The sequence below is a fragment of the Salvelinus namaycush genome, chromosome 8 (genome assembly GCF_016432855.1).
Source record: "Salvelinus namaycush isolate Seneca chromosome 8, SaNama_1.0, whole genome shotgun sequence".
Lineage (NCBI taxonomy): Eukaryota > Metazoa > Chordata > Actinopteri > Salmoniformes > Salmonidae > Salvelinus > Salvelinus namaycush.
In genome coordinates this window covers 2,919,632-3,056,712 of record NC_052314.1, presented here as the reverse complement: position 1 = coordinate 3,056,712, position 137,081 = coordinate 2,919,632, and the positions used below count along the sequence as shown (strand labels likewise).

General features: G+C 43.9%; 5 protein-coding genes across 8 annotated transcripts; 2 read left to right on the top strand and 3 right to left on the bottom strand.

Annotated features, from left to right (window-relative positions):
• Positions 1–67,509: 67,509 nt before the first annotated feature.
• On the bottom strand, positions 67,510–83,974 carry api5 (apoptosis inhibitor 5). Its single transcript, XM_038999136.1, has 14 exons — positions 83,674–83,974; positions 82,711–82,872; positions 82,431–82,524; positions 79,425–79,490; positions 78,135–78,286; positions 77,528–77,734; positions 75,843–75,947; positions 75,643–75,732; positions 74,462–74,646; positions 70,697–70,790; positions 70,481–70,537; positions 70,180–70,259; positions 69,529–69,674; positions 67,510–68,481 (listed from the first exon to the last, which is right to left on the bottom strand). Exons 1-14 carry the CDS (start codon positions 83,746–83,748, stop codon positions 68,402–68,404), a joined length of 1,593 nt encoding a protein of 530 aa, XP_038855064.1. The 5' UTR covers positions 83,749–83,974; the 3' UTR covers positions 67,510–68,401.
• An 809-nt stretch (positions 83,975–84,783) lies between these two features.
• On the bottom strand, positions 84,784–98,794 carry LOC120052303 (sorting and assembly machinery component 50 homolog A). Of its 2 annotated transcripts, none has more exons than XM_038999134.1 (15): positions 98,627–98,794; positions 97,037–97,147; positions 96,820–96,921; positions 95,588–95,675; positions 95,326–95,432; positions 94,721–94,851; positions 93,993–94,080; positions 93,675–93,803; positions 93,325–93,396; positions 93,108–93,194; positions 92,367–92,437; positions 90,082–90,149; positions 89,822–89,968; positions 89,319–89,460; positions 84,784–86,480 (listed from the first exon to the last, which is right to left on the bottom strand). In XM_038999134.1, exons 1-15 carry the CDS (start codon positions 98,645–98,647, stop codon positions 86,435–86,437), a joined length of 1,410 nt encoding a protein of 469 aa, XP_038855062.1. In that variant the 5' UTR covers positions 98,648–98,794; the 3' UTR covers positions 84,784–86,434. The 2 variants fall into 2 exon arrangements, with proteins under 2 accessions (XP_038855062.1, XP_038855063.1); XM_038999135.1 differs by lacking the exon at positions 98,627–98,794 and adding an exon at positions 98,078–98,222.
• A 4,182-nt stretch (positions 98,795–102,976) lies between these two features.
• Positions 102,977–104,071, bottom strand: LOC120051707 (protein brawnin-like). Its single transcript, XM_038998595.1, has 2 exons — positions 103,951–104,071; positions 102,977–103,753 (listed from the first exon to the last, which is right to left on the bottom strand). The coding sequence occupies exons 1-2, from the start codon at positions 104,056–104,058 to the stop codon at positions 103,664–103,666; spliced, it is 198 nt and encodes a 65-aa protein (XP_038854523.1). The 5' UTR covers positions 104,059–104,071; the 3' UTR covers positions 102,977–103,663.
• A 2,885-nt stretch (positions 104,072–106,956) lies between these two features.
• LOC120052302 (G/T mismatch-specific thymine DNA glycosylase-like) lies at positions 106,957–113,550 on the top strand. 2 transcript variants are annotated; one of them, XM_038999132.1, is made up of 11 exons: positions 106,975–107,074; positions 107,341–107,411; positions 108,162–108,379; positions 108,773–108,972; positions 109,770–109,839; positions 110,122–110,257; positions 110,439–110,521; positions 110,914–111,008; positions 112,048–112,222; positions 112,514–112,639; positions 113,059–113,550. In XM_038999132.1, the coding sequence occupies exons 2-11, from the start codon at positions 107,356–107,358 to the stop codon at positions 113,208–113,210; spliced, it is 1,311 nt and encodes a 436-aa protein (XP_038855060.1). In that variant the 5' UTR covers positions 106,975–107,074; positions 107,341–107,355; the 3' UTR covers positions 113,211–113,550. The 2 variants fall into 2 exon arrangements, with proteins under 2 accessions (XP_038855061.1, XP_038855060.1); XM_038999133.1 differs by lacking the exon at positions 107,341–107,411 and having other exon boundaries at positions 106,957–107,074.
• Positions 113,551–123,080: 9,530 nt separating this feature from the next.
• LOC120052301 (G/T mismatch-specific thymine DNA glycosylase-like) lies at positions 123,081–135,538 on the top strand. 2 transcript variants are annotated; one of them, XM_038999130.1, is made up of 11 exons: positions 123,081–123,189; positions 123,681–123,746; positions 124,469–124,647; positions 125,036–125,304; positions 125,696–125,765; positions 126,035–126,170; positions 126,337–126,419; positions 126,519–126,613; positions 128,211–128,382; positions 128,630–128,782; positions 133,561–135,538. In XM_038999130.1, the coding sequence occupies exons 2-11, from the start codon at positions 123,691–123,693 to the stop codon at positions 133,719–133,721; spliced, it is 1,374 nt and encodes a 457-aa protein (XP_038855058.1). In that variant the 5' UTR covers positions 123,081–123,189; positions 123,681–123,690; the 3' UTR covers positions 133,722–135,538. The 2 variants fall into 2 exon arrangements, with proteins under 2 accessions (XP_038855058.1, XP_038855059.1); XM_038999131.1 differs by lacking the exon at positions 123,681–123,746 and having other exon boundaries at positions 123,101–123,189.
• The last annotated feature ends 1,543 nt before the right edge of the window (positions 135,539–137,081 follow it).

Genomic DNA, 137,081 nt, shown 5'->3' with positions numbered 1-137,081 from the left:
ACCCTTTAGGAACTCACATGTGACACCCCCTCCTCTCACAACACATAAATGCATGAATGGGAATAGAATCTTCCGTGATGACATGTAAACATTCACCAAAGTGTGGCCGTTTCTATTGGTAGACAGCTGTTGTTAGCCAATTCACGAAGCTGGAGGTGGGTTTGCAGGCAGCGTAGAATTAGATAGCGGTGGTGGGTTCCGTGTGCTTAAATTCTGGGAGAAATTAGGACGGATGTGTTGGGGGAAGTTGTGGGAAGTGTGTCGGCTACAACCCCTTAATAAAATTGCCCCTGTTTTAAATCTGGATAGACGAGGGTTGGGGGGAGTCTGTGGGAGTGTCGACGCTACAAACAACCTTTTATAAAGTCGTGGAAATCTCACGGTTAGAGCACGTGGTCTGCCTTGAAATAAATTATGAGCAGAGTTCTCCTACGACAAGTCAAACTTAATAAAAGCCGCTGAGGCGTCTCCACACCGCATCGATCAGCACTACGAAAATTGAACCGGTGGACTGTCAGATGCAATTCGTTGCTCTCATTGTATGAAGGTCCGGAGACGACGCCATCACTTCATATGACGTAGAGGTCGAGCGCGCACACTCTCTACTCGGTGTGGGGTGGGGGCGGGGGCGGGGGGGGTCTGCAGCTGCGACATTCACATGGGGTTGACGGTCCACCTCACGCTCGAGTCTCTTCCATCCAAGGTGGGTGCTTCGGATTTGCGCAGCCGACTCCGTTCATATAGGGAGAAGGATGTGACAGCTCGGATTGTGGCTCCACTTGGGCGTACAGAAGAAATTGGCAATATGGGAGCAGATGCGTGAGCTCTCGAAAGGTGGGGGCAAGGATGGGTTGCAGAGCCGAATTCCTTACGGAAAGATAACGCAGCATATGTCACGAAGGGGTCACACGGATTCCTGAATCAATAAGACGAATAACACCCAAGTCACGAGAGCAAACTGCTGACGAATTATAATAAATGTCCAAATCTTGGAATCGTACAATTTTCGAAAAATGTGGCAGGACGAATAATAGCTTGTAGCTATAGTCATGTCGCCGGCAAAAAGGGTGTATTAACTTCTATCATTTTTGTACGCAATCAGCATATCATCCCTTTAGCAAAAAAGCTTGAGTTTCTTTCTGCCATCATTTGTGATTTGTGTAACAGGGTGTCTAGCTCGAGGGATACAACGCACTTATGACTAAAGTGAGGTGTGTGTTAATCCCAGATACCATATGATTAGGCTATGGACTAGAATCTTTTGTTCGTAGTGAGTGTGTGACGGCACTAACTGGTTAAAACAAGATCATATCTTGTATTGGCTTAAATCTTTTTTTTGTGTGTGTGTCTGTCAACCACCCGTTGCGTCGGTGCCGGCTACTCAGCACGGTTGCAACTGACACCCGCACTGTGAGCTTAGCACGTACAGAACCCTAAGACCCTGAGCTGTTTCCTTACGCGCAACTCCTTCTACCGAAAGCGAACCAAAGACGTCTTTCGGCCTCTCCTTAGTATAGATTAGATGAAACCACAAACAGCAATTTGCGCAGTTGTCAAACGCGGACTCATTCAGGATGCATCTTTTGAGTATAGATGAACCACAACCAATTTGCGCAGTGTTGTGATCTGCGGTTCATTTCAGTGATCTGTCAGTGAGTTGATCTGTTGTGTGTGATCTGGTGTGAGCATTCGATCCAGATTCTGTCACTGTGTTGTGGCCACACTGGGCAACGTAAATTGCCCATGCAGGACTCGAATTCTCCAGTGTCGGCACAGGAATAGAGGAAAAACCATAGCCCTTGCCAGAATTCTCCACTTGAAATAGTTAGAGATAGCACACAAATCGCTGCCCGAACAATTCCGTATAAATAGGGCATCGTATGTACTTAATTCAGAACGTTGACAGGTTTACGATTTGAGGTTATTGGTCAACATGAGAGATTTCAGGGATATATAGACCAGGTGCTTTTTTTTGTTGATGCGTGAAACTGTCGCAATGGTTACCAGTGTTTTTTTGTATCAAATGTATGGTACGCATTGATCTTGGTTGATTATACAAATTAGTTATTGGTTCGCTCTCTGGGCTTGTATTATGAGTTTGGTGCGCAACAATTCGCCTATCCAGACAGTTATCGCTTGGCTCGAAATTGTTTATTTGATTTGTGGTCCAATTCGTTTATCCAGAACAGTGGTTAGTTAATTCTCGTTTCTTTAAAAATTTTTTGTTTAAATATTTAAAGTGTATGGGGGCTTTCCTTGTGTCGTAACCGAATCTTATTAGGTGCACTTCTGTGTATCGCGAAGCTTTGTCTTCCCCGCTCGTGTTTTGGACATTGTAATGTAGAGTAGTTTAAGTGGTTTTATATCGGGAGTCGTGTCTTTGCAGGTTATATGGACATGTTTAGGAATCGTAGGGAGCTCTACTATCTATCGCATAATGTCGGATGATAGGCGTATCTCGTAGCCATCTTCGTACCCCTAAGCTGGAATGACCCTCAGCGTTATTCCAGGTCCCTCCTTCATGGCTGAGGTGAATAGCTACCCATGTCGTCTAATGCGACAGGTCTCATTTTTTTGTTTGAGAGAGCCGGAGAATACTGAGTTCCTCGTGCCTGTGCTGGAGGGAGACATGCGCTAGCATTGGTTTTCCGCTATCGCTCTGCTGCACTCCATAGCAATCCGCGAAAATTGGGCCCATCAGCGGGCATATTTAACTAATTAGGCTCATTAAGCCAGCGTTATTCTTCAGAGTATTTTGCAAAACTCTAGGACAGCAGTGCATCGTTTCTCTCATACTGCATCCAAGACTTACACGTTGGCCGGTACTCATCATATATCATACAATTGTCTATTTTCTGGGAGTTGACTCAGGCGATGTATGATGACTATATTTAATAAACTATGGTTTTTGTCTTACAAAGAGGGATCTTGGAATATAGCCATGATATTTTAATTGTTGGCGGTATCTATTTGAAATGAATGCCATGCGGTAACACGTCTGTTCCTACATTGAGGAAATCTATCGAACCAATGAGCTCGGTTCAGCTATTGATGATATAATACATCTCTGAGGTTTCCTATATGCCGCTCGTTGAGGTATTAGTCTCGGGTTTCTGTATTGTCCTGCGTCTGCGGGTCTCGCGTTTATGCGTCTTAGTGACTTGGCGGCATCTTATAAGCTCTTACCATGTCAGTGAGATTCGAGGTAAAAATTCTATTAGTCCATGTTGCCTGTCATAGATTCATGGACAGTTCAGATAATCATTGTCCATGTTGTCGTAACCTATGGAGTAAGCGTGACGGTATGTACAAGTCAATCCACATTAGTATATTAGTGTTATCACATTGTATTTGAGGTTGTTCTAATTGGGGGTGCGTGGGGCGCACATTGATGGCGGTGCTGACACGAATGGGTGAGGGATGTAGCGGCTCGGGGTTGGGCTAGGCGTGAGGGTGGAGGAGAGGGAGAGACAGGAGGGTTGGTTGGGGTGGTGGGGTGTGGAAGATGCGGGTGAGGAACGCGGGGGTTGTGGGGGGGTGGTGATGGTGCGGGAGTGAGGCGGGGGGTGGGGGGGGGAGGTGGGAGATGGAGAGGGAGATAATCCGGAGGGGGTTGGTTTAGGTATGGTGGGGGAGAGACGATCAGGAAGTGGGACGCCAGGTGTGGTGGGGGGCGTTGATGGTGGGGGGTGGGTGGAAGCGCAGGTGTGGGGAGGAGGGATTTAGATGGATAGCAGGTGCGGGGTGGGGATGACGGTGGGTGGCGCGGGGTTTAGAGTGAGATGCTGGAGTGGGGGGGTTGGTGGTGGAGACTGACGCAGAGTGCGGGGTGGGGTGCTGGTGGGTAGATGGTGGAGACGCTGTGGGGGGCGGGAGGGGCTGGGGCTGGAGACTGACGCAGTGGTGGTGTGAGTGAGGGGTATGTAGAGTGATGGTGGGGTGGGGGTGGTGGAGGCCAGCTGGATGGGGGTTCTTTCTCTCTTTCTCTTTTTTTTTTTTTCTCCTCTTTTTCTCTCTTTTTTTTTTTCTCCCTTTTTTTCTTTTTTTTTTTTCTGTTTTTTGTTTTTTTTTTTTTCTTTTTTTTTGACGCTGGTGGGAGGGCTGGAGACGCGGGTTAGAGTGATGGTGGGGGGGTGGAGACGCTGGGGGAGTGGAAGCTGGGTTAGAGTGGTGGGTGGGTGGAGACGCTGGTAGAGTGGTGGGTGGGTGGAGACGCTGGTAGAGTGGTGGGGGGTGAGTAGATGCGGGGGGAGTGGTGGGGGGGTGGAGACGCTGGTGGGTGGGGTGGAGACGCTGGTAGAGTGGTGGGGGGGTGGAGACGCGGGTAGAGTGGTGGGTGGGTGGAGACGCTGGTGGGTGGGTGGAGACGCGGGTAGAGTGGTGGGGGGGTGGAGACGCGGGTAGAGTGGTGGGTGGGTGAGACGCTGGTGGGTGGGTGGAGACGCGGGTAGAGTGGTGGGGGGGTGGGAGACGTGGGTAGAGTGGTGGGGGGGGGTGGAGACGCCGGGTTAGAGTGGTGGGGGGGTGGAGACGCTGGTGGGGGGGTGGAGACGCTGGTGGGGGGGTGGAGACGCTGGTAGAGTGGTGGGGGGGTGGAGACGCGGTAGGGGAGTGGAGACGCAGTAGAGTGGTGGGTGGAGACGCGAGTGGAGATGCGGGTGGGGGGGTGGAGACGCGGGTCGAGTGGTGGGGGAGTGGAGACGCGGGTAGAGATGGTGGGGGAGTGGAGACACAGGTAGAGTGGTGAGGGGAGTGGAGATGGGGTGGGGGGGTGGAGACGCGGGTGTTGAGTGGTTGGGGGAGTGGAGACGCGGGTCGAGTGGTTGGGGGAGTGGAGACGCGGGTAGAGTGGTGGGGGGGGGTGGAGACGCTGGTGGGTGGGTGGAGACGCGGGTGAGTGGTGGGGGGGTGGAGACGCGGTAGGGGAGTGGGAGACGCAGGTAGAGTGGTGGGGGGGTGGAGACGCTGGTGGGTGGGTGGAGACGTGGGGGAGTGGAGATGCGGGGTGGGGGGGTGGAGACGCGGGTCGAGTGGTTGGGGGAGTGGAGACACAGGTAGAGTGGTGAGGGGAGTGGAGACCGCGGTCAGAGTGGTGGGGGAGTGGAGACGCGGTCGAGTGGTGAGGGGAGTGGAGATGCGGGTGGGGGGGTGGAGACGCGGTCGAGTAGTTGGGGAGTGGAGGACGCGGGTCGAGTAGTGTGGGGAGGGAGACGCGGGGCGAGTGGTGGGGGAGTGGAGACGCGGGTCGGAGTGGTGGGGGAGTGGAGACGCGGGTAGAGTGGGTGAGGGGAGTGGAGATGCGGCTGGGGGGGTGGAGACGCGGGTCGAGTGGTTGGGGGAGTGGAGACGCGGGGTAGAGGGTGGGGGAGTGGAGACGCGGGGTAGAGTGGTGGGTGGGTGGAGACGCGGGTAGAGTGGTGGGTGGGTGGAGACGCGGGTGGAGTGGTGGGGAGTGGAGATCGGGGTGGGGGGGGGGGTGGAGACGCGGGTCAAGTGGTGGGGGAGTGGAGACGCGGGGTAGAGTGGTGGGGGAGTGGAGACGCGGGTAGAGTGGTGGGGGGAGTGGAGACGCGGGTAGAGTGGTGGGTGGGTGGAGACACGGGTGGAGTGGTGGGGGAGTGGAGATGCGGGTGGGGGGGTGGAGGACGCGGGTCAAGTGGTGGGGGAGTGGAGACGCGGTAGAGTGGTGGGGAGTGGAGCGCGGGTAGAGTGGTGGGGGAGTGGAGCACAGGTAGAGTGGTGAGGGGAGTGGAGATGCGGGTGGGGGGGTGGAGACGCGGGTCGACTGGTTGGGGGAGTGGAGATGCGGGTCGAGTGGTTGGGGGAGTGGAGACGGGGTCGAGTGGGTGGGGGAGTGGAGACGCGGGGTCGAGTGGTTGGGGGAGTGGAGACGCGGGTTAGAGTGGTGGGGGAGTGGAGACGCGGGGTAGAGTGGTGGGGGAGTGGAGACGCGGGTAGATGTGGTGGGGGAGTGGAGAGAGCTGGTGGGTGGGTGGAGACGCGGGTAGAGTGGTGGGGGGGGTGGAGACGCGGTAGGGGAGTGAGGAGTGAGCGCAGGTAGAGTGGTGGGGGGGGGGGAGACGCTGGTGGGTGGGTGGAGACGTGGGTAGAGTGGTGGGGGAGTGAGGGAGATGCGGTGGGGGGGTGGAGACGCGGGTAGAGTGGTTGGGGGAGTGGAGACACAGGTAGAGTGGTGAGGGGAGTGGAGATGCGGGTGGGGGGGTGGAGACGCGGGTCGAGTGGTTGGGGGAGTGGAGAGACGCGGGTAGAGTGGTGGGGGAGTGGAGATGCGGGTGGGGGGGGTGGAGACGCGGGTAGAGTGGTTGGGGGAGTGGAGACACAGGTGAGTGGTGAGGGGGAGTGAGATGCGGGTGGGGGGGTGGAGACGCGGGTCGAGTGGTTGGGGGAGTGGAGACCGGCGGGTAGAGTGGTGGGGGAGTGGAGATGCGGGTGGGGGGTGGAGACGCGGGTAGAGTGGTTGGGGGAGTGGAGACACAGGTAGAGTGGTGAGGGGGAGGGATGCGGGTGGGGGGGTGGAGACGCGGGTCGAGTGGTGGGGGAGTGGAGACGCGGGTCGAGTGGTTGGGGGGAGGGAGAGCCGGGTAGAGTGGTGGGGGAGTGGAGACGCGGGTAGAGTGGTGGGGGGGTGGAGACGCTGGTGGGTGGGTGGAGACGCGGGTAGAGTGGTGGGGGGGTGGAGACGCGGTAGGGGAGTGGAGACGCTGGTGGGTGGGTGGGAGACGTGGTAGAGTGGTGGGGGAGTGGAGATGCGGGTGGAGGGGGTGGAGACGCGGGTCGAGTGGTTGGGGGAGTGGAGACACAGGTAGAGTGGTGAGGGGAGTGGAGATGCGGGGGGGGGGTGGAGACGCGGGTCGAGTGGTGGGGGAGTGGAGACGCGGGTCGAGTGGTGGGGGGAGTGGAGACGCGGGTAGAGTGGTGAGGGGAGTGGAGATGCGGGTGGGGGGGGTGGAGACGCGGGTCGAGTGGTTGGGGGAGTGGAGACGCGGATCGAGTGGTTGGGGGAGTGGAGACGCGGGGTAGAGTGGTTGGGGGAGTGGAGACGCGGGTCGAGTGGTGGGGGAGTGGAGACGGGGTCGAGGTGGGGGAGTGGAGACGCGGGTAGAGTGGTGAGGGGAGTGGAGATGCGGCTGGGGGGAGTGGAGATGCGGTGTGGGGGGTGGAGACGCGGGTCGAGTGGTTGGGGGAGTGGAGACACAGGTAGAGTGGTGAGGGGAGTGGAGATGCGGGTGGGGGGTGGAGACGCGGGTCGAGTGGTGAGTGGTGGGGGAGTGGAGACGCGGGTCGAGTGGTGGGGGAGTGGAGACGCGGGTAGAGTGGTGAGGGGAGGTGAGATGCGGGTGGGGGGGTGGAGACGCGGGTCGAGTGGTTGGGGAGTGGAGACGCGGATCGAGTGGTTGGGGGAGTGGAGACGCGGGTCGAGTGGAGACGCGGGTCGAGTGGTGGGGGAGTGGAGACGCGGGTAGAGTGGTGAGGGGAGTGGAGATGCGGCTGGGGAGTGGAGACGCGGGTCGAGTGGTTGGGGAGTGAGACGCGGGTCGAGTGGTTGGGGGAGTGGAGACGCGGGTCGAGTGGTTGGGGAGTGGAGACGCGGGTAGTGAGTGGGTGGGGGTGTGGAGACGCGGGTAGAGTGGTGGGGTTTGGAGACGCGGGGGTAGAGTGGTGGGGGAGTGGAGTGCGGTGAGGAGTGGTGGGGGGAGGGAGATGCGGCTGGGGGGGTGGAGACACGGGTCGAGTGGTTGGGGGAGTGGAGACGCGGGTAGGTGGGGTGGGGGAGTGGAGACACGGGTAGAGTGGTGGGGGAGTGGGAGATGCGGCTGGGGGGGGTGGAGACGCGGGTCGAGTGGTTGGGGGAGTGGAGACGCGGGTCGAGTGGTTGGGGGAGTGGAGACGTGGGTCGAGTGGTTGGGGAGTGGAGATGCAGGTAGAGTGGTGGGGGAGTGGAGACGCAGGTGGGGGGGTGGAGACGCGGGTCGATGGTTGGGGAGTGGAGATGCGGGTGGGGGGGTGGAGACGCGGGTCGAGTGGTTGGGGAGTGGAGACGCGGGTCGAGTGGTTGGGGGATGGAGATGGGGTTCGAGTGGTGGGGGGGGTGATGGTGGGGGTGGAGACGCTGGTAGAATGGTGGGGGGGTGGAGACGCGGGTGGAGGGTGGGGGGGAGAGCAGCAGGTGGGGGGGTGATGGTGGGGGGGTGGGACGCAGGTGGGGGGTGGAGACGCTGGTGGGGGTGTGGAGACGCCGGAGGGGGGGTGGTGGGTGTGGAGGACGCCGGAGGGGGGGGTAGTGGTGGTGGGTGTGGAGCCGGTAGAGAGGTGGGGGGGTTAGAGCAGCGTTTCGTTCATTGTAAGGAACATGCACATATGTGAATGAAATGTATCGCCAGTGTGTCTGTTACTCAGGAATGGTCTGCAGCTCTCTATGCTTGTGAATGTGCTTCCCCCTAGTGGTTGAATGGTTGTGTGTTTGGGGGTTTTGAAAGAAAGAGTTGTACTAGAGAGAGAGCGGCGTTGCAGTTCATGTGACGAACATGCTCCGGGGCTGCTGGGTAAATAATGCTGCACCTCTTCATTTCAAGCCCCCCCACCAGCCCCCCTCTCCTCCACTCTTCTCCGTCTCCAGCCAGCAGCATCTCTCATCTCTCCATCCATCTCTTGATATTTTTCTTTTAATCATTCTCTCTTTCTTTCCTTTTCGTCTTTCTCTCTCTTCACCCCCCGTCACCTAGACTTTGTCACCACGATACAAAATATTCCCACAAGGTGCTGTTCCTGTCCACTTGTCCTGTTTAGTCTGAATGGTTTGAACCGAAACTATTTTTCGATTGTCTTTTTGTTAGGCGTTCCCACTGTAGCAGTGTAGCTGTCCTGTAATGGGGGTGAACTGAATACGATTCACTACAGAAGACTGCCCAATAAGTGTTGATTTAGTGGCCCGAAAAATGCACAGCACCGGTTCCTTATCTGTCAGTGTCAAGTGTGTACACAACACATGACGTAGTGCCCCATTTTGGAGTGATGTATTGCACCGTAAATACTTCAGTAATACTGATCTCTAAACCTGTCAATCAATAGCATGTTCTTTTCTGTCAGTTTGTCGAGAGTTCTGGGTATTGGAATCAGAATGGTTACCACCTCCTCCTTGGCAATAACTCTAAACCCACTCTCCTCTGGCCTTCTTTTCCGATGTATTGGTTGTCTCAGTATAGGTGACACATTCGAGACATACGTTGACATCGTGCAAGGCTCTACAGTTGAGTTTTGTGTATTGTTTACCTCCTTGGCAATATCTCTTGACTGTAGAGCATTGGGGCGCCTATGTCTCCGTATGGTCTCAACTTTAACACCTTTTTTAGTTATTTTAATGAGAAAAATATTATTTCACATTTTTATTTAACCAGGTAGGCCAGTTGAGAACAAGTTCTCATTTACAACTGCGACCTGGCCAAGATAAAGCAAAGCAGTGCGACAAAATCAAAGAGTTACACATAAACAAATAGAGTCAATAACACAATAGAAAAGTCTATATACAGTGTGTGCAAATGTAGTAAGATTAGGGAGGTAAGGCAATAAATAGGCCATAGAGGCAAAATAATTACAATTTAGCAATTAAACACTGGAGTGATAGATGTTGGTTGATTCATTGTTGCTGTGCCTTGGGCAGACATGGCACGCCAGTTTAAGTGTTGATGACAGAGTATCATAATACTATCCTGCTTGGTTTCAGAGGTGTCTGATCTCAAGTCTCTCTACAGCACCTTGGTACCCAGAGAAACCTGCTGAATCTAGACTGTTTTTTTAAGTTGTATTTTTGTCTTGCAGATAAGCCTATGTACCATTAATGCAGTGATCAATAATATTTTATATCTAATTCTCTAGACTGTCATATTTGATATTTAACACAAATCGAATGACCTTAAGTGGCTTTAATTTAAAATTGTGTTTTCAAGAATCTCCAGTTACACCATTCTTAAAGGAATGCCTGTTCTGGTCGTTTAGATACAGTGGGGCAAAAAACTATTTAGTCAGCCACCAATTATGCAAGTTCTCTCACTTAAAAAGATGAGAGGCCTGTAATTTTCATCATAGGTACACTTCAACTATGACAGACAAAATGAAAAAAAAAAAATCCATAAAATCACATTGTAGGATTTTTAATGAATTTATTTGCAAATTATGGTGGAAAATAAGTATTTGGTCAATAACAAAAGTTTATCTCAATACTTTGTTATAACCCTTTGTTGACAATGACAGAGGTCAAACGTTTTCTGTAAGTCTTCACAAGGTTTTCACACACTGTTGCTGGTATTTGGCCCATTCCTCCATGCAGATCTCCTCTAGAGCAGTGATGTTTTGGGGCTGTTGCTGGGCAACACGGACTTTCAACTTTCTCCAAAGATTTTATATGGGGTTAAGATCTGGAGACTGGCTAGGCCACTCCAGGACCTTGAAATGCTTCTACGAAGCACTCCTTCGTTGCCCGGGCGGTGTGTTGGGATCATTGTCATGCTGAAAGACCCAGCCACGTTTCATCTTCAATGCCCTTGCTGATGGAAGGAGGTTTTCACTCAAAATCTCACGATACATGGCCCCATTCATTCTTCCTTTACACGGATCAGTCGTCCTGGTCCCTTTGCAGAAAAACAGCCCCAAAGCATGATGTTTCCACCCCATGCTTCACAGTAGGTATGGTGTTCTTTGGATGCAACTCAGCATCTTTGTCCTTCAAACACGACGAGTTGAGTTTTTACCAAAAAGTTCTATTTTGGTTTCATCTGACCATATGACATTCTCCCAATCTTCTTCTGGATCATCCAAATGCTCTCTAGCAAACTTCAGACGGGCCTGGACATGTACTGGCTTAAGCAGGGGCACATGTCTGGCACTGAAGGATTTGAGTCCCTGGCGGCGTAGTGTGTTACTGATGGTATGCTTTGTTACTTTGGTCCCAGCTCTCTGCAGGTCATTCACTAGGTCCCGTGTGGTTCTGGGATTTTTGCTCACCGTTCTTGTGATCATTTTGACCCCATGGGGTGAGATCTTGCGTGGAGCCACAGATCGAGGGAGATTATCAGTGGTCTTGTATGTCTTCATTTCCTAATAATTGCTCCCACAGTTGATTTCTTCAAACCAAGTGCTTACCTATTGCAGATTCAGTCTTCCCAGCCTGGTGCAGGTCTACAATTTTGTTTCTGGTGTCCTTTGACAGCTCTTTGGTCTTGGCAACCAGGCTCATACACAGTGCGAGTACCAGCTCTAATAAGATAGAACACCAGGCTCATACACAGTGCAGTGACCAGCTCTAATAAGATAGAACACCAGGCTTATAACACAGTGCTGTGACCAGCTCTAATAAGATAGAACACCAGGCTCATAACACAGTGCTTTGACCAGCTCTAAAAGATAGAACACCAGCTCATAACACAGTGCTGTGACCAGCTCCAATAAGATAGAACACCAGGCTCATAACACAGTGCTGTGACCAGCTCTAATAAGATAGAACACCAGGCTCATAACACAGGTGCTGTGACCAGCTCTAATAAGATAGAACACCAGGCTCATAACACAGTGCTGTGACCAGCTCTAATAAGATAGAACACCAGGCTCATAACACAGTGCTGTGACCAGCTCTAATAAGATAGAAACACCAGGCTCATACACAGTGCTGTGACCAGCTCTAATAAGATAGAAACACCAGGCTCATAACACAGTGCTGTGACCAGCTCTAATAAGATAGAACACCAGGCTCATAACACAGTGCTGTGACAGCTCTAATAAGATAGAACACCAGGCTCATAACACAGTGCTGGTGACCAGCTCTAATAAGATAGAACACCAGGCTCATAACACAGTGCTGTGACCAGCTCTAATAAGATAGAACACCAGGCTCATAACACAGTGCTGTGACCAGCTCTAATAAGATAGAACACCAGGCTCGATAACACAGTGCTGTGACCAGCTCTAATAAGATAGAACACCAGGCTGATAACACAGGTGCTGTGACCAGCTCCTAATAAGATAGAACACCAGGCTCATAACACAGTGCTGTGACCAGCTCTAATAAGATAGAACACCAGGCTCATAACACAGTGCTGTGACCAGCTCTAATAAGATAGAACACCAGGCTCATAACACAGTGCTGTGACCAGCTCTAATAAGATAGAACACCAGGCTCTAACACAGTGCTGTGACCAGCTCTAATAAGATAGAACACCAGGCTCATAACACAGTGCTGTGACCAGCTCTAATAAGATAGAACACCAGGCTCGATAACACAGTGCTGTGACCAGCTCTAATAGAGATAGAACACCAGGCTCATAACACAGTGCTGTGACCAGCTCTAATAAGATAGAACACCAGGCTCATAACACAGTGCTGTGACCAGCTCTAATAAGATAGAACACCAGGCTCATAACACAGTGCTGTGACCAGCTCTAATAAGATAGAACACCAGGCTTATAACACAGTGCTGTGACCAGCTCCAATAAGATAGAACACCAGGCTCATAACACAGTGCTGTGACCAGCTCTAATAAGATAGAACACCAGGCTCATAACACAGTGCTGTGACCAGCTCTAATAAGATAGAACACCAGGCTCCATAACACAGTGCTGTGACCAGCTCTAATAAGATAGAACACCAGGCTCATAACACAGTGCTAGTGACCAGCTCTAATAAGATAGAACACCAGGCTTCACTAACACAGTGCTGTGACTCAGCTCTAATAAGATAGAACACCAGGCTCATAACACAGTGCTGTGACCAGCTCTAATAAGATAGAACACCAGGCTCATAACACAGTGCTGTGACCAGCTCTAATAAGATAGAACACCAGGCTGATAACACAGTGCTGTGACCAGCTCTAATAAGATAGAACACCAGGCTGCATAACACAGTGCTGTGACCAGCTCTAATAAGATAGAACACCAGGCTCGATAACACAGTGCTGTGACCAGCTCTAATAAGATAGAACACCAGGCTGATAACACAGTGCTGTGACCAGCTCTAATAAGATAGAACACCAGGCTCATAACACAGTGCTGTGACCAGCTCCAATAAGATAGAACACCAGGCTCATAACACAGTGCTGTGACCAGCTCTAATAAGATAGAACACCAGGCTCATAACACAGTGCTGTGACCAGCTCTAATAAGATAGAACACCAGGCTGATAACACAGTGCTGTGACCAGCTCTAATAAGATAGAACACCAGGCTCATAACACAGTGCTGTGACCAGCTCTAATAAGATAGAACACCAGGCTCATAACACAGTGCTGTGATCAGCTCTAATAAGATAGAACACCAGGCTGATAACACAGTGCTGTGACCAGCTCCAATAAGATAGAACACCAGGCTCATAACACAGTGCTGTGACCAGCTCTAATAAGATAGAACACCAGGCTCATAACACAGTGCTGTGACCAGCTCTAATAAGATAGAACACCAGGCTCATAACACAGTGCTGTGACCAGCTCTAATAAGATAGAACACCAGGCTCATAACACAGTGCTGTGACCAGCTCTAATAAGATAGAACACCAGGCTCATAACACAGTGCTGTGACCAGCTCTAATAAGATAGAACACCAGGCTCATAACACAGTGCTGTGACCAGCTCTAATAAGATAGAAACACCAGGCTCATAACACAGTGTTGTGACCAGCTCTAATAAGATAGAACACCAGGCTCATAACACAGTGTTGTGACCAGCTCTAATAAGATAGAACACCAGGCTTATAACACAGTGCTTGTGACCAGCTCCAATAAGATAGAACACCAGGCTCATAACACAGTGCTGTGACCAGCTCTAATAAGATAGAACACCAGGCTCATAACACAGTGCTGTGACCAGCTCTAATAAGATAGAACACCAGGCTGATAACACAGTGCTGTGACCAGCTCTAATAAGATAGAACACCAGGCTCATAACACAGTGCTATGACCAGCTCTAATAAGATAGAACACCAGGCTCATAACACAGTGCTGTGATCAGCTCTAATAAGATAGAACACCAGGCTCATAACACAGTGCTGTGACCAGCTCTAATAAGATAGAACACCAGGCTCATAACACAGTGCTGTGACCAGCTCTAATAAGATAGAACACCAGGCTCATAACACAGTGCTGTGACCAGCTCTAATAAGATAGAACACCAGGCTCATAACACAGTGCTGTGACCAGCTCTAATAAGATAGAACACCAGGCTCATAACACAGTGTTGTGACCAGCTCTAATAAGATAGAACACCAGGCTCATAACACAGTGTTGTGACCAGCTCTAATAAGATAGAACACCAGGCTCATAACACAGTGCTGTGACCAGCTCTAATAAGATAGAACACCAGGCTGATAACACAGTGCTGTGACCAGCTCTAATAAGATAGAACACCAGGCTGATAACACAGTGCTGTGACCAGCTCTAATAAGATAGAACACCAGGCTGATAACACAGTGCTGTGACCAGCTCTAATAAGATAGAACACCAGGCTGATAACACAGTGCTGTGACCAGCTCTAATAAGATAGAACACCAGGCTCATAACACAGTGCTGTGACCAGCTCCAATAAGATAGAACACCAGGCTCATAACACAGTGCTGTGACCAGCTCTAATAAGATAGAACACCAGGCTCATAACACAGTGCTGTGACCAGCTCTAATAAGATAGAACACCAGGCTGATAACACAGTGCTGTGACCAGCTCTAATAAGATAGAACACCAGGCTCATAACACAGTGCTATGACCAGCTCTAATAAGATAGAACACCAGGCTCATAACACAGTGCTGTGATCAGCTCTAATAAGATAGAACACCAGGCTGATAACACAGTGCTGTGACCAGCTCCAATAAGATAGAACACCAGGCTCATAACACAGTGCTGTGACCAGCTCTAATAAGATAGAACACCAGGCTCATAACACAGTGCTGTGACCAGCTCTAATAAGATAGAACACCAGGCTCATAACACAGTGCTGTGACCAGCTCTAATAAGATAGAACACCAGGCTCATAACACAGTGCTGTGACCAGCTCTAATAAGATAGAACACCAGGCTCATAACACAGTGCTGTGACCAGCTCTAATAAGATAGAACACCAGGCTCATAACACAGTGCTGTGACCAGCTCTAATAAGATAGAACACCAGGCTCATAACACAGTGCTGTGACCAGCTCTAATAAGATAGAACACCAGGCTCATAACACAGTGTTGTGACCAGCTCTAATAAGATAGAACACCAGGCTCATAACACAGTGTTGTGACCAGCTCTAATAAGATAGAACACCAGGCTTATAACACAGTGCTGTGACCAGCTCCAATAAGATAGAACACCAGGCTCATAACACAGTGCTGTGACCAGCTCTAATAAGATAGAACACCAGGCTCATAACACAGTGCTGTGACCAGCTCTAATAAGATAGAACACCAGGCTGATAACACAGTGCTGTGACCAGCTCTAATAAGATAGAACACCAGGCTCATAACACAGTGCTATGACCAGCTCTAATAAGATAGAACACCAGGCTCATAACACAGTGCTGTGATCAGCTCTAATAAGATAGAACACCAGGCTGATAACACAGTGCTGTGACCAGCTCCAATAAGATAGAACACCAGGCTCATAACACAGTGCTGTGACCAGCTCTAATAAGATAGAACACCAGGCTCATAACACAGTGCTGTGACCAGCTCTAATAAGATAGAACACCAGGCTCATAACACAGTGCTGTGACCAGCTCTAATAAGATAGAACACCAGGCTCATAACACAGTGCTGTGACCAGCTCTAATAAGATAGAACACCAGGCTCATAACACAGTGCTGTGACCAGCTCTAATAAGATAGAACACCAGGCTCATAACACAGTGCTGTGACCAGCTCTAATAAGATAGAACACCAGGCTCATAACACAGTGTTGTGACCAGCTCTAATAAGATAGAACACCAGGCTCATAACACAGTGTTGTGACCAGCTCTAATAAGATAGAACACCAGGCTTATAACACAGTGCTGTGACCAGCTCCAATAAGATAGAACACCAGGCTCATAACACAGTGCTGTGACCAGCTCTAATAAGATAGAACACCAGGCTCATAACACAGTGCTATGACCAGCTCTAATAAGATAGAACACCAGGCTGATAACACAGTGCTGTGACCAGCTCTAATAAGATAGAACACCAGGCTGATAACACAGTGCTGTGACCAGCTCTAATAAGATAGAACACCAGGCTCATAACACAGTGCTGTGACCAGCTCCAATAAGATAGAACACCAGGCTCATAACACAGTGCTGTGACCAGCTCTAATAAGATAGAACACCAGGCTCATAACACAGTGCTGTGACCAGCTCTAATAAGATAGAACACCAGGCTCATAACACAGTGCTGTGACCAGCTCTAATAAAATAGAACACCAGGCTCATAACACAGTGCTGTGACCAGCTCTAATAAGATAGAACACCAGGCTCATAACACAGTGCTGTGACCAGCTCCAATAAGATAGAACACCAGGCTGATAACACAGTGCTGTGACCAGCTCCAATAAGATAGAACACCAGGCTCATAACACAGTGCTGTGACCAGCTCTAATAAGATAGAACACCAGGCTCATAACACAGTGCTGTGACCAGCTCTAATAAGATAGAACACCAGGCTGATAACACAGTGCTGTGACCAGCTCTAATAAGATAGAACACCAGGCTGATAACACAGTGCTGTGACCAGCTCTAATAAGATAGAACACCAGGCTCATAACACAGTGCTGTGACCAGCTCCAATAAGATAGAACACCAGGCTCATAACACAGTGCTGTGACCAGCTCTAATAAGATAGAACACCAGGCTCATAACACAGTGCTGTGACCAGCTCTAATAAGATAGAACACCAGGCTCATAACACAGTGCTGTGACCAGCTCTAATAAAATAGAACACCAGGCTCATAACACAGTGCTGTGACCAGCTCTAATAAGATAGAACACCAGGCTCATAACACAGTGCTGTGACCAGCTCCAATAAGATAGAACACCAGGCTGATAACACAGTGCTGTGACCAGCTCCAATAAGATAGAACACCAGGCTCATAACACAGTGCTGTGACCAGCTCTAATAAGATAGAACACCAGGCTCATAACACAGTGCTGTGACCAGCTCTAATAAGATAGAACACCAGGCTCATAACACAGTGCTGTGACCAGCTCTAATAAGATAGAACACCAGGCTCATAACACAGTGCTGTGACCAGCTCTAATAAGATAGAACACCAGGCTCATAACACAGTGCTGTGACCAGCTCCAATAAGATAGAACACCAGGCTCATAACACAGTGCAGTGACCAGCTCTAATAAGATAGAACACCAGGCTCATAACACAGTGCAGTAACCAGCTCTAATAAGATAGAACACCAGGCTCATAACACAGTGCAGTGACCAGCTCTAATAAGATAGAACACCAGGCTTATAACACAGTGCTGTGACCAGCTCTAATAAGATAGAACACCAGGCTCATAACACAGTGCTGTGACCAGCTCTAATAAGATAGAACACCAGGCTCATAACACAGTGCTGTGACCAGCTCCAATAAGATAGAACACCAGGCTCATAACACAGTGCTGTGACCAGCTCTAATAAGATAGAACACCAGGCTCATAACACAGTGCTGTGACCAGCTCTAATAAGATAGAACACCAGGCTCATAACACAGTGCAGTGACCAGCTCTAATAAGATAGAACACCAGGTTGATAACACAGTGCTGTGACCAGCTCTAATAAGATAGAACACCAGGCTGATAACACAGTGCTGTGACCAGCTCTAATAAGATAGAACACCAGGCTGATAACACAGTGCTGTGACCAGCTCTAATAAGATAGAACACCAGGCTGATAACACAGTGCTGTGACCAGCTCTAATAAGATAGAACACCAGGCTCATAACACAGTGCTGCAGATTCATTACTGTATCAATATATACACCTGTAGTACAATGAAAATAATAATGCTGTTATCATGAGACTGACTGTTAATATGAGACTGACTGTTATCATGAGACTGACTGTTAATATGAGACTGACTGTTATCATTAGACTGACTGTTATCATTAGACTGGCTGTTATCATGAGACTGACTGTTAATATGAGACTGACTGTTATCATGAGACTGACTGTTATCATGAGACTGACTGTTATCATTAGACTGACTGTTGTCATGAGACTGGCTGTTATCATTAGACTGGCTATAATCATGAGACTGGCTATAATCATTAGACTGGCTATAATCATTAGACTGGCTGTTATCATGAGACTGGCTATTATCATTAGACTGGCTGTTATCATTAGACTGGCTGTTATCATGAGACTGGCTATAATCATTAGACTGGCTTTTATCATGAGACTGGCTGTTATCATGAGACTGGCTGTTATCATGGGACTGGCTATAATCATGAGGCTGGCTGTTATCATGAGACTGGCTGTTATCATGAGACTGGCTATACTCATGAGACTGACTGTTATCATGAGACTGGCTGTTATCATGAGACTGGCTATAATCATGAGACTGGCTTTTATCATGAGACTGGCTTTTATCATGAGACTGGCTATAATCATGAGACTGGCTATAATCATGAGACTGGCTGTTATCATTAGACTGGCTGTTATCATTAGACTGGCTATTATCATTAGACTGGCTGTAATCATGAGACTGGCTGTTATCATTAGACTGGCTGTTATCATGAGACTGGCTATTATCATTAGACTGGCTGTTATCATTAGACTGGCTGTTATCATGAGACTGGCTATAATCATTAGACTGGCTGTTATCATGAGACTGGCTATAATCATGGGACTGGCTATTATCATGAGACTGGCTGTTATCATTAGACTGGCTGTTATCATTAGACTGGCTGTTATCACGAGACTGGCTATAATCATGGGACTGGCTATTATCATGAGACTGGCTGTTATCATTAGACTGGCTGTTATCATGAGACTGGCTGTTATCATGAGACTGGCTATACTCATGAGACTGGCTGTTATCATTAGACTGGCTGTTATCATGAGACTGGCGGTTATCATGAGACTGGCTGTTGTCATTAGACTGGCTGTTATCATTAGACTAGCTGTTGTCATTAGACTGGCTGTTATCATGAGACTGGCTGTTATCATTAGACTGGCTGTTATCATGAGACTGGCTGTTATCATTAGACTGGCTGTAATCATGAGGGAACAATGAGAAGACAGGAACATGAATATGCATTTGAAAATGAACAGTGAATGTGAACAACCATTTACACAGGACCATAAAGAGGAACAGTTTGCACAAAGAGAGGCCATTGCCTCAGCTCAGTATAAGACAGACATGGATTGGGCCATGAGCTTCTGATTAGATGCCCAATGTCACTCTCCAGAGAACAAACACCATACAGTGCCTTTGGGAAATATTCAGACCCCTTGACTTTTCCCACATTTTGTTACTTAACAGCCTTATTCTAAAATTGATTAAATATTAAAAAAACATCCTCAGTAATTTACACATAATACCCAATAGTGACAACGTGAAAACAGGTTTTAAGACATTTTTGCAAATGTACAGTTTTTTTTACAATCACTTTGGCAGTAATTTCAGAAGGCGACAGTCCGGTTCATGCCAGGGCGACAGGTGAGGTGAGTAGAATGGGCCCGCTGAAGAACTTCAGAGCGAACTGAATCTGGATCAAACAGAGCCTTTCTAGGACCGTTACCTGGGTCAGGCTGGTTCTGCTGAGCCTGGCGAATACGGGACTCGATCTCCCAGGACACAGCGGGGAACGATGCAGGTGGATGGCATAATGGTCTCTGGCTCGGAACCTGTGTTGTCGGCGGTGAACTGACGGGAGAGGGCGTCAGGCTTAGTATTCTTAGATCCGAGGTGATAAGTGAGTGTGAAGTTGAATATTCCAAAGCACAAGGCCCACCTGGTCTGCCGGGAGTTCAGACGTCTGGATGTAGGATGGTCCGTCCACACGATGAAGGGGAGAACCAAGCCCTCCAACCAGTGATGCCACGCTTCAAGAGCCAGCTTCAAGAGCCAGCTTCAAGAGCCTGCTTCAAGAGCCAGCTTCACAGCCAGAAGTTCCCGGGTTACCTATGTCAACATTTCTTTCTGCAGGTGAGAGCTTGCGGGACAAGAAAGCACATGGGTGGAGCTTCACATCAGAGGGGGAACGTTGAGACAGAACAGCACCTACCCCGGTGTCGGAGGTGTCCATCTCGACAACGAACTGGAGTTCTGGGTCTGGCTGGGTGAGGATCGGAGCGGAAGTGAAGCGGCACTTCAGTTCCCGGAACGCTGCCACTACCTCAGGGGACCAGTGGAATGGAGGTGGAGGTGAGAGGGGCTGCCATGGCTGTAGTCGCGGATGAAACGTCTGTAAAAATTGTCAAACCCCAGGAAACGCTGTACCTGCTTCAGATTCGATGGCACAGGCGACTGCCCTGGCCTTGGCAGGGTCCATCCGTAACTGTCCTTGTGAAATTATGTAACACAGGAAGGACACAGAGGAAGCATGAAACTCACATTTCTCAGCCTTAACAAAAAGCTTATTCTCCAACAGCCATTGGAGAATTTGGCGAACGTGTTACTGGTGAGCCTCAGAGTCCTTAGAAATAATTAGAACGTCATCCACATAGACAAAAACGAAGTGTCCAATCACATCACTCAGAACGTCATTAACCAGGCTCTGCAAAACAGCAGGAGCATTAGTGAGACCAAACGGCATGACCAAATACTCAGTGTCCAAGTGGTGTGTTGAACACCGTTTTCTACTCGTCCCCCACTCTGATGCAGACAAGGTGGTAGGCATTCGGGAGGTCGAGTTTAGTGAACACCGTTGCACCATGGAGGCGGGGCAAAAGCAGAACTGATGAGTGGCATGGGATACTTGTTCCTAACAGTGATACTATTCAGCCCACAGAAGTCTATGCACGGCCTCAGTGACCCATCTTTTTTCTTGACAAAGACTAAAACAGCCCCTACCGGAGAGAAAGAAGGCCAGACATGTTCTGCAGCCAGGGAATCCTGGATGTACTCCTCCATAGTCTCTTGCTCGGGGCGAGAGAGGTTAACCAACCGGCTACAGGGGAGAGGAGCTCCAGGCTGGAGGTCAATAGCGCAGTCGTACGCCGATGAGGTGGCAGAGAGCCAGGGTGTGGTGCTTGCTGAACACAGGACCTAGATCGTGATACTCTGGAGGAACTGATGACAGGTGCGGGGGTTCTAGAATGGACTGGGGCACAGACAAGGCAGGGGGAAGGGCAGAATGTAGACAATTAGAGTGACAAAATGAACTCCAAGTGGTGACCTTTCCAGAGGTCCAGTCAATCTGTGGGTTGTGCAGATTTAACCAAGGATGGCCAAGAACCAGGGGAGAGCGAGGGCAGTCGATTATGTGGAGACTGATCCTTTCCTGGTGATTCCCAGAGAGACAGGGGATGACCGGCACGGTTCTCTCACTGACACGGGCGAGGAGCTGACCATTGAGAGCGTTGGCATTGATAGGTGAATCGAGTGGAACAGTGTCCAGACCCAACTGGGTAACAACACCTCGGTCCAGGAAACTCTCGTCGGCACCCAAGTCGATGAGGGCAGGTAGAGAAAAAGCCTGGCTTTGCCATACAAGAGTGCTGTCTAGCAAGGGTCTGGGGGAAGCTGGGTCGGTGCTTGACTCAACACTATGTCCCCCACAACAGCCGAGCCATCCCCTTTAGCTGGCCGCAGTGAACAAGTGGACACAAAGTGACCAACCTGGCCACAGTATAGGCAGCTCCTAGTGCTGACTCTCCGCTACCTCTCCTCAGGAGAGAGACGGGCCCGGTCGAGCCGTGTGGGTTCGGGTTCTGCCCTCTCTCCGACGCTCACGGAGACGGTTGTTGATGTGGATGGCGAGAGAAATGAGCTACTCGAGTCCATCAGGCTCATCCCTGGACACCAACTCATCCTTGATGGTTTCGGTGAGAGTGTTCTGGAATGCTCCCTGAAGGGCCTCCTCATTCCAGCCGCTCTCAGCGGCGAGGGTGCGAAACTCGATCCCCATCTCAGCAACACTATGGGAGCCTTGGCGGAGGGACAGGAGTCGCTTGGCAGCATTCTTACCGCAGACAAGGTGGTCGAAGACTCTCCTCATCTCCTGCGTGAAGCTGGAGTAGGAGGAGCACAGGGGACTGTTTCTCCCACACAGCCGTGGCCCAAGAAAGCACTGCTCCACAGAGGCTGCCAATCAAGAAGGAATCTTGGCCCGTTTGCTAGCATAAGCGTAGGGCTGTTGCTCGTATACCAGTGAACATTGTAACAAAAAGGCTCTGCAAGCTCCGAGGTTGCCGTCGTAACGCTCGGGGGCCGGAACGAATGGCTCACAGAGCAGAGGAGGCGAACTAGGGGCTGGTTGCGAGCTCTGGGCAAAGGGTCGGCCCTGCAGGTCAGACAGGCTCCGTGAAAACTCCTTGAAACTCAGGAAGGGTTTTCAGGGCTTGGTCATGTTGCTCAAGCAGGGCCCCGTGGCCGGCGAGGGTTTGGTGGAGAGGATCTGAGTCTGCTGGGTTCATGTCTTTGGCCAGATCATACTGTCACGCAGAGCGGAACAGGTGAACCCAAGAGCAGACTCAGACGAGGAGACTGGGATGAGGTAACCAAGGTATTTATTGAAACACGGGGGGAAGATTGAGTGCAGGCCAGGGGAAGCTCGGGCGGGTTGCTGGAAACCAGGTGCGGAGGCTGAGGCGGAAGCGAGAGGTGTGGGGACAGGGTAAGCAGGTCCGGAGGGGAATCCAAGGGAGCGTAGAGTGGGGAATCCAGGACAGAGTAGCAGGACTGACGAGAAGTCAGCCTGGAGACAGGGGCCAGAGTCAGAGCGGGCAGAACCTCAGCGGAGCGGAAAACAGCGTCAGGCAAGGGACAACAGGCACAACAGGAACAAACGGCTAGAAACATGGACTGACTGGACAGAGATTACGATCTGGCAGTGTGGAAGTGGCAGGACTGAGTATTTGAAGAGGTCTTGATTATGGAACAGGTTGCAGCTGGTGGGGATCTGCTCTGACTCCAGCACACCTGTCTCCGCCCACACAATCACAAACACACACACAGAGAGGGAGAGGGAGAGAGCACTAGGGGAGTGGTGGCAGGTCAAGGAGACACCGGATGAGCACTAGAGGGTGTGGCAGGAGCAGATGTGACAATACTACAATATTTAATGATTGTATGAACAACTACACAGTGAAATTATTTGTATCTTGTGTGTGGAGGATCTAAATTAATGTTCCTATGGTATTTCATGATAAATTAGTTATTTGAACCAATGATTCTGCAAGTCCAAGGTTTCTTTGAAGATATGAATCTACAATGCAATGTTTTGAACATTGGACAGCCTGTGTTACAAGTGAGGACTGTTTTGAGTTTTGCGCCTAGAGTTTTGAAAAATGACCACAAGGTTCTGAAATTAGTGCCAAAGTGACTGTAAAAAACTGTAAGTAGCTGGTCCTCTTCAGTTCGTTGAGAAATCATTGAAACTAAAATACTAAATGATTTAATTGGAATGTAAGTTTACTTTCTGAATTGACTGATTTCAATTTGAATTGACCCCAACCCTGGTGTGTGTGTGTGTGTGTGTGTGTGTGTGTGTGTGTGTGTGTGTGTGTGTGTGTGTGTGTGTGTGTGTGTGTGTGTGTGTGTGTGTGTGTGTGTGTGTGTGTGTGTGTGCGCGTGTGTTTCTGTGTGTGTTTCTGTGTGCTTCCGTCATGTGTGTGTGTGTGTGTGTGTGTCTGTGTGTGTGTGTCCACCAGCCTTATGTTCGTATATGAGCAGAACACGTTTCCCTTAAAAATAAACAAAGACATTTGAAATGAGAGAAAAAAAGCTTTGTGATGATATGAGTCACGACAGAAGTGAGTGATGACGTTCTTCCATTCAAGAAAATAGTCCCCGTTCTTATCTCTGTTCCTGGGGCCAGACAGTCCCCTTACACCTTAAGGCATACAAATCAGGCATCTTGGGGACATAAACAGCCATTTCTAGATGTTGAGTCCTATATGGTTGTATACAGAAAGTGGTCCTTTATGTCCTAGATAGAAAATGCTACATTACATGAACTGATTCATTCAAGAGCATTTTTAGAAATGTGGTTTTTCTTCTACAAGTTCTGGTTTATTGTGGTAAAGGTAAAAAGAAAACTACAGAGGCATAATTTTTTGTGAGTGAAGTTTTGTGAAGGTTTGTATATTGTGCTCATTACATTTTTTCACCTTTGGTTGACCATGATAATCTCACTTGCACAATGAATGCACTGAATCAGTGACAGAGGTTGAACATTCTAAATATCCTTGAAATAATTCATACTTTTTGGTAATGATGTAGTGTAGTAAAACAGAAGGCACAGCTCAGCCTGACTTTTTCTAAAACCATACAGTGCATTCAGAAAGTAATCACACCCCTTGACTTTGTCCACATTTTAAATTTTAAATTTTTAAAAATTATTTAACTAGGCAAGTCAGTTAAGAACAAATTCTTATTTACAATGACGGCCTACCGGGGAACAACGGGTTAACCGCCTTGTTCAGGGGCAGAACGACAGATTTTTACCTTGTCAGCTCAGGGATTCAATCCAACAACCTTTCGGTTACTGATCCAAAACTCTAACCACTAGGCTACCTGCCACCTCTACGCTCTAACCACTAGGCTACCTGGCTACCTGCTACCTCTACACTCTAACCACTAGGCTACCTGGCTACCTGCTACCCCAGTTTAAAACAGATCAAATGTAGATGTTGTGTCACTGGCCTTTGACCCAATAAGGTCAAAGTGGAATTATGTTTTTAGAAATGTTTAAAAATTAATTAAAAATGATCAACTGGAATGTCTTGAGTCAATAAGTATTCAACCCATTTGTTATAGCAAGCCTAAATAAGTTCAGGAGTAGAAAATTGCTTAACAAGTTACATAAGTTGCATGTACTCACTCTGTCTGCAATAATAGGGTTTAAGATGATTTTTGAATGACTACCTCATCTCTGTTCCCCACACATACAATTATCTGTAAGGTCCCTCAGTCGAGCAGTAAATTTCAAACACAGATTCAATCAAAAAGACCAGGGAGGTTTTCCAATGCCTTGCAAAGAAGGGCGCCTATTGGTAGATGGGTAAAAAATTTAAACAGATATTGAATATCCCTTACACGTTGGATTGTGTATCAACACACCCAGTCACTACAAAGATACATGCATCCTTTCTGACTCAGTTGCCAGAGAGGAAGGAAACCACTCATGGATTTCACCATGAGGTCAATGGTGACTAAAACAGTACGTTTAATGGCTGTGATAGGAGAAAACTGAGGATGGATCAACAACATTGTAGTTACTCCACAATACCTTAACCTAAATGACAGAGTGAAAAGAAGGAAGCCTGTACAGAATACAAATACTCCAAAACATGCATCCTGTTTGCAATAAGGCACTAAAGTAATACTGCAAAAAATGTGGCAAAGAAATTAACTTTATGTCCTGAATACAAAGTGTTATGTTTGGAGCAAATCCAACACAACACATTACTGAGTACCACCCTTCATATTTTCAAGCGTAGTGTTGGCTGTATCTAACTGAATAGAGCTAAGTACAAACAAAATCCTAAAGGAAATGCAGGGTTCAGTCTGCTTTCCAACAAACACTGGGAGACAAATTCACCTTTCAGCAGGACAATAACCTAAAACGCAAGACCAAATAAACACTGGAGTTGCATACCAAGACGGCATTGAATTTTCCTGAGTGACTTAGTTACAGTTTTGACTTAAATCGTCTTGAAAATCTATGGCAAGACTTGAAAATGGCTGTCTAGCAATTATCAACAACCAACTTGACAAGCTTGAAGAATGTTAAAAAGAATAATGTGCAAATATTGTACAATCCAGGTGTGCAAAGGTCTTAGAGATTTACAGAACTACTCACAGCTGTAATCACTGCCAAAGGTGCTTCTAACATGTACAGACTCAGGGGTGTGAATACTTATGTAAATTAGATATTTCTGGATTTTCCTTTCAATAAATTTGCTACAATTTCTAAAAACATGTTTTCACTTTGTCATTATGGGGTATTGTGTGTAGATGGGTGAGAAAAAAATAATATTTAATCCATTTTGAATTTACGTGCTAAATGTTTACATGCTAGACATTTACCAGATGCTGTTAACCAGAGCAGCCTTACAGGCTGTAACACAACAAAATGTGGAATAAGTCAAGGGGTATGAACACTTTCTGAAGGCACAGTACATATTGTTTCCTGTTTCCTAAAACCATACATACTGTTTCCTAAAACCATACATACTGTTTCCTGTTTCCTAAAGCCATTACATACTGTTTCCTGTTTCCTAAAACCATACATACTGTTTCCTAAAACCATACATACTGTTTCCTAAAACCATACATACTGTTTCCTAAAGCCATACATACTGTTTCCTGTTTCCTAAAGCCATACATACTGTTTCCTGCTTCCTAAAACCATACATACTGTTTCCTAAAACCATACATACTGTTTCCTAAAACCATACATACTGTTTCCTTAAACTACACATATCTCACAGAGGCAATAGAAAATGCACCCAGAATGAGAAATTCTGTACACTGTAACAAATTGCTGTAAAAAAAGAGCAATATATTATGCAGGCTCAATGGTGTTCCACCACACTTCTGTAAAATTGCTGTATATTTACAGCAGCATACTGTGATTTATGGTGCATTGTGGGAAAATGCTGTGGGCGGCCTTGTAAGAGGCTATATTTGTTGCACCCGTTAGTGAGAATGCTGTACCCCACAGAATACATTACCATACTTTTTTGGTTTATATATATTTGTCCTGTTAATGTACAGTAACATACTGGCTACTGCTCTGGCAGTAATTTACTGCAATTCATTACCACCCCACAGAATACAGTTCCATACTGTATTTTTGGAATCTGAAAAAACTTTTCCTGTAAATCTACAGTAATTTGCTGGCTACTGTGCTGCCTGTCATTTACTGTAATTCAGTACCACCCCCACAGAATACAGCAAACTCCTGTAATTTTGGAGCGCCAAAAACCTTTTTGTGGGTGCATGGTATTGTCTCATTAACACATTTTGAGACGTGCCTTGTAAGAGGCTATACTTGTTGCATTAGGTGAGATGTGGTAGTGATTCCCTAACAATTAAATGTATATACGGAACAGATCAGAGTGGCAGCAAGTCTTTGAGTGTTTAGCCATGTCCTTTTGATCTGTTTGGAATCTTTTGTTTAGGCCTCTAGACGTGTAGGTGATACAAATGCCAAATATTATGATATATGCTGTAATATACAAATACCTAGCAGCCAACCTGCTTGCACTAATCCTATGTAATTACAGTGAAATACCAACATGACTTCAGTAGCATTTACTTTAAATGAGTGTAGTAAGCTCATTTTACAATATTGTACTAAGTCATTGCCCAGCATTTTACAGTACCATACAGGAAGCTGGTCGCAAGTTGCTGTAAATTTTACAGTAATGTAATTTACACTAGCTAGAGAAAGGAAAAGAAACATCCAAAGGGTATTTTGTTACAAATACAAGACATTTTGAAGACCATTGTATGTTTAACTACAACAACATTCCCAGTAACGGTTACAGAAACGTTTTACTTGCTATGACTGTGAAATGTTTTTTTTTTTATCAACCTGAATGCAATGAATGCACTGACTGTAAGTCGCTCTGTACAAGAGCATCTGCTAAATGACCAAAAATGTAAATGTGAAAAATATGCTTTTGCAAAGCACACTGCTGGGTATTACTCTAATGAGCTCTGCCCTCAAACTATATTTTGATCAAATTTGGCTTTTTTGGGGGGGGGGGGGGGCAGAGGTCATAATACCCAGCAGTTTTCTGCTCACATTTAAATTTTGGTCATTTAGCAGACCCTTTTATCCAGAGCGCCTTACAGTCAGTGTATTAAACTAAGGTAAACAGGCATATACCACAACCGTAGCAAGTAAAGAGATTATGTTACCGTTATCGAGAGTGCTGTAGTTAAACTGGCTACTTGTAAGTGTATATTTGTATTATAAAATACAAAATACATGTATTCTAATTAAACTGTTACAAAATAGGTTATATGAATTGTAGTTCAGGCCAGTGAAATATAAATTACAAACTAGGTAGTGAAAGTATCCTGCAACAGTTTACTAACCATGGTGGTTAAGACCTATATCAAATATATGTAACAGAAATACTGCCGTTGTTGGCACTAGTTACCGGCACTGTACATCTGCAACAGTTTACTAACCACTGTGCTTCCAGTAAATGCACTGTAAATTCTAGAAATACAGCATGTTACTGTAATCAGGTGTTCCAGTAATATGCTGTACATTTGTGTTACATTAAAGGTCCTGTAAATCTACAGTAATTTACTGCCTTTTTGTGCTGCCAGTAATTGACTGTAAAAATGACAGGAAATGTTTTACAGTGTAGTCATAAAAATCTCACTATTACCCTGTACATTATGAGAGACACCTTGAAAAGCCATGTCCAGAGAGACACAGGTTTTAAACCACCAATTCACAGCATTCCAGACCTAAACTTTACTATTCTTAGTAAACAATCCCAGCGGGAATAATTTGGCATGTGACGTCTTGATGACGGCTCTGCTCATGGATCCCTCATTAGCCCTCCTTTCACTGCTTATTTCCGGGTTATTCACTAATTGCAGAAAATATGACATAATAGGTCTATGAACGCTGTGTGGTACTAGCTCAGAGATATAGATTGTGTTTCCATGATTTATAACACATTAGTAACACATTAACCACCAAAGCATATTTCAGAATCTGTGTTGTTTGTTTTTGTCGCACTGCTTTGCTTTATCTTGGCCAGGTCGCAGTTGTAAATGAGAACTTGTTCTCAACTGGCCTACCTGGTTAAATAAAGGTTAAATAAATAAATAAATAAATAATGACAGACAGGCCCGTTTGTTAACTACACTATATGTATGCCTACACCAGGCGTTCTCACACGCTATCACAGATCAGTACAAGAAGGCATAGCCTAGACACCCTTCACACACATGCACTGATGTCACCATGGGCTTAAATATACACATGGAAGGTGTCAAAACTCGACAAAAAAACAATTGTGTTTGTTGTATTTACGTCTCTTAAATCTAAAAAGTTATTCATGTTTAATGACATTACGTGTCCATAGCCTATATTTATAACAAAAGACTGCGATGATTTACCATCGTTTAACATTCATTGCCGGTCAACTTCTGTTCAAGTGATAATGCCCTGACAAAATTCTATTTCAAAGGGAAGTGATTTTCTGATGTCATCGTTCTAGTGGCCTCTGTCATAGCCTCTGTTAACACTCTCGGGTAGCTGTTACCTTGCGCTGAACACGAGAACAGACAGAGAGGTGGTGATTTTTGTGGTCCAGGGGTGATAGGCCTATAGGCTGGCTACCTTTCTCAATGGAGACGATGAAATCCCAAGAGAGTCGACGTTTCTGGCCAGGATGTAACATGGCGTAGGGAACGAACGCCAGAGCCCTTCTTCGTCAAGTCATCGTGCCTCCTCCTACTTCTTCTTCTTCCCAGGCTCTCACCTACAGAAAACGGAAAAACAGTCGTATCATTAGTTCTGTTACATTTATAGAGCATTGTCATTCAAATATAAAACAACTGAGTGGAAGAGGGTAGTCCCGTGCGCACAAATACAGAGGCTTTGAAAGAATGTGGAGATTGCATGAAGGCCATACGTCAACAATGCACATGCAGTGAAACGTCTTAAATTCACACTAATTTAATGACTGCTTCGAGAGATTCTATAACAGGTAAACGTTGCCTTGGTTGTTTCCTACATATAGCTCAAATCTTTTCCGAGACAGTTTAACAATTATTAGAGAATACAGATATGCCTAGTTAGGCCTTGGCTACCCAATGCATCGTTGTATATCCATATTGCTCCACGCACACAAACTACAAAACATGACGTTTATATTTAGCCAATGGTATTGGCATTTAATACATGCAGTGGTGTTCAAATACCAAAATAGTAATTAGGAAGTATGTAGGCTACCTATCCGAAATGCACATTACAACACATATACAACACCATGCAAAACAGTGGTTGTGGGTCCAATAAGAGACAACCAACTCGGGTTTGATCAAGGTCGGTTCAAAGCGAGAAGTTGACTTTTATCTCAGTAGGAAAATCTCCACTGTCAAGTGTAAACTATTGTTTTATCTCAGTAGGACAATCTCCACTGTCAAGTGTAAACTATTGTTTTTATCTCAGTAGGGAAATCTCCACTGTCAAGTGTAAACTATTGTTTTATCTCAGTAGGAAAATCTCCACTGTCAAGTGTAAACTATTGTTTTTATCTCAGTAGGAAAATCTCCACTGTCAAGTGTAAACTATTGTTTTTATCTCAGTAGGAAAATCTCCACTGTCAAGTGTAAACTATTGTTTTATCTCAGTAGGAAAATCTCCACTGTCAAGTGTAAACTATTGTTTTATCTCAGTAGGAAAATCTCCACTGTCAAGTGTAAACTATTGTTTTATCTCAGTAGGAAAATCTCCACTGTCAAGTGTAAACTATTGTTTTATCTCAGTAGGAAAATCTCCACTGTCAAGTGTAAACTATTGTTTTTATCTCAGTAGGACAATCTCCACTGTCAAGTGTAAACTATTGTTTTATCTCAGTAGGAAAATCTCCACTGTCAAGTGTAAACTATTGTATGCTCTTTATATGCGTACATTACTGTCTCAAATACTTTTCACCATAAGAAAACAAACCTGTGCCAAGAGCTAGTCAAATAAAGGCGTGAGCATGAAGTCCCATTTATGTTTATTTAGTGACCAATTTGAGCTGCAGATTGACAGAATGTGACGGCACTGAAATAGGGCCGAGGAAGAACAGAGTGTCGTCAGATTGGTGAAAATGTGACACTGTCCATGGTGCTGAACGGGAGTGTCACTGGTGCGTTCGTTGTTTCTTTCTCATAATAAATAGGAAAACAACCTTTGACCTCTGGGGATAATTCCCACGTCTTATACATTATAAAGTTACACTCGAAGCTTCAGTTGAGTTTGTATGCATGTTGTTACAAGTCTTGTCAGTTGACGAGGCCAAGGAGATGTGATGTCATTCACCGCAGACGAGAAGTAGGCCTATTGATATGAGTTCTGGATGTCTTGCAATGCCATTACGTCATTCTTATAAATAGCCGACCCTTGACTGTACGGATTAGTAGCAAACTATTTTGAATGAAACAAGCCAATACTATTCCCACATTCATATAATTGCCCCTGAAACGGTTGAGCTGATGCGTAATGGCCGGGGATACCCTGAACTCAGGGACAATAGAGTATAATACATCTTCCGGTGTATGCTTTTTAACTTAGTTTTTCGGGTGTAAATTGAGTTGTGTCATTACAGCAGTATTTTACTCTATCGAACTGGACAAGGAGTAAAAAACTGCGAGTTTTGTTTTCATGGTTTTGCGCATGTGCACAAGTGTGATGCACGGGAAAGATGCTCCATGCTGTTGGAAGTAAATTTGAGGAATGTTTCGGAGTTTGTCAACTGATCAATCAATTCAAATTGGGCTTCCACGTTAACTTATATGGCCCACAGATGTAAGGATGCTCCATGCTTTAGGCTTGATGAAAGGGGCAGTGGCGGGCGATGCTCGAAGGGGAATAGGCTACATATCAAAACATTGGGGGGAAACACGTGTGTGTGTGTGTGTGTGTGTGTGTGTGTGTGTGTGTGTGTGTGTGTGTGTGTGTGTGTGTGTGTGTGTGTGTGTGTGTGTGTGTGTGTGTGTGTGTGTGAAAGAGAGAGAGAAAGAGTCGGCAGGGTGAAATAAAATAAGCATCTCAGCCTCTCCGCTCCTATTAGAGGACGGCTGCACACACAGTACGGCTCTTTCCCTCTCTCACACACACACACACACACACACACACACACACACACACACACACACACACACACACACACACACACACACACACACACACACACACACACACACACACACACACACACACACACACACACACACACACACACTCTCTCTCTCTCTCGCTGCACGGTCACTATTGTGAGGCAGCAATATTATAGTTAATAGTGCACTATAATGAATAGGATATCATTCGGGATGCCGCAGCCTTATTTCTCAGCAGGGCGTTCTGCGTACCGCTGAGGGGACTATAGTATGTACTGATGGTGTGGATCTGGGGGGTGTGGTGCTATGAACTGATTGACATCACATTACTCCAAGTTGAGTCAAAAACATTTTCAGAAACTCTGGAGCTGAGAAATCTTTTAAATATCCCCGGGTTGGGAGGCACACCGAAGTTTGGAAATGGGACCTTAGGCTAACGATAAAAACAAATAACAAACCAAGTACAATTAACACGTAACAATTATATAAAGTAGGCCCAATAACAATGATAACAATAGTCAGAATAAAAATAAGTATGAACATAATATGAACAATAATTATAGCAAAAAATGATCATGTGAAAAAGAAAGAGGGGAGGGGGGGAAAGACTAAAAATAGATTTTGTTGAAAAAAAAATCACGAAGCGTGCTTGCAAGACGTCTTGCGATGTGACTCGGCGAATGCGCCCTCCGCCAATGCTTTTTGGGGTAAGGGCTTCCCAGCTTGATAGTTACGTACAGCAAGCCCAGACCGCAAAAAGATTCGCGAAGGACAGATCAGATCGGCTTCTGTCTCTACATCCTGTCGAGAGTCCTTGAGTCTTAAGCAAGCGACATCAAAAAAGGTCGCTTCCTCGCTTATCTCCCGTCCCGGATTGGGTGCATCCAGCCATCAGCAACCCTAGGCAATTGTGTGACTCCAACTGAATCACACACTATGAGGCGAGGCAGGAGGGGTGGGTGGGGGGTAGGGGGGTGTTCCAAGCGAAGCTACATCAAAATGCCAACGCTACTGCATTCTACCGCTGTCCATGGTCCTGAATCTCATTCCTTCTCCGTAGTTTCATTTCTCCCACATCTCCCTTATTCTCCCTTCTCACCCTCAGTCCCTCTCTCTCTCGAATATTATTTGGTCCAAATGCACAAATGTTTAAGCCAGTTTGGTCGTTTAGGCGCTGAGTATCAGAAGGAGCACTGTTTTTATTTTGGTTCTATATATATATATATATGATGTCGCCTAGTGGAGAACTAGCTCGCTGTAGCCGCTCGAGCGGTCTGTGTAAGGAGGGAGCAAGAAGTAATCTGCTCGCAATAAATAGAGAGCAGTGAGGGATCTTATTGGAGCAAACGAAAACTCGTCATCGACCAATCGGTGTCTCGCTCATATAGGGACCCCCCTTTTAACAAAAAGAAAGAAAAAAAAGAAAGGTGAAACCAAATTTTGTCCTAGCTGGTGAAAGTGACTTGATAAATGCGACCGAATAAGGTTTTTTATACAAAGAACATCTGGGTGGATTTTATATATCGATTGATCGATTGATTGATTCTCGATTCGTGCATGGATTGCATCTTACCTACGGCTAATGCAAGTTGGCATACACAAACCAGATCACAATGAATTCTATCAGGTTTAGAATGATGAAAAAATTAATCACAACAGGTTAGCTATTAATATACTGCATCCCAAGTGACATGCATATAGGCTAGACACGAACCATTTTGAAACGTTCATATGAATGTGGCGCCACAGAACGCATGTGAACCAGGCGTGGGAAAGCGCTGCAGCGCCCTCCACGCGATAACAACAACACGACAAGCATCTGAAGCGATTCTATTGTATGACCAGCGAGAGTTCACTGGATGGTACCACTGATAGTGAGGACACGGGGGTCTCTCAAAACACACTTGTTGTCAGTACCACATGTTAAAGATTCATAATTATAGCAAGTGCAATCCAGAATGACAATGAAGGCTCCAACACACAGAAGAAGAAGAAGAAGAAGGAGAGTCGGTACAAAACACCAGAATGATAATAATAATACGTCAATAATAACAATAGTCACCTAGCCCAATTCTTAAACTCTGCACACACTAATGGTTAAACAATCTTTAATGGACTTAATAAATTTAGATCAATCGGGAAAGTTACAGAATAGCAAAACTCTACTTACCCTTGAAGTTATTTTCTCACAGTCCCATGTCTCTATGTTTTTAGACCCCATCAATTAGTTTTGTTTTCAAATCACAAGAGCCCCTGTGTACTCCCCTCTTGGAACAAGGAAAGTTACTGTACCGAGTAGGAGGCTGGGTCACGCTCTATGTATGGATCTTCCCTCCCCAATGTGTGTCTCGTTTTATCCCAAACCAAGACCCCCCCCCCCTCCTTCCCTCCTTCTCCTCTTCCTCCCCACCGCCCCACTATCCCTGAAACTCTTCTCCTGCATCAAGTTGGTGCCACGATTAGTAAAGCATGCAGGGTACAGGAACGAGGTAGTATTCAGGGGGACATCAATGAAAATGTATCAAAAACGTTGCCCAGTCCCTGCTGGGTATTTTTAATGGGTGCTATTTTCATTTGCGACCGTCTGTCCAGTCAGTCACGATTCTCTCCCTCCGTCTGCACTGCACAGTGACTGCCTCTCCTGACGCAGCCAACACGCACATTACTCAGTTTAGCAGTCACGACTCGAGAATCCGTGGTTTCTGCTGAAATTACACGGCCCGACATTTAATTATTGAAGGAAGGAGATGTGTCTCTATATCTGCTGCTGGCTTTGGTTAAAGGAAGAGTAAATGCGAAGGTTTTTTAAAAGGTGGAAGTAATATAACAGGTGAATGGTTACACACTCTATCACAACACGAGACAGTCATTGACGATGTCTTTTTCCATGATATGACACTGTAGATGTCGTGTACTGCAAACTCTTCTCCCGTGGCGAAAATAATGCTATATATAGGCTATCGGACAAAAGTCGTGCGAGGACTGTAGCTATGAGTGAGTGAGCATGATTATTGTGTGACGTGAACGAAACTGCAGGCAGATACGAGCGTTGGTTGAACTCGATTCAATATTTTGACATGCGACACATTGCTTAGGCTACTTGAATCTATGGGCCCTACATCGTTGCTAAATTGGCTGTGATTGCTTCGACACTTTCATAATTGTATGGGTGATTCCTTGCCCATTTGGCAGCCCAATATCTTGTTGTCAAACCATCAATATCGACCCCCCTCTTTACCACATCTACAGTATAACGCTAAGTTACTGTGGAGAGAAGTCTAACCAAAACAGGAATTTGGCGGTACGGTCTATGGCCCTCAAATCACGACCTCTAGAATCGCTCCCTAATTCAAATAAAAAACGAGGTCCTTCTTCACTTTGTCATAAAGTCATGCATATCGGATTAAAAAGCAGCATAGCCCAAAAGCTGCAAACGGTAGACTATTTTTCAATGAAACGTGGATGGTGACGCGCGGTTTCACCAGTAGTATCATCAAGACGGATGAAAACGATCACATTGTTTAAGAATGAAGAAACAAATGTTTTGGGGATGCTTCAGAAGATGGGTTTACGGTCATATCATACGGTATAGCCTATAGGTAGCTTGATACACTGAAGATGGCAATGCATGACGTGTGCAGAAGGGTAATCCAAGTCTACCCGCCTATAGCCTCCCTGTCTGTGCCCTACACATTATCTGTTTAAACTGTTCAAACGACGCTGGCGGGAAGAAGACTCCCCTATGTTACTCTCTATGATATGTAGCAATAGTTAGGCTACATGTAAGCTGATTACAACAACAACAAAAAACTGTAACTGTAATCAGTTACGTTACCAGCAAAAAAATATTGCAATCAGATTACAGATACTTTGAAAAACATGGATTATTTTTAAATTCAGAAAGGATGTTTGCAAAAAAATACATGACACCTTTCTGTTTTTCTCAAAGACATTCAATTCAGCATTCAAAAAAGACGCAAGTTTAAATTTGTTCCACCTGAGCTAGTCTGACCACAAGTCAGAGAACACACACCAAATGCGTTTGATGGATCCTTGTTGTCTTCTTCTAATGCCTGTTAAGGGGAAAGTAATAGAAGAGTAACGTAAAAGTAATCAGATTACGTTCCCGAGTTTGGGGAATCCCAAAGTTACATTACTGATTACAATGTTGGCTAGGTGACTAGTAACTGTAACGGATTACACTTAGAAAGTAACCTACCCAACCCTGTATATAGCCTATGTTACGCTCTGCTGCTACAGTCTACCTGCTACTGGCGAACTCATTCAAAGCTAACGACAATCGGGAGTTTCATGTAGGCTTTTGATCCTGGGGGAAAGGACTCAGCCTCCGATCAGGCTCCGCGAAAGAGCAAACGTTTTCATTCATTGAAATCGCATTGGTTTCCTTTCCGAACACGCGCGCCTAAGGTTCGGTGATGTACGGAACCCCCCTGGTGCCATTCGATGTTATTTTCAGCACCATTACTGTTGGACAGCTCTGGGTTTCCCCAAGTCGGTGCAACGTTTCAGGCTGCAGCTCTCAATTTTCATCGTTGCTCGTCTCCTTTCTTCCTCTCCTCCGCCTTCTCCTCCTCCTCCTCAATTCCTGTCTTTATGCATCCTCTTAAAAAAAGGGGGAAATTAGCGCAGATTAGGCTCATCAGAGAAGGATTTTCCCTCGCAAACTTATGTTTTTTTGGCGGGAGGAAAGATATGTGAAAAGAGACGCAACAGCGCCAACAACAGACAAAGGAGTTTGAACTTGCTGTTTTACCAGTGGGGTGATTCCCTTTCCTGCAGAGAAAGGCTGCATGGTTTCATTTGAATGTTGTCAAAAACGATAAAAACAAGACCAAGAATTTTGTCTTTTTCGGTTACTACGTTGTGAGCTAAATGTGATGGGAAGCACGACAAGACTCAACAGACAAGCAACAGAGCAAAAATGACAAACTGAGAAAGTACATTGAATTAAAAACATCGCACATTCAAAGTCTCACTTACCATATAGCAGGGGCCAGGGACCACTTGCAGAACCGAGGGAATGAGAAGAAAGAAAAAAAACATTTACAATGCATTCATAAACATGCTCTACTGACACATGGGATAACACATTGGGTATAAACAAATATTCAGTCCATGCTTCATAAATAGCCTTAATATGGCACGTCCAAGTTTTCTCAGGATCGGCTTCCTTTTTATACAAGTGAGACCCTCTGTCTATTTCTGGCGCGCGATCAAACCATGGTGCTATTTTTAGGTCGCAGTAAGGCGAAAAAAAAAACACTCACAAAGGCATCGCTCAGGAACGTTACGTGGAGCGCATGTAATGAAGGCTACATACATTTTCATCTACCAACTCTACACAAGAGCTGCCTCTCCGTATCTCTCTCACTCGTACTTGTCGTATATTATTGTTATTATGTATATTTGATTTCGCGTGCTCTCGCTCAGCTCTTCTGGCGCCTTCTCGCGCCTTCTCGCGCCTGTCTCCATGCAACTTTCGCTGAAGAATTCACTACACAGCAGTTGGTTGATTTGCAATTCAGAAAATAGGCCTATACATAAGAAATATATCAGGTCCCTTCACATAACATGGATAACCCCACGTTATCCCTGTGGTTTAGGCTTTTTATCGGGGAAAAAATAAGCTTGCTGACGAAAAAAGAAAAAAGCCCTATTTTTTGTGGAGGGGCTGCGTCAGTTACTAGGCATTGACGTCACGTTTAGATTCTCCCCACTTTACAGCCTATAGCGCCTGATTAAAGACGCCGCCTCGACATTTGCTGTCTGTCCATCTTTTAATTTGCTTTGGAAATAAAATGGTTGGGGAATATTAAGGGTGGAGAGGCTAGAAACGGCCATATAGCCTATGCGTCTCATAAAGCGCTATAGTACGAATTAACAATTTTCTCCATCTCCCCCGCCCCTGTGTCTCAAGCGCTTTTCTCGTCCACTGGATTGGTATGAACTGTAGTCTTGAGGCTTGGTTCCCATCCGTGTATTTGCTAGGCAAACATTCTATCTGAGCTGGTGACAATAACAATGCAATCTCTGTACGCTCGCTGCCCGTGCCCACGCGCTAGACTCGTTCACCACCGGACTCACAGTGAGAGCAGAACTGTCAGAGCAAGCACCAGCGCACCAACACGCCAGATACAACCTGTGCACACACCCTAGCTCTAAAAAGTCTCTTTCGTATCCTTAACCCCCTCTCCAATATTCATCCCCCTACTCTCCTTTCCCGGGTTCACCCTGACCTCTTGCCAGCATGCACCAGCGTGAAAAGTCACGAGATACCGGTGTGTGTGCAAAAAGTCATCTCAGAGGGAAAAAAAGGTTGCGTCCGTCGCAGTGGTTGATGCTATTTATAATGCGTATTGGCTTGTATTATGATGAATAGTACACTGTATTTCCGCTGGCTGCTGCAGGTTTCACTCTGCTGCGGAGAGCAAGTTGGGGCAGCTCCTGACACTAAGGGCGGGGTGGAAGTGAGCTGGGGCTTTTGGAAAGCTATAGAAGTTCCATTCATAACTAGATATTGACAGAAACCGTAGGATCATAAACGTTGGGGCACCTCCCTTTTTGCTCCCATTTGCTCCCTATAAACTGTTGAAAAGCCTTGGATACAACGTTTATTTTTATTTTTATATATATTCATATTTTTTTACATTTTAGTCATTTAGCTACGCTCTTATCCAGAGCTTACAGGACCAGTTAGGGTTGAGGTCCTTGCTCAAGGCCACGGACAGATTTTTCATCGAGTCAATTCTGGGATTCTAACCAACGACCTTTAGGTTACTGGTCCAACGCTCTTAACCGCTAGGCTACCTACTACAGCAGTACTCTAGCACCATTTGTATTGTTGTTTGAGGTTACCCCTTGCCTTCTTCCCTCATCTCTTCCATCCCTCCTCTCCCTCTCCCCCCCCCTCCCACACCCTTCTCTCACTCCCTACTCTCTCTCTCTACTCTCTCTCTCTACTCTCTCTCTCTCCCTCTCTCTCTCTCTCTCTCTCTCTCATCCGCCTTTGCTGCAGCTGCAATCTTTCAATCAGTGAACCAGCAACAAATATCAATGAGCTGGACTATCAGTGAAGAGCACCGAGATCGCCGCACGGTGTCGCCACACTCAGCCCGAGTTCTCTCCCTCCAATCCCCCCTGGAGCAGCATCGTCTTCCACTGCTTTCAATGGAGCTTTCTCTCGGATTAATGAAAATGTCAGCTGGAGCATTTGTTTTAAAGAGCTAGTGTCTCCCTGACTCGGATCGCTGCCCGGCCCGGCCACTCGCCAGATGCCACTTGGGGAACTTCTCTTCAAACACGTTATTCAGAGCCCACGCTATTCTCAGCAGAAGGGACTTTTCTTAGCAGGTTAGGTTAGGTTATGAGAATTCACGTGGCAGGTTAGGAGAATTAGGTTTAGGCATAGCTAAAATGCTAAAATTGGCCCCGACCCGAAACGAACATAGCTACATAAGGCGTGCCCTGAAAACGGCTTACGTTTCCAACTAACGCGATTCTGCTCCAAACACACAGTGTGACGTCTCTTGCGTGTTGGTTATCCAACACTTAACCTGATACAGTTGTAAGAATTCAGTCCACCTACACTCCCCACACAAAATATACAAAAGTTATATGGTAGGCTAAAAAGAACCTGGAGGCTAAATATAGATACAGGCTAGCGCCTCCCTTTAGATACTGTACTCTTTGAATAATGTATAGTGCATCGGAAATGACTCTAAAAAATATTAGATCAATGCGCCAGCCCAGGTGTAAAGCCAAACTTGTTGCCATAGCATAAACTGTTTTATTCCTTTGCCTAGCCTATATAATGTCACTGTTTTTGTGTTGAGAAGTATATTTTACTTCAAATGTTGAAAACGCCCTCCCATATATTTCATATCACGTTTGATATCTGCCATCTTCCTGAAGTTATCTGAACTCAATGGTGCTGTAAAGTTCAGAAGAGAGCAAACCGATTTAAAAAACCGTGGCGAGATTGGCAGCACAGTGGCGCTGTCCAGGGTGATGAAAAGTTACGAGGGGCTCAGTAGCATATTGCCCGTGGTTAGATTAGCCGCAAGGTGACGCTGTCCATGGTGCTGAGACGTTAATAGACGCAAAAGGTATGCTTACTTATCTCATGCGAGTCCATAAAAACGAGTAGACCTATAGCCTATAGTGACCAATTGCAACGTCGTTGTTTATTTTGTCGTCATAACAACACCCATACAAGTGCTTTCAGGACACGCATACAGCCTAGCGAAATAATTGCTCTTGAAGACCTAATGTCACACGCTATGACAAGGGAAAGAGGGTCACCAAAATGATCTGTGACCTACCTACGAAACTACGAAGGTAGGCTAAACGTTCAAATAACTCATTCGATGTCATTCGGATGACGTACATCAGCGGAATATACAATAAGTTCTCGCTGACGCAAGTCCCACATGAACATATTATCAAAGTGTAACAGTGTAGCCTACAAAAAAAGTGCTTACCTCTTAGCTCGTGAATCAATGTTACAGCTTTGTCTATTACGCGCCACGTGCGGAGCTGCCATGGACAGCTATAGGCTATGTGCCATCCATGCTCTCTCTCTATATATATCTCTCTCCCCCCCCCATCCCTCTCCATCTCTCTTTCTCTCTCTCCCTACCCCTCCCTCTCTATCTCTCTCTCTCAGAGAGCTGTTACTAGGCATCCCAGCAGAGTAGCGGGCTAAGCAGCGAAACCCCAGCACGTGAATACGCCTACGCATTAGCGAAGCCCCCACTGTCTACAACTCCCTGTGTTCGTTGTTGGATCTCTCCCAAATTGCAGGACTAACAGTAACTCTAAACAAATACTATGCACCGTTCATATAGCCACAGTGTTAGTTGTCATTGCCTAAATTATAACAATAACGATTGTATGCATGCATGTGTTCAGATGCCTCAGACATTAGGGCAATGGGCTAAAATATCTGTCATGTTTCGGTCCTAAGGCTACATAAAATAGCATGCTTCAAGATTATGCTGAACTAAAGTCTCATCATGTCTGCCTACCCTGATTGCCAGGGTTGAAAGAGACAACTTGTGGCACCTCTGGAGAAGTCGTGATTCCCGCTGGCACAAAAGAAAGCACTTACCCGTCTAAGAAGTCTTGTCTGGCTGTGCTCGAGTAGCCTACAAAAGGGATTCGTCTTAAATGAGATGCTTTTTGAGACCAAGAAAGGGAAATAACTCTAGGAGCCAAAGTGGGACAGTACGCATCTCTTGCGTCAGGACGGACGGGGTCACGCCGTGCTCTTCGTTTCACTTCTCTCTGGGGTGAACATTATTGGTGTGGTTGCTACGATGCGCACCGCGACATATATGTGAATGACTTGGAGATGGGGGAAGTAGGAAAGTGTGAATGAACCGTGTAACGTGATATTGTGAAGCAGAGCGAGACAGGGACTTGTCCCGCTCCATTCATAGAGTGTCAGACGACCAGGTCCAACCAGCTCTTCACACAGCGAGGATGCAACGGGATCTCCAACAATAACAATTCATTAAAAGCACGAGCGTTTTGTGTGTAGTGAATATTATCAGTAGGCAGTCCTTCTTACAATGAGTAGGCTATACCGTGGGCAAGCGAACAGCTTTAACGCGGAGACTCGTTCCCGGGCATTGGGAGACAGCTAGAGGAGTTCGCGCGCAGCCACAGGCACACGGCTATTCTCAGCCCGCCAGTCCATTTCACCCGTGTGCTATTGACCTGCATTGACGTCATTGCGTCATTAGGTATCCCTTAGAAACACAGACTTTCTAAAATAGTATCAAATTAATTCAACGGGAGAGGGTGGGGCGAAATGGGTGGGTATGGGTGATGGGGAGAGAAAGGGGGTAAATGTAGGGAGGTCAACATTCGAACGATAGAACATCCCCCTAAACCAGACCATTCTAATACTACCAGACGCCCTGCTTTGACAATAGAGTTCCGGAGGTTCCTGGTTTTCTGTTCAACCTGATAATTAATTAGAGAGGAACAATGAAAAAACGCAGTGGAACTGGCTTCGAGGTCCAGAGTTGATTTTGAGGGGTTCGTGTGTATGAAGCTGTGGAAGAGCGAAAATATGAAAAATAAATGACTTCGATCAGACTAAAGGCAGCTCTTTCTCTCTCTCTCTCTCTCTCTCTCTCTCTCTCTCTCTCTCTCTCTCTCTCCCTCTCTCTCCTGATCTAAAAATAGCGCACATCTCCAGCTGACTGGAGAGAGTATGTTGAAAAACCTCCGCATTTAACCCTTCTTTCTGCAAGGCAACACAGACCCAGAATAGTGCAATTGCCACATACAGAACAAGGACAAGAAGCCTCAGAGCCTGACATGCTACATGCTACATGCTACATGCTACAGGCTGCTGCCTTTGTGAGAGCTCATTTGGGTGTTACATTACCTTAACGTTCAGTAGGACAGCCTTTGTTGATGGGCTGTAAAATCTAAAACAAACTACCGAATTAATTCACATAAAGCTTTTCATTGAGATTATATGACATATACATTATAGATATGAACTGCTGCCAATTATTCGCCAACAGGTGTCATTGTGTTGTTCACTCTCAGATAATGTGGGGGAGGCAGAGTCTTATACTTGGTCACGAATCATAATCTCAGCCAGACTGATGTTTATACCTGGAAAACCCCTGTGTAGAAATCGGACACAGATTCTGGCTTAGTTTGCCCTAAGGTTGCACAATTTCGACAACTTCCCCAAAATCCCATGTTTTCCAGAAATCCAATTAGAATTTCTGGAAAACCTGGGAATTTTGCGAAAGTTAATGGAACTTTGCAACCCCTTATGGAAAAACAATATGATTTCACATGTGCAAAATCACATGATTTCACGTGTAGCATTTGCACGTGTGAAACCATGTGTTTTTGGAACACTCCAGGTGATGTGGATTTTCACATGTGAAATCAGGCGTTTTTGAAACACTTCACATCCGGTGCACTTAAAACAAAGATGAGTCTCTATGACACACACAGTACTTCTAGCATAGCGTTTTCAATGTACATATTTAATCCACTTTGACACATACGAGTATATTATGAGTTTATTTATACAGTCATTATTATTTAAACATTTCCTTACCTGGGATTTTAACTGACAACCTTTTGTGTCACCGCATTCCAATCTGCCTGCTACGCCACCACGTCTGTGTCAATAGCTGATTTCGCCTGTATTCCCACACTTTGGACTTTTGCGCTCAATACTATATTTATAATAGTGATTCAGGGGTAATATTACAACAGAATAATATAACATACCAACATCAGACAACTATACAGAAAAGCCTACAATTGCTAAAATAATTCAATTAAATCAATGATGAAGGAATAGTCAGAATAACTAAATAAAGATGTCACTCTTCTGCTAAGTGAATGAATGTATATGAGAATGTTACAGACTTTCTGGTTCAGCAAAAAAAGGTCAGTGTTCCGTAAATCCAAAGGTTGGGAGTTCGAATCCCAGGATGGGCCATACTTCAGCTGAACAGTGTAAACGCATTCTATGTGAAGTTTCAAGAACACAATTTTTTACATGTGAAATGTTCCAAAAACACATGTTCACATCTGAAATGTCACATGAAGTATTCCAAAAACATGTTTTCACATGAATTTACATTTGAAGTGTTCAAAAACAAAAAAAAATCACATCGTATGAAATCGTGATTTTCCACATGTAAAATCATGTGGTTCAAAATGTGATAACATGAAACTACACTGTTAGCCATTGCTTTTAATTTTGCAGATTTTTTTGAAAATGTACAGTATGTTTCTACAGTAATAGTGTTTCGCTATATATTTACTGTCAATAGCAATGCACTTGGGTACTTTTTTGCCAGTCCTGCAAATTAACTTTGCACGCCTCACTTGTAAGTGCATTTAAACTTACAGGATACTTGTTTAGATGCACTTATGGCAAAAACAGATTTTTTAAAATCCTGTAATTTTAGTGAAAAGTGTGGAAACAACTATTCATGTATTTCTACAACTGAACTGTATGTTTACGGTAAATATACTGTACAACAACAAACTGTATTCAGGAAGTACACAGAAATTAAAATTATTTTCAATACTGGAAAAATGTGGAATTTGGTTCACTTTCTGAATTGACTGAAAGTTAAATGGAATTGACCTTCAACGTCAGTTAGCACACTTGGGAGTTAACCACACGTAGGATGTGAACTCACAACCTTTTGGATTCCAGAACCCTGGATTTCCTGCTTCACCACTTGTTTACAGGAAGTTAATTTTTATTTTTCAATAACTTATTATCAACTAATTGCAAGTGGGTTATTGTAAAATTCACAGTAATTTACTGTAGCTAATGTGTCAAATTCACTAACCTGGCAGGCTGTTAAGTGAGTATTGAGAAAAAAGAAGGAACCCGCACACTGCTCTTGACAGTGTCAGCTATCAAAAGTTCTGACGAAGGCTGTGAGGATAATACGTAAAGCTTATTAAAGAGCAGTGACACTATCAAGAGCAGTGACACTATCAAGAGCAGTGACACTATCAAGAGCAGTGATACTATCAAAAGCGGTGATACTATCAAGAGCAGTGACACTATCAAGAGCAGTGACACTATCAAGAGCAGTGATACTATCAAAAGCAGTGATACTATCAAGAGCAGTGACACTATCAAGAGCAGTGACACTATCAAGAGCAGTGACACTATCAAGAGCAGTGATACTATCAAGAGCAGTGATACTATCAAGAGCAGTGACACTCTCAAGAGCAGTGACACTATCAAGAGCAGTGACACTATCAAGAGCAGTGATACTATCAAGAGCAGTGACACTATCAAGAGCAGTGACACTCTCAAGAGCAGTGACACTATCAAGAGCAGTGACACTATCAAGAGCAGTGATACTATCAAGAGCAGTGATACTATCAAGAGCAGTGACACTATCAAGAGCAGTGACACTATCAAGAGCAGTGATACTATCAAAAGCAGTGATACTATCAAGAGCAGTGACACTATCAAGAGCAGTGACACTATCAAGAGCAGTGACACTATCAAGAGCAGTGATACTATCAAGAGCAGTGATACTATCAAGAGCAGTGACACTCTCAAGAGCAGTGACACTATCAAGAGCAGTGACACTATCAAGAGCAGTGATACTATCAAGAGCAGTGACACTATCAAGAGCAGTGACACTCTCAAGAGCAGTGACACTATCAAGAGCAGTGACACTATCAAGAGCAGTGATACTATCAAGAGCAGTGATACTATCAAGAGCAGTGACACTATCAAGAGCAGTGACACTCTCAAGAGCAGTGATACTATCAAGAGCAGTGATACTATCAAGAGCAGTGACACTATCAAGAGCAGTGACACTCTCAAGAGCAGTGACACTATCAAGAGCAGTGATACTATCAAGAGCAGTGTGCCGGTTCCTTCTTTTTTCTCATTTTATTCAACTGTTACCATGCACCTGCAAAAAAAAGATAGATCAGATGAGCGAGGGGCTTTTGAATTTTGAAGTAAGTGAGAATTAAAATAACATGGTGACTAGCTATGAATTAAATATTGTATGGCTCTTTGGTAACATACGCGTCTACGGTAGGTCAGCCTATAAAATGTCTGCAGACCTGATAGTAAACAAGCTTAATGTTTATGGACAGAATACAACAGAGTAGGTTAACTTGGATGACATTCCCTCTCATGGGACACCAAAAAAGCCACACCTCAAATAAGCCACTCCTGCAATCTTCTGATAGGCTGATGCTGCTACAGTATGCTGCCAATCAGCAAGTGATGTGCATATGTTGTCAACAAAACGTCAGTGAAGGCACAGTAGGTTACTGTCAAGGATTGCTAATGTCAGGCAACGTTTTTCTGACCTTTGATAGGTAGTTTCCAGTAAAAAAATTACAAATTCTCAAGTAACTGGAAAATGGACAATAACCTCTGCAGCTCATTACCGACCCATTCTCTTGGAGAATTTGCAGAATAGTGTCAAAGGAGTTGCTCAGCTTGCATTGGCATTAACATTAAGAAACTGACTGTTAGAACTGTTAAGGCTCCATGGATTGATGAGGAATTAAAAAACTGTATGGTTGAAAGAGATGGGGCAAAAGGAGTGGCTAATAAGTCTGGCTACACATCTGACTGGCTTACTTACTGCAAATTGAGAAATTATGTGACTCAACTCAACAAAAAGAAAAATAAACTGTATTATGAAACCAAATTCAATGATATAAAGAATGATGGAAAAAAACGTTGGAGTAATTTAAATGATGGGCAGAAAGACAATTTCAAATCAGATGGCTTATTCATCACGAAACCATTTGATGTTGCCAATTATTTTAATGATAATTTCATTGGCAAAGTGGGCAAACTTGGGCAGGAAATGCCAACAATGAACAGTGAGCCACCGTACTTATGCATAAAAAACTAATAATGAAAGAAAAGCATTGCAAGTTTGAATTTTGTTAAGTTAGTGTGGGAGAGGTGGAAAAATTATTGTTAATAATGACAAACCTCCTGGCATTGATAACTTAGATGGAAAGCTACTGAGGATGGTAGCTGACTCTATAGCCACTCCTATCTGTCATATATTTAATCTGAGCCTAGAGGAAAGTCTTTGAACTCAGGCCTGGAGGGAAGCCAAAGTAATTCCACTACCCAAGAGTGATAAAGCGGCCTTTACTGGTTCTAACAGCAGACCTATAAGCTTGCTGCCAGCTCTTAGCAAACTGTTGGAAAAAATTGTGTTGGAACAATTACAATGTTATTTCTCTGTAAACAAATGAACACGCTTATAGAGAAGGACACTCAACATATACTGCACTGACACAAATGACTGATGATTGGTTGAAAGAAATTGATAATAAGAAGACTGTGGAACTGTACTGTTAGATTTCAGTGCAGCCTTTGATATTGTTTACCATAACCTGTTGTTGAAAAAATTTATGTGTTATGGCTTTTCAAACTCTGCCATATCGTGGATTCAGAGCTATCTATCTAATAGAACTCAAAGGGTTTTCTTTAATGGAAGCTTCTTTAATGTCAAACATGTAAAGTGTGGTATACCGCAGGGCAGCTCTCTAGGCCCTCTACTCTTTTCTATTTTTACCAATGACCTGCCACTTGCATTAACAGGTGAATGTTTATCAATAATTGGAAGAAGCAATTTCATAAATTCATCAAGTGCAGTGTCTGGATGCTCCCTATTAATCACATCAGACCAACAAATATTTTTAACATCATCCACATAAGAGTTACAGCAAAATCTTTTGTATGATCTCTTATATGCTACTTTAGGCCCAGCTGTTGGAACTTTGGCTTTCCTGGATATAGCCACTATATTGTGATCACTGCATCCAATGGGTACAGATACAGCTTTAGGACAAAGTTCTACAGTATTAGTAAAAATGTGATCGATACATGTGGATGATCTTGTTCCTGTAGTGTTTGTAAATACCCTTGTAGGTTTATTAATAACCTGAACCAGATTACAGGCACTGGTTACAGTAAAAGCTTCCTATTTAGTGGACAGCTTGATGAAAACCAGTCAATATTCAGGTCCCCAAGAAAGTAGACCTCTCTGTTTACATCACATACACTATCAAGCATTTCACACATTATTTAGATACAGACAGTTAGCACTTGGTGGCCTATAGCAACACCACAAAAGAAAAGGCTTTAGATGTGCCAAGTGAACCTCCAACCACAACACTTCAATAACACTTGACTTAAGATCTTCTCTAAGCATTACAGGGATATGGCTCTGAATATATACAGCTACAACTCCCCCATAAGCATTCCTGTCTCTTCTATAGATGTTATATCCTTGTATTGCTACTGCTGTATCATCAAAATAATTATCTAAGTGAGTGTCAGAAATGGCTAATATATGAATGTTATCTGATGTTAGCAAGTTATTGATTTCATGAACCTTATTTCTAAGGCTACATATATTAATATGGGATATTTTCAGCTTTCTTATATTATTTTCTATATTATAGACATAATATGGAAAAGAACAAACAAAGCAAGATAAAAAAATATACATTCAGCAGTCCATTAATCAGTTGGTGTGTGTGTGTGTGTGTGTGTGTGTGTGTGTGTGTGTGTGTGTGTGTGTGTGTGTGTGTGTGTGTGTGTGTGTGTGTGTGTGTGTGTGTGTGTGTGTGTGTGTGTGTGTGACTCTTGTTTCTCTTGGTCTGAGAGTCCTTTAGGTGCCTTTTGAGAAACAAGATTCCCTGGTCTGATGAAACCAAAATTGAACTCTTTGGCCTGAATACCAAGCGTCACATCTGGAGGAAACCTGGCACCATCCCTACGGTGAAGCATGGTGGTGGCAGCAGCATGCTGTGGGGATGTTTTTCAGCGGCAGGGACTGGGAGACTAGTCAGGATCGAGAGAAAGATGAACGGAACAAAGTACAGACAGATGCTTGGTGATAACCTGCTCCAGAGTGGTTAGGATCTCAGACTGCGGCGAAGGTTCACCTTCCAACAGGACAACAACCCTAAGCACACAACCAAGACAATGCAGGAGTGGCTTCGGGACAAGTCTCTGAATGTCCTTGAGTGGCCCAGCCAGAGCCCAGACTTGAACCCGATTGAACCTCTCTGGAGAGACCTGATAATAGCTGTGCAGCGATGCTCCCCATATAACCTGACAGAGCTTGAGAGGATCTGCAGAGAAGAATGGGAGAAACTCCCCAAATACAGGTGTGCCAAGCTTGTAGAGTCATACCCAAGAAGACTCGAATATGTAATCGCTGCCAAAGGTGCTTCAACAAAGTACTGAATGAAGGTCTGAATACTTATGTTGTTTTATTTTTTTTATAAATTAGCAAACATTTCTAAAAACCTGTTTTTGCTTTGTCATTATGTGTGTAGATTGATGAGTAAAACATTTATTTTAATCAATTTAATCAATTTTAGAATAAGGCTGTAACATAACAAAATATGGAAATTGAATACTTTCCGGAAGACACTGTACTTATTTTTTTAAACTAGGCAAGTCAGTTAAGAACAAATTCTTATTTACAATGACAACCTGAAAGTGTGTTAGTAAAGTATATGTTCCAAGCAACAATCATAAACTTGGTGGCACTGCGGAAATATTGATGCACTCCCAATCAGGAGGTTGCAAGTTCAAATAATTATTGTATACTCTACGTCAAGTGTCCTTGAGAACTGCTAGCTTTATGTTGATGTAATGTTGGTGGTGATAATTGTACAATTATTTACTTGATTGTGGGTGGCTTTTAGCAAAGTGCAGAAATGCATTCTAGCCAATAAGTCTGTGGCCATATATCTTTTACACTCACAGATCTGGTGGTGTAGCTGCCCTGCAGCAAGACATGACAAGTTTGGTTCACAACACAAAAGATTTAACAGTAATTGAAATCAGAATACATTTTCTTTATTTTTTTAAATAACACTTTTAAGTTGTTGTATATTAGTTACTTTATTTTTACTGCAACTTAAGGCAAAGTGCAAAAATGTATTCTTGGCAATAAATATATAGCCAATCTCTGTTATGTCCATAGACCTGGAGGCTCGGCAGGAACTTCAGGTAGCTAGTAACCAAGATGTAGTGAGTTCAAATCCCGAAGTGAGGTTCAGTCCCAAGTAATCAGCATACTGTCATTTAACATAAAAAATACAGTAACTCGTTGTACATTTCCTATATTTTCACTAGAACTAGACAAAAACCTCTAGGGGACCATGACACAACGTTCTGAGAACGTCCCTGGAACAAACCGGGAACTAGAATGAAACCTGAAGGGGACCATGACACAACGTTCTGAGAACGTCCCTGGAACAAACCGGGAACTAGAATGAAACCTGAAGGGGACCATGACACAACGTTCTGAGAACGTCCCTGGAACTAGAATGAAACCTGAAGGGGACCATGACACAATGTTCTGAGAACGTCCCTGGAACAAACCTTGGAACTAGAATGAAACCTGAAGGGGACCATGACACAACGATCTGAGAACGTCCCTGGAACTAGAATGAAACCTGAAGGGGACCATGACACAACGTTCTGAGAACGTCCCTGGAACAAACCTTGGAACTAGAATGAAACCTGGGGACCATGAATGTTTAAAAGGAATTAATGTAATTTAAAGTAAAGTATTCTAAATGACGTTTGACCTCTCGGCTTTTGCATGTGCTCAAATGATGTCACATGAAATTTCATGGTATCACATATTGAAATGTTGCATCCCTATGTTGTAAAACAAAATTCACATGAGATCAGGTTATCACATATGTTCAAATGTTGTCATGTGTACTTTCATGTTCTCACATGTTTACATTTCGCATCAACATGTCACATTTATTTCCCATTAATTTCACATGAGATCATGTTCTCACATGTTGTCACATGTTATCACATTAACATCACATTAAATCACGTTATCACATGTGAAATTCATGTGGTTTTTCCATAAGGAACGCTAATTTGCCCTGAATTTGGTAAACCCTGGCCTACTGCACGAGGGCAAACGTAGATATTGAGGTGGCGCCATAGAAACGTGAGGTGACGCCATAGAAACGTGAGGTGACGCCATAGAAACGTGAGGTGACGCCATAGAAACGTGAGGTGACGCCATAGAAACGTGAGGTGACGCCATAGAAACGTGAGGTGACGCCATTGAAACGTGAGGTGACGCCATTGAAACGTGAGGTGACGCCATAGAAACGTGAGGTGGCGCCATAGAAATGTGAGGTGACGCCATAGAAACGTGAGGTGGCGCCATAGAAACGTGAGGTGACGCCATTGAAACGTGAGGAGACGCCATAGAAATGTGAGGTGACGCCATAGAAACGTGAGGTGACGCCATAGAAACGTGAGGTGACGCCATAGAAATGTGAGGTGACGCCATTGAAACGTGAGGTGACGCCATAGAAACGTGAGGTGACGCCATAGAAACGTGAGGTGACGCCATAGAAACGTGAGGTGACGCCATAGAAACGTGAGGTGACGCCATAGAAACGTGAGGTGGCGCCATGGAAACGTGAGGTGGCGCTGTCCATGATGCTGGAAATGGCACACGGTAAACCCCCAGTCCAATAGACTGCTCCACCGTATGTCATACCATCACTTTAATACGTAGCCTTTGACCACATGAGCACTTATTAGCCTACACGTAAAAAAATCGCAAAAATAATTAGGATCTAACCAAACTACAAATAGACCTACATGGTATTTGGCAAAAGCATTCACTTTAGAAAGTCACAGCTTGTGTCCTAAATTGAACCCTGTTCCCTATTGGACGGGGGGGGGGGGGGGGGGGCACAACTTTTGACCAGAGCCCTATAGAACCCTATAGAACGCTATATAGGGCACTACTTTTGACCAGAGCCCTATAGAACCCTATAGAACGCTATATAGGGCACTACTTTTTACCAGAGCCCTATAGAACCCTATAGAACGCTATATAGGGCACTACTTTTGACCAGAGCCCTATAGAACCCTATAGAACGCTATATAGGGCACTACTTTTGACCAGAGCCCTATAGAACCCTATAGAACGCTATATAGGGCACTACTTTTGACCAGAGCCCTATAGAACCCTATAGAACGCTATATAGGGCACTACTTTTGACCAGAGCCCTATAGAACCCTATAGAACGCTATATAGGGCACTACTTTTTACCAGAGCCCTATAGAACCCTATAGAACGCTATATAGGGCACTACTTTTGACCAGAGCCCTATAGAACCCTATAGAACGCTATATAGGGCACTACTTTTGACCAGAGCCCTATAGAACCCTATAGAACGCTATATAGGGCACTACTTTTGACCAGAGCCCTATAGAACCCTATAGAACGCTATATAGGGCACTACTTTTGACCAGAGCCCTATAGAACCCTATAGAACGCTATATAGGGCACTACTTTTGACCAGAGCCTGGTCTAACTTAGTGCATCAATATATGGAATAGGATGCTATTTTGGATGCACTCATACACCTCAGGAGTGTCTCCAAACACACCACTGGTACTTCGTTTTGTTGGGCCCTGCTGAGAATAGTAAAAAGACTTCACCACAACGGAACCATGACTAATAACCTTTGCCAAGAGTTGAGAGAAAAACATATTGCAGACGGTAAGCGTCACCCTTTACACATGACCTGCAGAAGACATTTCTCTGAGTTGCTAAGAGAATCGTTCAACATATTAAAAAGTCTCAAAAGGCTATAGCCTAGGGGTTACTCTAGCATTATGTCTGGGGTGGAAAGGCTATACGAATGACGCGGACACTCTATTGAAAGTTAAGAGGGAAGAGTATGCTAGGTCGGCTTCAATGGAATATGATAGCGCCATGACTTAATTAGCGACTGAACTTCCTGATTTGGCCACGTTTAATATTTGTATCATTAAGAAATGCTAGTGGCCATAACTGAATCCAAACGTGAGTTTCTTTCTGGGTGTGGTTTGATGTGGGTGTCTATTGTGTGTGTTCGCAGGTGGGAAGAGTTAGACAAACTTTTACGCCAAGTAGCTTCAGCCAGTTAGTGTACAACCGTGACAAAGTTGGTTTGACTTTGGATAGTCTATCTCAGGGGCTAGTTAGGGACTGTCAATATTACACAACAACACAATCTCACACTCAACTCGTTCAAATATGTACAAAATGTATTTCAGCAGATTTTGTGCATTTTTGTGCTTTTTGTGTGGCTTAATTAGAGTGAAAATACAACACATTTTTGTGCGACTTCATTCATTGGAAAATACCTTTTTTAGGGGGGGGCAGACTTCGGAACAATCTTTTGAACGTTGTTAGAGCAATGCATGATGGGCAATGGTGTTCTACACTGCCTTTTTTGTGTGTCCCACATGTATTTATATATATTTTTTAAACGCGTTAACAACCCAATATTGTTAATCAACCAGGTGGTCACCGAAATACTTGTGATAATAGCATCCTTATGTTGTTGTATTTTTAATTAATGCCAATACTGTTTTCTATGCTTGTTTATGCTTAATAGTTTGGGATACTGGTGCACTTGTAGTCAGAAATGCCCTTTATTCGTGTAGGCAACACCAGGTCTACATGATTTTCTTCATAACACATTTCATATTTCGTGGAGTCTACATTACACAATTTCTTTCATAATGCATTGTATCCAAGGCTATGTCGAATTTTATGAGGGTTGCCAGATTGGAGAAAAAATATATATAATCTTTTTTGGGGTATCGATGAAGGTATTTGATTGGGGAATGGGGATAACTTTTTATGATGGGAAATTATAATACACACGATAATACACACACACACACGCACACAAATACTTTGTTTGTACTCCTGTTATAGTCAACTCTTGACTTTTGTATTAATTATTTTTTATAAAATATTTGTAACTAGTTAACGGGTTAAGTGTTTGCAGTTTGCATGTTTCAGTAATGTTTAACATGGTTAAATAGTCGTAAATCTTTGCATGATTTATCTTTTGGAAAATTTGGCATTTTTATGGCATATGCTGTATTTCCACTGATTAAAGCATTAATTAATCAACACACTACTGTAAATAAATGGACACAACCTGTTATAAAATAGGAAATTGCTCTATGTAAATAAATGGTGAGAAATGCTCAGTCTGAAGCCATTCGGCGATGGGTTTCACAGCCCTATAATAATGATACAAGTTATATCACCTTAAAAGGTATCACGGCTCAGGAGAAGACCCAGATGCAGACAGTTTGAAGTAACAAAAGTTTATTATAAAAACAGGGAGCAGGCAAACAACAGGTCAAGGGCATGCAGAGGTCAGTAATCCAGCGCACTGTCACAAGGTACAGAACGGCAGGCAGGCTCAGGGTCAGGGCAGGCAGAATGGTAAAAAACAGGAAAATTAGAAAACGGACTAGAGAAAAAACAGGAGTACGGGAAAAAACGCTGGTAGGTTTGACAAGACAAGACGAACTGGCAACAGACAAACAGACAAACAGAGAACACAGGTATAAATACACTGGGGATAATGGGGAAGATGGACGACACATGGAAGGGGGGGTTAGACAAGCACAAAGACAGGTGACACAGATCAGGGTGTGACAAAAAAGGGTTTATTTAGAACCTCTGGGGTTTAACATGTTGGGCCAAGTAGTATAGGAGAGTCTGACATATAACCTCTATCTTGAGTTCAGTCTTCACCAATGAAAACCAAGAGAGGCCTAGCTTTGTCCTTCATTACTGGAAAAGGCCTTGATGCTAGGCTGTAGAAAATCCTCCATCGATCTCATTAGATCAGAACAGGATGGATTCAACAGTGATTCATATTACTGGTATGCATCCTATAAAAAGGATAGTTGTGTTTGGCTGCGTAACACACATTATTTGTCTACCCATATGATGTGGGTCATTGTCAGGTTATTAGATATATAAACTTCTGTAAAACAACAGAACACCATGGTTGTAATAACACTTTAAACAGGTCATTTGTAAATGTGTAGAATGTGTTTTGTTTTGGGTCCACACTGGTAAGTTAACTTAGACCGTCACAAGAGGATTTTCTTCTGAATACCTGGTCAGGGCATAACACTTTCCATTCAGCTTCAGGCTACTTTGATGTAAGGCTTGATCACACCTGTAGTGACTATTGTCTATCCATCACGCCCATTGTTGCTTATCTATTGTCCACTAGATATATCAATGTAATTACACCCAACACAATGTTGAAGAACAGAATGCTTCCCACCACTAGATCGGATGACTAGACGTGAGATGGACGTAATCCCAACGCTGCCACCAATGTAGCGGAAGAAAGTGAAAGCTGCAACAGGGACTCTAACCAGGGCTCATACGTGGCAAAGTGAGCTCTAATGGCAGTTGTCATGAAAGCCGAGTAGGCCTCTGGGCAGAGGCAGTAGGGCTACAACGCTGGCATATGCCTTGTTACAATAGCCTAAGTATATAACATGATTGACACGACCGTAATAAACATCATGAAACGACCTTGGAAAAGCCATAAGTGTAAGTCAACATAATTCATTATTTTACATGAACCTGTTTAACTGCATTGAAATGGCTTAATTGATCATTGTCCAGACTCGTTACAGATATGTCTTAACTGATCATAGTCCAGACTCGTTACAGATATGTCTTAATTGGTCATAGTCCAGACTCGTAACAGATATGTCTTAATTGATCATAGTCCAGACTCGTTACAGATATGTCTTAATTGATCATAGTCCAGACTCGTAACAGATATGTCTTAATTGATCATAGTCCAGACTCGTAATAGATATGTCTTAACTGATCATAGTCCAGACTCGTTATAGATATGTCTTAACTGATCATAGTCCAGACTCGTTATAGATATGTCTTAATTGATCATAGTCCAGACTCGTAATAGATATGTCTTAACTGATCATAGTCCAGCCTCGTTATAGATATGTCTTAATTGATCATAGTCCAGACTCGTTATAGATATGTCTTAATTGATCATAGTCCAGACTCGTAATAGATATGTCTTAATTGATCATAGTCCAGACTCGTTATAGATATGTCTTAACTGATCATAGTCCAGACTCGTTATAGATATGTCTTAACTGATCATAGTCCAGACTCGTAATAGATATGTCTTAATTGATCATAGTCCAGACTCGTTATAGTGGCAAATACCATGCAGTTGCACCAGGGGGATTTAAACCAAACAGATTTTTTTTTGCAGGTCTTCTGTTTCCCAACATTTATTGATGAATTAATCTCCCATCATGAAATGTATCCCCATTCCCCAATCAAATACCTTAATCAAAACCACAACAACAAAAAACAGACGAATACAGCTTCTTACTCCAATCTGGCAACCCTCATAAAAATCTGACATAGCACCAGTATCCCAAAGAATTAAGCGAAAACAAGCATAGAAAACCACATCGGCAATAATGAAAATCTAATGAAAACGCTACAATTATAAGTATTTCGGTGACAACCTGGTTGATTAATAATATTGGGTTGTTAACACTTAAAAAAATATATATATATATAGAAATGTCAGACACAAAAAAAGGCAGTGTAGAACACCATTGCCCAAAATGCATTGCTCCAATAACTTTCAAAAGATTGTTCCGAAGTTTCACCTTCCAAAATGTATTTTCCTATGAATGAAGTCGCACAAAAATGTGTGTATTCTCCTATGAATTAAATCGCACAAAAATGTGCGTATTTTCACATGAATTAAAACACATAAAAACGCAAAAAATCAACTGAAATATTTTTTGTACATATTTGCACTAATTGAGTGTGAGATTGTGTTGTACACAATATAAATTTGACATTTTCATGTTGCACACTTTTTTTTGTATCTCATTAAATTCCTTCAAATATTTGTATATGAATTTCTACAATTTATAGTTGGTTTGAGGTTTTTAAGTTATTTAAATTTGGCACTATTGGAATCTTAACATATTGTCCCATGTACATTGTGTAATTTACAGATGGTCTCTAACTATCCCTGTCTAACATCCAAAGTCAACCCGCATTTACCACAGGCATAATGATCCCTGTCGCGAATGAATGATTACGCCAACGTGTGTGATGTCAGCTGTGGGCATATGGGCAGGATTGAAACAAACCCAACCTTCATTTTACGTTGTAACGTAGTCACGACCAAATGTCTCACAAAACTCTGTTATGGACGAGACTGACTTTATGGCCAAAATTATCCTATTTACACTTTGTAGTCACTTTTAATGGTAGAATGGATGTTTCTGACTACTATCGATGCCACATAGTCCATTTTCTACTAGATAAGTAGTTTTTTAGGGGCAGTTGCTCAATTTGTTGAGATTAAATCATGGGAGGTGAATTAGATTTTCCTTAGCCTGGTTTATGATAGTCTTTCTTTCGTATTGATATTGTCAAGTAAACGATGAACTAATAGGCTAGGCGGCTTATTGGCGACCTATAGTCGAATCAAAAATGGAGAATCATATGATGTAATAACACAAATGTCAGACATGATAAGCAAGGTTTATATTTACTTGCATAAATCATGAAATCTACAATAAAATTGTCAAGGGTGACAGGCCTATACGGGTGTTCTCGGCATAAAGCAAATGGCTCGTCGTCCGCGTCCTTGCCTTTCCAGAGATGGATCATAAGACGTCATCGGGAACAATCAGGAGTCACGCAGCAGCACTCAGGGGTCAGAGCCAAGGCTGCCTGGAGAGAGCGATTCCGGAGGTGACTAAGAACCACCGACCATGGAAACAGAGTGCTGTCGTCCTTTATGAAAACATAAACACACAAGTCACCTCAACTCCACCCGCCTCCTCTCCATCTCCGCCTCCCTCCGCCTGTTTAAACTCTCCCTCCATCATAACGGAAGCATATATGACTTGATAAAGAAATTAGAATACGGCCGCTATCTAAAACCGGCAGTATTTTAAACATGTCAATAATACATGGTTTCATTTTCCATTTCTATTATTAAGCTCTCCAAAACATTTGCCTTATGGTTGCCCCCTCGTCTCCCACATGTGCCTGTGTGTGTATACAGGGAACATTTTAATTTGTTTGATGTCCCTCCCATCTGCCTTCGGGTTTCCATTCCATCTCGTATCCGGCGACGCATAGTCGTTCTAGGAAATCGACAGGATTTTGGTTGTTTACTATTGAGAGCTGGATGGGGGGGTGGAAGGCATGGATGGGATGGGGGGAGTGGAAGAGATTAACTGTGGGGATTTGTTTGAATTTCAAACTCAGATTAAGGATCCCTTCCCTCCCCTCCCTGTTTATTTTCCATCTCTCCTGCCTAAATGATGTCAATGGAAGCAGAGCTGTAGGCGCTATTTATAGCATTCCCCCCCACCCACCCCTCGGCATCACGTGGTTCAGAGCTGCTGCACAATAACCACCTCAAGACAAGAGTGTGCATGAATAGAGGCGGTGAATATTTATCAACGGACGGGTGTCCTGCCATTGTCACATTTACCCGCTGTGCAACACCCGTTTGAAAAAAGTTGTGCGTGGGTGTGTTTAGAGTGGGTGGATGTTTTATTTTTTCTTCTTCTTAATTTAACCGAAATCTTTACGTGCAATTTCGCCCCCGCAAACGTGCAGCTGTAGCTGACTGCAACTCGCACCCATTGACAAGGATTGCGCGCACACACACACACGCGCGCGCTCATATTGGGTTCATTCATTCATCCCTTCACCCAGTCATTCACAGAATTCCTCCCGAGTTCCCCGAATGACTAGACGAATGAATTTGGGAATACACTTGTTCTTCTGACGTAGAGTACATTTTGTACTTTACCAAACACACACATCTTCAGGGACATAAAAGTACACAGTGTTCCCTTGTTATTCGTTTTTGGTGCGCTTTATGCATAGACCACATATCATGGTGTTCTACTCTTCTCTCCCCCCAAACCCCCTCCAACTGGTTGTCTCTCGCTGCGTTCACATGCTACATTACATAACGAGGCTTTACGTCTTCCTCCCATCACAAATAAAGACACGGTTCGCTGCACAAGCGTCTTCGGTTGAGAACTGAAGTCTATTTTTATTGGCTATTTCTGCATGTTGCAGGTGATGAAAATACACTACAACCCCCATATCGCTTTCAAACCCAAATCCTTTATATACACACTGAGTAGACAAAACATTAAGAACACCTGCTCTTTCCATGACATAGACTGACCAGGTGAATCCAGGTGAAAGCTATGATCCCTTATTGATGTAATTTGTTAAATCCACTTCAATCACTGTAGATGAAGGGGAGGAGACAGGTTAAAGAAGGATTGTTAAGGCTTGAGACAATTGAGACATGGATTGTGTGTGTGCCTTTCAGTGGGTGAATGGGCAAGACAAAATATTTAAGTGCCTTTGAACGGGGATATGGTAGTTTGTGTCAAGAACTGCAACACTGCTGGATTTTTTCCACGCTCAACAGTTTCCGTGTGTATCAAGAATGGTCCCCCACCCAAAGGACATCCAGCCAACTTGACACAACTTTGGGAAGCATTGGAGTTAACATGGGCCAGCATCCCTGTGGAACGCTTTCGACACATTGTAGAGTCCAAGCCGACGATTTAAAGCTCTTCTGAGGGCAGGTGTTCCTAATATTTGGTGTACTCAGTGTATATTCCATACAGTATAGGCTATATCCATCGTCAATCAGATATAACATCAAAACAACTAAAACGATATAACCGAGCCCTTTGTCAGAAATCACCAAATAAATCCCTTTGATATAGATTGGCATAGGGCTGCAACATTTAAGCCATGTGTGTTTGTCTTCTGAGCTCAAACTCACGTGCGATTGAATTTGTATGGGGTTGTAACAACAGCAAATCTTTTTTTATGTATAATTTATGGCGAGGTTGCTGTTTATAGCGAGCTGCGTATATTCAGTACTGTCACACACGTGTAGCAGCTACTTCCTCGCACTCCTGCTGAAGTTGACATTCTGGCGCTTACTGGCTGCTATATATAGCACACCTCGCTGTGCTGTTACTATTCCCAGCATTGTACATGAGGGGGCGGGCGTTGCTTTTCTTTAGTAAAAGGAAGAATACAAAGTTTTTGTTCACAATGGATGCATTTATTTCTCCGTGTAGGTACGTTCCTGCCCTGGTGTCTGTGTCGTTTGCATAGCAAACTGCTGCATCGATACGTTAATCACTTATGTATCTATCAATCACTGGGAATCAAGTCATTATCTGTATGGCGCTATCCCATGGTGCTGAATGGTATAAAATCCCCTCTCAGTCCTTGTAAAACCATGGCGAGGTCTTATTTTATCATTTATCTGGAGCCTTAAAACATAAGGATATTCAAGTTTCCCTCTCATCAGCGACCCGCTGCCACTCCGTGTATTTGATGTATTCCAGCACACCTGATTCAACTTGTCAAGCCCTTGACTAGGCAGCTGGTTCAGGTGAGTTTGTTCCGGACTACAACAACATTTCCCGAGAAGAGGTTTGGGAACCACTGCTGTAAGGATAAAGACTTGGATTCGAAATGAGGTAGCATTTTTTGGTGGTTGAATGCCTCTAAGATCAGAACACAAGGCTTTAGAGACGGGGTACTATTGGTACACGACCAGGGCCGTATCCATAAAGCGTCTCAGAGTATGAGTGCTGATATGGGATCAGGTCCACGTTGTCCATGCAATCTTATTTATTGTGATCGAAAAGCCAAAACTGATCCTAGATTTACTTTGATATGCTGGATACATACAACCCCAGGTAGCCAGAGTTTGGAGAAATAGGCTCTATAAGGGTTCTAGTTTAGACTACCACCATCAATAGAGGTCACATATGTAAACCATTTATTCAAAGCTCATTGAGTTATGTTTTTTTGTTGTTGATTCACCTGGTTCTCCTGCTCAAGTCGACTACTCATTGAGGAACCGTTTCAACGCTCAGTCTTTCTGAGGTTTCTTCTTCTATTCTATTCCTGGTGCTGCGGCTCCACCTCCACTTCCTGGCTATTTTCGGCAGTGTGTGTTTTTGTGTCAGGCTCCGCGGATGGTGGGTTTGGGAAATACCTGGTCACGATAAATCAGGGGGGAGGTTTAGCTAAGAACATGTCACCCCCTACTGCATGGGAAGGAGAAATGCATAGTAGTTAGTAGATACATAAAGTGCTGTGAAAAAGTATTTGCCCCCTTTCTAATTTTCTCTAATTTTGCATTTTTTTTAATACTAAATGTTATCAGATCTTCAACACCCAATGGCCCTGTGGGAAAAAGTAATTGCCCCTATACACTCGAAATTGGGTAAAGTGTTATGTAATGTCATGTAATATTTTAAATGGTATATAACTGTCTTAATGTTACTGGACCCCAGGAAGAGTAGCTGCTGCCATGGCAACAGCTAATGGAGATACTTAATAAATACAAAAATACAAACAACTGGTTGTGCCACCTTTAGCTGCAATGACTCCAACCAACCGCTTTCAGTAGTTGTTGATCAGTCTCTCACATCGCCGTGGAGGAATTTTGGCCCACTCTTGCATGCAGAACTCATGGTTCCTTCTGTGCTTTACTGCCTCAGGACCTGAATGACTGGCCTTAATAGGAGATAAATATCAATACCATTATCACACCAACCTCCCTCTGGACAGACCCCCCCATAATCACACCAGTCTCCCTCTGGACAGACCCCCCCATAATCACACCAGTCTCCCTCTGGACAGACCCCCCCATAATCACACCAGCCTCCCTCTAGACAGACCCCCCCATAATCACACCAGCCTCCCTCTGGACCCCCCCCCCCCCCATAATCGCACCAGCCTCCCTGTGGACAGACCCCCCCGTTATCACACCAGCCTCCCTGTGGACAGACCCCCCCATAATCACACCAACCTCCCTCTGGACAGACCCCCCCATAATCACACCAGCCTCCCTCTGGACCCCCCCCCCCCCCCCATAATCACACCAACCCCCCTCTGGACCCCCCATAATCACACCAACCTCCCTCTGGACAGACCCCCCCATAATCACACCAACCTCCCTCTGGACAGACCCCCCCCCCCATAATCACACCAACCTCCCTCTGGACAGACCCCCCCCATAATCTCACCAACCTCCCTCTGGACCCCCCATAATCACACCAACCCCCCCCCTTCTAGACCCCCCCATAACCACACCAGCCTCCCTCTGGAGCCAGAAGGATGTTGGGAACATTATGGTGGCTCCAAAATTCCTCCACAGCGATGTGAGAGACTGATGAACAACTACAGGAAGCGTTTGGTTGCAGTCATTGCAGCTAAAGATGACACAGCCAGTTATTGCAGCAAAAGGGGGCAATTCATTTCTCACACAGTGGAATGGGGTGTTGCATAACTTTATAAATTAAATAAGTATCTTTTTGTGGCTCTGGTACCTATGTAACAGTATAACTTTAGTCCGTCCCCTCGCCCCGACCCGGGCGCAAACCAGGGACCCTCTGCACACATCAACAACAGTCACCCACGAAGCATCGTTACCCATCGCTCCACAAAAGCCACGGCTCTTGCAGAGCAAGGGGAACCACTACCTCAAGGTCTCAAAGCGAGTGACGTCACCGATTGAAACGCTATTAGCGCGCACCACCGCTAACTAGCTAGCCATTTCACATCGGTTACACATACATGCAAACATAAAAATTGTATAGACGCACCAGAAAGAGAAATAACAAATGATCAGGTTTAAAATAAGGCCAACAAGGCTAAAGGAGGAGTCAAAAGAGCCTTGTGAGACCGGAGCATCCGGGAGACAATGGTCACGTCTCAAACGAAGCCCTATTTCCTATTTAGTGCACGCAGTATTGGCAAGAAAACGGCAGGGGTAATTTGTGCAACTCAAAACGCCCTGAGACAAATAGACTAATGCGTACTCATCCAATCAGATACACGCCTCTCTTTGTATTGTTTCCATCCATGTCATGGTAGAGTCATGTTGACCTCAATAGGTCACCATAGTCCCAAGCCCTAATCATTTACTAAGATGTATTCACTTATCTCAGATCTACAGCTCATTAGAACCACGCAATGGGGAATGTCAGCCAAGGTGGTTATGATGTTCTGACTCCACTTGACAAATATGACTGACTCATTATAGAGGAACAATTTTTACACTCTGGGTTGAAGAGAAAGGGATTCTCTCTACCTGACTAGCAGGGCCGTGTTCAACAGGCAACAACGTTGTGCAACGTTTAATAGAACAGAAACGGTGTTAAGTGTGATTATGGTGGCTCCAGAAAGTGGTTGTGTACAGTGGACATGTGTTATTATGGTTCAGAGGGATGTTGTGGACATGTGGTGTGATTTCAAAAATGTTCACCTTCATATAGATCAGTTTAAACCACGCCCACAAAACATAAGAAAACATACCTTAGAGAATACTGAAGAATGGTAAGCATAGTTTGTGGAAAATGTGACGTTCTATTTACACCGTTGTGAAAAGGAGCAAAACATATCACGAACTGAATGCGTCCCAAGTCTCAAAGCTTCTCATACCCGGTAAGACTTACCGGATAGAATGTATTCTGCAATGCAAAGAGAATCAAAAAACTTAAATTACTATTGCAGGAGTTCAGGGGCAGGGGGGGGACAAAATGCTGGTCTGTGTTGCCCTCTAGTGGAGGATTTCAGGGTCCATTTTAATAGATTAAGAGTGCTGATCTAGGAGCAGCGTGGCATTTTATATCATCATGAATAAGATTAGATTGACAGAGGGGAGACCTGATCCTGGATTAGCACTGCTACTCTGAGATACTTTATAAAATGGGCCCAATTGTTCAATGTCAAAAGGCCAACAGCATCCCGGATGTTCATGGCCGCATCCCGGATGTTCATGGCAGCAGCCCGGATGTTCATGGCCGCATCCCGGATGTTCATGGCCGCATCCCGGATGTTCATGGCCGCAGTCCGGATGTTCATGGCCGCAGTCCGGATGTTCATGGCAGCAGCCCGGATGTTCATGGCAGCAGCCCGGATGTTCATGGCAGCAGCCCGGATGTTCATGGCAGCAGCCCGGATGTTCATGGCAGCAGCCCGGATGTTCATGGCAGCAGCCCGGATGTTCATGGCAGCAGCCCGGATGTTCATGGCCGCAGCCCGGATGTTCATGGCAGCATCCCGGATGTTCATGGCAGCATCCCGGATGTTCATGGCAGCATCCCGGATGTTCATGGCCGCAGTCCGGATGTTCATGGCCGCAGCCCGGATGTTCATGGCAGCATCCCGGATGTTCATGGCCGCAGCCCGGATGTTCATGGCCGCAGCCCGGATGTTCATGGCAGCAGTCCGGATGTTCATGGCCGCAGCCCGGATAGAACCCTATATTTTCCTACTTAATGGGGAAGAGAGTGCGATTTGGGATGCACCCTTGCCTTGCTATTATAATTAACGTTACCCAATAAGAAATAAACGCAGACTAGAAATCTATTACAATTAACGTTACCCAATAAGAAATAAACGCAGACTAGAAATCTATTACAATTAACATTACTCGATAACAAATAACCGCAGACTAGAAATCTATGAACGCTTAAAGAGTATGCTGTATGTGTGTATTGAGAACAAATTCATAATTTACTTCCAGATTGATATCATTATTGTAAATTGTTTATGTGAGTTTGACCTTAAGCTCGTCCTCAGGCTAATGGATCTGAAGCTCGTCCTCAGGCTAATGGATCTGAAGCTCGTCCTCAGGCTAATGGAGCTCAAGCTCGTCCTCAGGCTAATGGATCTCAAGCTCGTCCTCAGGCTAATGGATCTCAAGCTCGTCCTCGGGCTAATGGATCTCAAGCTCGTCCTCGGGCTTATGGATCTCAAGCTCGTCCTCGGGCTAATGGATCTCAAGCTCGTCCTCAGGCTAATGGATCTCAAGCTCGTCCTCGGGCTAATGGATCTCAAGCTCGTCCTCGGGCTAATGGATCTCAAGCTCGTCCTCGGGCTAATGGATCTCAAGCTCGTCCTCGGGCTAATGGATCTCAAGCTCGTCCTCGGGCTAATGGATCTCAAGCTCGTCCTCGGGCTAATGGATCTCAAGCTCGTACTCGGGCTAATGGATCTCAAGCTCGTCCTCGGGCTAATTGATCTCAAGCTCGTCCTCAGGCTAATTGATCTCAAGCTCGTCCTCAGGCTAATTGATCTTAACCTCGTCCTCAGGCTAATTGATACAGCGTGGAAAAGAGAGCCAGCTAGCGGCAAATACTAGTTTGATCTCAATCACAAGAAAGTTCTTCATTCAGGAGGCTATGATTGATAAGATAATACATTTGATATTTAAAGTCTATTAGGTCATTTGAGAAATCTAAACCATAGAAACCACACCTTGACAATATGAACACATACACCATCTTGGTATTGATGTTCATCAGTTTGTTGTCGGGCATTTCCTACAAGTCGTCTTCTGCTTCACTGAAAAACAAACTATTCAGATAAAAGAGGTGAGGAATTGAAACTACCAACCGATTCAGAAATATGAGAGGGAGAGAAAGAACCCCCCCCCCCCCCCCCACATCCATCCTCCTCCTCCTCCAACACACGTGTCACCACATGCAGACCTGTAGCTCCCACTGTGAGCCTGTGTAGAACCTAGCCAGCATGTGCGCGATGCGTGAGCAAGAGAGAGAGAGTCGGCACTCCACATGGGTGTGTAAAATAAAAGAGCTTTCTAAACAAGGCAGCCGCTATTTTTAGCTCCTTCAATTATTGGGCGCCAGATTCTACTCTCCCTACTTCAAAGCAGTTCTCCCCACTCAGTCCCGACGCTGGGGGAGCTGGAGGGGAGGGAAAGAAAGAAGGGAGGGGTGATGCAGGAATGGAGACAGGATTCATCCCAAATGGCACCCTATTCCCTGTACAGAACACTACTTCTGACCACTATGTAGGGAACGGGGTGTCATTTGGGAGACAGGGAGGGGGAAAAAAGAGCATCCAAGCAAACCTGACAGGAGGGGGGGGGGGGGGGCTCGGGAGAGTGAGAAGAGAGGAAGGGATAGAATAGAGGAAGGGAGAGAGAAAAGGGGGACTAGAGAAGAGGGGGAAGGAGAAGAGAGGAGAGAGAGGAAGGGATAGAACAGAGGAAGAGAGAGAAGAGGGACTAGAGAAGAGGGGGGAGAGAGAAGGATAATATAAAATGTGGATCCCAGATAGCAGGGCTAAAATTAGCTCTCCCTTCCTCCCCTCTCCAGTTGATGAAAGGGTCTGAGCCAGGACTAAACAGAGGGGGTGAGGGAAGGTGAAAAGTGGAAGGTAGGAGTCCAGGACAGACCGAGAGGGAGGGAGTGATGAGGAGAGAAGCATACAGGTGTCTATGCTGCCCTTTCCCACTTGTCCTTCAATCACTTTGGGTTTAAAAAGACCCACATCTCTCTCTTGACTACACACAGAAATGCAAACGATTACTTACAATCTATATAGAGGTCATGTTTCCTGACATTATAAACACCCACTACTGGACTACCATATATTCTGCTTGTCTTTCTGTTGCTGTAAGATTCTGTTCACTCTTCTCAACAAGCCCTTGGAGAGGCCCTGCTATATGTTGTTCGGTCGAGGCCTCTCCAACAGCTGCCATGTTGTGTTGTTCGGTCGAGGCCTCGCCAACAGCTGCCATGTTGTGTTGTTCGGTCGAGGCCTCGCCAACAGCTGCCATGTTGTGTTGTTCGGTCGAGGCCTCGCCAACAGCTGCCATGTGTTCGGTGGAGGCCTCTCCAACAGCTGCCATGTGTTCGGTGGAGGCCTCTCCAACAGCTGCCATGTGTTCGGTGGAGGCCTCTCCAACAGCTGCCATGTGTTCGGTGGAGGCCTCTCCAACAGCTGCCATGTGTTCGGTGGAGGCCTCTCCAACAGCTGCCATGTGTTCGGTGGAGGCCTCTCCAACAGCCGCCATGTGTTCGGTGGAGGCCTCTCCAACAGCTGCCATGTGTTCGGTGGAGGCCTCTCCAACAGCTGACATGTGTTCGGTGGAGGCCTCTCCAACAGCCGTTTCATCTCTTCCTCTGCAAGTTTCCATTTTCGCCTTGCTGCTGGCATTCTCTCCAAGTATCAAGCCTGGATAGCATACAGTTGGTCAAATAGATGTCAAAAAGCAGATATTGTTTTTGCTTTGAAGCTAATTCTTCTTCCAACCGTAACCCATTATGTTAATTCTCCTAACCTGCTACGAAAAGTCAATTCTGACATACTTTGTATACTATAGTATCTAGTCAAAACCCTGTCCAAGGTGCTGAAGAAAAGGGTTAGGGGGCAGCTTGAGGCTTCAGGATCATCAGCAACCCAAGCACAAATGTTTGTGTCACCTTTAGATAAAAAGGTCACAGTAATATTTAGATAGGAAAATGAAATACATTTAACACACCAATATTCTCAAATCTCTATAGAAACCATGTCAAGCCATTACTTTCTGTGGTGCTGAGGGTGAAAGGGAGTACTTCACTGCTGAATTCCACTGCTGTAAAACTGAGCGGATTGGTTAGGTGGAAGCAATATGTTAATATTTCCACCCAGCAAATCACAAGGCAGGACGAAGCAATCCACCATAACATGAATATATATTAATTCCTCTCAGATCTACAGGAAACAGTGGGATGTCATTTCCTTCAAGATACCTTACTCTTCCTTTGACAGCAAGGTCACTTGGGCTTCAGAAAACACGAGTTCTTTCACAAAAAAAAAGTTAAATCAAATTAACGAATCCTAGCAAGTGAAGCTCGATACAAGTTAAAACAAGGGGTTGTGTTCAGTTGGTCTTATTTTTGTAGCAACATTTCATAACAGTACGTACCAGTACTGTGATTGAGATGTCTGCGCAACAGTACGTACCAACAGCACCGGTTGCGTTCAAATCAACAGTTGCTACGTTTCCTTCAACCTGAATGCCCCCCAGGAGTCTGTTTTGTCTTTTGCATCGATTGACTATACAGACGATACAAAACCAACTATAAAGCAGAGAACCAACAAACAGGTCAACTTCTGTATACTGCATAGTGAGGAAAAGGTTTGAAGGACCATTTGGTAGAAAAATACTCAGAAATAAATCGATCATGTATGCCAATCAGATTTGATTTCCTTTTTTTAATCCAAAAGTTTTTAAATAACATTTATGGGGAGAAATATTTAATTAAAATAAAATAAAAAAGCATGCAAAACATTAATGGAAAACTCAAATTGAGGCTCTAAACTCATTTAAATTTAGTAGAAAAGTTACTTGGAGTTAATTAAAATTGAACTCCCAAGTCCTCAATCTGCCTTGGCTGATTCGAATGACAACCAATGTCCAATTAAACAAATTAACTTTGTAATAATGATCTATTCAGCGTCACAAAACCTGTTTTGCAGAGGAAATAATCTGTTTTTTCTACTACCTAAAAATTCAGAATACATTGGTTTTCAATGCAATTGTCTTATTTTAACAAGGTGTTACACAAACAAAAGGGCATGGTGGTGGAGACATCAATACAAGTTTGATCAAAAAATTCAGATGAAAACATTTCGATTCATACAAAGTAGCAAAGAGGGTAAGCCAATCCAAATCCAAGCTCGAATTAAAAAAGAAAAGAAATAACAAGATAGAATGCATTCGTCAACACTTTATAAAACCTTTTTTTTTTCTGACAAAAATATCAAATCAGGTACAACTTGTCAGTCTCTGGTTCCACAAAAATACTAATAAAAAACTAAAACCACAAGGATCTACTTGAACAATCGCTTCACCAGGCAAGAGTGTGAGGGTGGAAATGTCAGGTAGGAACGTCCAAATCCCAGTCTCCTTGACGTGGATTTACTCTGAGGGCAGGAAATGACCAAAAAAAAAAAATACTTCCTTTGCACAGGTGTTTGGAGGGCGGAGGAAAAAGAACAAGTGGACACAGGTTGAGGAGCGGTGGTCATGGAGACCCCCTTGGTTACGGCAGGGATCCTGATGTGCTGCAGTTCAGTGTGTGTAGTGTGTGTGTGTAGTGTGTGTGAGATGGTGGACTCAGTAGATTCGGCCTCGGCTCCTGCCTCCCCTGCCTCCGAATCCTCTTCCCCGGCCGCCCCTGAAGCCTCCGCGCTGCTCTGGAATCACAGACGGGCACAACAGACAGGGGATCAGTATGGACAATCATCGTAAGGGCCAGGAGATTTTTCTGACTGTTAGACCTGGCCAGGAATACCCTCTGGGCCTTAGTTTGAAGGAATCCAACAGCCTATAAAAGGAAAAACTAACCGGCTAAAATGGTCATGGGGAAAAACTTCTGGTGTTACTCCATGTGTGTTATAGCTCAAAAGGATCGTAATATGAAGACATTCCCTCCCATTCAGTTGCAGATTTATCAACTGCTCACATGAAACAGAGGGCTCAGCTTGAAAACAATGCCTGATTTGGGTTAATTAAGCAATAAGGCACCCCCAGGTTTGTGTTATATGGCCAATATATCACGGCTAAGGGCTGTGTCCAGGCACTCCGCAATGCATCGTGTTTAAGTACAACCTTAGCCGTGGTATATTGGCCATATACCACACCACCTCAGGCCTTATTGCTTATGGCCAATATACCACGGCTTAGGTTGTACTTTGCCTGGACACAGCCCTTGGCCGTGGTATATTGGCCATATAACACAAACCTGAGGTGCCTTATTGCTATTATAAACAGGTTACCAACGTAATTAGAGCAGTAAAAATATGTTTTGTCAAACCTGTGGTATATGGTCTGTTATACCATGGCTTTCAGCCTTTAAGCCTCGAACAACCCAGTTTATAACTATCCTTTGAACAAGGTACATTCTAGCATCAAATCATTAGCATGTGCACCTCGGTCACTCAAGTAACACCACCAGAAAGGGTGTACGTGGCACAATACACGGTGGAAGTGAACAATATCCAACACACACATTGGAGAGGATCAGTAGGCCCCCAAACCATGACCACAGTTCAGTCAGTACATCATCTCACCCAGAGTGACTACGTTACACCAAGAGCATTCTACTTATGTAGGAGAAACAAAACGTCAGAGAATATGAGAAAAAAAACAGATGTCTGCGCAACGTCCGTCTTCCACCCGGTGCCCCTAAAACCCAGCTATGGCTCAGTGTGCCACCCTCGCCGCCCCAGCGCCACCCTCACCGTTAGAGAAGTTGCCGATGGTGGCGCTGTACTTGCCACTGGGGGGGTTGTAGATCTGCCGTGCATCCCTCCGGGGCAGGGGGGGGGACAGCTGCTTCTTCATGGTACTGCCTGCACCCATATCCTCCCCGGACGGGCGCTTCAGACTGTGGTGGGCAAAGAGGGCAAAGGTCACAGTGTTATGACCCCAGGTGACCTTATCTAATGGTGTTTTATCTGAAGATGTGCCACTGACAAGTTGCTAGTGTCCCTGTATAATGTATTACAAATCCATTCATCAGTCATTGATGTGGGCAGGTCCGTTGAGATGAGACTGAAACCCATGAATGAACATTACACTCCAAAAATCAACGTTTGTCAGATGTTTTCCCATACCCTAAGTGACGTAGATTCAGCTAAATTCCACAAATCTGGACACTACATGGTACTTATCAATTCATTTTAGATTTATGGCATAGAGTGCGATTTACAAAACAGACGGCCTGGCATTGAACTCATCCTGACGGACTACTTTTGGAGATCTGAAAACATCTGACCCATTTAGATTTTTGACAGTGTAATGCATCTTTAAGACTGTTAAAAGAACACCTCGTCAGAAACCCGATATTCTGGGTCACCAGATTCCCCGTGACAACATTGAAAGAGGCTTACGCTACTGCCTCAGCCTTCTGGACAGGCTTCCAGGACAGCGTGACTGTGCTCTTGTACGACGGTGGGTTGTGGAAGAGATCCTGCAGAGAAAGGGAACAGTAATGAGAATGTTAGCTAGCGTTTCAGGGTCGACCAAGTGCGTTTCAGGGTCGACCAAGTGCGTTTCAGGGTCGACCAAGTGCGTTTCAGGGTCGACCAAGTGCGTTTCAGGGTCGACCAAGTGCGTTTCAGGGTCGACCAAGTGCGTTTCAGGGTCGACCAAGTGCGTTTCAGGGTCGACCAAGTGTTTCGAACGCCTCACCTTGATCAGAACGTTGATGTTGTTGGTGATCTTCAGAGCCACCACTTTGATCTTGTTCTGAGATGGAAAGACAACATAACCATCAGGGAATACTCACAATAGAAAACTGTCTACAGCGCTTGATTGAAATCAGAACAACTGTGAGGCTTGTCAAGAAGAAACAAAACAAGTGACGTATCATTGGAGACCAAAACAACAGCCATGATACATAGCTACCTCTTCGGTCTTCAGTGCGTCTCCCGTCTTGCCTTGCAGGGCAACTCGCAGCTGGCGAATGTATACCTGCAGCCCTCTGGCGAAGTACTGTAATCTGGAGGCAGGAGAGAAAAACTAGGGTTATACACCTTTCAAACCAAGACGTTTTTCTCGCCATCTTCAGCATCCCGCCAACTTTTAGTTATACATTTCCACCTACCGACCCAATAATGATCTCGGTAAAGTTCTGCCTACAGCTTAGTATGAACCGTAGCCGTAATGCTGAGGCGGTATTGGCACGCTCTTGGTGGTTGCTAGGCAGCTAACTACTATCATCCTGGCAGTTGTAAACTTTGCGAGGCATGTCACTTCATCCATCTCGTCGCGTAGCCCATCACATGCACTGTTGTCTTCTCAACTACAACTGGATGGATCCATAAAGACTTACTGTGGGAATAAATATCACTGAATGACAAAAAAAAAATTGAAATAAAATAGGCTATTGCAATTGAAGGCATCAAATTGTTGCTTACTGAAACTCCCAAAGTCATCCAATTGTTATAAACTATTCAAAGCATTAGCCTACCTGTGTGGAGTCACTATTTCAGCTTAGTCGTTTAGTAGCCCAGGCCTACTCCCTACCGGTCGCTTAGTAGCCCAGGCCTACTCCCTACCGGTCGCTTAGTAGCCCTGGCCTACTCCCTACCGGTCGCTTAGTAGCCCTGGCCTACTCCCTACCGGTCGCTTAGTAGCCCTGGCCTACTCCCTACCGGTCGCTTAGTAGCCCTGGCCTACTCCCTACCGGTCGCTTAGTAGCCCTGGCCTACTCCCTACCGGTCGCTTAGTAGCGCAGGCCTACTCCCTACCGGTCGCTTAGTAGCCCTGGCCTACTCCCTACCGGTCGCTTAGTAGCCCAGGCCTACTCCCTACCGGTCGCTTAGTAGCCCAGGCCTACTCCCTACCGGTCGCTTAGTAGCCCAGGCCTACTCCCTACCGGTCGCTTAGTAGCCCAGGCCTACTCCCTACCGGTCGCTTAGTAGCCCAGGCCTACTCCCTACCGGTCGCTTAGTAGCCCAGGCCTACTCCCTACCGGTCGCTTAGTAGCCCAGGCCTACTCCCTACCGGTCGCTTAGTAGCCCAGGCCTACTCCCTACCGGTCGCTTAGTAGCCCAGGCCTACTCCCTACCGGTCGCTTAGTAGCCCAGGCCTACTCCCTACCGGTCGCTTAGTAGCCCAGGCCTACTCCCTACCGGTCGCTTAGTAGCCCAGGCCTACTCCCTACCGGTCGCTTAGTAGCCCAGGCCTACTCCCTACCGGTCGCTTAGTAGCCCAGGCCTACTCCCTACCGGTCGCTTAGTAGCCCAGGCTTACTCCCTACCGGTCGCTTAGTAGCCCAGGCCTACTCCCTACCGGTCGCTTAGTAGCCCAGGCCTACTCCCTACCGGTCGCTTAGTAGCCCAGGCCTACTCCCTACCGGTCGCTTAGTAGCCCAGGCTTACTCCCTACCGGTCACTTAGTAGCCTAGGCCTACTCCCTACCGGTCACTTAGTAGCCTAGGCCTACTCCCTACCGGTCACTTAGTAGCCTAGGCCTACTCCCTACCGGTCACTTAGTAGCCTAGGCCTACTCTCTACCGGTCACTTAGTAGCCTAGGCCTACTCCCTACCGTTCACTTAGTAGCCTAGGCCTACTCCCTACCGGTCACTTAGTAGCCTAGGACTACTCCCAACCAACATGTGACTTGTCCTAAAGTGATTTTGTTTCACTGAATCTCTGTCTGTTTATTAGATTAATTCTAAATAAGTAGAGGTGGGACAGCTCCATCTATCACTGCTCAGAAACATTTAGCATGCTATAATGTAGCCTAAATCAGGTGATTATCACTGCTCAGAAACATTTAGCATGCTATAATGTAGCCGAAATCAGGTGATTATCACTGCTCAGAAACATTTAGCATGCTATAATGTAGCCTAAATCAGGTGATTATCACTGCTCAGAAACATTTAGCATGCTATAATGTAGCCGAAATCAGGTAAACGTCTATTATTTTTTGCTCAATTGCATAAATGCAACTCCAAAAGCCCCCCGGAGGATGTGAAATTTGAACACAAGACTCAAATGCTTTTGAAACGATAGACCGCTATTATTTTCTAAGTGTATAAAGAAGATACTCAACGTGAGACCCCACCCCCTAACAAAACACAGGTTAGGAAGGAGAAAAAGTGGATTCAAATCTTATTATTTTTTTTAAATCATGGACTTGCCTTGGGCTCTTTATTTATATGTTTCAGCAGTTCCACACGTTGCCATGCGGGAAAAATACATTTTTTTTGTGTATATTTATTCTGTTATATTCTGTGTGTAATTTATTCTGTTATTTCATTATATTCCTAGCCTACTATAAAATACAATGAGCTCCAATTGGGACAGTGAAACATTTGTTGTTTTGACTATACTCTCAACACTTTGACATGATACAATGACTGAGGTTAACGTGAAGACTGTCAGCTTTCATTTGAGGGTATTTTCATACATATCAGGTGAACCATTTAGAAATTACAGAACTTTGTGTACATATCATCCCACCCATTTTTGTGAACAAAAATATTGGGGCAAATTCACTTGTGTATTAAAGTAGTCTGGTTAACTATTTGGTCCCATATTCGGATTGGAGGTTAACTTTAAAGTAACGCTAGTGGTCAACAACTCAGATGTGGAAGCCAAACAACTCAAATGCTTAGAATAATGCTTGTTAATGATTTGTAACTTAAGTGGATGCCTTGTACGTCTATCCATTCATTTTACAGCGTAATTAAATACACTTGTATTTAAAATTCCATTTCTCAGACATTTCTTCATTGTCTACTACTGTAAATCCCCTACAGTCTCCTGGAACAATTCTGTTTATCCTCTGGACTCAGATAAAGACAATTCATTTAACAGGCTAATTGCTTAGGTCTTATTACAAGTCGAATGTGACGTTTATATAATATACACATATATCAAATACTACTGCCCACTACAACCTCAGTCATTGTATCATTTGAAATCCAAAGTGCTAGAAGTACAGAGCCAAAACAACTAAATGTGTCACTGTCCCAATGCTTTGAGCTCACTGTGTGTGTGTGTCGACTGTAGTCAGGGTAACCCAAGTAGGCCTAGTTTGTTGAATGATCAATATACACCTATTGATTTCATGTGAACGGCTCAGCCATATAGGAAGCACAGACTAGTAAACATCATTCAACTCGAAATATGCCATTCTAATCTTTTGAAAATACATTATTCGTTTTATGTTTCTTAGGACTTGCATAAAACTATCTATCCAATAGTGGATTTCTTTGTGATGGGTGTATATTCCAACTGATTTATTCAAATAAGACGTCCATCCACATCTAGTCCCACACTGGACGGCATGTAGAAAAGACTTATCCAGGAAGGAATGTGGTCAAAACAGGACTGTATGAACTAGGTTCTAATAAAACATGGCCAGATTAAAAACGACAGGCAACATTCAGTAAAGTCTGTACGTAAAAGGGTATTAGACTGACGTAAAAAAATAATACATTAAAACTACGACGCGGTAACATAACACTAACATTACTGGCATCCACATGCTACAGTAGAGACTGATACAAATTAAACAAAAGCGTTGGCAAAACGCAGATGACTCTGATGAAAATGGGGACCGAAATATAAATGCTAAACGTTCCCACAACACACCAAGACTTTTCAAAAAGACAAGCGAACGTTGCCAAAAACGTTACGGGGCAAACCCTCCTCTACCTGATCTTGAAGTCTTTGAGGCGCTCTGCATTGATCTTGTCAATGAGGAAATCGGGGAGCTTTTTGCCCAGCTGGTGGAAGCTGAAGAGGAGACACTCCACGTAGCTGAACTGCAGCTTGGGCTCGTCGCTCAGTGTGTTCTCGCCGTTCTCACCCTCCGCCTCTGGAGGCAGCGGCATGAACTCCTAGACACAGGGAGGAAGGGTGGACCAGTTAGCCTTTCACCCGTCGGGACCAGTTAAGTCAAAACACACCATAACCAACAATCGGCCTCATACTTCGGCACGGTCTGTTTGGTACATTGGCCTTTCACCAGTCTGATAAATCAGACCGTTACGTAAGCTGGTCCAATAATCAACAACTAGATATAGAGATATGCAGTCTGGTGAAAGCACTCCTAACCCCATTAGAAGGTACCAGTCTGGTGAAAGCACTCCTAACCCCATTAGAAGGTACCAGTCTGGTGAAAGCACTCCTAACCCCATTATTAGAAGGTACCAGTACGGTGAAAGCCCTCCTAGCCCCATTAGAAGGTACCAGTCTGGTGAAAGCACTCCTAACCCCATAAGGTACCAGTCTGGTGAAAGCACTCCTAACCCCATTAGAAGGTACCAGTCTGTTGAAAGCACTCCTAACCCCATTAGAAGGTACCAGTCTGGTGAAAGCCCTCCTAACCCCATTAGAAGGTACCAGTCTGGTGAAAGCCCTCCTAACCCCATTAGAAGGTACCAGTACGGTGAAAGCACTCCTAACCCCATTAGAAGGTACCAGTACGGTGAAAGCACTCCTAACCCCATTAGAAGGTACCAGTATGGTGAAAGCCCTCCTAACCCCATTAGAAGGTACCAGTATGGTGAAAGCCCTCCTAACCCCATTAGAAGGTACCAGTATGGTGAAAGCCCTCCTAACCCCATTAGAAGGTACCAGTCTGGTGAAAGCCCTCCTAACCCCATTAGAAGGTACCAGTATGGTGAAAGCCCTCCTAACTCCATTAGAAGGTACCAGTATGGTGAAAGCCCTCCTAACCCCATTAGAAGGCAGCAGTATGGTGAAAGCCCTCCTAACCCCATTAGAAGGTACCAGTACGGTGAAAGCACTCCTAACCCCATTAGAAGGTACCAATATGGTGAAAGCCCTCCTAACCCCATTAGAAGGCTGAGATGCGCTAGGCTATTACTTACAAGCAGCTTCTCAAACAGCATGGTGAGGTTGGTCTCCACCTTCTCCATGTCCCCACAGAATGGACTCATCTCAGCAAGCAACTTCAGCACCTACACACACACCACATGTCAATGCTATTGTCCCCGGCATGTTGGAGCCAACATGGAGGACTAGTTGCCTGAACTCTGTACGGGTGGTACAGGGGAGGGTGGTAACTGACCTCCAGCTGAATGTCCAGATCAGCCACGGGACTGGTCAGGGAGCTGAGGTTGGGCAGGACGTGGTCACAGAAGTAAGTGACGAAACGGGTGGAATGGACATTTTTCTGGAAGTGTAAAAATAATGAGTTTCAAGCTCAGGAAGTTAAAGTTTATTTGTCTCTGAGGAACATTTGTTATTGGGGGGGGGGGGGGGGGGGGGCAGAAGCTTGAACAAACATGCATAAATAGAAAATAAGTAAAAATGAGACGTAAAGGCACAAACACAATTAGCATTTCGCAAACAATTACAGTGTATGTGGTGACAGCGAGCATTGTAAAACAAAAGTTTTGCAGTGTTTGGTGATACTGTGTGTGTTGTGATCAGGAGATAAGCAGTTGCTTCAGTTGGTAAGAGTGTGGCACTAGCAAAGCCAAAGTCGCAGGTTCAAGTCCCACAGGGGACACACAAAAATGACTATGAACTCACTGTACTGGAAGACACTAAGTGGAGTATAGTATGTTAGAATGTCTGTGTATCACTCTCAGAGAAGAGGTGGAGTATATTATTATGGCCTGTGTGTGTATCACTCAGAGAAGAGGTGGAGTATAATATTATGGCCTGTGTGTGTGTGTGTATCACTCTCAGAGAAGAGGTGGAGTATATTATTATGGCCTGTGTGTGTGTGTGTGTATCACTCCCAGAGAAGAGGTGGAGTATATTATTATGGCCTGTGTGTGTGTGTGTGTATCACTCTCAGAGAAGAGGTGGAGTATATTATTATGGCTTGTGTGTGTGTGTATCACTCTCAGAGAAGAGGTGGAGTACATTATTATGGCCTGTGTGTGTGTGTGTGTGTGTGTATCACTCACAGAGAAGAGGTGGAGTACATTATTATGGCCTGTGTGTTTATGTGTGTGTATCACTCTCAGAGAAGAGGTGGAGTATATTATTATGGCCTGTGTGTGTGTGTGTGTATCACTCACAGAGAAGAGGTGGAGTATATTATTATGGCCTGTGTGTGTGTGTGTGTATCACTCTCAGAGAAGAGGTGGAGTATATTATTATGGCCTGTGTGTGTGTGTGTATCACTCTCAGAGAAGAGGTGGAGTACATTATTATGGCATGTGTGTGTGTGTATCACTCTCGGAGAAGAGGTGGAGTATATTATTATGGCCTGTGTGTGTGTGTGTGTGTGTATCACTCTCAGAGAAGAGGTGGAGTATATTATTATGGCCTGTGTGTGTGTGTGTGTGTGTGTGTGTGTGTGTGTATCACTCTCAGAGAAGAGGTGGAGTATATTATTATGGCTTGTGTGTGTGTGTATCACTCTCAGAGAAGAGGTGGAGTATATTATTATGGCCTGTGTGTGTGTGTGTGTGCATCACTCACAGAGGTGGAGTATATTATTATGGCCTGTGTGTGTATCACTCTCAGAGAAGAGGTGGAGTATATTATTATGGCCTGTGTGTGTGTGTGTGTGTGTATCACTCACAGAGAAGAGGTGGAGTATATTATTATGGCCTGTGTATGTGTGTATCACTCTCAGAGAAAAGGTGGAGTATATTATTATGGCCTGTGTGTGTGTGTGTGTGTATCACTCACAGAGAAGAGGTGGAGTATATTATTATGGCCTGTGTGTGTGTGTATCACTCTCAGAGAAGAGGTGGAGTATATTATTATGGCCTGTGTGTGTGTATCACTCACAGAGAAGAGGGGCAGGGCCTGGCGCGTGCACTGCAGCAGGCGGTCCACAGTGTCGGGGTCAGCGGGGTTCAGGGCCTGCTCCAGAAAGGCCTGCTCCACCACCAGCTCCACCAGCTGCTGCCGTCCACTCATCGTCTGCAGGCCCTTCAGCACCATCAGGATACGCATCAGCAGCACAAACTCTTCCCCAGTCACATCCTCCAGCACCTGGTGTAGGAACAGGTCAACGTGGGACACGGGTCAACGTAGGACACAGGGCCGGGTCGTGTTCAGAAGGCACCAAACAGAAGAAAACTGACTGAAACTGGGAGGGACTACCAGGACCTGTCCAACAAGAAAGTAATTTTTTGCTTTCAAGACGTTTTTGCTACGATGTGCTCTAATAAAAATGACCCAGGAGTCACCAGCTAGAAATATATCCTACATCCAACTAGGTGACAGATCCCTCCTACAGAGCACTTGTATTCAGTTTGTCAATTAATAGTAATAAAAACGAATTCTAATCTATCCAAGCCCTTTCACAAAGAGCTCTACTAACCAGCCCCAAGCAGGGAGTTAGTTCACCAAGCGGATCGATGCTACCAAAGCAGAGTGCTATGGAACAGACCTTCTTTGTCTCGGTGAAGATGTAGTCCTCCACCTCCTTGGTCATGGCGTTCTCAGGCATGGTCTTCAGCTTGATGGAGAGGAACTTGATGGCCCTCTCCCTTACTATGTCCTCCCCCTGCAGGATCTGAGAGAACAGACCTCCTAGTGTAGCTGAGACAGAATAGAGAAATACAGGTTGGTTAGCCACAGGACATAAAGAGGCTATGCAGAAGTCCTGCCTTTAGGGGGGGGGGGGGGGGGGGGGGGGGGGGGGCGCTCGAGGCAAAAAAAAAAAGGGTATTATAACCATGTTATGCTCACCTCAACTAACTAACTAACTATGACTACCCACTAACTATGACTACCCACTAACTATGACTACCCACTAACTATGACTACCCACTAACTATGACTACCCACTAACTATGATGGTTCATTTAATATTTCTAACTATTCCGGTGGCCATTTCACCCATTCATTTGGAATTAAGGCCTACCACATGTTTACTAACGCGTTGTTCAGAGTCCTACATAACAGACAGCGTGGAATACAGTCAGGTATGAAAACAGCTGAAATAAAATACAATTTCTTTTGAACTACTCTTTTCTTTTTAGAGCGTTGCACAAATACAAGAGCACGAGGCAGGGCGCCCTGCCTTTTCACTAGTGTATACAAGAGCACGAGGCACGGCGTCCTGCCTTTTCACTAGTGTACACAAGAGCACGAGGCAGGGTGCCCTGCCTGTTCACTAGTGTATACAAGAGCACGAGGCAGGGTGCCCTGCCTGTTCACTAGTGTATACAAGAGCACGAGGCAGGGTGCCCTGCCTGTTCACTAGTGTATACAAGAGCACGAGGCACGGCATCCTGCCTTTTCACTAGTGTATACAAGAGCACGAGGCATGGCGTCCTGCCTTTTCACTAGTCTATACAAGAGCACGAGGCAGGGTGCCCTGCCTTTTCACTAGTGTACACAAGAGCACGAGGCACTGCATCCTGCCTTTTCACTAGTGTACACAAGAGCACGAGGCACGGCGTCCTGCCTTTTCACTAGTGTACACAAGAGCACGAGGCACGGCGTCCTGCCTTTTCACTAGTGTACACAAGAGCACGAGGCACTGCATCCTGCCTTTTCACTAGTGTACACAAGAGCACGAGGCACGGCGTCCTGCCTTTTCACTAGTGTACACAAGAGCACGAGGCACTGCATCCTGCCTGTTGACTAGTGAAGTTGTCAGTCATCTCACATTTGAAAACATACTCATACATGAGATAAAATGTAAAAAATGGTTTAAAAAATGGACACTTACCCTTCGCGTCCATCTTGAAGATGGAGACCAGCGCTGTGTTCACTTGGTTGAATTCGGCCGAATCGTCTGTAAACAACAACGTAGAAGAGAGTATAAATATTGGTCCAACAGCATCCCAGACGGTACATATCTCCTATTGACACCGACCCAAACACCATGGTATACATAATGTCCACTCCCAGGAGAGTACAAACACCACCATGGTATACATAATGTCCACTCCCAGGAGAGTACAAACACCATGGTATACATAACGTCCACTCCCAGGAGAGTACAAACACCATGGTATACATAATGTCCACTCCCAGGAGAGTACAAACACCATGGTATACATAATGTCCACTCCCAGCAGAGTACAAACACCACCATGGTATACATAATGTCCACTCCCAGGAGTGTACAAACACCACCATGGTATACATAATGTCCACTCCCAGGAGAGTACAAACACCACCATGGTATACATAATGTCCACTCCCAGCAGAGTACAAACACCATGGTATACATAATGTCCACTCCCAGGAGAGTACAAACACCACCATGGTATACATAATGTCCACTACCAGCAGAGTACAAACACCACCATGGTATACATAATGTCCACTCCCAGGAGAGTACAAACACCATGGTATACATAATGTCCACTACCAGCAGAGTACAAACACCATGGTATACATAATGCCCACTACCAGCAGAGTACAAACACCACCATGGTATACATAATGTCCACTCCCAGGAGAGTACAAACACCACCATGGTATACATAATGTCCACTCCCAGGAGAGTACAAACACCATGGTATACATAATGTCCACTACCAGCAGAGTACAAACACCATGGTATACATAATGCCCACTACCAGCAGAGTACAAACACCACCATGGTATACATAATGTCCACTCCCAGGAGAGTACAAACACCACCATGGTATACATAATGTCCACTCCCAGGAGAGTACAAACACCACCATGGTATACATAATGTCCACTCCCAGCAGAGTACAAACACCACCATGGTATACATAATGTCCACTCCCAGGAGAGTACAAACACCACCATGGTATACATAATGTCCACTCCCAGGAGAGTACAAACACCATGGTATACATAATGTCCACTCCCAGGAGAGTACAAACACCACCATGGTATACATAATGTCCACTACCAGCAGAGTACAAACACCATGGTATACATAATGTCCAGTCCCAGGAGAGTACAAACACCATGGTATACATAATGTCCACTCCCAGGAGAGTACAAACATTTCCCATCAACAGGGCATGTGCTACATTGGTTTGATACAAGGTACGAGTGTTGCTCGGCATACCGGTAACGTTCCCATGGTAATCGTACATTACCAAAACATCACAATACCAACAGTTTTAGAATAACGCAGTAACGTTTCATATGATGCTACCGATTTTTTCAGCCCTACCGAACCTGCTGGCGCTTGTTATAAAATGTTTATAAATTCAGTTGAATTCAAGCAACAGCCACTGGTATGCGCCAGTTCAATAACATCCACCTCACTCGCCTGCTTCTGGGCCTTCCCTGTATATAGTCTTGCTATTGTACTGCTGCTCTTTAAATACTTGTTACTTTTATTTCTTAAAACTGCATTGTTGGTTAGGGGCTCATAAGTAAGCATTTCACTATAAGGTCTACACCTGTTGTATTCGGCGCCTGTGACAAATACAATTTAATTTGATCTATTCCTCTATCAGTTTTTAAAATGGAATTTAGCCGTGATGGCCAGTGGGATTTTATAAATGTATTTAACCTTTATTTAAGCAGACAAATCAGCTAAGAACAAATTCCTATTTACAATGACAGCCTACCAAAAGGCCTCCTGCGGAGATGGGGATAAAATGTTGTTTAAAACAATAACATGACAAAACACACATCACAACATAAAGAGAAACCTAAGACAACAACATAGCATGGCAGCAACACATGACAACACAGCATGGTAGCAGGCACAAAACAGGGTACTAACATTGGGCACGGACAACAGCACAAAGGGCAAGAAGGTAGAGACAACAATGCATCACTGCAGTCCTTGAGTCTTCTGTTACATCGGAGTAGAGCGAGCAAAGTTGATACATTATATAATTGCATTGCCTGTTATAACTATGAGCACAGGCCAGTCTGAGTAGACTGCAAGTTCGCTGTGACGCAGCCTCCCGAGTGCCAGAGAGAGTCAATTGAGCACAAGCCTAAACGGGTAAAAATATGACCCATATTACCAGAGACACCTTTTTTCTTTCTATGGGATTCCTTTCTAACAGTTTTATCCCCCTATTATAAATGTCTTTTAAATTATTTCCTCCTTGCACTGTCTGTTATGTATAAATCTTTTTACTGACCAAAGGAGATATGAAGAATTATTTTCTATAATACTTTATATAATTTCACAAACCATGCAGCGGGCCGTTTTAAACTAATCCGGGGTAACCAATTATTGGTTTGATAACAATGTTGTTCAGTCATGTTGCCTAGCTAGCTAACAACCCGGTAACTTGACAGTAGTGTCTAGGCTAATTTGATAGGCCCAGGAAGAAAGGAAAAGGGTCTGCTACTCATGACATGTGCTTCAAAAAAAAAAGAAGGACGGATTCATGTAGGCCTAAACTATATTAAAAACATTCTCCTTCTGGTGTTACTTCAATTCTGTTTGGTGCCTAACATTTTAAAAGTTGGGAGCAGTGTGTTTATGAGAGAGAAGGAAACAGAGTGTGATGAAGGGAGGGAGATGTGTGTTTGTGGGAGAGAGTAGTGTGTGTGTTTATGAAGGATTCGATGTGTGTTACTGTACTGTTTCATGCAGTATTTTCCCTTACTGCCATAATGATATGCAGATCAGTATGCATGTGTATTCCACTAGCCCACTCCCCCCTCTGTGGTAAAAGCAATACTTGGCCTGGTATCTAAGTTAAAATGTTCGTATCACAACAACCCCAAGTTACATGTGAAAATGCCTGGGCGGGTTAGCTTAAGAGTACTGTACCTGTCTGGAGAAGCTGGGTGAGGATATCTGCTACCCTGACGATGTTCTCCCCGGCTGCAAAACGGGGGAGCTCTTTGATGGCCTGCCTCCGAATCTACAGGAGGAAAGACGAAGAACCAACAACCGGTGAGCAACGGAGTAGTAGGACTACTGTGACCAGGCATTAGATATACAGCTACACTTATATATTGATTGATTAAAATCAAACATTTTTTTCTTTCTTCCCCATTCTGCACAATGGAATTACCCAAATGGATACGATAGTGCCTAAAATCCTTACCGAGACGTCTTCATCCTCACACAGGTCAAGCTGAGCGTTGATTGCTGCATCCGCCAGCTCTGGGAAACTGCTGAAGAATTTGGGAATGAACTGTGCTGCCAAGCGCTTCTCTTTAGGACCCCCTTTCACGCCATCAAGGATCACCTGATAGGCATCTTTGTGCTGGAGGATAGATCCAAACAATTTGATATATTAACAAGTTTGTAATATTAGGACATCACTGTCCAACATGAATGCAAAAGCTTCCAGTTTAGTGTTGGTCAAAATACTGAGTAGACTAGAGATGAGACTTCTGCCCAACAAGCAAGCAATACTTGAATCCCTTGCCATTATACTAGCAAGTTGTCAGTAGTAGTAGCTAGCTAACAACACTTTAGTAAGAGAGCGCCTTTGATTTTTACATTGTAAATCTAACCAGTATGACAAGTTGCAAATAATGCCATGGTTCAATTACTTTTTTTTCAGGAGCTGTGCAAGGCAATCAGCATTAGTTAGCTATCCGCTATTTAGCTAGTGGGATAGGGGTCAGGTCAAATAAATTGGCTAGCATGAAGCTAGCTAGCTGTCTGTGTTCTCTGTTTTGACTTCGCTAAGCCTACTAAAATGTATTAAAAACATCGTCAAGTAACTAACTAGTTACCTTGCTTGCTATACATGTAAATTAATAGCACATAGTTAACGTTAGTTCCATGAGTTACCTGGAAAGCTACGATACAAACGCCGGGTAAATCAAGTGAAACACGATTAGCTAGCAAATTAGGCCCATTTTAGCTTGCTAGCAGGCTAACGTTAGTTTAACATGAGATGCTAACTAGCTAGTTACTATACTTAACCAATGCGTGTGGTTCGGCCTAACTTTCACCTCTGGCTTCCACTACTGTACCTTATTTGAAGAAAAAAAGTGGAGCTACTCTGGAAGATACTTCAATTACTTAGATAACTAGACATCCATCTCATGCATACCTGACTCAGATCCTCCGGCTTGGCATCAGCGAGAATCCCATAGTTACGATACAGCTCCTCGATAGTGACCGCCATCAGCGTGCGTCCAACTGCGTGTTGTCGAGATGATAATACAAACAATATTCCACCGATATGACTTTAAATAATTTCCTTTAAGTCCAGAATTTCTCCAAACATAAACAATATTACGTGCTGTGTACTGGAAAAGGGGATGGGGAGAGGAAATTTCTAGAACGCTGCGAATGAAACCCCGTTGTCCGTTCCAACAACGTACACTAGCCTTGCTACGAAAATTAGTATCAGGAAGTACATTAGTGCGCATGCGCTTGCTTCAGGGACTCACATCAACGTTCTGGAACGCGCGGACTAGATTTCTCAAGTTCATCTTCCCTACAATACTGTAGTTTACACTGTCCGAGTGAAGTTATACATTTGATGACAGTGATGGCAAACGCATATCCTATACATAAAGTAGGGACAATGGACCTTTCATTTCACTGTATGATACATTTTTAATGGCACAGCTTTCGGACCAACTCGAGCGCATCCAAAAGCTTGTCTGACATCAACTTTATGCAAAAATATTCAGTGGTGGAAAAAAGTACCCAAATTTTTACACTTTTAATTTTATTTGTTATTAAGACGACTCAAGTAATAGTTTAAAGTCACCTAGTAAAATACTAATTGAGTAAAAGTCTAAAAGTACAGTATTTGGTTTTAAATATACTTATAAAAGAAAACTATAAATCATTGCAAATGTCTTATATGAAGCAAACTAGATTATTTATTTTTATATAAAACAATGTATGACTAGCCAGGGGCACTCCAACACTCAGACATCTTTTACAAACGAAGCATTTGTGTTTAGTGAGTCCACCAAATCAGAAGCAGTAGAGATGACGCGGGTTCTCGTTATAAGTGCATGAATTTCACCATTTTCCTGTCCTGCTATGCATTCGGGAATGTTACGAGTAAGTCTGAGTGTCAAGGAAAGTGTATGGGAGTAAAGAGTACATATTTTCTTTAGGACTGTAGTAGAGTAAAACTAAAAGTTGTCAAATCTAAATAGTAAAGTACAGATACAAAAACTACTTAAGTAGTACTTCAAAGTATTTTTACGTATTTACTTTACACCACTAAAAATGGTTTAATCCATGTTGTTTCAATACACAAACCAAAAATCAACCGGAAGGCAAGTGGATGCTATAGAGACTCAGTGTAACTGTAGAGGATAACATTTATTAAAATCAGCATAATAATCCAGACCACATTGACATATTTGACTCATGATAAGGGCACTCATGGCTGATGTCTGCCTTTCTTAGGTTTCCACTAGAGGTCTTCACGGATCCACCTGTAACTGAATACCCGAGAGGGTTCGGATCCAGAATTCTAAATAATGTCACAGGTCTGAGTCGGATCTGATATGATTGTCTTTTATGATTGTATGTGTAATTTTAACGACCAAATAAACCCGCAAACCTGCTTTCTTAAAACAGATAAAGCATCACCTCACAGCACAACGCCTCTCCACTATTTGACCTATAGATAGTTTGTGTGTATGCATTGATATGTAGGCTACGTGTGCCTTTATATATTTTTTTAATGTAGTTCTGTTCTTGATCTGTTTTTGTCTATTAATATTCTGTATTATGTCATGTTTCATGTTTTGTGTGGACCCCAGGAAGAGTAACTGCTGCTTTTGCAACAGCTAAATGGGGATCATATCATATCATAAATCATATCATTTATGCTGCTCCTCTTTTCACAAGAGTGGCATGTCTAGCTTGTTGTTGGCCAATCATAAGTCATCAAAGCAGCAATAGGCTAGACCAGGGTTTTCCAAACTCGGTCCCGGGGACCCTAAGCGGTGCACACAAATAATCAACTCATCAATAAACTTTGATTATTTGAATCAGCTGTGTAGTGCTAGGGCATAAAAACTAAACGTGCACCGCATAGGGTCCCCAGGACTGAGTTTGGAAAACACTGGGCTAGTCATAGAGCCTCCATGTGTGGCAAAAATTAGGAAATATCAATGGAATATTTAATTTAAAATGACAGAAGTTAAAGGAGAGGGATGGGCTACAAAGACCAAGAGCCAACAGGTAGGCTGCTACTTAATATTCTGAATGAAGTTGTTTGTAACTGTGTAGGACGAGAATAACATAGCTAGGTAGGCTGCTATTACTCTACTATAGCGCGAGTCGGCTTGGTCGGTTGCCGTTTCTCGTCTCTCCCTCCCTCTTCCCTGCTCCCCGTGTCACTAGCTCACACGTCCTGCTAGAGCTCTACGTCTCTCGCGCTTTATCAGCTCCGGTAGCTGAAATGGACTTTTCTGTGAATTCCCTCACTCAGATGTGGTCTGGATCCGACCAGGTCTACGCGTAATGGGTCTAGTTGTCCTCGTGTCCATTCGGAACGGGTTCTCTATATTTAACAAATAAATGTATGCATATTGGGTCCGGATGGGAAAGCCCCAGGTCCATTTGGGAACAGGTCCAACTTTTTGGACCCGTGAAGGCCTCTTGTTTTAACATCTTGAGCACTGGAGGCTCTCATCGTTCAATAGTAGTGGAAGAAAATCCCCATTGATGCCTTGTCCATTTTACTTACAATAGTTTGGTTGTAGTAGACAATTCATTTCCAGCAACCTTCGCTGTGCTGAAAGTGACCCCTATAGATCACCTTCCATTTCCTAAAACCAACGAAACAAACTCCTGTGTTCCATAATTCAATGCAGCAAGACAGCAGGACGACATCACAGAAATCGGATTCCAGCTCCAAACTGGACCCCGTCGCATATCCTAAACAAACAAAGACCAAAGTATCATTTCTAAACATTAACCCAATACCCTTATCACAATATTGGGCCAAACATCTAGCTGTACTGGGCTAGCCTGGTTACACAACCACCACATTTGCTGAAATCATTATGGAAATGTCACTGGAAAATAAATTTACCAAGCCAGTATGGTTTGGGTTGGCCCTTTACAGTGAATCAGACATAACTGTTCTGCTCAACTCCAGTGCATTCGGAAAGTATTCAGACCCCTTTTTGTTACGTTACAGCCTTATTCTACAATGGATTAAATTATTTTCCCCCTCGTCCATCTACACACAATACCCCATAATGAAAAGGCAAAATCAGGTTTTTAGAAATCTTTGCTAATTTATATATAAACAAAGATCACATTTACATCAGATCTCAGAAGACCTAAGATTAAGAATTGTTGACTTGCATAAAGCTTGATATTCATCAGTCCACGGTAAGACAAATTGTCTATAAATGGAGAAAGTTCAGCACTGTTGCTACTCTCCTTAGGAGTGGCCATCCTGCAAAGATGACTGCAGGAGCACAGAGCAGAATGCTCCATGAGGATTAAGAAGAATCCTAGAGTGTCAGCTAAAGACTTACAACAATCTCTGGAACATGCTAACATCTCTGTTGACGAGTTTACGATACGTAAAACACAAAATAATAATGGTGTTCACGGGAGGTCACCACGGAAGAAGCCACTGCTGTCTAAAAAAACAAACATTGCTGCACGTCTGAAGTTCGCAAAAGAGCACCTGGATGTTCCAAATATTCTGTGGACAGAAACTAAAGTTGAATTGTTTGGAAGGAACACACAGCACTATGTGTGGAGAAAAAAAATGGCACACCAAAATCAAAACCTCATCCAAACTGTATATGGTGGAGGGAACATCATGGTTTGGGGCTGCTTTGCTGCCTCAGGGCCTGGACACTTGCTATGATCGACGGAAAAATGAATTCCCAAGTTTATCAAGACATTTTGCAGGAGAATGTTAGGCTATCTGTTCGAATTGAAGCTCAACAGAAGTTGGGTGATGCAACAGGACAACGACCCAAAACACAGAAGTAAATCAACAGAATGGCTTCTTCAACAGAAGAAAATACACCTTCTGGAGTGGCCCAGCCAGAGTCCTGACATCAACCCGATTGAGATGCTGTGGCATGACCTCGAAATTCCTCCTGATCGTTGTACAGGTCTGATCCGCAACTACAGAAAACGTTTGGTTGAGGTTATTGCTGCCAAAGGAGGGTCAAGCAGTTATTAAATCCAAGCGTTCACATGCTTTTCCCACCCTGCACTGTGAATGTTTACATGGTGTGTTCAGAGACAAAAACATAACTTAAAAAAAAAAATGAATATTAGTTTAAGCAGACTGTCTATTGTTGTGACCTAGATGAAGATCAGATCAAATGTTATGATCAATTTATGCAGAAATACAGGCATTTTCAAATGGCTCATACTTTTTCTTGCCACCAAGTATTCAGACCCTTTACTCAGTACTTTGTTGAAGCACCGTTGGCAGAGATTACAGCCTCGAGTCTTCTTGGGTATGACGCTACAAGCTTGGCACACCTGTATTTGTGGAGTTTCTCCTATTCTTCTCTGTAGATCCTCTCAAGCTCTGTCAGGTTGGATGGGGAGCGTCACTGCACAGCTATTTTCAGGTCTCTCCAGAGATGTTCGATCAGGTTCAAGTCCAGGCTCTGGTTAGGCCACTCAAGGACATTGAGACTTGTCCCGAAGCCACACCTGCAATGTCTTAGCTGTGTGCTTAGTGTCTATGTCCTGTTGGAAGTGAACCTTCGCCCCAGTCTGAGGTCCTGAGCGCTCTGGAGCAGGTTTTCAAGGATCTCTCTGTACTTTGCTCTGTTCATCTTTCCCTCGATCCTGACTTGTCTCCTAGTCTCTGCCACTGAAAAACATCCCCACAGCATGATGCTGCCACCACCATGCTTCACCTTAGTGATGGTACCAGGTTTCCTCCAGACGTGACGCTTGGCATTCAGGCCAAAGAGTTCAATCTTGGTTTCATCAGACCAGAGAATCTTGTTTCTCATGATCTGAGTCATTTAGATGCCTTTTTGGCAAACTCCAAGCAGGCTGTCATGCGCCTTTTACTGAGGGGCATCTCTGGCCACTCTACCATAAAGGTCTGATTGGTGGAGTGCTGCAGAGATGGTTGTCCTTCTGGAAGGTTCTCCCATCTCCAGAGGAACTCTGTCAGAGTGACCATTGTGTTCTTGGTCACCTCCCTGACCAAGGCCACTGTGTTCTTGGGGACCTTCAATGCTGTAGAAATGTTTTGGTACCCTTCCCCTGTTCTGTGCCTCGACACAATCCTGTCTCGGAGCTCTACGGACAATTCCTTCGACCTCATGGCTTGGTTTTTGCTCTGACATGCACTGTCAACTGTGGGACCATTTATATACACAGGTGTGTGCCTTTCCAAATCATCTCCAATCAATTTAAATTTACCACAGGTGGACTCCAATCAAGTTGTAGAAACATCAAGGATGATCAATGGAAACAGTATGCACCTGAACTCAATTTCGAGTCTCGTAGTAAAGGGTCTGAATATTTATGTAAATAAGGCATTTTATACATTTGCGAACATTTCTAAAAACCTGTTTTCGCTTTGTCATTATTGTGTATAAACTGATGGAAAACCATTTATTACGTTTTAGAATAAGGCTTTAACGTAACAACGTGGAAAAAAGTGAAGGGGTCTGAATACTTTCCGAATACACCGTATATGAACTATATAGTATTATTTCTAAGCTATGGACTGTCATGGTTTGATAACAGGAAGGGCAGATAATAGGCTACCTGTCTCCACTCTGGACGCCCATGGGAATGCAGTAGTTGAGCTCCAGCCGGGCGATGTTTCCAAGTCGCAGCACGATTCCCGCTCCATAGGACCAGCGGATACACTCCGCCAGCTTACTCAGGTGTGCTCGAGGCCCGTCACCTGGAGCAACACACATACACACCACAGCCCGAGGGGTCATTCCACCTCAAAAAGCAGAAGGAAGCGGATTTCCACACCCACCATGTCAGATTGTTCTGAAATCGTTTTTGTTGTTAAAAACGAATAAGATTAGCATTCCCGGAAACATTTTAGTTGAAATCTAATTGGCTCTACATATTACTAGGTCATTCCACTCCTCCTCCTCTATATATATAATTGTGATTGAGTCCTGCGGATTTCTCATACTGATGAATTTGAACATAGGCAGCTTGTTAAGATGGTATTACAGCTATCATCTCAGAACATCTGACACTTCCACTTCATAGATCGTGGGGTTCAATTACATCTTTAAAACACACACCATAGTTGAGGTTACACAGGTTCCCAGCATTGAGGAAGAAGTGGGTCCTGAAGAGGTCTCCGAATCCCCCTTTGCCTGGACGGAAGGGCAGTGGAGTATACAGGTGGATGGCTCCAGCCCAATACACCTCACCTCCCAGGTAGTCACCTGGTCATTCAAACAATAAAACCACATGTGATGTGAGAAAGTTACCCATCTTAAATTAAAAAAATTAAATAATAATCTGACTTCATTCAAATGGACAGAGGATAACATCTCACCTTCACTCTGTGGGCCGATGCTGTACATACTGAATCCTCTGACGCTAGTAGGACCACCGAGATAGAACCTAAGACATATCGGTAGAAACCATAGAAACAATCCATAAAAACAAACCATAACCATCATGCTTCTAGGGAAAGAGGATCATTTTGTACATGTATTAAAACTGAGTTTGGCCAATTCCAGACCCCTTGTTTAGGGGATCTGTGGTCCGACCTGTGATAATTTTTTTATATAGAAGGACTGAGAAGCTCAGTTCTGGTGACTTGAGGATATATATATATTTTCAAACACCATCTAAAACAATTTCCACCTCCAGAAATGAGCCCCAAAAACATATTGGTAAAAATGTTTAAATTATTTGTTCCATATATCCTGTCTATTGTCAGATGTTCTATTAGTAATAGGCATTATCACCTCTAGCCAACTGATGCTGCATAGCGGCTATAACATGTAGATAGGCTGAAGCATGGGGTTTGCCCATCTGCATTTACCCTACTGGACACAAGGTTCTGAATGTTATTATTTTTATAATAAATATATCATACCAGTCAAAAGTTTGGACACCTACTCATTCCAGGGTCTTTATTTTTTACATAGTGAAGACATCAAAACTATTAAATAACACATATTTACATTTACATTTAAGTCATTTAGCAGACGCTCTTATCCAGAGCGACTTACAAATTGGAAAGATCATACATATTCATCCTGGTCCCCCCGTGGGAATTGAACCCTGGTCCCCCCGTGGGAATTGAACCCACAACCCTGGCGTTGCAAGCGCCATGCTCTACCAACTGAGCCACACGGGACCACATATGGACTCATGTAGTAACCAAAAGTGTTAAACAAAATCAAAATATATTTTATATTTGAGATTCTTCAAAGTAGCCACCCTTTGCCTTTGACAGCTTTGTACACTTTTAGCATTCTCTCAACCAGCTTCATGAGGTAGTCACCTGGAATACATTTCAAGGTGAATGAGTAGGTGTGTCCAAACTTTTGACAAGTACTGTATAAATAATGACTTACTATTTACTTGAATTATTATTTATTTTCAATTGCAAAGTAAGTCCTTGTCCTTTTAAGACAATTTTCTCCTTTGAGATTTGTTGTCAGCATGCTTGAAACTCCAGTTGGAACTGAATCTGTTAAACGACACCACCTGAAGGAGTAAAGAAATAAATGGTAGCAAACTGTGACGCCGCTCTGGTTTAACAAAGGCCAAAACTGCTTTCAAAAAGGCTTTTCCCGCGATGCCATTAATAACTGTTGTGCATTGACAGAATACATGTTTCCCTCCCTATTGCAACCTGAATGCACCTCGAGAGGAAAACCTTTTCATATAGAACACACAATAACAAGGTTGTAAAACACAACAACAAGCCGACCAGGGAAACAGTGTGCAGTTCTAACACACTCACGGGAAGCTTAGTAAAGCTTAAACCAAGTTTATTCACCCACTGGGTCATACAGCTGCATAAGACAACATATTTATATAAGCACCTGTATTTAACCCTTTCTCCTATGCTGAGCCCCTTCCTTATACATCTAAACAGCCAATACATCTCTGTTGCTAAGATTATATTCTTCCTCACTTCATCTGACCTCGGCCCCAAATTCCTCACGCCTTCCCACAGGATCCCTGAATGTCCAACAAAAACATATCCTGACAGAATGTAAACGTTATACATTACCCTGTCTCCCTCAGTGACATGAATAAGTATATTTCATATGTAAAAAGTCAGAACCCATCAATAGGTCAACTATTCTACTAGGCGGTTGTCTGATTTGTGTTAACATTACATGGTGAAAAATAGTAGCACTGGAAAGTCCTGACCTCAGTGATAAAGTTGAGGCTTTGAATGACTTTACCAGCAGCTACAGTAGGCTAGACACCACTGTCTGAGTTGAGCGCCACGGCCCATTTATAGACCATTTAATTCCCTTCATCTGAACATCGGAGTGTCAGCAACAATCATGCATGTCAGTTCAGTGCACACAGCTTAACAGAGAACATTAAATATTTGGGAATATATTTCATAGAATATACATGCTTCAGTGTTAGGCTGTCATCTCCAAACCAGAGACTTTTATTTCGGATCTACACGGATCTCAAAAACGACCTCCAGAATCCATATGACGGAAATCCATCGAACTTTAACACCTGACTATACAGTATAAAGACAACATGGCAGGGCCACATTTTAAAATCGGCTAGAGTCCCATGTTTGACACCCCTGTGTTCCAATTATGGTTTTATGAAACAGAAGTATTGTCTCACCTGTCAGCAATGCAAGTTGGCTTATCTCCAATGGGCAGGAGGCATCCACCCCAGAGAGATGCAGACAGGACCTGGAAGATAGAGGACGACGTCTCAACAAATGTGCTCTTTTATCTACACATTTATCCCAACCTGGTCAAAACCATTTGTCAACCCTCCATCAACAAGCTGTTTACATAGACTCAGGCTCTCCTTCTCCTGCTGTCTCAAACTTTGAATACCCGGCTATGAAAAGCCAACTGACATTTACTCCTGAGGTGCTGACCTGTTGCCCCCTTATACAACCACTGTGATTATTATTTGACCCTGCTGGTCATTTATGAACGTTTTAACATCTTGAAAAACGATCTGACCTTAATGGCCATGTACTCTTATCTCCACCCAGCACAGCCAGAAGAGGACTGGTCACCCCTCAGAGCCTGGTTCCTTTCTAGGTTTCTTCCTAGGTTTCTTCCTAGGTTTCTGTCTTTCTAGGGAGTTTTTCCTAGCCACCTTGCTTCTACATCTGCATGGTTTGGAGTTTTAGGCTGGGTTTCTATATAAGAAATGTGACATCTGCTGATGTAAATAGGGTTTTATAAATAATTATATTGATTGATGGTTATATAAAGATAAAAACTATAAAGATGGTCCAGAACCAGTTCAATACTCAGACTGAGATCCAACTTGTGATTTATGTGTGTAACTAAAGTTTATCGCACAAATTTCTTCTTAATAAATAGGACGATTTTAGTTTCTCACCGAGTCCCAGAAGAGACGTTTGTTAAATTGGAGCTCAAAGTCCTCTTTCAGAAAACTGGCATCTCCTCCAGTGTAGCCAGCCAACTCCTACAAAACCACAACAACGCATCAGCTGAATAAGTTGTTGGTTCATAAACGATCTGGGGAAAATGGTTTTATTAAGGTATTACCATTGAATACAACACTGGGCCAGGTAATGTTCACCTAACCTACACACCTGGTTGATTTTGAGCAAGGCTCCCCTCCTGGGAAGGATTGTGGAGTTTCTGGTGTCGATGACCATGGCATGCTATGAGGGCCAAGGAGAAAAGAGCAACATGTTGAGGAAAAAGTCAAGTGTCTAAGTGGGGCCGAATCCTAACTCGAGATACACGTGTGTAAAAATGTTTTTGCACAAATTTCCCATTGACGTCATCAATGGAAGATTTACACAAAAGCTTAAATGAAGTGTACAGATCTCAGAACAGGAGTTTGGGCCTAAATGTATTACCACAATGTTTAAATCCCTGGGACTAAAAAAATGGTAGCTGTGTGAGGGATTGTGAAGCGAAACTCAAGTCTCGGTACCGAGAGTGATGACTTGAGGGAGTGGCCGCTCTCCTCCCGGACTGCGAATGAGGCGGTACGCGCCAGACATCCCAGCTCTCGCCACACACCCTCCCACTTCAGGGTGTGGTTCGTCTTCCAAAGAGGGAACTGTTTGTAAAACAGAGAGGGAGAAAGAAGAGAGGATCAACCACTTGCAAAAGCATTACAATAGGATGACATTTTATTTGATAAAAAATAGCTGAGAAGTTCCAATTCTACTCATCACAGTTAGCATAACAACAGTAAATGACAACTCTATAGTAACGATAGATGGAGTAATGGAAAAATGATCTTTACACTGAATTCTGTGGAGACGCCGCGATCAGTCTCTCTCAGCGAGCTCCATGGAAACTGGCCTGTGACTTTGTAAAAGTTAACGGCAAAACTGCAACAGCAAGACAATTAGAAGAACAAAGAGCCCAGGGATCTATAGAACGAACAACTTAAAGGTGCTACACAGCATTTCTCTGAATGTTTTCCTCCTATGTGGAAGCTAAGTAAATTGCAACAGCACTAGGCTCCATTCAAAACAAATCTCCCCCGTATCCACGGCAACAATGGCAGAGACTCGTGCTTGAGCCTCTTACTTTCGGTTTTGGTTCACCAGCTTTATTGATAATATATTTCACAGCGATTTATATGGTACAATGATTCCCGACACTATTCCGTGGTTGTTTTCTCAAATAAACTGAACAACCAGGAAATGGCACAGTGATTTCTACATTGGCCGCTTGACACGATTTCCACTAGATAACACAGCCACAAAGTAAAAACAGCTTTCCTTCAGATGCTGCAGCGGCGGGAGAAATCAATAGTCAAATATCACAGCCAACTACAACACTGGCGGGTTAAGTAATACTGTGAAACACTATCATTCCACTATTACTGCAGATATATTATGGACATTTTAAGAAATTACAAATCAAAAAAAGTATAAAATAAACATCTGGTGTTGCACCTTTTAAACGTAAATCCGTGTATTTACAGCACTGCTTATATAAGTGGCAGGTTTTTTGTTCTCATACTTGCGCTCAAAGTGACCAGGTTGAGGCTTGAAGAAAGACAGCCCATAGGAAGTCTCTTTGGTGCCGTAGGAGAACTGGAATGTAAGCTTTTCCGCACGACCGAAAACATTGGGCAGCTTCAGACCAAGAACCTACAGTAAGAGGGAGGGAAAACTAGTCAAAAACCTGACTACAGCAGAGGATGGTACCTCCTACAGCATGTGTAATCACCACCATATCTCTTTATAAATTAATCTGTCCTTGATTTCTAATTTTCTTCTCTCCTCGCTTCCTTCTCAAAACACATTGGAGAATTAGGTCCAAGGCAGTGTTTCCCAAACTCCGTCCTCGTGACCCCAATGGGTGCAGGTTGTTTTTGTCCTTCCCACAAGCACTACACAGCTGATTTAAAATGATTCAAGCTTGATGATGAGATGATTATTTGAATCGGCTGTGTAGTGCTAGGTTAAAAACGTGAACCCCTTGGGGACCCGAGGACCGAGTTTGGGAAACACTGGTCCAAATGGAGGGACATTGGGTCCTTCTCCTCCAATACAATTTAGAAGGAGATAAGGAGATAGGAATCACAACAAGATGACTTGAGATAGAGCCCCAGGAGTTCTCACCATGCTGCCTTCGTTATTTCCAACCATGGTGTTATAGCTACCAGTCATACGTCTCAGCTCAGTCACTGCAAACGTCACATCTAGTCCGTTAGGCAGAGCATCCACCCCTGAAAGGAAGTGTTTTTTAAATAAAATGTTTGTATTTTTTGGAGTGTTTTAACCACTTTCCCCATTCATTTGATTATTTTCCCAATGTAATATGCAAAACTTTGATACTGATACTGTTCGGATTAAGAACGGATGATCTTTCTAACCACAGTACCTTGTGAGGTATCAATAACAACCTCCACCTGTCTGAAGATACCAAGACGGAGGAGCTTCTGTCTGGCTTCGTGGGCTCTCTTCATTACCTAAAAAAAACAACAACAAAAAACAACAACTGTAAACAAAGTAAGTTATACTTTTGCTACAATCTCAACACCGTCTCCATACACAGTGTTTCCCCACTAGCTCCGGCTGTCGGCTATACAGCCGACTACAGACTCATTTTCAGACAGGTACTTTTTCCTCACTGAATTAAACTAGGCTACTTTTCAATTGGCTAGTCAGAAAAAAAAGGTCTTAAGAACCCTCTCCCGCTACAATGAACGATATGCATCTTCTAGCGATCTATTGATAGGACATGCGCCTGTCAATCACAAAGCGAGCAAAGACAGGGAAACACTGCTGGTTTGACAGTCTGCTGTCTGTCCCGACTCTCGGTACCTGGGTGTGTGCGCTGAGGTTGCAGTCAAATTTCTTTACACGTATGGAGAGAGCATATGGAAAGCCGTTTTAACATATATTCATATTTTTTTTTTTAATATCAATTGCATTTATTATTTAAAAAAAAAAAAAAAAAAAAATTGGTATCAACAAATTATTTATGGGAAAATACAATTATTGATATAAAAAAATCATATGTTATATGTTAACATCTTTCCATAGAGAGCATGAATTTGCATGTCCCATATAATGTGGGAACGACAAGTCGACATCCACTTAGTCTATTGTTTTCTGGTACATTCCTTCATTTTCTTTCCAGTCAGACATTAAAGGGATACAATTTGTATGTCTCTGTGTCCAGAAAGAAGAAAGTTTGAGGTAGTTTTGCGAGCCAATGCTAACTAGCGTTAGCAGATACCCATGAACTTCTAGTCATTGCGCTAACGCTAGTTAGCAATTGCGCTAGTTAGCAACTTAATTGAAACTGCACCCAAAGACATAAATGGTATCCACGAGTTCATCTACAATGCATTTAAGAACTACACCATGTCCTGGCCAGTGAGGAAAAAATGTAACATTGGGCCCTGGCACGTTTCAGAAGCAGCCACGGCATGGTGGGAGGGAGCCTGGCTGGCTACTGTCTAAACCCCTCCCCCAGCCCGAGGGAGCCTGGCTGGCTACTTTTTCTATTTGGCTGGCTACTCCATGTGCTTGTGGAAAACACTGCATACCGCCTCCACACATTAAAATCGGTGGTCTGTATCCTACTGTACTGATAGATTCACTCACGTCAATCAAGTTCTTTGCTCTGAAGACACCAGCAATCTCGTATGTTAAGCAATCCTCCTTGGTTCTTCCCAGACCATCTATGTGAACATGCTGGACTATGACCTATAGGACAAATATACAAAGGAGTTATAAGCAGCATTGACAGGCAACAATAAAAAGGTAACTTTGACATTCAACCACACAGAAAAGATGAACTAAGAAACAACTTGAGCCGTACATCTTTGTTTTCAAGAACCTCTTGTTTTGATTCCTGCTCCATATCTGGTGTCTCGACGTCATCCGCATGAACCCCCAACTCAGGTCCCTGCATTGGCAGAGGGTCAAGACTCTGCAACACAACAGAGATTGTGATGAATCAATGACTGACCAGGATACTTCTTGTATTGTAAAGCTAGTTATCTGTACAAAACCCAATAGCTAAAATGGCAGTTAGGTGGCTTTAGTGGTTTGGTTATTATGATAAAGGTAGTTGGTAAATACCATATTGAGATGAACTAGTACAAGTCATTCTTCAAAATGTCATAAGTTGAAGTTAGTGGAAATTTCAGAATGTGGTTGTAAGCATCTAAGCAAGCACATGACAGCACTGGAGAATGGCACTGAAATGTATAGAGGCCGTTTTGCAGGCTCCTGTCCAATTCTGCTATTTTGTGTATTTATAATTTTTTTCCTTCTGGACATCAGAAAAGCGATCACTAACCTCGATTTGTATGAAGATTTCTACATCAATGAGTCGAAGGCACAAGACATACTGCTTACCTAGGACCAGGCCCTAATCTCTGACACTGGGAAGAAACTGCCATGCATGTTCACTGATCAGATTGTTTGGTTTGATGATGCTCCCCCATGCATTAGTTCTCTAGGCAGCATTCTGCCTTCTCCCGACCGTTCTCAGCCATTAGCTTCGACCCACAACTGCCTCATGTGAACTACAATCCCGACACCGTGTTTTAGCATTTAGGTTAATAATCATTGCTTGCAATATGACTTTCGAAACATATGGCCCTTATCTTTCATCAGCGAGAAAGAAGCCTTCAAATAAAAATTTACTCAAGTAGTATTTTACTGTGTGACTTTCACTTTTACTTGAGTCATTTTCTATTAAGGTACCTTTACTTTTACTCAAGTAGGACAATTGAGTACTTTTTACACCACTTGAATTCTACATCAGACAGAAAGTGTTTGAATCAGTAAAGTTTACGCTCACGTCCTCTACAAGACAGAATGTTGAATAAAATCATATTTTAACGCGCTTTACCGGTTGTCCGTGCGGTTGGTCCTTTTGACCGTAGGAATGTAAGACAATATATCCACAGGAAAGTATAATTACATAAAGTTTTTTCAAAGCGCTGGTAGTGTGTTCAGATGCACGCACACAAGATAAATATTACATACAGAAGACGCACGCATATTTGCCGAGCTCATGCACGTGTTTACATGGTTCTGCGCTTCAGGTGATTGACATCTGATATCAGCAAAACTCCCTCCTACAGAAGACGCCTTCGTCCAATGACTCGTGTCATGATCAAAGGGCTAACCCATACGATCACTATTTAAGATCCGTGAACGTGTAGGGCGCCCGTTGTACGAGCAACGTTGACCAATGCTGTTGTTGCAACTATGATCATGTTAATTTACTGACATCGACAGTTCATGTATCTGAAGTTCAGCTAGTTTTCATAGTTGGCAAGCTGTCCAACTGGGCCCCTTTCGCTGTACGTGACAGCTAGCTATACTAAGCTAGCTATTGGCTACTGCACTCAGAGGTCATGCTGTCACCCTTTGCATTTTGAGCAGTTATCCTTACCCTCGCGTGGACGGCGCCCATGATTAAGGTCTTGAATGTACAGTCCTTCAAATGTTGGTGTTTATTTTACGAAATTAAATGACATTTAATTCACGCTCGGCTCAATAAAGATGCAGCTTCGTGGACGGGGGAAGCCATGACACCATCAAAACCACACCCCCTACCTCATCCTGGGTGTATTCAAGATGTCAACGTTTCACAACGTATTGCATTTATTTGATTTAACCTTTATTTAGCTAGGCAAGTCAGTTAAGAACAAATTCTTATTTACAATGACGGCCTACCTAGGCCAAACCCCGGATGACGCTGGGGCAATTGTGCGCCGCCCTATGGGACTCCCAATCACAGCTGGATGTGATACAGCCTGGATCCGAACCAGGGACTGTAGTGACCTTAGATCGCTGCACCACTCGCGAACTAACATTTTTGACAACAGCTGGTTACTGTAAACACAAAACAATAGTGTACACATGAAACCTATTGAAGGCAGAGAGATTCATATTTTCAAAACTGAAGCTTTGCTTATTTATTATATATAATAACATGTACTTGGATTTGTGTAGGACTTTTCGAACAAGTGCATGATGGATGGTGGACAAGCCGAGACAACTTGCATTCAAGAATGTGACCATACTGGGTCCAGACAACATAAGTCTGCCTGTAGCACTAACCAAATTTCACCAATACGTGATGTATTGTCTCTACCTTCTTGCCCTTTGTGCGGTTGTCTGTGCCCAATAATGTTTGTAACATGTTTTGTGCAAATGCCATGTTGTGTTGCTACCATGTTGTTGTTGTGTTGCTACCACGTTGTGTTGTCATGCATTGCTGCCTTGCTATGTTGTTGTCTTAGGTCTCTTATGTAGTGTTGTTGTCTCTCTTGTCTTGATGTGTGTTTTGTCCTATATTTTATTTTTAATCCCAGGCCCTGTCCCCACAGGAGGCCTTTTGGTAGTCCGTCATTGTAAATAAGAATTTGTTCTTAACTGACTTGCCTAGTTATAAAAAGGTTAAATAAATGACTTTCTTTAATGAAGAGTTCATGTAGACATATCAATCAAAATACCACACTATTTTGACTTAAATGTTGCTGAGCTTCTCTGTTAAAGAATGAGGAAAAATACAGAAAGATAGTCATATCACAGATTATCTCACAATAATAAACATTTAATCCAGTGAATAAATAACGGGTTTATGTTTGACTGAAAAGAGATTGATTTTACGTCTCTCTCGAAGGTTTCCTGCGAAACCTTGCCCTTGGCCACACCTTCAGGATACTCATTAAAAATTCATTATCCCCTGAGTGGTTAATGCTGCGGAACAAAATCATGCATAGTATGTTGAGTGAGTGTTTTCTTCAGGAGTGATGAATTATAGTAAACATTGGGGTGGCTAATCTCAGAAACCCAGAAGTAAAATTTTGCGTAATTGCGTCAGATATGTTACGTGCGTCTGTCAACGAGAGATTATGTATAGATTTATATAGGGCCGAATCATCGGTCTGCCCCCCAACTTTTGGATGAATCTCATTGTCCCCACTTGTTTTTGATGCACTTATCTGATACAGTAGGTAGTTGTCCCACTGTCTTTTCACATCCAAATGGTTTCTGGGCCATTGCCATGCAAATTATCAAAGGAACCATTTCTATTACTCCCCCTCCATGTATTGAACAAAAGTGATGTGCCCTTATTTGGTAGGGTCAAAGATTCCAAAAATGGTATCCAAGTTTGTGTCATTGAACAGGCTTGGGGAATCCAGTGACCGGATTTTGGACATTCTTAACTGTTCAAGATGTGTGATTTAACTCTTGTTCTCTCTGTAGTAGAAACAGCACAGAAGATGGAAAAAGATATGTACACTACCGGTCCAAAGTTTTGGAACACTTAATTTTAATTTTAAGTTTTTTTCCATTGTAGAATAATGTAATGCGATGCTACTGGAGGCAGAGAAGTCAGGCGCAGGAGAGCGGAAACTGATATACTACGGTTGTGTTTAATAACCATAAACCACCTTCAACAGAACAATACAATAAATGGGTCAAACAAAACCCGGTCAATACCAGCATACCGTGCACAAGCACTACAACAAACTATTACGGACAAGGACATGGGGGGGGGGGACAGAGGGTTAAATACACAACATGTAATTGATGGAATTGGAACCAGGTGTGATGAAAGACAAGACAAAACCAATGGAAAATGAAAAGTGGATCGGCGATGGCTCGAAGGTCGGTGACGTCGACCGCCGAACGCCGCCCGAACAAGGAGAGAGACCAACTTCGGCGGAAGTCGTGACAAATAATAGTGACGACATCAAAACTATGAAATAACACATTTGGAATCATGTAGTTACCAAAAATGTGTTAAAAACAAAATATATTTTATAGTTGAGATTCTTCAAATAGCCACCCTTTGCCTTGATGACAGCTTTGCACACTCTTGGCATTCTCTCAACCAGCTTCATAAGGTAGTCACCTGGAATGCATTTAAATTAACAGGTGTGCGTTCTTAAAAGTTAATTTGTGGAATTTCTTTCCTTCTTAATGCGCTTGAGCCAATCAGTTGTGTTGTGACAAGGTAGGGTTGGTATACAGAAGATATCCCTATTTGGTAAAAGACCAAGTCCATATTATGGCAGGAACAGCTCAAATAAGAAAAGAGAAACGATCAGTCAATCCTGGAAATTTCAAGAACTTTGAATGTTTTTTCAAGTGCAGTCGCAAAAACCATCAAGCGCTATGATGAAACTGGCTCTCATGAGGACCGCCACAGGAATGGAAGACCCAGAGTTACCTCTGCTACAGAGGATACGTTCATTAGAGTTAGCCTCAGAAATTGCAGCCCAAATAAATGCTTCAGAGTTCAAGTAACAGACACATCTCAACATCAACTGTTCAGAGGAGACTGTGTGAATCAGGCCTTCATGGTCAAATTGCTGCAAAGAAACCCCTACTAAAGGACACCAATAATAATAAGAGACTTGCTTGGGCCAAGAAACACGAGCAATGGACATTAGACCGGTGGAAATTTGTCCTTTGGTCTGGAGTCCAAATTGGAGATTTTGGTTCCAAACGCTGTTGTGAGACGCGGTATGGGTGAACGGATGATCCGGTGTGGGTGAACGGATGGTTTTTCAACAGGACAATGACCCAAGGCACCTCCAGGCTGTGTATGGGCTATTTTACCAATAATTCGAGTGATGGAGTGCTGCATCAGATTACCTGGCCTCCACAATCCCCTGACCTCAACCAAATTGAGAAGGTTTGGGATGAGTCAGACCACAGAGTGAAGGAAAAGCAGCCAACAAGTGCTCAGCATATGTGGGAACTCCTTCAAGGCTGTTGGAATAGCATTCCAGGTGGAGCTAGTTGATAGCTTTGCACACTACTGGCATTCTCTCATCAAGGCAAAGAGTGGCTATTTGAATAATCTCAAATATAATATATATTTGGATTTGTTTAACACTTTTGGTTACTACATGATTCCATATGTGTTATTTCATAGTTTTGATGTCTTCATAATTATTCTACAATGTAGAAAATAGTAAAAATAAAGAAACTATTGAATGAGTAGGTGTTCTAAAACTTTGGCCCAGTAGTGTATGTCATGTGTCAATATTCCACAAAGTCATACTCGTATCCTTCATCCCTTCTATTCATCAAACTAGTAAATCCTGGGTGAAAAACAACACTGCAGTATAAGAAGAGTACAAAACACAAGAAGGTGAAAGAAAAAACATGATTTGGGGGGTGAATTCATTAACTAATGTTGCCAAAGATGCTAGTGTATTTTGTTTTGAAGTCCCGCTCTCCAGCCTTAGTCAGTCAAGCCATCAGTGCAGTTAGCGTTAGCAGCAGCAGGCTAGCTTACTTTTTTTTTTGTACTTTAAACCAGCAAACATGATAGGAAGAAAATGTTAAATCATTTAAAATAAGTCTAAACTGGTCTGTAAAAGACGAGCATGCTTGTATCCACGAGTTCTCCTAGATATTGCCATACTTGCGGTGTGAAAATAATATTTAGCTTAGCTACATTGATTGCTATGGATACGCCAGGTGGTCACGGACACAGATATATAATTAATTATATTTCTATCATGTGGCAGCTGCTCTTCTTGTGCTCTGATCAGAATGATGATGACAATAATACTTTTTTATTAATAAATAATGAAACTCACATTTTGAAATATATTTGGTGAATGACGCCCTTTCTCAGAATCCTTACGTGTGTGGACCTGATTTTTTTTCTTATATCATCTATTAAAGCAAAAACACAAAACATGTGTTCACATCCACTGATAAAAAAAAAAAAAACACTGAATATTTACATACACACATACAGTTTCTGACAAATTCATACTAGTCTGTGCAGTATCTATAGCTGACATCCTTCACAGAGCATGTATCAAGGCAGGAGTGATCCCATCAGAAGACATGGTCTAAACTGAAGATCACTTTTATGTCTCTCACATCAAGTACAAGTAAAGGGGCGCCTACTCTGCAAGTAGTCCTATCCTCAACACCTCATGAGTTATTCATGGATACATTCATACAAATTCTGATCATTTGTCCAATTATTGGCAATTAGTGGACAAATATTAGAATTTGTGCCCTCTATTAGAATAATAAAATAAAGGTGTGTTTTGAATTATTTTTGTTGTATTAATGCTATTTAATCTCTCATCAGACTAATATTATTCTGTTTGTCCTGTGGGTACCTTTGCCACTGTTCCACCCCTTGTGTATTGCGCTGTCATGGTGTATGGCTCCAAAAAAACACAATGAGAGGCTCCTGAGCTCAATGAGAGGCTCCAACCAGCCATGTGAACCCATCATTGCCTGATGCAACTTTGAATAGAATTGGCACAGGTACATTTACGCCAAATGTCATATGCCATTACATATGTGATACATACGCACATGCACATCCTATTTTCTATTCATAATTGTCTCTTTGTTGTGGTTTGAGCATGTACAATATGTACATGGATTGCTCTAGAGTAAGATACTGTACGAAAAAACACGTCCACCGAAAAGGTCACTGTCTCTGTTCAGCCGCAGCAGCCTCTTCTCTGCCCAGCAGTTCTGTCCTCAACTCGCCAGGTTTGGGGGGGATTTCTGGAAAAGTCTGGCGAAGGGAAATGAAACGCGTATGCATCACATTGGAGTATCAGCAACATTTTCAAGCAATACATTTCCATGTATGATTTTATCAACAAGTATGCAAAACACAAAGACAACGTGGACCTTTTCATTTTACAATACATGTGGTCATATAATGTAAAAAGCACACGAGGACGGATAGGGTGATGTTCCCGTGCTTACCAGATTGGGTCTGTAGTAATGATGGATAACCTCTGTTCCGGCGAACATGGATAGTACACCGGCACCAAACATCTGCAAGTACCGAGGCCAAGATACACCGGCAGGCATCTTCAAATCAGCCCGAGAGGACCAATCAGTTACCTATACAGGAGAGGGATGGACAGTGATGTAGTCATTATACATTAACAGAGGGTGTTCTTTTAATGGAAGCCTCTCCAACATAATCCAGGTAGAATCAGGAATTCCCCAGGGCAGCTGCCTAGGCCCCTTACTTTTTTCAATCTTGACTAATGACATGCCACTGGCTTTGAATAAAGCTAGTGTGTCTATGCATGCAGATGACTTAACTCTATACACATCAGCTCCTACAGTGACATAAATGACTGCAACGCTTAACAAAGTGCTGCAGTTAGTTTCAGAATGGGTGGCAAGGAGTATGTTCAGTCCTAAATATTTCTAAAACTAAAAGCATTGAATTTGGGACAAATCTTTCACTAAGCCCTAAACCTCAACTAAATCTTGTAATGAATAATGTGGAAATTGAGCAAGTTGAGGTGACTAAACTGCTTGAATTAACCCTGCATTGTAAACTGTCACGGTCAAAAATGTTTACAACAGTAGCTAAGATGGGGAGAAGTCTGTCCCTAATAAAGCGCTACTCTGCCTTCTTAACAACACTGTCAACAAGGCAGGTCCTACAGGCCCTAGTTTTGTCAGGTGCCACAAAGAGGGACTTAGGAAAATTACAATTGGCTTAGAACAGGGCAGCACGGCTGGCCCTTAAATGTTTTTTTGTTGTTGTTGTTTTTTAATCTTTATTTAACTAGGCAAGTCAGTTAAAAACTAATTTTTATTTACAATGACGGCCTACCCCAGCCAACCCTGGGCCAATTCTATACTGCCCTATGGCACTCCCCAGTCACGGCCGGATGTGATGCAGCCTGGATTCAAACCAAGTACTGCACTGAGATGCAGTGTCTTATTCCACTGCACCACTCTGGAGCCCTAAATGTACACAGAGAGATAACAACATTAATAATATGCATGTCATGTCAATCTCTCATGGCTCAAAGTGGAGGAGAGATTGACTTCATCATTACTTGTTCTTGTAAGAAGTGTTGCCAAGCTGAATGCACCGAGGTGTCCGTTTTAAAATACTAGCACACAGCTCAGACACCCATGCATACCCCACAAGACATACCCCCAGAGGTCTCTTCACAATCCCCAAGTCCAGAACAGACTATGGGAGGCGCATAGTACTACATAGAGCCATGACTACATGGAACTCTATTCCACATCAGGTATTTGATGCAAGCAGTAGAATCCGATTTAAAAAAACACCTTATGGAACAGTGGGTGTGAAGAGACACACACACAGGTATAGACACGCGCATACGCAAACACACGCTAGCACACGCACTCTACACACGTACATTATAATATTGTTGAGTATTATACATTTTGTGTTGTGGATATGTGGGGGTCTGACAGTGTTATATGATGTACTGTTTTATCTTTGTTTTATGTGTAATATAAGTGCCTTAATGTGTTTGTACCCCAGGAAGAGTAGCTGCTGCTTTGGCAGGAATGAATGGGGATCCATAATAAACCCCAGGAAGAGTAGCGGTGCCTGCCCGCCAGGACATCTACAGCACCTGGTACCACAGGAAGGCCAACAAGATCATCAAGGACCTCAGCCACCCAAGCCACAGCCTGTTCACCCTGCTACTATCTAGAAGGCGGAGACAGTGCAGGTGGGACTTCTCCAGGCCACCAGACTGTTAAAAAGTCACCACTAGCTGGCCTCCGCCCAGTACCTTGCCCTGAACTTTAGTCACTGTTACTAGCCGGTACTCGAGACTGCTGCCCTATGCCCTAGTACTCATTATCATTTAGTACTCGTCACTTTAATAGTGTTTACATACCGTTTTTCTTTTGAATTCAGGAGGCTAGTATCAGCTACATTTATGCCTTTACTAGACTATGGGGATATTTTATATATGAATGCTTCCGCTCAGTGTTTGAGATCAATTGACATCCTTTACCATGGCACTTTGAGATTTATTTTAAACTGCAAAACCCTTACGCACCACTGCACTTTGTATACCAGGGTTGGCTGGCCTTCTCTAGTCACTCGTAGGCTCAGTCACTGGTATACTTTTATTTACAAAGCCATTTTGGGTTTACTACATTTTTATTTGGGCATTTTTATTGTTCAGAAATGTGGTGGGTATTCTCTTCGTTCGCTGGACTTTATCCTGCTAACTGTTCCAAATGTCCGAACTGAATTTGGTAAAAGGGCTTTTATGTAGTCTGCGCCATCGTCTTGGAACGTCTTACAAAATACTTTTAAATTGGAAGAACTTGTCCCGATTGGTATTTTTAAAACACTGATGAATGATCTTGAGACTGATTCCCTGACCTGTCAATGTTTTTAATTTGCTGTTTTTGATTTTGTTATACTCTTGTGAATTCTATGGTTTTTACTAGATTACTTGTAGTTTTTCATGTTGTTTGTCTGTAATTTTTGTAATGACTTGGTGCTGCCTATCTTGGCCAGGATGCTCTTGAAAAATAGATTTTAAATCTCAATTAGCCCTTCCTGGTTAAATAAAGGTTTAATAATAATAATAAACTTCATATGTATGTACTGTATTCTAGTCAAGGCTCATCCTATAACTACTGCTGTACACAAATGTTTTATTCATATACTGTCCATCATGTCTATACACACACATCATTTACATATATATTTATATTCCGGACTCTGACATTGCTCGTTCTAATTTTAATTCCTTTATATGTATTTTGGGGATTTGGGTGTATTGTTAGGCATTACTGCACTGTCGAACATAAGATTTTCGCTACACCCGCGATAACATCTGCAAAATATGTGTACCCGACCAATACAATTTGATTTAATTTTGAGTGGATTAATGATGTGAGCTCCACACTCCGACCCAGTAGGCGGCGACAACGCAAATACTTTTGTTAGGGTAAAGCTAACAATAAACTGAAAAGACGCTTCACCCCAATGTTCCTAAATGGTCTTTGTTTTGGGTCCATTGATCGCCCTCAATCGGTACATTTTGTGAAAAAGGAATTCTAAACATATGTATAACAGGTATGTCGCTACTCAACATCTCTTGTATTAGCACGTTTATATACTCCCCTTGCAATTTCCCAGCAAGCTTGTTTAGTAGCTAGAATGAATGTTAGTTGTCTGTAACCCTTTTTTTTACCACCAAACGTCTTTGTGGTGTTGTGATAACAATCAGTTTGCCAAATCTAAAGGCCGATAGTTTGCCAATAACTCCTACTGTGGTAAATTACAGTGTAAAAGGGCATATCATTGTAGCTAACAGCAACATGAATGTTAATTTATTTAAGTAAATCCTCGTAAAGATGGAAGAAAAGCAGTATACGTCACTGACGGTTCCTACGGATTATCTCCAACAGTGGTGAGTTGTCCTCCGAACGCGTTGGTGTTGGGAGGTTTTGCATAAAATACAATTGTTGTGGAGTGTCAGTGTGGAGGTCTCCATCAACATGTATTAAATAAAGCTCATTTTGCAATAACTGTCAAAACAGTTCCTATCGCCATGGCCTACAGCAGGCTATGTATTATTGTCATCATTAGACAAAGCATGCTTTTCTCCCCCCCTCAACACTGTACTTTTTAAAATTAAGAAACAATTATGATCCTGTGAAGACAGACCGGCAGGAAGGCAGACATTTTTACATGGTACAATGTACATGATTAAATAATGATTTGCAAAGAAAAAACTGATTGGAAGTTTATATGCAAAGTTACTCTATGGATGCAGAGTGAGGTAACATGTCATTGATAGGCCATTTACATTTAAGTAAAGTAATCCTAGACGTCAAAACACATGCATCCTTACAACATGATCATTAATAGCACACACACCCATGTCAAACCCAAAAGTTGGGCCATGAATGTTTTCTGACCAGGAAACATGAGACGTCAAACCAATGTGTGTGTGAAATGTATTCTAGGAAGGTTGCTGTCATATTTGTTGATGTAAACTCACATATATACTGGGTTCCTAGGAGCATGAACCGTTTCTCTATGGACCCTCAGTCATTTCTTTGTCTTCCGGTTTGTCACCTCTCTGGACAAACCCCATTTGAAAACAAAAGAAGATGGTGTCACCCCAGTCTGTTTCTTTTGTCTTCTGGACCTGTAGGTACCAGTCCACCCAGCAGCACCCCCAAGCTCAACATGTGATGCAGTACCATAACACGGGTCATATGGGTCATTACATGGAGGGATCCAGAGAGGACCGGGTCATGACGGAGCTGTCTGTCCACCAGGACCTCCCTGTCCACCAAGAGCTGGACTTCCTTCACGACTTCCATCAAGAGCCAATCGTCCAACACGATCAGCCTGTGGATACATCACAAGGTATGTGATGACCGCCCCCACCCCCTTACTTAGCCATGCCGTCTGCCATGTTTGCGTGGTCAATATTTGTACAGCTTTATTTGTCATGCGCTCTCTCCTCTGCGTACACACATTTCCCCAGTCCCCACCACCCTGGTGTTAACATGAACTGATCTATCCTCACGCGGTGCTGTTCCAGGAATCAATCCGATTATATTTGTCCAGCACCTTCCACAGAATCATTGGGCGTGTCTGAGATTGACTACATTGCAGTTGGACTGCACAGGATCACTGATTTTTATAAATCCCCATTTTGCTTCCCGGATAACCACTCATTATGTGATCAAGATTTGCGATTCTGCACCTCGCCTCAAATGGATTCCCCCGCAAACCTGTTAATTTTCTGTCTTTTAGCTCCGACGCCAGGGAAGAGAAAGAGAGGTCGGCCTCCCAAACAGAAGCCGGGGGAGGGCCAACCGCAGGAGGACTACGATCAGGCAGAGGCCCTGAAGAAAGCCAAAAGGACCCTTAACCGTTTCAATGGCATGTCAGTGGACGAGGTTATGGCCAAAACCCTGCCAGACATTATTGACCATAACCTGGACATTTTGATAGTGAGTTTTAACATTTAATTTGTGACATTTTCAGACTGGTGATGTTGAGTAGGGCTGTTTATGTAAAGTTTGGCCCAATTATATATATTTTTATCTGTACCATTATTAATGATAGGCCATTCTACCCTAATGATAGCCCATGGAATATACCATTCTACCCTAATAATAGCCCATGGAATACACCATTCTACCCTAATGATAGCACATGGAATACACCATTCTACCCTAATGATAGCACATGGAATACACCATTCTACCCTAATGATAGCACATGGAATACACCATTCTACCCTAATGATAGCACATGGAATAAACCATTCTACCCTAATGATAGCACATGGAATACACCATTCTACCCTAATGATGGCCCCTGGAATACACACACCATTCTACCCTGATGATAGCCCCTGGAATACACACACCATTCTACCCTGATGATAGCCCCTGGAATACACACACCATTATACCCTGATGATAGCCCCTGGAATACACACACCATTCTACCCTAATGATAGCCCCTGGAATACACACACCATTCTACCCTGATGATAGCCCCTGGAATACACACACCATTCTACCCTAATGATAGCCCCTGGAATACACACACCATTATACCCTGATGATAGCCCCTGGAATACACACACCATTCTACCCTAATGATAGCCCATTGGATCAAACACAACTTTTCATTAGATTAAACCCATGTACTACGTGTGTTGTGAATTTGAATCAAATCAAAAATGACTCTTCAGTCTCTAGCATTTTGCAATAATAAGAATTTATGATCCCTTTCTCAGATTGGTATCAATCCAGGACTGTTGTCAGCCTACAAGGGACGACATTACCCAAACCCAGGAAACCATTTTTGTACGTAGCACTCACTTCTATTTCCATACATACATACAGAGTACTGTAATACCACATATTGACTGCCTGATTAGGGTCATGTTCATTAGGGCACAACGAAGCAAAACATTGTGCAGCGGAAGAAAAGAAAAAACAAGCCATTCTTGTTGGACGAGTTCAAACGGTACCTCTCTCTTTGACTCGTTTTAGAACGCTTTCTTCCGTTTCGTGCCTAGTGAACACCCACGTTATTAGTAACATTATGAGGAAAGTGATTGAGCTTGTTTTTGTTTTGGACCTTAGGGAAATGCCTGTTCCTCTCTGGTCTTACTGATGAGCAGCTCAACCACATGCACGATCTGAGCCTGCCGGAGAAGTATGGCATTGGCTTTACCAACATGGTGGAGAGGACAACGCCAGGAAGCAAAGACCTCTCAAGGTGTCAAACCTATAGTAATAAACCTATAGTAATAAACCTATAGTAATAAAAAAAGCACAGATGTCATGAAACATCCATGATGCATTTTCTTTCTAGTTACAATTGTCGTCATGGTTATTGGTTCATTGTCGTCATGGTTATTGGTTCATTGTCTAGGCTAACTTTGTTACTATTTCTATAGCAAAGAGTTTCGTGAAGGAGGCCGGCAATTGGTGGAGAAGCTGAAGAAATACAAGCCACTAATCGCAGCTTTCAACGGAAAATGTGAGCACATTTTTATAGAGCATATCAGTAATTACAATTATAGTTTATGTTTTGTCTTTTACAGATAAAAACAGAAATACTTGTCATTTCGACAAAAGTTTGACCGACATCATTTCATGATGATATTCATTGCATTACGGTCTGGTTCGATTCCAGGCTGTATCACAGCGGTCTAAGGCACTGCATCTCAGTGCTAGAGGCGTCACTACAGACACCCTGGTTCAAATCCAGGCTGTATCACAACCGGACGTGATTGGGAGTCCCATAGGGCCGGCGCACAATTGGCCCAGCGTCGTCCGGGTTTGGCCGGTGTAGGTCGTCATTGTAAATAAGAATTTGTTCTGAACTGACTTGCCTAGTTAAATAAAGGTTAAATTACTCTTCTTCGGCAGGTATTTACGAAATTTTCAGCAAAGAGATCTTTGGAGTGAAGGCAAAGAAACTCGAGTTTGGCTTACAGCCGTACAAAATCCCAGAAACCGAAACAGTAAGTAGTTTTACCAAAATACACTGAACCAAAATATAAACACAACATGTAAAGAAAGTGTTAATCCCGTGTTTCATGAGCTGAAATAAAAGATCCCAGAAATGTTCCATACACACATGCTTATTTCGTGGTGTGCATGAATTTGTTTCCATCCCTGTTAGTGAGCATTTCTCCTTTGCCAAGATAATCCATCCACCTGACAGGTGGGCGAGCAGTTTGCCGATGTCAACATTGTGAATAGAGTGCCCCATGGTGAGGTTATGGTACGGGCAGGCATAAGCTACTGACAACGAACACAACTCGATTTTATCGATGGCAATTTGAACGCACAGAGATTGTCGTGCCATTCATCCACCGCCATCACCTCATGTTTCAGCATGATAATGCACGGCCCCATGTCGTAAGGATCTGTACACAATTCTTAGAAGCTGAAAATGCCCCAGTTCTTCCATGGCCTGCATACTCACCAGACATGTCACCCATTGAGCATGGCTCTGGATCAACGTGTACGACAGCGTGTTCCAGTTCCTACTAATATCCAGCAACTTCGCACAGCCAATTGAAGAGGAGTGGGAAAACACAATGCACAATCAACAGCCTGATTAACTCTATTTTGAAGGAGATGTTACGCTGCATGAGGCAAATGGTGGTCACACCAGATACTGACTGGTTTTCTGATCCACGCCCCCCCCCCCCCCCCCCCCCCCTTTTCCAAAGTATCTGAAATCCATAGATTAGGGCCTAATGAATTTATTTCAATTGACGGATTTCCTTAAAATCTTTGAAATTGTTGAATGTTGCGTTTTTATATTTTTGTTCAGGATAGTAACTAGTCGCACATGTTTGTATCCATTCTCTCATTGTCTGTTCCTACTGTTGTTTTGGGGTCTGTTCAACAGGGTACAACGTTATAGATTCCGATATAAATGTATTGTAGATCAAGTTTAGCGTAATGTCACGTAGAGCTGTGAGCCGTGTCGGCTCCACACATTTCTACCTGCAACGTTGCGAATGTCTTCACTCATTGCATACATCCCAGGTGTGCTACTTGATGCCTTCGTCAAGCCCCCGCTGTGCCCAGTTCCCCCGCGCTCAGGACAAGGTTCACTTCTACATCAAGCTGAAGGAGATACGGGACAAGATCAAAGGTGTGGTCTCAGTGGCCCGCGAGGTGCAAGAGACTGAGTACCACTTCGACTTGGGACTTGCCAAAGGTAAAATAATGGTCACGACGGAGTTAAGTTAAGCGTTGCCACACTTCAAAGTCTCGTTCACGCTGCTATTTCAGAACGAACATGAGAAAGCCGTTAACTGAATCTCTGATATATACTGAATATATTGCCATTGATAAGGATGCCATCGTGCGCTTCATGTTACACCAATTATATTCAGTCATGTGGTGTACATTCAAAGGATAAATGAGGGTATGCTCTCTAGATTGGCAATCGTATTGAAGAGCAGTGTTGTTGATCAGTAATGTTGTATTTCCTGTATCACTGCTACAGAGGATGCTAAGAGGATGGCCATCAAGGAGGAGCAGGTGGATCCTGAGTACGAGACCTGCGACGGGGAGCGCGAGGAGGCAAGGCAAAGCACAAGCTACTGCAACATTTCCTCCACCAAAGAGACCGGTGAGAGCAAGTTTCTGAAGAGTGTTTTTTGTGTCTTTCGTTAGTGCTTCTCGGCTGATAGGAAAATAGACCCGAAAGATGAACGACTTGTCATCACTATTCATACAGCTGTTGGTTTGTTAAAGGGTTACTTCAGGATTTAGGCAATGAAGCCCTTAATCTACTGACCCAGAGTCAGATGAAGGCCTTAATCTACTGACCCAGAGTCAGATGAAGCCCTTTATCTACTGACCCAGAGTCAGATGAAGCCCTTTATCTACTGACCCAGAGTCAGATGAAGCCCTTTATCTACTGACCCAGAGTCAGATGAAGCCCTTTATCTACTGACCCAGAGTCAGATGAAGCCCTTTATCTAGATGAACTCGTGGATACCATTTTTACATCTGAATAATTGTTTTTAATTTTTATACTCCTTTCAGCAATGCCCAGTAAGGACCAAGCCCAAGCTACACCATTGAACCACATGCCATACGACCAGTGGATGACACAGTCGTTTGCGGACCAGATACCGGACATTAGCTGTAACAGTAGCAATGTAGCTCAACCTCAGTTGGGAGCAGAAACCTTTTGAAGAAGGCCCCCACAAGAAAAGTCATTGGGTCACACCGTTTCTGAGGCATCATAATGCATGCGTCACATTAGAAGGAAGATGGAGGAGAAATGGCCCATCTTGACTGGACTCCTGTTTTTCAAATTCTCTCTTTAAAACACAGCCCATTTTTTCCCCCCATTAATTTTTATAACTATTTATTGCATTTCATACAGCATGTGTCCAGTGTCTTATTTTTATATTTTTAAAGAATGGGATTTTGTTGTATCCCTCACATGTGGAAGTGTAATTGTGCTCTGGAATTTTTAAGTTTGTTATTACATAGATATTAAATCAGTTGTACAACTGACATTGACAGTTATTTTGTGGAATCCGGAACTTATTGATGTACATGGTTCATTAGGACTTGTAAAGTGATCACGTTGAATGAAAAAGACAGGCGCCTGACAGTCCCAAGACGACATGGGCCGTATTCATTAGGGCACACCGTATGAAAACCACAATGCAACGGAAAATGGAAGTGTTTCTTATTGGACAAATTCAAATAGTACCTGCTTTGTGTCTCTAGTGAATTCAACTGTGGAAAGCTTTTAAAGAGAACTGGAAAAACAGGAAAGGAACTGAAATGCTTAGTGTTTTCTTACAGTGTGCCCTAATGAACACGACCCTAGTTTCCATCTGGGTTCACAGCCACCTTTTCTAGCGGTCCCAGCAGTTTTCTCCAGGCCATTTTAAACGAGACAGTTTCAGGTGAAGGTAGCCCCAGTTTCCTCCTTATGACTGATGATCATGGCGTTACATCATTCATCTGACCTCTGAACCATATATTGATCTTCAGCAGAGCAACAGAGTTTATAATTTACTAAACAAGACGGACATCTTACAATGTCAAATGAGAATATGTCCCTGGACGCAGAATCAAATCACTCCTTTCATTATACAGAAATAACCATGCCTGGTCTTATCATGACAAATGTTTAGATGACAGTGGAGGTGTTCATCATTTACATGGATTGTAGCTAAGTCAGTTTTCCTGACAGTTGATTATACTTTCTGGGCACACAATGTCATTAGCTAGTCTATAAAGTGTATGCTCATTGCCAAATTTCTACTCATGGATAATGAGTGCGTTTCAACTAGGCAAGTCAGTTAAGAACAAATTCTTATTTTCAATGACGGCCTAGGAACAGTGGGTTATAACTGCCTTGTTCAGGGGCAGAACGACAGATTTTTACCTTGTCAGCTCGGGGATTCGATCTTGCAACCTGTCAGTTACCAGTCCAACACTAACCACTAGGCTACCTGCCGCCTCTACACTCTAACCACTAGGCTACCTGCCGCCTACCCTTAACTGTATTCACTCTGGAGGAAGAAATTGTGGTCTCTGTTACGCCCATTGTCTTGTTCTGATGCAATACTTTGTGGTGTAATTAGTATCAATATAAATCCTCATAGAAAATATACATTATCCCATTCAAACCTAAAAAACCTGGCTTGACTGGATGATTGACGTATATGGTGTTGTGTTTGGACAAAGAAATCTTCAATATCAAACTACAAGCACAAATGGGTAGACAGATGGTTAAATTAAGTTGTTATAAGCCATAATACTGTAGTGTAGTAACATTAACATTGTTGTTAGTACTGCGTAGTTGCATAGTTATTTCATAACCCAAAGGCAGATGGCGATATTGAGTTGTTTCACCTTACCGTCCAAAGGGGATCTATCTATCTATGCAGTCGGCTATACACTCGTATCCCCCCGTGGGGGACAGAATCAGTGGAATGAATACATATCTAGTCTCATATGGCAGAGGCATCCATTCTACGGCCCGTAGGTCCACGGTAGCGTTTTGAAACCATCTGACCAGGGGTGGAAAAAAGACACCTGCAAACTGATTGGCTGAACGCGATATGCAACATCCAGGGACTAGCATTGGTGGTGGAAAATGGTGTTTTAAGTATGCATATTTACCTTTTTCCCCCCCCCTGCCTTCTCGTCATTCAATTGAGTTATGGAGGAAATCGACGCCTTTGCAGCCTGAATGGAGAATGTTTTATGTACAAAGACTTGATAGGCCAGTTGCAAAGTAAAAAATGACTATATAGTAAGAATGTATGTGAACAAAATGTAGTTTTTTGGTCTTAATTCAAGGTTGGGCATAAGGTTAGCAAATGTGATTAGGGTTAGGTTTTAAAGAAGAGAAATATGAGTTCCTCAGCTAAGGCGAGGCGACGCAACAAACAACGGGCAAACTGCTGGTTCACGCTGGGTCCAGCGTGAACCAACCCCCCGCCCCCCCCAAAAAGTGTCCCAGCGGCAGAGAGGAAGCGATGAGGTGTTGCACTGCCCAAAATCTGTCCAGGAAAACAAGCCCAAGAAGTGAGGAATTTATGTATGGCGGTCAATGAGAGATTGTCTAATTTGGTCAACAGAACATTTAATTGCTAATTTGCTACACAATGCTTATTTGATTGAATAGAAGTTTCGTAACAGTTAGGTTGTTAAGAATGCACTGATATAAGTGGACGCACGTGGCATTTCGGCGACTAAAAAAACAACAACTTTATATTGGAGTTGTGCCTGTTAGACATACACCCAGACCGTGAGCAGAGCAACAGGCCCAGGCCTACACCCACCCAAGACCCATCCTGCGACATAAGAGGCATATATCAGATGCTCAGCATGCTCTGCTCACAACTATTGGTCAGAGCCTAAACCACACAAATAAGAGGTGACAGCATTCCCTCCCAAATATGCCCCCCTAGACACAACTACGACAAAACAACCAACAAAAATGGGTCACAACTCTTGTCGCACGCTGGGTCTGTATCAGTAGAGGCTCTTCCTCAGTGAATTTCATTTTTATTTTTATTTTTTTTAGTTACCCACTTTAGATTAAACTATACAACATATATTCACATCACCAAATAATTGATTACAACAAACTGTTTTGCAACGAAGGTCTACAGGAGCCTCAGTAGCACTCTGTAGGGTAGCACCATGGTGTAGCTGGAGGACAGCTAGCTTCAATCCTCCTCTGGGTATATCGACTTCAATACAAAACCTAGGAGGCTCATGGTTTTCACCCCCTTCCATAGACTTATACAATCATTATGACAACTCCCAGGGACATCCTCGAACCGATCAGAGCTCTTGCAGCATGACGTGACGTTGTCCACCCAATCAAAGGATCAGAGAATGAGTAGTTGACACAAAGAGAGAGAATGACAAAAGTTGAACAGTTTTTCTCAAATGAATTTCTTCCAAAATTGAGTAGAAGCAAGAGATAGCTATGTTTTTTACTCAAACACCTGGCTCAAACCGAGAGGGATGCTATGTTAGCTAGCTGGCTATGGCTATCCAACACTGAAACTCTTCCAAGTCAAGGTAAGCTTTTGGTTTTATTAATTTATTGCCACCAGGGCCCACCGGTGTAACTGCTAAACTGCTTTCTGACTGTACACTGTACTGCATGATTGTAGCGGGTTTAATAACGTGTTCGTTCTAGTAGCTATGTTGACTATAAAGTGACAACGATGTAGGCTGTTTGTAGCAGTTAGCGGTCATGGTATAGAGGTTTGGCTTGGAATGGTTTTCACCTGGTCACAGACAGATAATGTGTTGTGCACTGAAGTCCACAAGAGAAGGGAAAAGGTGACAGGACGAGAGTGCGTAGATCGCTGCCAGACGGAATTATATATACAATGATCAAAGTGACCATGCTGTTTTTATGAGGCTGCTGTGAAAGTGAACTGATAATAATAATCCTCCCTCATCTTTAACGACACCAACCACCACTGATACTCAGTGTATATCAATGAATTGGTGAGGGCACTAGAACAGTCTGCAGCACCCGGCCTCACCCTACTGGACTTGGAAATCAAATGTCTACTGTTTGCAGATTATCTGGTGCTCCTGTACCCAATCAAGAAGGGCCTACAGCAGCACCTCTTCTGCACAGATTCTGTCAGACTTGGGCCTTGACAGTAAATCTCTGTAAGACAAAAATAATGGTGTTCCAAAAAAGGTCCAGTAGCCAAGACAACAAATACAAATTCTATCTAGACATCGTTGCCCTAGAGCACACAAAAAAACTATACATACCTCGGCCTAAACATCAGCACCACAGGTAACTTCCACAAGGCTGTGAACAATCTAAAAAGACAAGGCAAGAAGGGCTTTCATCAAAAGGAACATAAAATTCAACATCCCAATTAGGATCTGGCAAAAAATTATTTAGTTATATAACCCATTGCCCTCTATGGTTATGAGGTCTGGGGTCCACTCACCAACCAATAATTTACAAAATAGGACAAACACCCAATTGAAACTCTGCAAGCAGAATTCTGCAAAAAATATACTTTGTGTACAACGCAAACCCCAAACAATGCATGCAGAGCAGAATTTAGGACGATACCCGCTAGTTATCTACATCCCCCAAAAGAGCTGTTCAATTCTACATCCACCTAACCTATAAAATAGTCCCCTCAGCCAGCTGGTTCTGGGGCTCTGTTCACAAACACAAACAGACCCCTTGATATTGAGAGGCCGACATAGGCAGACCTGGCTCTCAAGAGAAGACAAGCTAAATGTATGACCACATTAGAGACACATATTTCCCACAGATAACACAAATCAAACATTGATAAACTCCCATATCTGTTTGGTATTTCACCTGACTGTGCAATCACAGCAGCAATCCCCAGGTCGTTGCTGTAATCCCCAGGTCGTTGATATAAATGCAAACGTGTTCTCAGTCAACTTACCTGGTAAAATAAGGGTTAAATTTTTTTTTTAATGTAAATAAATTAAAGCAAGATTTGTGGTACGTTGCCATGAGAAAAGGGCAACTGGTGGAGCACAAACAACATTGTAAATACCACCAATATTTATCTGTTTATTTATCTCCCCTTACTATTCGTACTATTACTATTTGCACATAGCTGATAATAACACTTAAAACTTCTTAGGGCTTGTCCAATTTTTTCTCAATTTCCGCCTGAATGACGTGCCTAAAGTAAACTGCCTGTTGCTCAGGCTCTGAATCCAGGAAATGCATATAATTGGTACCATTGGAAAGAAAACACTCTGAAGTTTGTAGAAATAATGTAGGTGAACATAAACTAAGAGGAAGTCTGTGCTGCGTGTTTTTTAGTCTGAATCTAGTTGGAACTTTGATCTCTCTACCTGATCTGGTTGTCTAACACGGTTGTAACTGTCTCTGAGGTGTGTCAGGCTTGCACGTACAACACCCGTTCTGCCAGTCACATTCTGTTAAAAGGTCCCCAAAGCACACACATCCCTGTGTCGCTCCTCTTTTCAGTTCGCTGCAGCTAGCGACTGGAACGAGCTGCAACAAACACTCAAACTGGACAGTTTTATCTCAATCTCTTCATTCAAAGACTCAAATCATGGACACTCTTACTGAGAGTTGTGGCTGCTTAGAGTGATGTATGGTTGTCTCTACCTTCTTGCCCTTTGTGCTGTTGTCTGTGCCCAATAATGTTTGTACCATGTTTTGTGTTGCTACCATGTTGTTGTTATGTTGTGTTGCTACCATGTTGTTGTTATGTTGTGTTGCTACCATGCTGTGTTTTCATGTGTTGCTGCCGTGCTATGGTGTTGTCTTAGGTCTCTCTTTATGTAGTGTTGCGTTGTCTCTCTTGTCGTGATGTGTGTTTTGTCCTATATTTTTATTTTATAATACGAGGCCCCCATCCCCGCAGGAGGCCGTTTGCCTTCTGGTAGGCCGTATTTGTAAATAAGAATTTGTTCTTAACTGACTTGCCCCTCAATCTGTGTTGATTTACTTGTCCTCAATCTGGGTTGACATACCTGTCCTCAATGTGGGTTGACATACCTGTCCTCAATCTGGGTTGACATACCTGTCCTCAATCTGGGTTGACATACCTGTCCTCAATCTGGGTTGACATACCTGTCCTCAATCTGGGTTGACATACCTGTCCTCAATCTGTGTTGACATACCTGTCCTCAATCTGGGTTGACATACCTGTCCTCAATCTGGGTTGATTTACTTGGCCAATATAGAATGTCTTTTGCTCTTTCTTTGCACTTGCCTATTCTCAGGTGTGATTCGGGAACTCTATTCAGCATTTTCTTGTCTCAGTTGATTTGGTACAATGAGTTTTGCGGCTTTGAACATCAGTCCTGATGTATAGCTGATTTCCTCCTTGAAAATGTCCAGCATGGATGGATTTCTTTGGGAACCACACTCTTTTTCACTGGGCCATCCACTCATCATTGTTACTCTCAGCAGTTGCATTGTGGGATCTTCTACTGTTGCTTTCCTGAACGCTTGTAGCTTCTCCTCTGTGATTGGCAGCGGAGGCGTTATCCAGTTTACCTCCAACTCCTCTCCCAGCAGATCTTCGTGTTCGTTGAAGTAGGCTCTACTCAAAGCGTCTGCTATGTGCATTTCTTTGCCTGGCTTGTAGGTGACAGTGAGACTGTATCTTTGAAGTCGGAGCAACATCCTCTGCAGCCTTGAAGGAGTGTGATGCAGCGGCTTCTTGAATATGCTCTTGAGAGGCTAGTGATCACTTTCAACTTGTACCTCTCTGCCATACACGTACTGATGGACATCTCCTCACATCCGTAGACTATGGAAAGTAGTTCCTTCTGGATCTGTGCATATCAACGTTGACAGTCTGAGTGATCGAGAGCCATATACAACAGCTCTACCATCTTGGAGTATAACTGCTCCCATACCTCCTGAACTGGCATCTAGTGACAGTAATAGGGGTTTATTCATGTCATAGAACTTCAGTGTTGGCGCGTTTGTTGCCAATCTTTTGAGTAAAAAAAAAACAACAACAGTTCTTATGTTTTTGTTCCCAATGCCATTCAATGTCACTCTCAAGTAGCTTTCTGAGCAGAGCGTTCACCTCAGATAGGTTGGGAATGAATTTGCCACGATTAGTGTAGAATGCACATGAATCTCTGCAGTGTTTGTTTGTCTTCGGCTAGAGGAATCTGCACCACTGCCCTCACCTTCTCATCATCTGGTTTCAGACCACTGGCCATTAGCATCTGCACCACGGCCCTCACCTTCTCATCATCAGGTTTCAGACCACTGGCCATTAGCATCTGCACCACGGCCCTCACCTTCTCATCATCAGGTTTCAGACCACTGGCCATTAGCATCTGCACCACGGCCCTCACCTTCTCATCATCAGGTTTCAGACCACTGGCCATTAGCATCTGCACCACGGCCCTCACCTTCTCATCATCAGGTTTCAGACCACTGGCCATTAGCATCTGCACCACGGCCCCCACCTTCTCATCATCAGGTTTCAGACCACTGGCCATTAGCATCTGCACCACGGCCCTCACCTTCTCATCATCAGGTTTCAGACCACTGGCCATTAGCATCTGCACCACGGCCCTCACCTTCTCATCATCAGGTTTCAGACCACTGGCCATTAGCATATGCCCAATGTACTTTATCTCTGTCGTTACCATTTTACATTTCTTCCTGTTTAGTTTTAGATTGTACCTGCTCGCTCTCTGTAGCAGCTTGACCAGTCTGCGGTCATGTTCATCCTTAGTTTTACCCCAGACCAACAAATCATCGATGATGTCGACTACTCCATCCAGGGCCTTCAATTATCTGTGCCACGGATCTCTGAACACCTCAGATGCAGATGAGACACCAAGGAGTAAACGCAACAATCAGATTCAGATTGTTTAATAGTCACATGTACAGGGTTGCAGGTGTGATTGCAGGGTACAGTGAACATCTTCAGCTTGGAGCTCCAACATGCAGGACTAAAGTGAAATAGAATAATGACAAGGTCCTAAATAGAATTGAACTAGAACTATTGGGCATGTTGAAGTAAGTTACAGATCTTGGAACTTCTCGAGGTAAAGTTTAATCTGTCAGAACTCTTGGTTCGCGGCCAATACAGAGAATATCTTTGCGTTTGGCATGTTGGATACAACTTCCTCAACAGTGAGCAGTGGGTAGTGTTCCTGTTTGATCGCTTTGTTTATATTAAAAAAATGTATTTAACTTGTAGTCTTCTGTCTAATGTATTTTGCGTTATATGTCGGACCACAGTAAGACTAGCGGTCGACATTGGCTAATGAGGATCCTAATAAATCACATCAAATCTATACATATCCGGATCGTGTTAGGTTTGTCCACAGTGACCATACTACTAACCCAGTCTGTCAGTTTTGTCTGCTTAGTGATTCCCTTCCATGTGTCCGTTCTGTTTAGTTCCTCAACGATCTTGTCTTTGAGAGGAACTGGAACCTTTCTCGGGGTGTGTTCAACTGGTGGGTCTAACTGTATATGACGTGGTCCTGGCATGCACCCTAGACCAGAAAACAGATCCTCAAAGTCTTTCAGTATGTCAATGTCTTTGACATCATGTGTTCTCTTCACCATGCTTAGTTTTTGACATTGCTGGAGCATCTCTTTCAATAATCTGTAACTCAACTTTGTGTGTCTGTACACACCGATTCCTGACACAACAGCGACATCTGCTGGCCAGAATAGGTAAGCAGTTTTCAGTTGGACCGCTTCAACTTTTCTCTGTCCAAGCGAGTTGAAGATATTACTTTGCACACAGCACCCGTGTCAAGCTTGTATGTTACATCTTAGTTGTTTATTCTCAGTCCATTTATTTTTGTCACTGTCCATATCTACTGACAACCTGGTTCGAATCTTGGCTGTATCACAACCGGACGTAATTGGGAGTCCCAGGTTGGCGCACAATTGGCCCAGCGCCGTCCGGGTTTGGCCGATGTAGGCCATCATTGCAAAAAATAATTAGTTCTTAACTGTCTTGCCTAGTTTAAAAAAAAGGTTAAATTTTTTTAATTTATTTTTTTAATCTATCTGCAGCGACAGCTTCAATGTGTTTTAATTTTCCAGTCAACTCAACTTCAACTGTGCCTAGCAACATACTGTCACTCTCCTCACTCTGCTCAACTGTGTGCATTATCCTCGGTTGGCTCTGCGATTCTTCTTTTGGCAGGATTTACATACTTGACCATAGGCTGGGCATTTTCTGTGCTCATGCTTGTGTAGCGTGGTTTGTTCTGCGTTGTGTACTTTTAATTAGGACGCTGCCACAACATTTTTGACAAAAATGTCCTTGTAGACACAAGCTAGATGTTGGTTGTAACAGAGCCATCTTCTATTTTTCGCGGTTTATTCTGACACCATGTTATTACAATATTAATGAGCCGGACAACAAAGATCTGTCTAGAACTCTCCAGTTTACTGAAGTACAGTCTGCATACACATTAGTCATGTCACTCATTTTCAGCTACATGTATAGTACATCACAGGCACAAAGGTCTCTGATCGTTTGCTGGTGAACAGTAGCTGACAGTGTCGGCTAGAAAAGTACTGTATCTCCAAAGTTATAAAAAATCTTTTGTATTTCTGCCCCTGGCTGCTTACCAAAGGGTCATTGCTATCCTGGTTCCTTTGGACGTCACTACCCCGCATTGAATATGAAATGTAAAATGGTTATGGTAGGGGTTTTAGAGTAGGGACAAGCATATTTATAGCCCCTTCTGTTTGTGTTAGGGACGTCCCAATGAATCCGGATAACACTGACACTTGCCACAGAGGCTTGTAGCCAATGAAAACAACCTCGGGAGTTTAAATGTCCGTTGAGCAAACCAACGCTAAAATGGGGGAGAGAGGCTTGGGCTGTATTTGAAAATGTGTACATTATGCAAAAAGTTTTTTTTGCAGTTTATATGATATTACCATACATTCCTGATATCAATACAACATTTGATATACACTAAACCTTTACTATGCATTTCAGGTGAAGAACGTTTTACTTAACCCCCCCCCCCCCACCATTATCATGTTGGTATCTTCCCATGTCAAAGTTGACGTGCTTTACTGTCATGTCTTTGTTGCTTCAATGCTAGCAAGTCCAGCGCGAAAGTGATTGAGCACAATCGTTTTTAAGAAAGAAAAAACAAATTCAACCATTTCTGTAATAGGTATGTATGCATTTGATTAATTACATATAATTTGTATTCATTTGACAACGAACCAGCTCATTGCTAGCTAGCAAAGTTAGCAAGTCATTCATCCATGCTAATTAGCGAAATAGCTAGCTTGCTTACACAGTTAGCTAACGTTAACCAGCGAATAGCTATGCTATATTGACTAACCATAATGATTTAATACGCCAAATCCAGTGGGTTAGCCAACATTGATGTTGATTTAAAGTATACTATAGACGAAGTCGGAGTTAGAATGTGTGTAGACTGTTTACTTTGTTGACAAAGCAGCGCTGGTTGTCTGCTAACGTAAGCTAGCTAGCTGCCAAAGCGCCTCTACTTGTCTAGGACAAATATCCTTTTTGAGTTCTCTCCCCGATACACTGTTGCTAATTCTACAAAGCCAGGCAGTTTACAAGAATGATATGCTATATCCAAATCAGAATATTAATGTCTCATCAACATGAATATTGATCTATCTAACAAAGTAAATCCAAGATGGAAGAAAAGCTGTATGGATCAGTGCCTGTCCCCTCGGAATATCTTCAACAGTGGTGAGTTCTTACCCCGTCAAAAAAAGAAGCCCAGGACATTTTGAACGAACACCCTCCCCCTGAATGGCAAAATGTTATGAATCTGAAATAACAGCATGTTTTTGTTTTGTTTGCATCTGATGGATTGTGCTATCTGAATCACCAAATGCTTTGAATTGAGTTTACCACAGAACGACCTGTCTTTACTTGTAAGCCTAGATAATTGTGAGAATTTATTATGAGAACGAATTGTGCAATTGATACTATCAAGACAGTTATGATAAAAGTGTGTGTGTGTGTGTGTGTGTGTGTGTGTGTGTGTGTGTACACACCAGACGATGCTGGGCCAATTTTGCACACACACACACACACACACATATATATACATATATACACACACCACATCACATATAGACTGACTTTCCAGTCCAGTTCAGCCTCATCTAGGAAACTTTCAACATGCAGGTGGTATAGGCAATAACAGGTTGCTTCTATGCTGTAGTAGCTGTGTCTACTGTAAGCTACCTCGTGAATATGGTGGAGGTAGGCCTACCTTTTACCTTTTCTGGACCTTCTGGTACTTTTGAGGAGTCTGGGATTCTGAATGTCCTCGAGGGCATGGTGTATTTGTTTTACAGGACTCACAAATATATTTACAATATTAATACTGGGGCTCTCACTGCAATATATTTTGCCTGTAGAATTAATACTGGGGGTCCTTTTCTTTTGTCTTCCTTGTACAGGATTCAGTCAGCTCAACAGCTTCAGGCTCTGCAGGGTCAGTATCCGGGCATCAACCATCACCACAGTCCTCACCCTCACTACACAGAGGAACCAAGAGAGGAGAGAGTCATGGCACATGCACATATGGCTGTCAATGATGAGCTCATGGCTCAGCAAGAACCTGCCAACTTAGCGAAAGGTACCCTGCTTCTTCATTCCCACAGAGCTGTATTCAATAACAATAAGGACATGATCCTCAATGTATTGCTTGCCCAATGGATTTGAAGTTGATTAATTTGTGGGGGAAGTGTTCTTTTTGATGCATTTCCCCACAGATTAAAAACAAATGTAAAACAAGTGTAACTCTGTTGTTGTTTGTGTGGAACTGCTGTATGTTTGTTTGTGTAACTCTGTTGTTTTTGTCGCACTGCTTTGCTTTATCTTGGCCAGGTCGCAGTTGTAAATGAGAACTTGTTCTCAACTGGCCTACCAGGTTAAATAAAGGTGAAGGGAAAAAAATACCTCATCAAAAAATTGTTGGGAAGGTTAACAGCAAGGTGATTGGGAGTTCTCTCTACCTCTTGCAGCTCCAGCGAAAAAGCGAGGGAGAACGGCACAACCAAAGGAACCCAAGCCACCCAAAATGCCCAAGCCACCCAAGGAGCCCAAGGCCAAACCGGGCCCCAAGCCCAAGAAAGGCAAGGAGGGTCAAGAGGCTGACGGCACGCAGGAGAAGATGGACGAGACCGTCCAGAAGGTCAGGAAGAAACGAGACCGATTCAAGGGCATGACGGAGGATGAGGTCATGAGCAGAACTCTGACTGACATCCTTGACTACAACTTGGACTATGTCATTGTGAGTTCTACCTTTTTGTCACTTTATGCCAGACATTATTATTATTAATGATATGAGACTGAAAATTGAGCTACCTTGATTTGTCCAATAAGAAATACTAATTTGTTTCCAGCTGCAAAATATTTTCTGTTGCGAGCCCTAACGCAGTGTTTCCCAACACTGGTCCTCCAGTACCCCCAACGATACACAGTTTTATTGTAACCCTGGACAAGCACACCTGATTCAACTTGTCAACTAATCATCAAGCCCTCAACGAGTTGAATGAGGTGTGTTTGTCAAGGGCTACAATTAAACTGTGCACTGTTGTGGGTACTGTAGAACCAGTGTTGGGAAACACTGCCCTAATGAACACAACCCAGTAGCATGATGTGAATCTCTCTCTCTGTTCTAGATTGGAATCAACCCAGGTCTGGTGGCAGCCTATGTTGGACGATGGTTCCCTGGCCCTGGAAACCATTTCTGTAAGTTGCTTTAGTAGATATTTTGTCTTGATTTGGTGTGTGAACAGCTGTCAGGAACTCTTATTTTGAAAATATCTTCCTTCTATTTTTAGTCTGCGCTTTCATTACCTCGACACCGTTTATGAATCAACCGAAATTGCAAAACTTTAAATTCAAGGCATCTTAACTGCACTGTTTTCCTATGCTTAGGGAGCAGAGCATTACACAGTTGACCTCAATTTCAGAATAATAATGGTACGACAAATTTAATGAAAACTTGTCCTCATCAGGGAAGTGCCTGTTCTTGTCTGGATTCACTGATGAGCAGCTCAACCACATGAGCGACACCAGCCTGCCAGCGAAATATAAGATCGGTTTCACCAACATGGTGGCAAGGACAACGCCTGGAAGCAAAGACCTTTCAACGTAAGCTTAGGAAGAATATAATCAAATCCTTAAGTCAGTCAGCAATGTGCTGAGAAATGACGAGTGAGACAATACAGAGTAAATGTCAAGCAGTGGCCACACAGCAAGCTGTATTCACATATAGATGGAATATAATGTTTGACTCGCATCTTATGTTAATTCACAGTAAAGAGCTACGTGAGGGTGCCTTAATTCTTGTCGAAAAGCTGAAGAAGTACAAGCCTCTCATTGCTGTTTTCAATGGAAAATGTAAGTAGCCACAAAAACCCTGCTAGAGAGGAGAAAATGCCAGTTGCAAGACCTTTCCATTGAAATTCCATATTAAGCGTTGAAATTGTTTATTTTCAGGTATCTATGAAATGTTCTGCAGAGAGATGTTTGGAAAAAAGCCCAAGAAACTTGACTTTGGTCTGCAGCCACACAAGATACCTGACTGTGAAGTGGTAAGGGCTCTACTTCCTGGTAGTCTGATGTGGTAAGGGCTCTGCTTCCTGGTAGTCTGATGTGGTAAGGGCTCTGCTTCCTGGTAGTCTGATGTGGTAAGGGCTCTGCTTCCTGGTAGTCTGATGTGGTAAGGGCTCTACTTCCTGGTAGTCTGATGTGGTAAGGGCTCTGCTTCCTGGTAGTCTGATGTGGTGCTCGGTTACCTGGTAGTCTGATGTGGTGCTCGGTTACCTGGTAGTCTGATGTGGTGCTCTGTTACCTGGTAGTCTGATGTATAAGACTTCCTGTTCGTGGTTTATTGGGGGTGTGGCATTCAGTTATTTTTGGCCACCCATCCCATGAAAGTGAATGTCATTCCAGTGCACTGCTTGCTTTGAATTCTATATGATGGTGCATGTTTAGGTTAAAACACTGACAAGTAGAGAGTAATATCTTTATTTTTCTTTGGCGCAATCTGATTGGGTGGGCCTGACTCCCCAGTGGGTTGGCCCAGGCTTGTGCGGGTGATTATTAACCTCCAAGAGTTGATTGACGCACCAGTGCGTCATAGTAACATAAAACAATGGCCATCTCTAAATCAGTTAGTTTAAGGTAGAAATCTTTTTTTTTTTTTTGCATTGGATGCGTCTCAATCCACCGATGTGGAACTTCTACATCCGCGGTAAAAGGTGGCAGAGCTAGAGTGGTGTTTGTCAGACCATGAGACGTCCCGAAAATCACTTCTCACCAAAACGTATGTAGCATATTACTACCACTGTGTGTCAGGGGACTAGTCTGAAGTCGGTACAGTCGATGTGACAACTTTTTATTTGTAGCGTCCAAACCATTTGGGTTACTAATGTGACCCAACTGTGGAAAGGGGAGATTCTCACGAACACGATGGTGTTCTCCGTTTTGCTCTATGACCCCCACAAGTGTCACGGGACTCGTCTGAAGGTAACCTGGTACCATTTTTTTTATTTTTTTTAAATGAATGGAAGTATCAATCAAATCAATTACATTTATTTATAAAGCCCTTTTTACACCAGCAGATGTCAGTGCTTATAAAGAAACCCAGCCTAAAACCCCAAACAGCAAGCAATGCAGATGTAGAAGCACGGTGGCTAGGAAAAACTCCCTAGAAAGGCAGGAACCTAGGAAGAAACCTAGAGAGGAACCGGGCTCTGAGGGGTGGCCAGTCCTCTTCTGGCTGTACCGGGTGGAGATTGAAGGTACCCAAAAAAAGGGGTTAAATATGTTTAACAACAAAAATATTTCCTGAGCTTATATCTCTTAGATATAGGACAAACACTTCAAAACCTTATTCCTTATGATACATTTTTTGACTGTTTTTTTCCCCGCTTTATGAATGTGTTATTCAATTAGTTTCTCTGGCATATAGTAGTTCAAGCCAAAATCTATAATTTATCTTTTTTTTTTTTTTTTTTTAACTAAAGTGGTCCTAAAATGTAAAATCAAATTGCTAAATGATCCATATTCCACATGTCGGCTTAGACTTTTTAAAGAATGAGCTATGATCATTGGGCATACAGAGGAAGTACAGTACCATTCCCCTTTTTGAAATGACACCGTATAACCCTGCCCTCTCCCCTACAGGCGTTGTATCTGATGCCGTCGTCCAGTGCCCGCTGTGCCCAGTTCCCCCGTGCCCAGGACAAAGTACACTTCTACATCAAGCTGAGGGAATTAAGGGACCAGCTCAAGGGCGTGGCCAGAACAGACGACATTCAGGAGTTGGAGTACACCTTTGACCTGGGATTGGCCAAGGGTAAGAGAACGTACTGCAGAGTGCTCCGAGTATTCAATTACATGAAAGTACATAGTTAACATCAAATGTAAATTATTATTAAAAAGGTACAATTTTGAAATGAAAAGCCATCACAGTTCTGCCCAGTCTTATGCCCTTGTTGTTCATTTGAATGAGCTGTATGAGAACAGTCTTGTTCACCAGATGCATGGTAACAGTTTGTTTGTTCCATAGAAATATCTTAAATTTTATTCTGTGTTTTCTACAGAGGACGCCAAGAGGATGGCGATTAAAGAGGAGGCGTACGACCCGGGCTACGAGGCGGCCTTCGGCGGCGCATATGGCGAGGGCGGGCCTGGGCCTGAGGAGGGCCAGAGCAACGGCAACGGTCACTGTAACTTCTCGTCGGCGGAAAACACAGGTCAGCACAGAGATGCCTGGATGGACCATAGACTTAGGATTAGCAGTAACTAGTTCTATGGTATAGGCTCCCCACAGCAGGGTTCTCCCCAGGATTCTTGATACACACCACTGCTGAGTACGGCTGGGTGGAGGACCGGAGGGGGGGGCGGGGCAGCGCCCCTCTTAACTCATATCTTTTCATTTTTTAACACCTGTAACTGTCATTATCTGCAATCTAGAGCAAAAAAAATGGCATGAGATGATAACATAAAGTAATGATTCTGTTCCATTCTTTGGGGAGAACCCTGCCACAGGACACTCGTCTTTTAAAAATGTCAGTTAACACAAATTACAAAAGTATTTAAGCAACCTCACCTTGAAATGAGTAGATTCCAGGAGGTATTGTGATCCACACACTGGATGTGTATGTACCCTGAATTCCTCCTCCCTGGACACTGTTACCTGTCTGTGTTGGAGAGCTGTAAGTAAGATGGCTGATATTCTAGCCAGCCCTTCAGAAGGCAACGGTGAAGTGCCATATTGTGCATTCCTGTCCAAGCTGTTCAGATGTTTAGGAGTGTCTCGGGGTTGATGTGGAATGCAGGGATAGTATACTATAGAAACACAGTCACATTGCTGTTGGTCAAAGTAAACAAGACTGAATGATGTTTAGGAGTGTCTCGGGGTTGATGTGGAATGCAGGGATAGTATACTATAAAACACAGTCACATTGCTGTTGGCCACAGTAAACAAGACTGAATGATGTTTCGAATCCAACTAGCCAGCCTATAGAATATTTTGAATCTCACTATGTCGAGCTAACTAACTGGGACATAACCTGATATTAATGAGTCATTCATATTAAAGACTAGGGTTTTTCCTACCATTATACACTTTCTGTACCATACCGGGATATACGGTATTACTTTAAGGGATGCTATGTGATGATTTTTTGTTTAATTTTACGCACAAAACAATTTAGGCATCATGGATCTTGATCCAGGAAGGGGTTGAATATCTCTGCTGTAACCAAGAAGCTTGATCTTGCCACTTAGCTAGCAAGTTAGCAAAACCAAATGCATAGCTGGAGCCCTGAGATGGTTATAATTAGTTTGACACATCTTAGATAGTTAAGTTGTAGTTGCAAGCAGTGGCGTAGCACGGGGGGGTGAAAATCATGCCTTCAGTAATACCCTGGTATACTGTATATCGTCCAAGTCTATTAAAGAGTACGAGGACTGCTGTGGTCTGTAATGCACCTAGGAAACACATGCCAGAGACTACAGATGAAAAATGAGCTATCCAGCTAAATCTGGTGCAATGACATGTTGTACATGGTCCCTGACAAATAAACACCAGGGTCCAGGGACAACCGTAGTCAGCCAGCCCAATAAACACCAGGGACAACCGTAGTCAGCCAGCCCAATAAACACCAGGGACAACCGTAGTCAGCCAGCCCAATAAACACCAGGGACAACCGTAGTCAGCCAGCCCAATAAACACCAGGGACAACCGTAGTCAGCCAGCCCAATAAACACCAGGGACAAACCGTAGTCAGCCAGCCCAATAAACACCAGGGACAAACCGTAGTCAGCCAGCCCAATAAACACCAGGGACAAACCGTAGTCAGCCAGCCCAATAAACACCAGGGACAAACCGTAGTCAGCCAGCCCAATAAACACCAGGGACAAACCGTAGTCAGCCAGCCCAATAAACACCAGGGACAAACCGTAGTCAGCCAGCCCAATAAACACCAGGGACAAACCGTAGTCAGCCAGCCCAATAAACACCAGGGACAAACCGTAGTCAGCCAGCCCAATAAACACCAGGGACAAACCGTAGTCAGCCAGCCCAATAAACACCAGGGACAAACCGTAGTCAGCCAGCCCAATAAACACCAGGGACAAACCGTAGTCAGCCAGCCCAATAAACACCAGGGACAAACCGTAGTCAGCCAGCCCAATAAACACCAGGGACAAACCGTAGTCAGCCAGCCCAATAAACACCAGGGACAAACCGTAGTCAGCCAGCCCAATAAACACCAGGGACAAACCGTAGTCAGCCAGCCCAATAAACACCAGGGACAAACCGTAGTCAGCCGGCCCAATAAACACCAGGGACAAACCGTAGTCAGCCGGCCCAATAAACACCAGGGACAAACCGTAGTCAGCCGGCCCAATAAACACCAGGGACAAACCGTAGTCAGCCGGCCCAATAAACACCAGGGACAAACCGTAGTCAGCCGGCCCAATAAACACCAGGGACAAACCGTAGTCAGCCGGCCCAATAAACACCAGGGACAAACCGTAGTCAGCCGGCCCAATAAACACCAGGGACAAACCGTAGTCAGCCGGCCCAATAAACACCAGGGACAAACCGTAGTCAGCCGGCCCAATAAACACCAGGGACAAACCGTAGTCAACAGCCGGCCCAATAAACACCAGGGACAAACCGTAGTCAACAGCCGGCCCAATAAACACCAGGGACAAACCGTAGTCAGCCGGCCCAATAAACACCAGGGACAAACCGTAGTCAGCCGGCCCAATAAACACCAGGGACAAACCGTAGTCAGCCGGCCCAATAAACACCAGGGACAAACCGTAGTCAGCCGGCCCAATAAACACCAGGGACAAACCGTAGTCAGCCGGCCCAATAAACACCAGGGACAAACCGTAGTCAGCCGGCCCAATAAACACCAGGGACAAACCGTAGTCAGCCGGCCCAATAAACACCAGGGACAAACCGTAGTCAGCCGGCCCAATAAACACCAGGGACAAACCGTAGTCAGCCGGCCCAATAAACACCAGGGACAAACCGTAGTCAGCCGGCCCAATAAACACCAGGGACAAACCGTAGTCAGCCGGCCCAATAAACACCAGGGACAAACCGTAGTCAGCCGGCCCAATAAACACCAGGGACAAACCGTAGTCAGCCGGCCCAATAAACACCAGGGACAAACCGTAGTCAGCCGGCCCAATAAACACCAGGGACAAACCGTAGTCAGCCGGCCCAATAAACACCAGGGACAAACCGTAGTCAGCCGGCCCAATAAACACCAGGGACAAACCGTAGTCAGCCGGCCCAATAAACACCAGGGACAAACCGTAGTCAGCCGGCCCAATAAACACCAGGGACAAACCGTAGTCAGCCGGCCCAATAAACACCAGGGACAAACCGTAGTCAGCCGGCCCAATAAACACCAGGGACAAACCGTAGTCAGCCGGCCCAATAAACACCAGGGACAAACCGTAGTCAGCCGGCCCAATAAACACCAGGGACAAACCGTAGTCAGCCGGCCCAATAAACACCAGGGACAAACCGTAGTCAGCCGGCCCAATAAACACCAGGGACAAACCGTAGTCAGCCGGCCCAATAAACACCAGGGACAAACCGTAGTCAGCCGGCCCAATAAACACCAGGGACAAACCGTAGTCAGCCGGCCCAATAAACACCAGGGACAAACCGTAGTCAGCCGGCCCAATAAACACCAGGGACAAACCGTAGTCAGCCGGCCCAATAAACACCAGGGACAAACCGTAGTCAGCCGGCCCAATAAACACCAGGGACAAACCGTAGTCAGCCGGCCCAATAAACACCAGGGACAAACCGTAGTCAGCCGGCCCAATAAACACCAGGGACAAACCGTAGTCAGCCGGCCCAATAAACACCAGGGACAAACCGTAGTCAGCCGGCCCAATAAACACCAGGGACAAACCGTAGTCAGCCGGCCCAATAAACACCAGGGACAAACCGTAGTCAGCCGGCCCAATAAACACCAGGGACAAACCGTAGTCAGCCGGCCCAATAAACACCAGGGACAAACCGTAGTCAGCCGGCCCAATAAACACCAGGGACAAACCGTAGTCAGCCGGCCCAATAAACACCAGGGACAAACCGTAGTCAGCCGGCCCAATAAACACCAGGGACAAACCGTAGTCAGCCGGCCCAATAAACACCAGGGACAAACCGTAGTCAGCCGGCCCAATAAACACCAGGGACAAACCGTAGTCAGCCGGCCCAATAAACACCAGGGACAAACCGTAGTCAGCCGGCCCAATAAACACCAGGGACAAACCGTAGTCAGCCGGCCCAATAAACACCAGGGACAAACCGTAGTCAGCCGGCCCAATAAACACCAGGGACAAACCGTAGTCAGCCGGCCCAATAAACACCAGGGACAAACCGTAGTCAGCCGGCCCAATAAACACCAGGGACAAACCGTAGTCAGCCGGCCCAATAAACACCAGGGACAAACCGTAGTCAGCCGGCCCAATAAACACCAGGGACAAACCGTAGTCAGCCGGCCCAATAAACACCAGGGACAAACCGTAGTCAGCCGGCCCAATAAACACCAGGGACAAACCGTAGTCAGCCGGCCCAATAAACACCAGGGACAAACCGTAGTCAGCCAGCCCAATAAACACCAGGGACAAACCGTAGTCAGCCAGCCCAATAAACACCAGGGACAAACCGTAGTCAGCCAGCCCAATAAACACCAGGGCCCAGGGACAACTGTAGTCAGCCAGCCCAATCAGGGCTTAGATGCTCAATTGTGACAACAAATGATGTATACAAAACAAGTAGAAGGCCAAAATGAAAGATTCAAACAAAGTCCTCCTCTCACTCTGCAATCACCTGCTAATCACCTGCACCTGTGAACAATCACTAACTTATGTTGCTGTCACTCGCATCACCTAGTCCGGATGCTGCTGCCCCCTATGTGTGATTTGTAGTGGACGGGTTTATTTATGGCCTAGGTAACATGGTCCAGTCACCTCAGAGGTTATTTTATTCTAGTTTCAGACGCTGTCGAGAAGGCAGACACTTCCCAACTTCCTGCCGCCGCTGCCACAGAGGGACAACTCCCGGACGGACAGTGGATGATGCAGTCTTTTGCTGATCAGATTCCAGACATTGGTGGCTCTAAAGAGCCCCAGGCATGGGCGGGCAATGTATAAGGAAGGGGATAGGGCTACTGACGAGCCCTATCTGGACGTACAGAGACCTCAACCCACACATCCTTAATCCCCTCCTTCAACAAGACGCTGCACCTCAGTTTGAAGACTCAAATTGTAGCCTTTTCATTTTTTGTCAAGTTGTATTAGCCATTTTAGGGATTTACACGTTTAACTACTTGATAGATGGAATTTTCTAAATTGATAATTGAGGATTTTTGAATATTTTATCCTGTTTTGTCATATCATGTGTGTTTTGATTGCCCTCAAGGCGGTCTTAAATACGTGAAATCAGGGACTTGACAATGATTCTTGATTGTCTTTGGAGATAGTCACCTATTTAAACCTTTTGGTTATTTTGTTGTCATACTGTACTTGGCCACAGGACGGAGCAGTAGGTGTAAGCAAAGCGGGACACAGTTCTGATATTACAAATGGCCCTAAATCAGACTTTTACACATGAACAGTTAGTCCCAAATTAACCTGTGGCAAAACAGTATGCTACTGGAAGTCATACATTGTGAAGTTTAGGATTAGCTAGTATTCTAGTTGTATTCATTCTGTGCCTTTTTTGAGGAGAACAGGTACTGAGTAATATGTGAACAAACTAAACATGGTCAAAAAAAGTGATTCCACAGAGATGTTTTAGCAATTTCTTCACAAGCCTTTTTATAGTGGATTTACAATACTGAAGGTGGGTGCTGTTCTCTTGTTGCTTTATAATCTGTATGTTATGTTTAGTATGTTTCTGAACATTTTTGTTCATTAAAGCTAAAATCCTTAAAACTTTACATACATTTTTGGACTTATAAATGATTTATACCCATTGATTCTTGAAGTATATAATTTTTTAAATAAATGCCTCAGGGGCTTAGTTCAACTGTCGTACCCCACCAGAACCCCAAATATAGGCTTGTTTTACTCCAATGTTTTTAAACAAACACTGTATAGACTCAACATGGTTCAAACTATAATTGTGATATTATGGATGGTCAGTCCTTGCATCCATAGCTCAGTCTATGAATTTGAGTGGATTAATTTCTTTAGGCCAATCCCTCATATTTGTTTACCAAAACAGTCTGGGTGAACACGTTTTAAATGAAGGATTTTTAGATGTAAATGATCCTCATGGAGTTTTTTTCTCAATTTTACTTGAAGTTGTTTTGTTTAACTTTCCAGCCTGAAAAGATTTGGTCGTCTTGGTTTGGTTGGGTTCTGATGGTTTGGCCGATGACCTTCAAGCACGTCAAGAACTTTTCATCCGTCTGCATGCTAAATGAATAAACCCTAAATCGTGCTTAGTTAGAAAAACGTTTCAAATGTGTTTGCAACGGATACATTTTGTTTTTGTGTTTCTTATTGGAAAAGCCAATCAGTTTTCTTCCGTTTGGTGCCTATTTGAACACGATCCTGTTCTTCAAATTGTTTCATATTGTACATTACAATATTCTTTGCACAAGTTTTAACTTCTGAGATATTGCTTATGAATCCCTCTGGGTAAATGTATGGATGCACGCTTTGAGAATAACTTGGTAATATTACTTTTTATTTGAAATGCGTAGCTGTTCCAGTATGTCAGAAGTTATAATACTTTAGCAGTACAGTCTACATCAGTAGTCGAAGTCTGTAGGCGTGAAGCTACTACAGCGTCACAAAGGTTTCTACCGTGAGATGGATTAGAGTTGAACTAGTTGTGGCAGCTACAAGCTACCTCACCTTTAATTTCCTCACCTTTAAACTATTTTTAATTTCCTTTTATTCTGGACTGGTTTCATTTTTGTGACCAAATGTGGAAATAAAAAAAAAAGTGATTTTGCCAATTTGTGTGAATGGAATTGGTCATACATGCAGTTACTGTACGTAAATCCTCGTTGTTAAAGAGACGAAGGCAGGGATTCAATCAGAAACCAGGATTCTAGCTTTAAAGGACATTTCCATTTGAGACATCTGCAGCATTTACCTTGAATGCAATCTCCGTGAAAGTGGACAACTACAAATACCTAGGTGTCTGGCTAGACTGTAAACTCTCCTTCCAGACTCATATTAAACATCTCCAATCCAAAATTAAATCTAGAATCGGCTTCCTATTTCACAACAAAGCGTCCTTCACGCATGCTGCCAAACATTCCCTATTAAAACTGACCATCCTACCGATCCTTGACTTCGGCGATGTCATCTATAAAATAGCCTCCAACACTCTACTCAACAAATTGGATGTCTATCACAGTGCCATCTGTTTTGTCACCAAAGCCCCATACACTACCCACCACTGCGACCTGTACGCTCTCTCTGGCTGGCCCTCGCTTCATACTCATTGCCAAACCCACTGGCTCCAGGTCATCTATAAGTCTCTGCTAGGTAAAGCCCCGCCTTATCTCAGCTCACAGGTCACCATAGCAGCACCCACCCGTAGCACGTGCTCCAGCAGGTATATTTCACTGGTCACCCCCAAAGCCAATTCCTCCTTTGGTTGCCTTTCCTTCCAGTTCTCTGCTGCCAATGACTGGAACGAACTGCAAAAATCACTGAAGCTGGAGACTCATATCTCCCTCACCAGCTGTCAGAGTAGCTCACAGATCACTCCACCTGTACATAGCCCATCTGTAAACAGCCCATCTGTCTACCTCATTAACATACTGTATTTATTTATCTTGCTCCTTTGCACCCCAGTATCTCTACTTGCACATTCATCTAATGCACATCTACCATTCCAGTGTTTAATCGCTATATTGTAATTACTTCGCCACCATGGCCTATGTATTGCCTTACCTCCCTTATCTTACCTCATTTGCACTCACTGTATATAGACTTGTTTTCTTTTTTTCTACTGTATTATTGACTGTATGTTTTGTTTATTCCATGTGTAACTCTGTGTTGTTGTATGTGTCGAATTGCTATGCTTTATCTTGGCCAGGTTGCAGTTGTAAATGAGAACTTGTTCTCAACTAGCCGACCTGGTTAAATAATTTTTAAAGCTGCATTTCGTCTTTCCTGATGACTACACACATTTCTTCTGCTGCTCGATGTTCGCTACACACTTCAGTCTGAGACTGCCATCGTTGAAGTCGTTTGTGGTGACGAGGGTCTGAGGGGTGTTGTACAAAACAAAATCATCAGTGATTCTACCAATCAGAGTATTAAAGCCAATGATGAATTTACCACAGATTATCAGTTGTATTGTAAGACGGCTGCGTGGTCCCATGGTGTTTATACTTGCGTACTATTGTTTGTACAGATGAACGTGGTACCTTCAGGCGTTTGGAAATTGCTCCCAATGATAAACCAGGCTTGTGGAGGTCTACAATATTTTTTCTGAGGTCTTGGCTGATTTTCCCACAATGTCAAGCAAAGAGGCACTGTCTT

What these genes read in the sequence shown, in the direction of transcription:
- api5 (XM_038999136.1), bottom strand. Translation starts at nt 83,748, where the DNA reads ATGGCGGTCACTATCGAGGAGCTGTATCGTAACTATGGGATTCTCGCT. An exon ending in ATCTGGACATTCAGCTGGAG is followed by an intron (nt 75,733 to 75,842) that starts GTCAGTTACCAC and finishes GTGTGTGTGTAG; the next exon opens with GTGCTGAAGTTGCTTGCTGA. An exon ending in TGCTGTTTGAGAAGCTGCTT is followed by an intron (nt 74,647 to 75,642) that starts GTAAGTAATAGC and finishes CCCTGTGTCTAG; the next exon opens with GAGTTCATGCCGCTGCCTCC.
- LOC120052303 (XM_038999134.1), bottom strand. Translation starts at nt 98,647, where the DNA reads ATGGGCGCCGTCCACGCGAGG. An exon ending in TGTTATTGATACCTCACAAG is followed by an intron (nt 95,433 to 95,587) that starts GTACTGTGGTTA and finishes ACTTCCTTTCAG; the next exon opens with GGGTGGATGCTCTGCCTAAC. An exon ending in CATCGGCCCACAGAGTGAAG is followed by an intron (nt 89,969 to 90,081) that starts GTGAGATGTTAT and finishes TTGAATGACCAG; the next exon opens with GTGACTACCTGGGAGGTGAG.
- LOC120051707 (XM_038998595.1), bottom strand. Translation starts at nt 104,058, where the DNA reads ATGCCTGCCGGTGTATCTTGGCCTCGGTACTTGCAGATGTTTGGTGCC. An exon ending in ATTACTACAGACCCAATCTG is followed by an intron (nt 103,754 to 103,950) that starts GTAAGCACGGGA and finishes TCCCTTCGCCAG; the next exon opens with ACTTTTCCAGAAATCCCCCC.
- LOC120052302 (XM_038999132.1), top strand. Translation starts at nt 107,356, where the DNA reads ATGGAAGAAAAGCAGTATACGTCACTGACGGTTCCTACGGATTATCTC. An exon ending in GCCTGTGGATACATCACAAG is followed by an intron (nt 108,380 to 108,772) that starts GTATGTGATGAC and finishes TCTGTCTTTTAG; the next exon opens with CTCCGACGCCAGGGAAGAGA. An exon ending in TTCCTCCACCAAAGAGACCG is followed by an intron (nt 112,640 to 113,058) that starts GTGAGAGCAAGT and finishes TACTCCTTTCAG; the next exon opens with CAATGCCCAGTAAGGACCAA.
- LOC120052301 (XM_038999130.1), top strand. Translation starts at nt 123,691, where the DNA reads ATGGAAGAAAAGCTGTATGGATCAGTGCCTGTCCCCTCGGAATATCTT. An exon ending in ACAACTTGGACTATGTCATT is followed by an intron (nt 125,305 to 125,695) that starts GTGAGTTCTACC and finishes TCTCTGTTCTAG; the next exon opens with ATTGGAATCAACCCAGGTCT. An exon ending in AGATACCTGACTGTGAAGTG is followed by an intron (nt 126,614 to 128,210) that starts GTAAGGGCTCTA and finishes TCTCCCCTACAG; the next exon opens with GCGTTGTATCTGATGCCGTC.